This window comes from Schistocerca cancellata, chromosome 9 (genome assembly GCF_023864275.1).
Source record: "Schistocerca cancellata isolate TAMUIC-IGC-003103 chromosome 9, iqSchCanc2.1, whole genome shotgun sequence".
In the NCBI taxonomy this organism is placed as follows: domain Eukaryota; kingdom Metazoa; phylum Arthropoda; class Insecta; order Orthoptera; family Acrididae; genus Schistocerca; species Schistocerca cancellata.
In genome coordinates, this window is record NC_064634.1 from 5,615,210 (window position 1) to 5,749,755 (window position 134,546).

Sequence of the window (134,546 nt, forward strand, 5' to 3'; positions counted from 1 at the left end):
ATACCGATGGAGTATTCTGTTGTAACTGTATTTTTTCAAATAAATAATACCTCGTATGAAATTAGTGTTTTCTTATTTTTCACACATGTCTGCTCAATGCAATCTCAAGTGTAGTACACTTGAAAGACCAATACACCAGTCATTTTCAGTTCAGGCTCAATTTTTATTTTTTTAAGGAGTTTGTTATACTAAACACCCAGATTTGAAAACAAAGATTTTGAGCAATAATTTAAAATTTAACAATAACAATGATGGCTAAATTGAAAAAGTTTTAAGCTCAATATTTTTTAATAATGAATAAGTCAATGTTTTTTTCTAAGTTCCAAAAATAGAAAACGTATAAAAAGACTCTTAATTTGGCTTTTTTCAGGTACTTGATACTGTGATATGACAAGGTACCAATCATGCTCGATGAGGGGGTCCTCTAGAAAATTTTGTTGGGAACCCCTGCCTTAAAGAATAATGTTGTCTAGTGGTCTCTCGTGGTATCCATTTTGTATAATCGAACGACTGTACTGCAAAGCGATTAGAGGACCCGCTAGACGGCTACGTTATGTTGGTCGCATCCAAATCAGGCGGATCACAATTCAGGTCTTTCGGATACTTTTGCGCATGATAGTACAGCCCGAGTCTGTAGCGCCAAATCCCCTTACTGGACCTCCGTGGGCAGAACAGCACTGCGTCAGCGCCCGAGGGGTAGCCTAGCTGCAGGCGTCCGCCCCTGTGGGCGGGTGTCAGTTGCATCGGTGGGTAACACGTGGCTTCCTCTCCTCAGTTGTTCCTCGAGGCATCCTCTACAACCCCTATAACTATGCCGGTATAAGATAGTTACGAATGTGAGCCACAGAGCAAAACCATCGTTCATTTAGTTACTATCTTTGGGATATTTTGAATCATTATGACAAGTAAAATGAAGGGCCAAAGAAACTGGTACCTGCCTAATATAGTGTAGGGCCCCCGCGAGCGCGGAGAAATGATGCAACGCAACGTGAAATGGACTCGGCTAACGTCTGAAGTAGTGCTGGAGGGAACTGACACCACGAATCCTGCAGGGGTGTCCATAAATCCGTAAGAGTACGAGTGGATGGACATTTCAGAACAACAAGTTGCAAGGCAAACCAAATATGCTCAATAATATTCATGTCTGGGGGGTTTGGTGGTCACTGGAAGTGTTTAAACTCAGAAGTGTGTTCCTGGAACCATTTTGTAGCAATTCTGGACGTGTGGGGAGACGCATTGTCCTGCTGGAATTGCCAAAGTCCTTTGGAATGTTCAATGGACACGAACGGATGCAGTGATCAGGCAGGGTGTTTACGTACATGTCACCTGTCAGAGGCATACCTAGACGTATCAGCGGTTCCACGTCATTCCAACTGCACACGCCCCACGCCATTGCAGAGCCCTCACCAGCTTGAACAGTCCCCTGCTGACATTCAGGGTCCACGGATTTGTGAGGTTGCCTCCATACCCGTACACGTCCATCCCCTCGATACAATTTGATACGAGACTCGTCCGATCAGCAAACACGTTTCCAGTCATCAGCAGTCCAATGTGTTGACGGGCCGATTCTCTACAGTTGTCGTTGGTCCCGTTCTTCTTCCGGCCGCAGCGATACCGGAGATTCGATGCTTCATCTGATTCCTAATTTTCACGATACACTCGTGAACTGATCGTACCGGGAAATCCCCACTACATCGCTACCTCTGAGATGCTGTGTCCTACCGGTCGAGCGCCGGCTATAACACCACGGTCAAACTGACTTAAATCTTGATAACTTGCCATAGCAGCAGCAGTAACCAAACTATCAACTGCGCCAGACACTTGCCTTATATAGGCGTTGCCGACTGCGGCGCTGTGTTCTGCCAGTTAACGTATCTCTGTATTTGAATACGCGTGTCTATACCAGTTTCTTTGTCACTTCAGTGTATTAGACATGGTCACTTTACGCAGAGTATTGTATTAATGATTTTCAGATAATGAATGCAACTTTTGCTTCGTCATACGCGCTTCACCTCGATTTATCGAAGCATCTTCAGTGGCGATATCTTTTGGCGTCGCACTACATGCGTCGTGCTGGTGGTTCTATTCTTCTGCCTCCAGCACTAAAATCACTTGTGAGCAAAGCACACAAACTGCACGCACGCCTTTCCACAATGATAGAGACATGTAATACACCAAGAAAGCATGTAGTGCAACACCAACACACACTGCCACTGAAGATGCTTCCACAAATCGGGATGAAACTCTTACAGCATAACATAAATTGCATTTACTCAGTTAAACACTGACTTAATACCAGAATAATTAATGTAAAACTGCCAGCAACTGAGGGCTGACAGATGAAGAACATTAAAGATATCTACATCTACGCCTTCATCTAGTCATATTCCGTAAACCACTATGCAGTGCATGGCAGAAGGTACTTGTCTCTGTATCACATGCTAAAGTTTCTCGCCACTCACCGAAAATAAGGGCTCCTTAGACACCTCTACGGGACTGGACTCGCATTCGGGAGGACGACGGTTCAATCCCGTCTCCGGCCATCCTGATTTAGGTTTTCCGTGATTTCCCTAAATCGCTTCAGGCAAATGCCGGGATGGTTCCTTTGAAAGGGCACGGCCGATTTCCTTCCCCATCCTTCCCTCACCCGAGCTTGCGCTCCGTCTCTAATGACCTCGTTGTCGACGGGACGTTAAACACTAATATCCTCCTCCTCCACCTCTACGGGCGCAGCAGTTACTCTAATATTGTCTCCACATATCCTTCAAGAGCGACAGAAGGCTTGCTACACTGCACTCCTAGCCTACTCACTTAATACTGGTTTGGGATAATTTCCAAGTAGACTTTCAGAGGATACGTCACGTATATATACAACTGTTTACCGATTCACGCTTTTCGGCATAGGTCAAATCATTCGTGCTGCTCTTTCTTAGTATACGTTGAATATCCCCCATTAGGCCTATGTGATACTGGTCCTTTTACGAAAAAATGTGAAATAGTCTTACGAACACATGGTTTTAAGTTCCTAACAGGAGCAGTTATACATGGAAAGCACCAGCAGATAGTGCTGGATACTAAATCGATTACGTTCTAGTCAAACAAAATAACAGAAACAAAATAAAATCTATTCTTCTATATCCTACTTTTTTATACTGATGATCACATAAAAGTTATAGCAAAGTCCAATATTAGGTTTAAAAACAAGTGCAACTAGGTCTAGATGCGCAGGAGGATTAAATAATGAAGACACAGCTGAGAAATTTAGAGTGGAGACGGAGAAGATATCTCAGGAAACTCGAAGTAGGCAGGAAATAAGACGATGTTTCACTGAAGGGGCACTGAATGTGCTAGGGAAGAAGAAACTGAAGACAAGAAAACGATGGATGACCCAAGAAGTACTAGATCTCATAAAAGAGGGAAATACCTTGAGAAAAGTCCATTTTGACAGACAGTGAGAAATGTAAAACGAAATAACTAAGTGCCACATAGGAAAAGATATATGAATGAGACAAATAAGTTGGGAAACAAATGGTTCAAATGGCTCTGAGCACTATGCGACTCAACATCTGAAGTCATCAGTCCCCTAGAACTTAGGATTACTTAAACCTAACTAACCTAAGGACATCACACACATCCATGCCCGAGGCAGGATTCGAACGTACGATCCTAGCGGTAGCGCTGTTCCGTACTGAAGCGCCAAGAACCGCTCGGTCACAGCGGCCGGCTAGTTGGGAAACAGTAGCAGACCAAGCAAAAGGAAACACAAACAAGGTGTACTCAAAACTTAAATCACAACAGTTTAAATGCAAATCTCGTAGCAACATAGTTAAAGATAAAACAGGTACGAATCTGATTGAACCTGAAAAAAAAGCAAATAGGGAAAATGAATGCGATGAAGAACTATATGACGGAGAAAAGCTCGGAAATTACCCATATTACAGAATGTTGTTGTTGTTGTGGTCTTCAGTCCAGAGACTGGTTTGATGCAGCTCTCCATGCTACTCTATCCTGTGCAAGCCTCTTCATCTCTCAGTACCTACTGCAACCTACATCCTTCTGAATCTGCTTAGTGTATTCATCTCTTGGTCTCCATCTACGATTTTTACCCTCCACGCTGCCCTCCAATACTAAATTGGTGATCCCTTGATGCCTCAGAACATGACCTACCAACCGATCCCTTCTTCTGGTCAAGTTGTGCCACAAACTCCTCTTCTCCCCAATTCTATTCAATACCCCCTCATTAGTTATGTGATCTACCCAATCTTGAGCATTCTTCTGTAGCATCACATTTCGAAAGCTTCTATTCTCTTCTTGTCTAAACTATTTATCGTCCATGTTTCACTTCCATACATGGCTACACTCCATACAAATACTTTCAGAAACGACTTCCTGACACTTAAATCAATACTCGATGTTAGCAAATTTCTCTTCTTCAGAAACGCTTTCCTTGCCATTGCCAGCCTACATTTTATATCTTCTCTACTTTGACCATCATCAGTTATTTTGCTCCCCAAATATCAAAACTCCTTTACTACTTTAAGCGTCTCGTTTCCTAATCTAATACCCTCAGCATAACCCGATTTAATTCGACTACATTCCATTATCCTCGTTTTGCTTTTGTTGATGTTCATCTTATACCCTCCTTTCAAGAGACTGTCCATTCCGTTCAACTGCTCTTCCAAGTCCTTTGCTGTCTCTGACAGAATTACAATGTCATCGGTGAACCTCCAAAGTTTTTATTTCTTCTCCATGGATTTTAATACCTACTCCGAACTTTTCTTTCGTTTCCTTTACTGCTTGCTCAATATACAGATTGAATAGCATCTGGGAGAGGCTACAACCCTGTCTCACTCCCTTCCCAACCACTGCTTCCCTTTCATGTCCGCCTACTCTTATAACTGCCATCGTAAATAAATTCTCATGACGATCAGCTACCAGGTCAGAATTTAACATTTTAAACAACTCAGACAACAACAAAGCGGTTGAAAGAGATAGTATCCATGTAAAGTTATTCAAAAATGCTGGAGACAAGGCAAAAGGACGTCTGTACAAATATATGTGTGTGTAAGACGATGATGGAACGCTATCAGTGAAATTAATAAAAGGTAAAAGAATTACGATGCCTAGCGAAGGAAATGCCAACGATTGTTAAAATTATAGGACCTTGGCATTACTAAGCCATGAATCAAAATTTCTGCTCGACATTGTTAAAGAAAAACTAAGGGCTAAAATTAACCAACGTTTACGAGAAGACGAATGTCGATTTGGGAAAAGAAAAGAAACCACGGACGCTATAAAGGCACTAAGAATGATGTTAGGAAGAGGAACTGAGATGAAAAGGAAAAATATGTGCCGTATTCACTGACTTGAAGAAGCACTTGGTCGAGAGGTGTGGAAGATACTATATGAAAGAATGAATAAAACTGGAATGGACTGGATGGATAAAAGATTCATTCTTGACCCATACGAAAACCAGAGTTCAGAAATGGATATCAGTGCCACTAAGAAAAAGGCCAGGATAAGAGGAGGTGTGTCCTGTACTCACTTAATTTGTTTATAGGAAGTGCAATAGGAACAATGAAAAGCGGTAGCCAAGGAGTCAAAATTGATGGTAAAGAAAAACATTGTACTCGATTTGCTGGTGGTATAGTAGCTTCTGAAAAATGACACGAACTATATGTTAAAAAATTTCTGACGTGTTGGACAGTCACGAACTGAAATTAAACTTAAACATAAACAAGACTGAAATAATGGCGATAAATAAATCTAAGAGGCAAGTAAGGGCAAATATTAAGATAGTAAAGAAGGTTGTGAGGCAAGTAAATGAAGTTTGATACGTGGGTCGCACAATGAAAGACAACAACAAAAGTATAATAGATGTTAAAAAAAAGAACTGCAATGACTAGACAAGCACTCCGAAATAAGAGTATTTTACTAACATAACATAAGATAAGAAGAAACAAGAAAGAAATTCAGCGAGACAATAATTTGGAGAATTTCAAGCTAAGGCCGTGAAAGGTGTACTCTGGGGAATAGAAAATTAAAAACTAGAAGCAATAAAATGTAGATCTGGAGAAGAACCGCAAAATCGTGATGAGCTGAAAGACAGTCTAATGAAGTAATACAAAAAGAAATTAAAGGGAAAAGAACGTTGATGAGCGTGAAACAAAGAAGAAAAACTAAATTGTTTGGACAACTAATTCGACATAACAGCTTCACAAAAAGACTTCTTGGGAGGAAGAATGCTGGGGAAAAGATCAGGGGGCTGACGGAGGACATTCAGATTGGAAAGCGTTGTCAGTGGGGCGGAGCGCAGCAGCTACGGTTAAATGGTGGCGACGTCGGCGGACACGGTAGGGTGCGTACATCAGCAAGGTGTCTGTCTGGGGCCGGCCGCGGTGGTCTAGCGGTTCTGGCGCTGCAGTACGGAACCGTGCGACTACTACGGTCGCAGGTTCGAATCCTGCCTCGGGCATGGGTGTGTGTGATGTCCTTAGGTTAGTTAGGTTTAAGTAGTTCTAAGTTCTAGGGGACTTATGACCTAAGATGTTGAGTCCCATAGTGCTCAGAGCCATTTTGAACCATTTTGTCTGTCTGGTCTGCGTCCCACACACTTGAGCAATAGTTTACGGCAGGTCGCTCGAGTGTTTTTTAAGGAATCTCCCTTTGCAGGCTAACTGCATTTAGCCAGTGTCCTAGAAGTGAACCAAAGGTTGGTTTACCTACGACTAAGCCCGAACGTCGTTACACTCAGACATTTTTGTAACTGACTACAGTTGTGTGATATTGTGATCGAAGCAGATAACGTTTATGTGTTTTGTGAAGTGCACAATTATACATTTGTAAACATGCGAGGGACGTTCAATAAGTAACGCAACATATTTTTTTCTGAAAGCATATTGGTTTTATTCGCGATTCCAGTACACCAGCCGGCCGCGGTAGCCGTGCGGTTCTAGGCGCTTCAGTCCGGAACCGCGAGACTGCTACGGTCACAGGATCGAATTCTGCCTCGGGCATGGATGTGTGTGATGTCCTTAGGTTAGTTAGGTTTAAGTAGTTCTAAGCTCTAGGGGAATGATGACCTCAGATGTTAAGTCCCGTAGTGCTCAGAGCCATTTGAACCAGTACACCATGTTATTCCCCACTCTTGAGGCTACAAAACCCTATTTTTCAACATAATCTCCGTTCACTGCGACGGCATTGCGCCACCTTACTGGGAAGACCTGTATGCCTGCGTGGTATCGCTCTATCGGTCGCCGTCGGAGTCAACGTCTCGCTGCATCAGTAACCTCCCCATCTTCCAAGTACTGCTTCCGGTGAAGTGCATCCTTCATTCGATCAACCAGATGCAAGTATGAAGGTGCGAGATCTGGGATGTAGATTGGATCGAGAAGAACAATCCAATGATGTTCTGTGAGCTCCCCTTGGTTGCGCAGACTTGTGAGGTCGTGTGTTGTCGTGGAGAATGAGAAGTTTGTTTGCTTTTCTGTGGCGACGAACACGCCGAAGCCGTTTCTTCAGTTTCCTGAGGGTAGCACAGTACACTTCAGAAAATGGTTCAAATGGCTCTGAGCACTATGGGACTTAACATCTGTGGTCATCAGTCCCCTAGAACTTAGAACTACTTAAACCTAACTAACCTAAGGACATCACACACATCCATGCCCGAGGCAGGATTCGAACCTGCGACCGTAGCAGTCCCGCGATTCCGGACTGAGCGCCTAGAACCGCTAGACCACCGCGGCCGGCTACACTTCAGAGTCGGTCGTTGCATCGTGAGGGAAGACATCAAACAGAATAACGCCTTCAGAGTCCCAGAAGACCCTCGCCACGACATTACGGCCTGAGGGTACGGCTTTGAACTTTTTCTTCGGAGTAGAGGAGGTGTGGGACCACTCCATGGATTGCCGTTTCGTTTCCAGTTCCAAGTGACAAACCTAGTCTTCATTGCCTGTGACCGTGTCCGACAAAAAACCTGTTGCGATCATCGTCGTGACGCGCAAACAACTTCGCACAGACGGTCCGTAGTCGCTCTTTGTGGTCTTCTGTTTGTGGCGAGGAACCCAGTAGCCACACATCTCTGTTTACCCCAACAGGTGGACGAGTGTGTGAGCGCTACCAATACAGACGTCCAGCTGTGCAGCGATGTGATCCGTCGATCGCCTCCAGTGAGAGTGTCCGCACGTTCCAGCATTCCAGGAGTCACAGATGTGTGCGGCCGGCCGGCACGCGGGAGTTCGGTCGCGTTCGCGCCACCTTGTCGCGATGAGGACACGCCTCGCCCAACGGCTCACCGTGATTTTGTTCACTGCTCGGTTCCGATTTGAGCTAGAAACATGGGGTACAAATTTCTGGTTTATCCCCGACCAGCGGTCAGTTGTACGGTCATTTCAACATCTGTCTTATACCCATCTGAACGTCTGTCTTGCTGTAGCTACACTACTGCCCATTAAAAATTGCTACACTACGAAGATGACGTCCGACAGACGCGAAATTTAACCGACAGGAAGAAGATGCTGTGATGTGCAAATGATTAGCTTTTCAGAGCATTCACACAACGTTGGCACCGGTGGCGACACCTACAACGTGCTGACATGAGGAAAGTTTCCGACCGATTTCTCATGCACAAACAGCAGTTGACCGGCGTTGCCTGGTGCAACGTTGTTGGGATGCCTGGTGTGAGGAGGAGAAATGCGTACCATCACGTTTCCGACATGGTTAAAGGTCGGATTGTAGCCTATCGCGATTGCAGTTTATCGTATCGCGACATTGCTGCTCGCATAGGTCGAGATCGAATGACTGTTAGCAGAATATGGAATCGGTGGGTTCAGGAGGGTAATACGGAGCGCCGTGCTGTATCCCAACGGCCTCGTATCACTAGCAGCCGAGATGACAGGCATCTAATCCGCATGGCTGTAACGGATCATGCAGCCACGACTCGATCCCTGAGTCAACAGATGGGGACGTTTGTGAGACAACAACCATCTGCACGAACAGTTCGACGACGTTTGCAGCAGCATGGACTATCAGCTCGGAGACCGTGGCTGCGGTTACCCTTGACGCTGTAATGGTGTACTCAACGACGAACCTGGGAGCACGAGTGGCAAAACGTCATTTTTTCGGATGAATTCAGGTTCTATTTACCGGATCGTGATGGTCGCATCCGTGTTTGGCGACATCGCGGTGAACGCACATTGGAAGCGTCTATTCGTCATCGCCATACTGGCGAATCATCCGGCGTGATGGTATGGAGTGCCATTGGTTACACGTCTCGGTCACCTCTTGTTCGCATTGACGGCACTTTGAACAGTGGACGTTACATTTTAGATGTGTTACGACCCGTGGCTCTACCCTTCATTCGATCCCTACGAAACCCTACATTTCAGCAGGATAATGCACGACCGCATGTTGCAGGTCCTGTACGGGCCTTTCTGGATACAGAAAATGTTCGACTGCTGCCCTGACCAGCACATTCTCCAGATCTCTCACCAACTGAAAACGTCTGGTGAATGGTGGCCGAGCAACTGGCTCGTCACAATACACCAGTCACTACTCTTGATGAAACGTGGTATCGTGTTGAAGCTGCATGGGCAGCTGTACCTGTACACGCCATCCATGCTATGTTTGACTCAATGCCGTTATTACGGCGAGAGGTGGTTGTTCTGGGTACTGATTTCTCGGGATCTGTGCACCCAAATTGCTTGAAAATGTAATCACGTGTCAGTTCTAGTATAATATATTTGTCCAATGAATTTCTTCTTGGTGTAGCAATTTTAATGGTCAGTAGTGTATATTACACGATATTACGCAAGGTTCGAACTACAAACCGGAGTTGGCGCCCACGTAAATTGTGCGTGTTGATTAATTCCTTTTGCAATTCGGCTGTGGTTCAGTCTCAGCTAATGGCACTATTTGCATATGCACCGTTCGGATTTTACGAGCAAAAACAGTCACCCGCGCTCGGATTTTACGTGCAGAAACAGTCACCCTTAAATAGCTCCGCACTGGAGCGAGACTGGTGGTTCTTGGTCCACCGATGTATCGGACCTTGGCCTCAGATAAGCTTTAACCGTTTGAAAAAAATTGCTTTGTTTGCATTTTACGTGAAAAAAACACATTTTTTCTGGGAGACTTCTGAAGCACATCTCTCCTTTATTTTAAATTTGGACGAATCGGTTCAAACTCCGCACGAAGGTTGATAAATGGATAAACTCAAAACGAAATTTTTATATTCAATAAGATTTCTACGTTGTTGAGATATGAGGGTTTAAAGTCGAGCTAAATGTAACATGTAAAATTCGTTCTTACCTAAATAGAATGTGCAGAAACGGTTGAAAGTGAACCAAATGAATAAAAAAGCCATTATTACTAATTCGCTTTCAAAATATCTACCTTCATTGGGATTTTACGTGCAAAAAATCGTTCTTCCGAGTTTCTTGAGCGCGCCTTTTGTATGTTTCAGACTTGTGCGAATCGGTTCAAATTTTCTAAGAAGGTAGACAAATACATTTAATTAACGGACGTTCTGTTGTGTGGCGAAAGCCAAGACATAAGCAACATGGCTCGGAAGACAATATAAAAAGCTATACGTGATTAGCAGTCCCCCGAATCAATAAAAATCTACATCGGTTGCCAAATTATGGCGTGTAAAAGAGGTTAATTAGCTTTTCAATTTATCTGGCAGCTTCGAAGATATTTAGATCAAAACATTTTGACATGTTCGCCCTTTTTTACGAGTTAAACCTAGTGCCCCTTCGCAGTGAGCTCTCTTAGATGCAAGGTGTTGGCACACCTGCATCTTGTGATTTATAGCCTACAGTGCCTGATCCCGTGCCCAAAATCCAGGAGATTCGCCACTCAAGTAAACAGTAAATAATAATTTTGTACGGCTGAAGAACGTACATGTAACAGCAAAGAAAGTTTTTGTGGGAGGATAAAAATTTTGGGAGTGGATTAAAAACGTGAATGTTTTCATTTAAATGTCTTTGAAGCTGCCAGATACGTCGAAAGCTAGTTCTCTTCTTTTACATTTCTAATTCTGCCCAGGACATACTGACCTTTCTTGTGCTAACAATATGAAGCTGTTATTTACAGCATTTAGCGACTTGTGGTTACTAGCTGGGTTCTGCTGAAGTGTCTCTTTCGCTGTGTTGGTCCATTTGTAGTCTAACATCGATCAGTTGTATTCCTACAGTGCAAGATAATTATTTACGTGAAAGTTACAGTTTTTTTTATTCTTATGAAGAGCTAAACGTTCCGTGGAAATGGCAATTTTTTAGCACTCGCGATAATTCCGATTTATCGCCACACTGAAACACGATTTCAGATAATCGGAAAGAATGCCCAGGAGTAGTTATCTCAGATACTTAACAAAACTGCCAGGAGATGCGTATTTTTAGGTCGCTTTGTGTAGCGCCTACTTGGATGAATGGCTCTAACTAGGCACATCCAAGTACGAATGGGCTGTTTGTGAACTAAGGCATAAACGCTCAGCATATATTGAAGCCCATCGATATGATGTACCCCATACCCTTCAAGATTCGGAAACGAGAAATGGTAGTAGGCAGAATATCACGCAATTCCGCGCAATGGATACCAGTCTTAATTCTTGTATGAACGGAGATACGGAACCAGGAATCTTTGTTTTGATTTTTTTTTTAAGTAGAACGATATAGTTTTTAAAGGCATTCGAAAACTTACTATTTAAATCGAAGAAGTTAAAAGAAATTCAAGGGGATCTTTAAGACACAAGTGCGGCGATATAACGCGTTGAAAGCTTTTGCAAAAATATTCGAGATATGTGCTGTAACTGAAGGGCGAGCTGTGGGCGGTGTAAACAAACTCGGCGAGTTGCGGCTCTGGTGTTGGGCTGCGACAACACTCGCTACTGGTCACTTGTTTTCACCGAGGTTGTTCACTCGGCTGTGTATACATATACATCCAAATGTTTTAAGAATCTTCAGGCGCGCTAGAAGTTAGCGGATGCTTGCATTTATAACAACCGTAGCTGACCCCGTATTTCTGTCTTATAAAGCACGGCCGAGAAGAAACAACGTTTACCTTAGTGTAGCGCAGGCCCGTCTCCTCGCTGCGTATAACGGCTGGCGGCGGCACGCGCGCCGCACGTGGCCGGGTCGACATCCCCGGCTTGCCTTATAGCAGCACGTGTGACGGACGTATTTCCGGAAATTTTTAACGTCGATCGCTGCACATGTGTCGTCATTAAAGTTTAACGTGGAACCCGAACTACGCGTTCAGACGTGAAGGCTAGTTTAAGACGCAGACTGATAAATCCAAGTTCCGGCTGGGACTCGATCCTGCGATCTCTCGGCTTCCAGGTTGCGATTTATTGTTGGACAACCAGGCCCAACGTGTGTGCAGATAGTTCATCTGAAGATACTGACAAGTGACTTTGCAATGGTCAGAATATACCGTATCTTGATGGTGTTAGGACAGCAACCTGCCACAAATTTAGTTTCAGTTCCTTTATTCAAAGGCTACCGTTACCGGTTTCGAATCGTTGTCATTCATCCTCAGACAGTTTACATGCTTTCTTTATGACGTGTGGTGTTTTTTACATATTGATTGTCCTAAAATATAAATAATACATAATTATAAACACGCCACACACAGATGGTTGTGTTACAGATTTTCGTAAGCTTGTAAGATGATTTCTACCACGAACCACAAGCTTGTAAGATCTTTGTATGTATCAAAACATGTGGTGCGTGGTAGAAATCATCTAAGTGACTAATCTTAAGTGTTCAGTGAGAACAATTTACATGTGCAACAATAAGAATGCAGTGGGAATGCATTTACGTCTGCTGGACGAATTTTATGAAAACAAACACTCGAAACCGATGTTTCACGTAAGTCACATGCAACGAAAATCTGTTACACAACCATCTGTGAGTGGCGTGTTTATAATTATGTATTATTTATATTTTAGGACAATCAATATGTAAAAAACACCACATTTCATAAAGAAAGCATGTAAACTGTCTGAGGATGAATCACAACGATTCGAAACCGGTAACGGTAGCCTTTGAATAAAGGAACTGAAAGTAAATTTGTGGCTGGTTGCTGTCCTAACACCATCAACATTTGTCTTCAAACAATAGCCACGGTCTCCATCATGTCATCGTATGACAAAATCGCATACCGTATTGCACTTAGAAGCTTAAATTATTTATAAAGCCAAGGGACCGTAGACCTTAGAACATGACGTAAAGTTCAATGTGATACGTCTATCCGTTGATCTTAACTGACGGACGGACACACAGACGGACATACAACAAATTGAAAAAAAGGTGATGTAATTACAAATCAACAGTTTTAGGATTTTTTTTCCTTCGCTTGTACTGTGGGAACTTACTTTTTGTCAAATTTCGTGTTTCTAGGTCAGTGGTAATTCTCGTATTTTTTTGATGCGTGAGTTTCCGAGTATAGTGACATAAATGGCATTATCTTTTCGTCGCATTGACTTAGAAGTTTCGATTTTCCACACCGCCAAGGGACCGTAGACCTTAGTAGGTGACATAAATTTCATCTCGATGCCTCTAAAGGTTCCTGAGAAAAGGGGGGTCTTAACATGCGTACAACAGAGTGACCCTTAATAAGGTTCCGTTTTTAGCGATTGAGGTACGGAGAACTAAAAACATACTTGCTTCAGTATCTCGGCTGTTACAACAGGCGAGAGGTTAAACATTCGACTAAACATCGCTCCCCTTTGTCTAGTATCATCTCGTTTCCGTATCAAGAGGAGTTCACGAAATAAGAGGGGCGACGGTTCGGTGTCGGTGCGGTGGCTACGGTTAGACGGCGTGGCGCGGGCCGCCCGTTCGGGCCCCCCGCCTCGGTCTCGAGGCGAATTTCCGGCCTACGGGGGCGCCAGAAATTACTCCTTTAATTGGCCGAGGAAGGGTACTGGAAGGTAACCTGATGGCGGCAGATAACGAGCACGGCCCCGCCAGCCGGGCCGCTCCACGACAGACACAGCTGGGCGATCGATAGAGGAGGCTGCGGTAGGCGGGCAGCGTGTAGCCGGCGAGCGACCAGCTGCGGCTCACCTGGCGCCGAGCCGAGCTGCGCGCCTTGGCCGTCGCGAGCCGCCGCGCCTGCCCCTGGCCGCGGCCCTGCTGGGGCGGCGAGCACTGCCGCCCGCCGCCGAGCGCGGCGCCGCCCCCCGCGGCGCCGCCCCCACCCACCGCGACGCCGGCGCGCGTCCTCGCGCTGTCTGACCGCGCCGCCGCCGACGCGTCCGCTGCGACGGCTGCCGGCCGAGTGGCGGGCGCGCGCTCCACGCCCCGGCGGCAGCGCCGCGCGGCGGCCGGCCGCCGAAGCACGCCGGCGCCGGCTTACCGGCCCCGCTGCGCATCCCCCACTCACAAGGAGACGGCACGACCGTGCGGTCGGGGATTTGTCCGAAATTTTGTGCGGTGAAAGAGGACCCCTAACACCTCACGTAGTTAAAATATTAGGACGCACTACCTGGAAAATCTCAGGAACAATCGATCCAAAGTTTTTTAGGTGCCGTATGAGTATACAATGTTAGTCCATTGTCAAGCCGCTTTCTGGCCTAGTTGGTAGCCGGCACGGTAGCTCAGCGTGTTCGGTCAGGGGGTTTCGTGTTCGGTCAGAGGTTTAGCTACCTCTGTAATAAAAAAAACTGAGTGAACGGATCAACGAACAACCTGAACGGTTGTCATGAGACGTCCGCCCCGAACATATACAACGAACAAAATAGAACAAAATGAGATCAACAAAACAGCCGGCACGGTAGCCCAGCGTGTTCGGTCAGAGGGTTAGCTGCCCTCTGTAGTAAAAAAACTGAGTTAATAGATCAACAACGAACTTAAAAGGGTATCTCAGGACATCCGCTCCGATCAGATTCAACGAACAAAATGAGATTAAAAAAAAAAGAGGGTTAGCTGCTCTCTGTAATAAAAAAAAACTGAGTGAATGGATCAATAACGAACTTCAAAGGGCGTTTGGGAACGTCCGCCACGAACAATTGCAACGAACTATAACGAACAAAATGAGGTTAAAAAAAAAAAAAAAAGATAGTCAGGGCTCGGACTCTTAACGCCAGATGTCTCAGGTTCGATTCCTCCTCCGGCATTTTTTTTCTTCTGTTTCATTTTCTTTTGTTATTCCACAATTATTCAGAAAGTTTCCCAAACCTACATTACCTTTAACAAATTAGTTACATTATTGAATAAAATTTATTTTCTTTTTGTCGAACAACACAATTCACGGCGGTGGGTTTCCCATTTTTCATTGTAAAGTATATGAGGAGAAACATCGGGTTTTTAATCGGAATAACAAAGTCGATTGGGAAACATTCAATTTTTATACATATAATAATTATAAACAAGAACATAGCATCGCGAGAGATTTCTTCCGAAGATGTCGATGCAATTAAATTATTTTCCATCAACATCTTTTCATAATACACCACTGCGTCCTTCAATCGTGATTTTGATATATCACTATGAATGGATTATTCAGGAATTTCTTCCCCTATTCCAGACGAGCCAGCAATTTCTTCAGTCGACATGTTTAGCCTCGGATCGGAATAATACGTTGAAATTTGAAACAGGCACGTCTGTTCACGACGAAATCGGATAACAAACTGCCAGGGGTCGCGCACAGTCCTATGCGCAGATGACCGTCATAATCCGAAAGGGGACCCTTAGAAAGCCCCTTTAAGCCTTGAAACCCCATAAAACGAAACAGAACAACAACACGATTATTTTTCAGTGAATGAAAAACTTTTACGTTCTTGAGCTAAAATAATGTAGGTTTGAGAAACCTATTGGTCGAATAACAAAACAAAATGAAACAGAAGAAAAAGAAAGTGCCAGAGTAGGAATCGAACCCGAGACATCTGGCGTAAGAGTCCGAGTCCTAACCATTTATGCCAAACGGTGGCTCGGCAATGTACTCTCATTGTATACTCATAATGCACGTGAGAAACTTTGGATCGATTTTTCCCAGGATTTTCCGGGTTGTGCGTCCTAATGTTTTAACCGCGTGAGGTGTTATGGGTCCTCTTTCGCCACACAAAATTTCGGACAAATCCCCGACCCCACGGTCGTGCCGTCTCCTCGTCAGTGCAGTGTAAGAACACAGGGGGAGGCGGGAACCCGCGTGAGTCGGCTCCCTGAGGCGCCTGCATGTGCACACACAGACACACACACACACACACACACACACACACAGAGAGAGAGAGAGAGAGAGAGAGAGAGAGAGAGAGCGCTGATTGTGGTCAGTTCAGAATTACTTTGGGATTGAAAGCTACGACGGAGTAGAGGGGGGGGGGAGGGGGGCATTCCACGTGGGAGGCACTGACCACATTCCACCAATCAGAAGAGACCTGTGGCCGCAGCAATATTGTGAATTGTGGTTTATTAGTCTCGTAACGTACATAATCTAAATCATTTGATTCAGGTACAGGAGACACGTCAAAATTTTGCTAACGTTTTACCATATACATACAACACCTGACTTTAACAAATGGTACCATAGCAATAATACAATATAAAAATACACATACAATAAAAAAAGTAACAATTAATTACAACAACTGATTTTAACAAATGGTATCTTAATAATAATACAATTTTGTTACACATGCAATAAAAGACTAACAATTAATTACCCCTTGCTCAAATTATCATCTCATCCTCTATGAATTCTTCTACTGAATAGTAGCATTTCACCTACAGAATCTGCTGTAGCCTTATTTTTAGACTCTCTGGCTTCATATTAAATATATTTTTGCCTATCAGCTTGTTATATATTGTCATCCCCATATACTGTGGAGTTCGTGCATATAACTTCAAATGGTGTGTGGGTAACATAAAATTATTTTTATTTCTTGTGTTGTATGTGTGGTTAAAATGATTTTCCTCAAATAATTTTTGTCTATTGTGTACAAAGATTATAATTTCATAAATGTATGTGGAGGGAACTGTTAGCATTTGCAGGTTCCTAAATAATGGGCGACAAGATTCTGTTTGTTGTGCACTACACATGTAACTTATAATTCTCTTTTGCAGTTTCAGTATTCGAGATACACTACTTGAATTTCCCCAGAAAATGATACCATACGTAATGATAGATTCAAAATAACTATGCTATACTAATTTTCGTGTACTCATGTGAGCAGAGTTTGCTAGTATTTGCACTGCAAATGCAAAGCTGCTTAGTTTATTTGATAGGAACTCGATATGTGTACGCCACTTTAAGTTGTTGTCCACATTTAGTCCTAGGAATTTGACTGTGTTAACTTCTTCCATAGGATGATTGTGATGATGTATTTTAAGATCCACACATTTCAACTGTTTGGTTTTGAAATGTGCCATATTGGTTTTTGCAATGTTCAGTTTCAAGCCATTTAGCTGGAACCAGTTTTCTAGAGTATCCATTGTGCTCACAATGGAGCTCTGAATTTTTTCTGCATCATCTTCAATTAAGACAGAAGTGTCATCTGCAAACAGAACTGATGGGGAATTTATGTTTATGGGCAAAGCTTCACTCCCACGAGCACAACACTTCCCTGTTGCACTGTACTTGTGACTTCCAGGCAGCGTGCTGTCCTGTACGTTTCAGGTGCTACTATTTCATTTGTTGTTGCTGTTATTTCTTGCGTGGTACTGAACAGTGTCAAAAATAACTTTTTCGAAAGTTATGAGTGGAAAAATTCGGCATCGATCTCTTGTCCAGGAGATTACCTAACGAGCTCAGTCTGGGGAAATTGTTTCCCAGTTACGGGTGTACTTTGACACCGAAAAACCAAAAGGCTGCTCTCCGGTAGCAATGTAACTGACAGAGGTACTGCAGCTCTGAACACGAATAAAAATGATATTGCGAAGGCTGACGAGGAAATGTTCAAGGAAGAAGACCAAGCTGGAAAAACATAGAAGCTTGATACTCTTGCGGAGAAAAAACGTTGTGTGCATAAGCAGATAACCAATATAGATTCGTTTTCTGAGGATACGATCCGTCACCGTGTTTATTATCGCACAAAGAGTCAAGTTATTGGTCACCTTTACGGAATCAGGCTTTCTTCAAGGCAGTCGTACATCATTATTCACAGTTTTGCACTAATTAAGGTTTCGCTATCGACATTCCTGTCTCTTCAATCTCTTCGTGGAGAGGGAGAATATAGCTACATGACGATGCCGACTTCTACTGTGGATCCTCGCAAGCTTTTTCTCGAACAGTCTCCTGCTTTTTAAATCCAAGAACAGAAGATTTTATCATGAAGAAATGAACCAATTTACGTTTTCGAATCATCGACTCGATATCTGGAAAAAATCTTCACCATTGTTGTTTTAGATAATGCTCTTTAAGTACAACTACGCACGATTTCGCACACTCGTTGCTGGTGCCTGCGCTAAATGTATTGCATTTAGCACAAATTTGCTATGCACTACACTTGCCAGACAGCTACCAGTTTCAGTTTTGCAGGAATTGTCCATTAAATTGGTCGCACAGTGCTACCGTATAGAGAAGAGTAGATCGTACCACGAATTGTCATAACAATTGCTGTCAACGAAGTTTTCATTGCATAACATTGCTTCAGTCGTATTTTCCATGTTCTTGCCTTTCTGTTTTGGAAACATTTCCACTGATCAGGGCGCTTCTTCCTTTTCTGGGACGGACAGTCGCCGTGGGCCTTTGCAGCTAATACGACGGGTTGGATTTCTTGCAGAATTCCTACTATATCAATTAGTCCCACTTCGATTATACCATCTTCTGCATTTAAACCGTCCACAAAATCGCTCATTTTCTTCTAAACACTCACGCAGCTGCAGATCAGCTGAACTGTGTTCACTGGCTTTTATTTCGACAATGTGTCGGCAGCGAGAGCTTCATTGTTGCGTGCGCATTCTCTCCAGTGCAGCCAAACTAACTCTGAATACGAAATATATTCCTTCTAACAGTAACAAACTGAAAGGTAACTTTGAATGTCTAGACGGGTAAGTCTGATGCCAGTTGGCGTGCTTTGCATCCGTACATGACACGGCGACAGCCATGTCTGTGGAAATTCGCGGGTTTTGCAAACTTTGGACATTTAAAGCGCTTCGCACTCGAAGAAAACGTGCAGTTAGCGGCTTTTGCAAACGAATACGATTTTCTAGAGTAATTTTCAACGGTTTATAGCGGGTTTTCTAATCAAAATCGACAAAAAATGTATTTGGCAGATTCTGCATCCGAGCTACTCATATGCTGCTGCATATGAAATTTAGTTAACGTATTGAATTAGACTTGGGAGGATTTCTCTATCGATCTCCAATCTCCAGAAAATAGATTTTATACAGTACACCCTGTTCACATCGCATGTGCCGGCAATAAAGCCACAATGAAATACCGGGTGATCAAAAAGACAGTATAAATTTGAAAACTGAATCAATCACGGAATAATGTAGATATTGAGGTACAAATTGACACACTTGCTTGGAATGACATGAAGTTTTATTAGAACAAAAAAAAATACAAAAGTTCAAAAAATGTCAGACAGATGGCGCTTCATCTGATCACAATAGCAATAATTAGCATAACAAAGTAAGACAAAGCAAAGATGATGTCCTTTACAGGAATTGCTCAATATGTCCATCATCATTCCTCAACAATAGCTGTAGTCGAGGAATAATGTTGTGAACAGCACTGTAAAGCATGTCCGGAGTTATGGTGAGGCATTGGCGTCGGATGTTTTTTCAGCATCCCTAGAGATGTCAGTCGATCACGATACACTTTCGACTTCAGGTAACCCCTAAGCCAATAATCGCAGGGACTGAGGTCTGGAGACCTGGGAGGCCAAGCATGACGAAAGTGGTCGCTGAGCACACGACGCGCGCAAGAGATATTTCACGTGTCTTGCAATGGCGTGGAGCACCATCCTGCATAAACATCGTACGTTCCAGCAGGTGTTTATCAGCCAGGCTGGGGATGATGCGATTGTGTAACATATCGGCGTATCTCTCACCCGTCACAGTAACAGTTACAAAACCAGAATCACGCATTTCCTCGAAGAAAAAAGGCCCGATAACGGTAGATGTGGTAAATCCAACACATACCGTGACTTTCTCGTCGTGCAATGGAGTTTCCACGACAGTTCTAGGATTTTCGGTAGCCCAAATTCTGCAGTTGTGGGCGTTGACAGACCCTCGGAGCGTGAAATGAGCTTCGTCGGTCCATAACACGTTACTCAACCAATCGCCATCTTTCGAAACGCCCACACCGCAAATGCCCTCCGCTTCACTAAATCGCCAGGTAACAGTTCATGATGCCGATGGATTTTGTACGGATAGCATCGGAGGGTACGCCTTAGTGCCAACCAAACAGTAGTGTATGGAATGCCGGTGCGACGTGCGACTGCACGAGCGCTGTCTTCCCCGTGCATAGACGAACCCGCTACAGTCTCCATTTCTTCCTGAACTGTCTCAGCAGCATTACGCCTTGTGCTCGGTCGGCCACTACGAGGTCTATCGTCTAAACAACCTGTGGCTTCGAACTTCGAAATCATTCTCGCCACAGCTGCATTTGTCAACAGACTTTTACCCGTTCGAATCCCCTTCCTATGGCGATAGGATCCTAAGCTGAACTAGCACATTCCCCATTCTGATAATACAGCTTCACTAAAAGCGCCTTTTCAGGTAACGTCAACATGATGCGACTGCTGGCGCATCTGATTCTCTCTTTTTTTTTCCTTTATTGTATTTCAGTTAACCATCGGGGCGGGCTGACAGCAGCATATGCACTGCTCTTCAGCCGAAAGACATAGAACAATATACAAAGGAGAAAACATGGTGAACATAGATATAAAAAGGGGGGAACATCATGGAAGACAATAGACAAAAAAAGGGGCGACTGTAAAATGGAGATAAAAAACGTAAAAAAGTAGCAGACACAAAAAGCCACACACTGGGACAATTAAAAGAGCACTAGGCACAGTATGACCGGGCCATAAAAGTCTCGATGGATGTTGTAGCACATAACAAACACTGACAGTGACTCTAAGTACAATGCCAGCACACAATTAAAATCACACCTCTCGATGTACAGGAGAAACAGCACTAAGCACAACACTGACGTGGCACACTGACGATGATCAAAATGGAGGATCTGCCAGGCTCAAGGAGATGAGGGAGACCGGAAGAAGGGAGGGAGGGAGGAGGAGAGAGGGGGGAGATGGGCGGGGGGCGCGCTGAAGAGGGCCAGGTAGGGAGGGATGTGGGAAGGAAAAGGGCAAGGATGGGGTGTAGGGTCTCAGGGGGGGAGGAGGAAAATTCGCTCTGGGAGAAGGAGGGGAGATGAAAAAGGGGGCCCTGGGGAGAGGGGGGGGGCGAACAAGGCCAGGCTATAGTTGGAAGGAAGAGTAGATGTCACGGCGAAGTTCGTCATCCGGGAGGGGGAGGCTCTGGAAATTGCCCTGATGAAGGAGATGGAGTTGTGGAGGTGGAGAGAGGGAGGGGTACAGTGATAGAGGCACGGCAATGGGCGGGGGGTGGAGAGGAAGGAGGAAACCAGAGGGTGGGGGGGATCAAGCCTGCAGACAATGTAAAGGATGCAGAGATGTTGGACGAACAGGAGGAGGTGGGGCAAGGGGATGAGCTCATACAGGAGCCATGTGGGGGAAGGAAGGCGGATACGGAAGGCAAGGCGGAGCGCATCGCGTTCGAGGATTTGGAGGGCCTTGTAAAAGCGGGTGGGTGCAGAGATCCAGGCAATGCTGGCATAACAGAGGATAGGATGGATGAGGGATTTGTAGGTGTGGAGGATGGTAGAAGGATGCAATCCCCATGTCCGGCCAGACAGGAGTTTCAGAAGGTGGAGACGGGAATGGGCTTTCTGCTGGACGGTCTGGAGGTGAGGGGTCCAGGTGAGGTGACGGTCGAGGGTGAGGCCAAGGTATCTCAGAGTGAGGGTGAGCTGGATGGGACAACCATAACGAGTGAGGTAGAAATCATGGAGACGAAAGGAGCAGGTGGTGCCGCCTATGATGATTGCTTGGGTTTTGTAGGGGTTGAGACAGAGGAACCACTGGTTACACCATGTGGTGAACTGGTTGAGGTAGGTTTGGAGGGTATGTTGGGACCGTTGAAGGGTAGGATAGAGAGTCAGAAAGGCAGTGTCATCAGCATACTGGATAAGGTGGACAGTTGGGGGTGGCTTGTGGATATCAGCCGTATACAAGAGATAAAGGAGAGGGGAGAGGACAGTGCCCTGGGGGACGCCAGCAGTGGGATAAAAGATACGGGAGATTGTGTTGTGGAGGGTGACATAGGAAGGACGGTGCGTGAGGAAGGAAGCGACCAGATGGACAAAATTGATAGGCAGGGCGTAGTTTTGGAGTATAAGAGGAGACCAGGACGCTATACACGGTCATAGGCATTTTGGAGGTCAAGGGAAACAAAAATGGCAGAGCAATGGGAGTTGAGCTGGAGGGACAGAAGGTGAGTGTGATTAAGGAGTTGGTCTTCTGCAGAGAAGCCACACTGGGTAAGGGGGAGGAGGTGGTGTTGAGTAAGGCGCTGATGGATACGCTGGGAGAGGATGGATTCGAAGACCTTACTGAAGACGGAGGTGAGGAAGATGGGACGATAGGAAGAGGCGGCAGATGGGGGTTGGGTTTGAGGAATAAGAGGACGTGGGAGGTATTCCACAGGTCAGGGTAGAAGCCAGTAGAGAGGATGACGTTACAGAGATGGGCGATGACAGTCAGGAAGGAATAGGGGCTTTCTCGAATGTGGCGGTAGGTGACACAGTTGTGACCAGGGGCTGTGTTGCGTTTGGACTGGAGGATAAGTTTAATATCTTGTGCTGTGATGGGAGAGTTTATGTCGGGGAGGGGGGGGGGGGCACTGCCCCAAGTACTGGAGACTAGGAGCAAGTGGAGCGACCGAGGTATCGACACGTTCCATGACGGTGGGGAAAAGAGAAAAATCAAAGTGGGGATCATCGGGGATGGAGAAGACCTCGGAAAGGTGGGAAGCGAAGTGGTTGGCCTTACTGAGGTTGTCAGGAAGGGGGCGATCGTTATGGAGAAGGGGGTAGTGGGGAACGGAAAGGGAACCAGTAAGGCGATGGAAGGCGGACCAGTACTTGGAGGAGTTGATGGGGAGGGTGGCGTTGAGTCGTGTGCAGGTCTGGCGCCAGTCTCGGCGTTTCGTTGCTGTAATAAGGTTCCGTGCATGTCGCTGAATTTGCCGGTGGCGTTGGAGTGTATCCCTGTCACGAGTGCGCAGGAAGGAGCGATAGAGGCGGCGGGATTCACGGAGGAGGAGGACAGCCCGCGGAGGGAGAGTGGGACGGTGGGGGTGGATAGTTTTAGTAGGAACATGGGCCTCCACGGCGTCAGTAATTACCTTCTGAAGGAAGGACGAGGCATGGATGATGTCATCAGGGTGGCGATAGGTAAGAGGGTGGCTTTCCACCTGGGTTGAGATGGAGTCCCGGTAGGCATCCCAGTTGGCACGGTGGTAGTCGTGGACAACCATGGGAGGGGGTGAGTCTCTCTCTCATTACAGCTCCTTTTATACACGATTGTCATGCGCAGTCACTGGCGTTTTGCCGTCCAGCGCCATCTGTCGGACATTTTGTGAACTTCGTTTTTTTTTGTTCTAATAAAACCCCATGTCATTCCAAGCATGTGTGTCAATTTTTACCTCTCTATCTACAGTATTCCGTGGTTTATTAAGTTTTCACATTTATACTGACTTTTTAATCACCCAGTATTTGTAACATACCTCGTATGCCATAAACGGTTTGAAGTATCGAAACTAGATTTCGGCAAACGATACCACACAAAGAGGAGAGTATTTTGCTTTTTGGTTAACATGCGGAAGTTTATGATCTACGGCGCTATACCAGTAACAGCAGACTTTTTCAGTGGAATAATTTAATTTTAGTGGTTGTCGATAGCTCGTGAGATGATCATTACTGTGACTTTACAAAAATATAAATAAATAATTACACGTTTATTGTTATACCAAGGATGTGTTTTTTCATTAACTTTTGACCTGACTTGTCCTCAGTTCCTCGCTTAATAAAACACTGTTTCCTAGGAGATTTGAGGTACAGAAAGAAAATACTTTGGTAAGTTTCACTGCAACATGTTCATTATTAAAAACGCCGGTTTACAGGATTCCGCTGAAACTGCAACAAACGTTAATTAGATAAATGTATGCATTACTCAAAATTCGTCACTTACGACACCTCCCTGAAGAAGAAGAAAAAGATGTTTAAAAAGTCTAATGAAAATAAATCACCAATTCAGTTACAGTCTCAGGAGCGCCTCTTTAATAATGAACAGCTGTTACAAAAAGTTTGCGATATATTTGCTTCCTACACTTCAGTTATCTTTGACACACGAAAAAGTACAGCAAATAGGGGTACAATCTTTCCATTGTATCCCTCTACAATAGGAGGGGGTGAATCTTCTAATCACAGACCTCTTTCAGTTCATCAGTGATGTTGACTTCGACGAAGAGCTGGCAAGGTTGTGTAAGTCGTAAGCGTATTCACAGCTTCAGAGTTACCAAAGGGTTTTATTGCATCTGTTGTACTCTGCAGCAAAAATGCAACACTGTTCTATTCTCTGTGGGAAAAAAAGGTTACGAAAACATGATGGTCATGACCTTATTAACCGCTTGAGACTGTTCTTTAAGGTGAAAATGGATTATAAAAATATATAATCTGTCTTTAACACATCAAAAGATAATTAAGGTGAAGAAAGTCACACTTTTCTCTGAATGGGCACAGTAAAAAGAAGATGGTGTGCTATTTCCTGTGGATTATTTTCATGCAGGGCGATTGTAATTATACTTTGGCCACTTGACTGGGCCCCCATGAAAAACTAGTGATCATAGGACAATAGGACTTTGTGCAAACGTTTGTAAGGACAGGCAGGGAAGAAAAACGAATAAACCGTTGAAAGAAACACATTTTAAATTCCACGTGAAAGGGTAACATTGTTAATTGCGTTCTATTTTTAAATTCTAGGCTAGAAATGTTGCTCACAGTGACGACCATCTGGATTCATGATAGACTGGAACCACCGCTGCCCGAAACGACTGTGCACCATGGAATATTCAGCTGTCGTGACACAGTCATACACTGCTTGAATATCGCACATTGCGTCCAGCATTCCCGGCCATAGCAAAAGTAACTTCAACAAACAGTGGTGCAATTGGCCAGTTTCATGAAGTTCCGATAGGTGGCATCACTGTACGTAGCCTTCAGAAAGGCGTCTGTAGCGGAGGTAAGTTCAGGCAGAGAGCTGTAAATAAAATGGAAATGCCGTGTGGCTAGGGCCTCCCGTCGGGTAGACCGATCGCCTGGTGCAGGTCCTTCGAGTTGACGCCACTTCGGCAACTTGCGTGTCGATGGGGATGAAATGATGATGAAACACACAACACCCAGTCATCACGAGTCAGAGAAAATCCCTGGCCCCGCCGGCAATCGAACCCGGGACCCCGTGCGCGGGAAGCGAGAACGCTACCGCAAGACCACGAGATGCGGACAGAGAGCTGTCACTGAGTTTCTTTTCCTAGAAAACCAGAGCATTGCATATATTCATAGGCGCTTGTAGAATGTGTACGGAGACCTGGCAGTGAACAAAAGCACGGTGGGTCGTTGGGCGAGGCGTCCGTTAGCATCGGAACAAGGTCGCACAAACCTGTCAGATCTCTCGTATGCCAGCTGATCGCACACAGCTGTCACTCCTGCAGTGTTCGAACGGGCGGACGCTCTCATTCGAGGTCATCGAAGGATGGCAAACACCTCGTTGGACGTCTTTGTTGGTAGTGTTGACACGCTCGATCACCAGTTGGGGTAGTGAAGTGGTGTCACGCCAGCTCTCACCTCCAGAGAAAAAGTTCAAACCCGCGCCATCAGCCAGTAAAGTCATGGAGGTGTTGTTCTGGGATTATAGTCTTTGATATCCTCCCTCATGCTGTGATGATCAACTCTGAAGTGTATTATGCGACCGTCAGGAAATTGAAGCAACGACTTCAGCATGTTCATCGCCACAGAAATGTACACGAATTTTTCCTTCTCCAGAAGAATGCAAGACATCACACAAGTTTGCACAACCAAGAGGAGCTCACAAAACTTCATTGGACTGTTCTTCTTCGTCCACCCTATAGCCTGGATCTCGCTCCTCCCGACTTTCATCCGTTTGGCCCAATGAAGGATGCACTCTGCACGAAGCAGTACATGGGTGACGAGGAGGTTCCTCATGCAGCGAGACGTTGGCGCCGACGTCGATCAGTAGAGTGGACCATGCGGGCATGCAGGCCCACTGGGTTGGGTTGGGTTGTTTGGGGGTAGAGGCCAAACTTTTTTTTTCACTAGCTGCTTATTTTTTATGACCCACCGTCCAATTTCTTATGCTGGGTCGTCAGTTGCCGCTTAGCCGATGTGACTGGGTCCGGGGTCCGGAATGACTGAAAGTAACACCACCCCGGCTCACGTCCCCACTCACACCGTTGCCCGTGTCCCGCCACATGGAGGCGGGCTCTATTTGTTTACATCCGTTTGATATCTTTTTTGTGCAGCATTAGAAAAACTTATAACTAATACAAAATCAAGTGAGATATTAATAAACAAAACGAAATTAAATATTTAGAAAAAAGGAATGAAGAGAATTGAATAGAAGAGGGATAGGTATAATATTGCCCGTCACCTGGTTGTGGGCGGCGGCCCGGGTCTTGGAATGATCCTCAAGACGCTGGCCATCGCTCACCACGCCTTTAACATCTACCATCCTAAAAACTAACTTAACTAGAAGAGATTAGGGTCCGTTAAAGCTAGAAACTAAAACTAAGACCTCCATGTCCAGCCTGATAAACTATTTACGATGTACAATAGAGAGGTAACTGATTTTGTGCTTGGCTCAAAGTTGCTAATTAAAGGGTACTTGTGTTAAAAGTAATAAGGTAATCACGGTAACGGTTTGTGTTGAGCCTACAAGACTCCTAGTAGAGTATATCAGGTGCAAGCACCTCCCGGCCCCGCCGACAACACGACCTGAACTGTGGCTTTCCCAGATCTACCATAGGTATCCATCGGGTTGGGCTCAAAAGAGAGGAACCACAGTTAAGATCCTTCCATCCAGGCCATGCGCCACCTCTTACCAGTAGGCGTAGGTCCCTTGAAGAGGTGCCTAACTTTAAGCTTCAGATCAGAAGTTATTAGTGTAGTGGAGGTTGAGGTATAGGCTGTGTAGGTTGGTTGTACAAACAATTCATGCTGAGCCAATGAGACTTATAATGATACGTGGTGTGGCAGTTAGCACCTGCCGGCCAAACTGCGAGGTCATCGGTCTCATCGGATTGGGGAAGGAAGTCGGCTGTGCCCTTTCAAAGGAACCATCCCATTATTTGGCTGGAGCGATTTAGGGAAATCCCGAAAACCTAAATCAGGATGGCCAGACGCCGGATCGAACCATCGTCCTCCCAAACGCGAGTCCAGTGTGCTAACCACTGCGCAACCTCGCTCGGTCCAGCAAAGTGGGTTAAGGCCATCGCATTGAATGGAGATTGTGTTGAAAAATAGAGTTTTGTAGCCAAAAGACCGGGAAATAATATGGTGTGTTAGAATCGTGACTAGAATCAGCCTGTTTTAAGCAAAAAAACGTGTTGCATTACTTATTGAACGCCCCCGGTATTTTTTCACGATTGGGGGTAAACGGTGGCCTCCTCTCAAGTCTAATCTGAACTAAAATACAATATGTCATGTAACTTTTATATGCAGCAATGTATGAAGTAATATGCACCAAATGCAAAATCATAGCGATCCCTATTTTTCGTCGCAAACTTTTCGAATTTCGCACAGTATCTTACTTAAATGTGAAATACCACCCTAACTATGACCATTAAGGAAATGGTGGGCATTTCCCCATGGGGCTGACATATAAAGCCGTCTGTAAAGCAAATATCGCGTTTTTTAACGGAATAGTTTCCGTGAAATCGTTGGAGGGAGACTGCAGCGGGCGCGCGACTTCGACTTGGGCAGCGCAGCGCGCGTCATCCGACATCATTTCCGGCGCCGACACCGGCAGGCAGTATATGCCCAGTACCTACCTGACAGCGTCACCCCACAAGGCCGGCTGCCGCTGCATGCTGACTAGAGATGGGCAAAACTGTTCTTTTCAGAGATTGGATCAGAACTGTTCACTCCCTGAAATGAATTAGCTCTTTTTCATGACTCACCACTCATTTACAATATAAAATAAATGGAAGGCACATTGCCCTTTAAACTTGGTTTATTCCAGTACTATACCTGTATTTTGATCTTATTTGATCCTATTTTGAAATAACACAGATAATGAGTAAGAATTTTGTATTGTTTATTGAAATTTCCACGATATGACAAAGTTTTTGATTATTGATTTATTTTGCACTATCGTGGTTTTTTGGGTGATCAGAAAATGTTGTAACTTGAGATTTACATTAACAATATATTTGGCTATAACGTATTAAAATTTCATTAACCTCATACAAATACATCGCAAGCCATATATTTTTAAAGTGAACGTTTCCTTTCGAAGACGCCTAAAATCGCAAAATCCGTACCAGAATAAGAAAAAAAAATATAAATTTGACTGTAAAACGAAAGTGCTGCATATAGCCTTACGCAGAATAAAACAAGGAAAATATTGGTGTATCACATTTTGCGATACGTTTATCGGTTCGCTCGTAATTAAAGCGTAAATTCGAGTGTCTATAATAAAAATCCTATAGTAAGAGGAGTCATCAGGAACCTAATCTAATCAGTTTAAACAAATAAAAATAAAATAAAAACAATTGATGTATACATAACATAATAATGTAATATACATAGCGGCATTACTACGAAGAACAATATCCAGTGGGGACGAACTCCGATGCAGAGGTGCTGAGTCGAGTAGGTCGAGCCGCGAGCTGTATTACTGCGTGAGCTGAGACCGCAGAGACCAGCCGTGACACCTGAGTCGCTTTGCTCGACGCTCTGGCTAGAGTCGAGACGGTGGGGCGAGCGTTGAGCGGGCGAGTTCCGAGGGAGGGGGTAGCGGTGAACTCACCCGCTCCGAGACAAATAGTTCGTTCCCTTGCGAGCGGGTTTTTGCAAGTAGTTCCTATGTTATCCGCTAGGTGGCTCTCTGTCCTGTTGCTCACATCAACTGCCCAGAGGGCAGGACGTGCGACTGAAACGATCGCCGACAGAGTGCGATGTGAAGTTAGCTGCGCCAGACACTGCGCGGCAGACGACGCACAGTGACGCCACGGCATATGTGAAACACAAAATCCAATGGGGCACTGCACAATGCAGGCAGCCAAGGTAGAAGCAGGGCAGAGGCCGGCGCTGGCTGTGTTGTGTGGCGTGCACTGTGCTGTGACCAGCAGAGGCGCTGCTGATATGCTCCATCTCTCTCTCTCTCTCTCTCTCTCTCTCTGCCGTGGGAAACGTTTGGAGCTACCGTTCTTTTTTTCTGAATCACTGATTGTTCACTCCTTTGAAAGATTGAACTCTATGAATTAGTTCAAGAGCGGATCCCCCATCTCTAGTGCTGACCCACCGCACAGCGAGGGGAAGTTTCCCGCGCCAGTTCAAGCTGCCTCCGCGACGCAGGTAACACGCTTTCTGCCTGTGCGCGTACAGTTATAGTTCAATTCATTTATCTTGGCTGTTCGCGCATGCCCGCCCAGACGCGGGTGATTGCTGGGTTACCAGTTGTACGCGCCAAGAGAAGCAGCGCCATAGTATAGTTCGCAAACTTACGTTTAGGGGGGAGCGCGCAGTTCATGTAGTAAAGCCACCACGAACGCATTAACCCTTTCGCTGCTACAGAGACGTGCTCCACGCATTCCGCGATGTGCGCGATTTTGTCATCAATGCATTGCTCGCCTGTGCAGACGTGGTGTACCGACTGCTTTGACACACTTTATCATTCGATTTCACAAAAACTATTTGGCCCAAAAATTTGATTTTTACGCATCTTCTTGACTGAAACCTTCCCCCCATAAATGGCTTAATTTTGTTTCGGAGTTCAACGCAGTTATTGTGCAGCATTAGATGTAGTAAACCATTGCACGAAATTTTGAAGAGTTTGCAGAGGTAAATATCCACAGCGTATACTTTCCGTATAGTCGATTTTAGTTGTCACTAGAAATTTCACAAAATTACATTCAAACGAATAAAATTCATGAAGTAAGACACTTCGATATTGTTTTTAAATAAAGAAAATATTAAGCACTAAACAAAGCTTGAACTCAGCACCTTTCACTTAGGAGCTGTACACTTTAACCATTACGCTAACGCAGCTCGCCATTTAATACATCACCCGGAGGACTTCAAAACACTACGCAAAATACCGACAAACACTGTTGGTATGACTATGAATTATTCACGTTTCGTCGAAGTACAATAGGAAACAAACAATTACCACTGTTCTTTATTACGAAAAAGCGGTTTATGAGAATGATACAAACACCTTTCCTTGCTATCGCCTGAATTAGGAGGCTTATTGCTCGTTTGGTTTAATTAATTAATAGAATATGAAGCAATTGGTATAAAGAATGCTTTTTCCAAACTTTCTATACGAGAAAGTCTGCTACCAAGACATTGTTTTTGTTCAATTACTTTATTTATGACTGAAGGTTTCTAAAACTGAAGGCACTCGTCCGTGCTCTGCACTGCAGTTGAGATTTGGCAACATCGTTCTCTGTTCATTGGCTGACTGTGTTTTGTGACGTCAGATGCGCAGAACGAACCTAAACTCGGCCGCCGTCATAAATGCCAGCAGGGCTTTTCAGCTGGAGGCTAGCACCCGCATGGCCAACGGTGGACATCTTTGGGGATCGTCTAGCGACTATAAAAACACTGTTTTTCCTGATTTCTAACAGTATCCTTATCACCAAACTGCTGTCGAAGGACATTAAAATAAAGCTGTAGTTGAGGAGGGGAGGTTATACAGGCTTGGGTAATTGCAGGAAAATTAACGTCGTCGGTTGGAATAGCAGTGCACAACGTACATGCTGTAGTTTGCAACTGAGTTCACCGACAAATGCAGTCACGCGGTATTACATTTGATGTCACTAGTACAGTACGAGGATAATGGAATGTAGTCGAATTAAGTCGGGTGATGCTGAGGGAATTAGGTTAGGAAATGAGACACTTAAAGTAGTAAAGGAGTTTTGCTATTTGGGGAGAAAAATAACTTATGATGGTCGAAGTAGAGAAGACATAAAATATAGACTGGCAATGGCAAGGAAAGCGTTTCTGAAGAAGAGAAATTTGTTAACATCGAGTATAGATTTAAGTGTCAGGAAGTCGTTTCTGAAAGTATTTGTATGGAGTGTAGCCATGTATGGAAGTGAAACATGGACGATAAATAGTTTAGACCAGAAGAGAATAGAAGCTTTCGAAATGTGGTGCTACAGAAGAATGCTGAAGATTAGATGGGTCGATCACATAGCTAATGAGGAGGTATTGAATAGAATTGGGGAGAAGAGGAGTTTGTGGCACAACTTGGCTAGAAGAAGGGATCGGTTGGTAGGACATGTTCTGAGGCATCAAGGGATCACCAATTTAGTACTGGATGGCAGCGTGGAGGATAAAAATCGTAGAGGGAGAGCAAGAGATGAATACACTAAACAGATTCAGAAGGATGTAGGTCGCAGTAGGTACTGGGAGATGAAGAAGCTTGCACAGGATAGGGTAGCATGGAGAGCTGCATCAAACCAGTCTCAGGACTGAAGACCACAACAACAACAACAACAGTACAGTACATAAGAAGACATCGATGATTCAGGTGGTAGAGTGTGGAAACTTGCATAAAGACAGTCGGCTCTGTGAGCCTATATGCCTTTCCTGCAGAGAGTGTAGTCCGTTTTGTGGACATAAACCACAATTGTGACGATGCCACACTGAAAAGTTATCGTGTCATGAAAACGCAAAAATCCGTGTGTACAAAGCAACTCTCTTCATCAAATCGTCCGCCCCTGGTAGCTGAGTGGTCAGCGCGACGGAATGTCGTACTTAACGGCCCGGATTCGATTGCCGGCTCTGTCGGAGATTTTCTCCACTCAGGGACTGGGTGTTGTGTTGTCCTTACCATCGTCATTTCATCCCCATCGACGCGCAAGTCGCCGAAGCGGCGTCAACTCGAAAGACGTGCACCAGGTGAACGGTCTACCCGAAGGGAGGCCTAGCCACACGGCATTTCCATTTCCATCGTCAAATCCCCAAGAAGCTGAACCGTTCAAATACAGTGACTGATAATTTCTTTAGACTGGGCGCACGATATGGACAGATGAGCAAAGTAGAAAATTATCTCAGGCATCAAAACAGTTACTTTTGCACCAAGCAAAGGCCACAAACCGTTATTCTTCACAATTTGTTGTTAATTAAAGTCATTAGTAACTCACAGAAATGTACCACATATTTTGTCACGTGACAAATATCTTGCATACAAGAAACGACTGCAGAAAGCTGCTCTAACATCCAAACATAAACAGGCTGGATTTGAGTGTGCTGAAAAACACATGTCACCGATTTTAGCATGGGCTAAACGGATCTTCAGTGAAGACAAGAAATTTAATTTAGATGGGCAGAATGGATTTCAGTATTTATTGGCATGTTGTGAGAAGAGAGCAGTAGGTAAGTATGAGCAGAAATTTTGGTGGTGGAAGTGTTATGATAGGGGCAGCGTTCTGCACTAAAAGTAAACCACGCATTCCTTGGCTGAACACTGGAATGAACTGTAACATCTACACTGAGGTGCTAGAGACAGAATTGATTAGAATGTATGAGGACCTAGGGGACGAAAGCCTAAAGACTCACGCATCTGTGCATCTTTCTGCTATAACAAAAAAGTGGTTTGAAGATAAAGATATCGAAGTCTTGCCTTGATCTGCACGTAGCCCGGAATTGCAAGAGCGAGCCGCTGCTTGTGCCTCGTCAAGCTCTCGCGCACACGACGCTTTCCTGTGCCGGTCGACGCCTAAGACTGCCCGTTTGGCTCCGAGACCGCATTCGCGCCCTCCGCCTCCACCCGTCACTGAGGAACGGCCTTCCTTCGAGACTGAACACAATACAGCTGGACACGCGAGCTTGCCGCGTGGTTCTTCCGATGCCGGCCGACCGCCACATCACTCTAAAGCCGTCGGCACACGGACCGTGCTGTCCGACGTTAACGTTGAGCGTGCCGAGTTCAAAGTGCTGCTGAACGCTCAAGAACGATGCGACATGTGCATACGGTACGTGGGCCCCAACGTGGTATACGCAATCGCAACGCACTCCAGCGGCAGTTTGAGGGATGTTTCTAGTTCGTAAATCACACCATTCACTCAACAGGCGCGCGTAATTCCCACGTTAGCTCTATTAAAACGCCCATTTCCTCCATCGTCCACGAAAAGGAAAGTACGCTGTCCAATCAATAAGGACACAGGCTTATAAATGTTCCATTACAAACAGTGCGGTACAAATTTGGACTACTTCTCCGCATAAGATAAATATTATTTCATCATTCCCACATTTTAGTAAAACCCCAAGGTCAGCCTTACTTGATCACTGTTCCTACCCAGTAGCAGAATCCTTGCAACTTGTGAATTACGAAGCGTAAAAGAAAAAGGAGCAAAATATCTTTATACAAGTAGCGCAAGCTGTCCTGTAGGTTAAGACAATCGAACAAAGTCACCCCTCAAAAAAGGTGAACTTATATTTACATAACATCAAATATTATAGTATATGCTTAACTAATTATAAAGTATTCAGAACCTAATAAAAACGCGAATGTTGGGAGTAAAATCTTTCGAAGGGTCAAGACGCGAACCACCGCCCGAACAAGCAACTTAATTTAAAACAGTGACGCTACTCATTACGCTAAACCAACAACAGTATCTGCGCATGTATTCATATTTCCTAACCGTACCTGAAAACCTTAATCGTAGATATGTTACTAATTGAAATTTAATTATAACAAACTGAACCAAGAACAATCCGTTTTGAGTGTATCCTTAGTGTGTCGCTGTCTTCAAATAGCATATTCTCATAATACGCAAGTTACAATAATTCTTTTGCCACGAATATGATGTTTCTCACTATTTTATTGGAATGAATCACACAGTCAACAACGGGTTTTCCAGTGATTCTCAATTTGCTGGTGCTCAGAAACCGCATATATACGTATAGGCTTAAAATGAATGCCAATATGGCGCCTCACAACTCTGTACTGAAGGGAGACGGCGTGTGTGTGACGTAGGTGGCGTTGTGCCATCTCATTGGTCAACGCTAAGACGCACGCTCACAATATCTGACACGCCAGATATTGCTCTGCACGTTCGGAAAGACTCCCGAACGTGCTGTTCCACGCTATGACGTCAGAAACTTGGCACGTTCAACGCTCAACGTTCGGATGCACGGTCCATGTGCCGACAGCTTAAGCGACTCCACACCAGCCTCGTTAGCCCCTCCTCTTCTCCACGCTCCGCTCGCAAAGGGGGGAAGACAGGGCCGGGTGCTCTGTGGCGACTATCCACAGTGAACCGAACATCTTCGACAAAGGAAGTGAAGATCTTTTCCTCTAGTTTGCTTTTCATCACTTCTGTGTATACATGTGCTTACTTGCAACTTGTTTGGGATACAAATAAATTATTGAGTTATATCGACTAGTTGGATTTCTGTGTCAGTCTCGGCAGAATTTGGAGCTGAAACCTACGAACTACTCAACAAAATCATCGACTCCCTTCATTAATGTGTGGCTGGCCGGTGTGGCCGAGCAGTTCTGGGCGCTTCAGTCTGGAACCGCGCGACTGCTACGGTCGCAGGTTCGAATCCTGCCTCGGGCATGGATGTGTGTGATGTCCTTATGTTACTTAGATTTAAGTAATTCTAAGATGTTAAGTCCCATAGTGCTCAGAGCCATTTGAACCATTTTTCCATTAATGTGTCCAATGTAGGTTGATCAGTTTTGGTCTCTTGCTTAACATTGTCATAATTTTGTAAGGATACCAACTCCGGCCCTGCAGCAAACTCTCCTCACGTTCCAGATGTCAAACAAAGTGTAAAAGTCCAATGTGTTTGGTCTTTTACACGTGCAGCATCCCTCATCAGTTTTACGTTTTGGTGATAAACGCATAGACAAACGTTATGCATTCCACCACCGTTTATAACAATGTGTAGGTAGTGGGGAGCAGGCGTGATAATTATGACGATAAATAATCACTCGCATTCCCGTCACTACCTATGAATACTTTTACTCTCGCAGCGTATACATAATGCATTTAATATAGAGCGCATACTAGAGAAAACTGATCTGGCAAAGATACAGTTGTTCTTACTGCGGTTAGGGCAGCGATATTATTGGAGGTAGAGCCAGTGGTTCTACATCCCCACTAGAGATGGGCAAACTGAAACACGTAAATGTTTCGAAACAATGTAATGTTTCGATACGGTGTTTCGAAACAGTGAAACAGTTTGTTTTGTAATCTAATAAATCTACACATTTTATCATCTTGAATGTCTACTGTATAAGTATGTCCATATAAACACAAATGAGGTGCGAGAGCGCTAATATCGCAGAAAGTATGAAACTATCACTTAGGCGTCTTGGCAGTTTCGTATTTCCTGCAGCAAATGCGCTGCTTTTGTGTCATGTGACTTTCATACTTTTCAATTGGCTGAGGAAAGCCTTAGCTGAAGACAGAAGAACCACCACGAACGGAACTGGAGGTGGGAGCAAACTGCAGAAACAATAGATATGCTACTGGGATTCCCACATTCCATTAGTATGGCTAATATACCCATCCTACTAATTTCCATGCACACAAAGGGAATCATTGTGGATAATAGACACAGTGACTATAGACTCACAAATAACGCCAAATAATTCGAATAAATAACAATATATTACAGAAAAAAAATGTGTTTCAAGGTGTTTCGAACCGTTACTATGAATTTACGATGCTTCCCGTTCACCATTACACTATCAGTGATATGTCAAACAGATTGCTTGCAATTATACCTGTCACTCTACGCCTTTTTTTATTTAAAATGTTGTAGTCTTACTTGCGTTTCTTAATATGATTACTGTACATGAACAGAGAAGCGTGTGTTATAAAAAGAGTGTAATTTAACTGAATGATTTTCACATATTTATTATTTTGAATGCGAATAGTATGCGTTGCTTTATTGTTTGGTTAGTGTTTATAAAGCAGATGTTACGCCATTTCGGAATAGGACAGTCAGCTAGAAACGAAGCTTTATTTTCGGATATCTTGAGCTTCATGCTATTGCTTGTCAAAAGATTTCGACACTCTTGAAAGTGTTTCATGAAGTGGTATGTTGTGTTTCAGTACCTGTGCCGAGCCCAAATCTCGTCCGACACAGAGCGGAATGAAACATCACTGTTTCGATACAATTAGTCCGTTCCAGGCGCAGGTGGACTGAAACAGTCTTATTTTGAAACAACGATACAGTTTCTGTGTCTGGCTCGAGATCCGAGACAAGGGCGGAATGAAACACCACTGTTTCGAAACAGTGAACCATAGCCGTTCCGAAACACTGAAACAGTTCCAGGTATCGATACACTGTATCGAAACATAGAAACAGTGGCCAAGTCTAATCCCCACAAATGTATTCTTTCGCTTGAAGTTTATGAAACTCTGTAAAATCAATGTTATTGAAGGGTACATCTTTCAGATTATGCAAAATGAGTCATTTGCCTTTCACACTCTTTCGTCATTTTCTGAAGGAACGGATAGACGGTCTCCCTTCTTTTCAGGAATTTTGCTCGATTTGTGTGTCTAGACACGTGTTTCTCCTGCATCACTCAGTAGCTGTCCGAGAGCATGGAACCAGAACCGGGACCCAGTTGCAGATTGCGCTTGTAACAGCTCTTCCATGGGCAACCAAATAGTGACCGAATTTGAAAATTTTATATGCTGTCATAATCTACTCATTAAGTGGTTTAATTTTATGTGAAAGGTTCAACACAGTAAAATGAGCCTTACGGTTCTGAGACTTAGTAGAAGTCTTTGAGGCAGCGTAAGTCATCGCGTTCAAATACCCCGACTGTGTTCTTCCAGTACCAGAAAATGATGAGAGCACTTACTCACTTGCAACAAACTTCATACATCATTTCAAAGCTTTCTTAAACTTTTTCCCGCCGACACCTCCGAGAGATGCTGAAAGGAAACAAGTTTATCGCCGACTGCACTTTCGCTGTTAGTGCAATAAGTCTGGCACGGAGTTCTCTTTATTGTTTCTTCACTGCAAGCTGCGTTCACAGTGCATTTCACAGACAGTATTCACTCATAACACAGAAAGTACCGGCAAAATTGTAGTATGACATACTTCAGGAGATACATCATGAACAGTGAGATGAATGAAAAACGAGCTTTTACTTAAAATGATGTGCAAATTACCCACAATATATTCATCCAGTGTTTGATAACAACAGCATTTAGTGACTTCCAACAAACCTTAAATGTAATTTTAGACCTTTTCTGAACTTTTTTTTCGTGCTTATGAGCTTAATGTCAAATAATTAACACATTATCTCATTTATAAAGTAATCAGAACCTGTTTTACACATTGGAGCTCAATTCTTCCCACTTCATAGCTTCCTTTTGAAAAAACACCACCTTCTTTTAATAACACCCTTGAATTCTTCACAGCATATTCAGCAGTGTTAAAAAATGTTTGGATTTTTCATTATTCCGTGAAGTTTGTGCTAAATGTAAGTATTTGTAGTTTTTCTTTAACACAACTTCTGCTAAATTTCTCTTGAAGTTTTTTCCATTACACTATTAACGTCTGTGCATTCGACACTACCATGTTCTGTACACACATTTTCCGCTATAACATGTAGCACTTCTGATGCTGTTTGCTGGAATTTTAATGCTAAGCGACAAGATTTTGTTGAGTTGTATTTTGGGCCCCTATCTTGTGTTCCTTTGATAACATTAAATGATGAAATTTCAAGTAATGCACAGTTTTTATTAAGTTTTTTCAAGGAAAAATATATATTCTGGATCTTCAACTTCTTTCATCCATCCATGGCGAGCTAAATAAGGTAGGAGATGAAATAAATAGCCTCATGCCAGGTTGTAAAAATCCTAGTACCAGGTATAAGTTCAAGAATTTTATATTTTCTTGCCATGATTAAAGAAACAACTTTCAATGATTTCTTAATAGTTTGCTTACCATGCTTCTCAAAAGGGTCACAACAAATTTTTACTATCTTGAAATATTCCCAAATAGGACCTTTGATGAGAAGAACTAATACTGTCAGTATTTTCATAGGTACTTCTTAGCTTCTGTAAGTCAATATCAGCTTAACTCAGACTTGACATATCTACAAAGCCAATCTCTTTGCTACTACTCACTCATAGTGTATATACATTTCTATGTAAGACGCACTTTTAATGATTTTTGAATAGATTCAGTTCCATTAGTTCCTTACTTGATTTTGGTAACTTATTGTAAAACCTTTTGCCTGCTTCATCAGGAGCACATATTTTCAGTTTGAGTTTTCGCTGTCTTGGCTAATAATTTTCCTTTCTTCTTGCGTGGTCACATATGTCTCTGTTTAGGAGGTGTTTATCACTTACTCTCGCTCCCATAATATTCTGATATACAAGGCTGTAGCAGAACAAACTGGGACCCCGTCCCATTTTGTTCTGTTATTTGCCTTCTTAAATAATTTTTTTATTATTTATCTATTTATTTTTGCTTCCTTAATTATCATTAGTGTTAGTTGAGATGTGCCATGAGATAAAGCTGTTATTCTGTAAACTCTATATTTCAGAGTACAAGATTGGGCTGAACTTTGCTAAATTACATTAGTCAAAATAATTTCTTTATTAATTTGAACCATTTGAAGTAATTAGTTTTGCTAAAACTCAGTTCAACTAACTAAAAGTAATTATTTTCTATTCCAGTCACATTATTGACATATAAATAGATGTAATTACTATATTACTAATAAAATTACGAAAATAACCCATAGAAATCTTTAAATTATTCATGTAGCTAATTTCCAAAACATGGTAGGAACACCGATACTTAATTACTTTCCAATAATTAACACTTTTATGTATGATACTGTTTATTTAGCTATTTTTGCAGTTTTGTCATCAAGAACACTTATTTCAGTAAAAACTGTTATTGTAAAATAAAGTTCAGACCAAAATCAATTTTTGTGCACTATTCAATTAATTTGAGATGTAAAATTCTAGTTGTAAATCATCAAAATTGCATATTTAACAATGTGAAACTTTAGAAACAACTTTTGCAAAACTGTGTAAGCATTGGGCCTGAAGCTGTGTTTTGGTCAGTCTGCTCTGAGATTTTGAGTGTGGAACCTGTGTCAAATGGAACTGTAATAATGGTGCAATGCTGTGCTGTTGTGAATAAGAAGATGGACAGTGAAGTAGGACAATTAACAATGATTACTGATTAATACGAAAGAGCCACACGTATTGTTCATCTGAGTGGTGTTGTAGGTTGATTAGGTTATACTGCAGATTGACTATTTGTTGTATAATTAGAAGATGTAGTATGTGCAAACCTGGTAAAAGAGACTTAACTACATAATTTAAGTCATGTACTAGTCGTAGCTAATTCAGTGAGACGGGTCGGACGTCTATGGAAGTAAAACCTATGAAACCAAATGTGTGTTTGTCGACCACATTATTGAATGTAGATAGTGCTTCACTGCCCACATCTACAACCAATTTGTCACCGTGATCACTGCCACCAAGGAACTAAAAGTTGATTTATGACCAGGTATGGCACAAGATGATTAAAAAGTCGCATGACATATGACAACCCCATTGTTCTTGCAGATACAAAAAAGAAAAGAGAAAAAAAAAAGGATACAGGGCACAATTGTTGGACATATATTTTAAATCGTGACCTTAATGTTGAATTTTTTCTCTTTTTCGTCAGTAAACAACAACAATGTCTCAATACTCAATTCAGAAAAGGGTGGAGATGGTTGTTAGACCTTCTGGAGGTATGAGTCTACAGGAAGCTGAAGAGGTATATCACACATGGCATTCAGATCAACCACCCACACGTGGAACAACCACTGTTTGTTTATGGGGTCAGTTCAAGGCAACAGGCAGTATCCGTGACAAACAAAGGGCAGCGCAGCCACGTGCAGCGACCCTAGGTAGCGTACTAGCTAAGCTGATGGCCAGTCCAACATGAGTCCATTACATTTACCTGTTTCAGGTTGAAATATTAAAGTACTGCACTGAAAATTACGATTATTTCACATTGCGCAAGACACACTTCTGTAAACAACTCGGTTATATTTCTTGTCTCTCCAAAGACTCTGCAGCAGAAGTGCTGCCATCTTCATTTCAAACTTAATTAAATACAGAGATACGTAACTGTAACTCCATCATACCTACAAGATAACCTTGACAGCTTTCATATCCATTTTGTGTCTTCTTTGAACCAGGATGTAAGCATAGCATGTAGAGCCTACTACACATAAATGTTTTATTATCAGTGTCTTACATAACCACAACTCAAAAGGACTGATTCCTTCCACAGACAATTTTGCTGTTTGATTTAGAATGCACACTGACGCTCCAACCACTTCTGCCCACATGGCTGCTGGGAAATTAGCTTCTTTATGTGAGTACTTGATGGTTCTTGACATTTCAACTATAGTTCACACATCATGCTCACTTCCACCATTTTTCTGTGATGTGTAGGGTGTTGTCAGCCTTTAAGTAACACCTGCATGCAGTATGTCCTGAACTTCCTTAGTGTCGAATTCTCCACCATTGTTACTTAGCAGCTCTTTGGCTGTATGATATGGAAATCTTATTTGGATCCTAAATTTGGTCTCAGTACTTAACTGTCCAACACAGGTGGATAAAGAGAGTAGGACCCTTATTGGTAACATTTTCTTAGATGAAGCTCAAGATAAGAAAATAACTTTTTACCCAGTAACAAATGCTTTCTCTGTTCATAATGCACATTTAGGTAGGATAAGGAACATAGTGCCTTACAATATGGATACTCCTCAGTGGAAATCAGTTGGAATAATTAATGACTCCATTACAAATGTTTTTAAGAACAGTTTACAGGAGATGACACGGGATGTAATTTATAACAAATCAAATGCTAACATTAAATTTAATCTATTCCATGATAAATTTGTATCATTATTTGAAAATAGCTTTCCACATAAGCTAATCAGACAGAACATAAATAGCCATGTAAAAAACCATGGATCACTAGAGGCATTAAAGTATCTTGTGAAAGGAAAAGAGAAATGTATTGTTTGGCAAGAACAAGCAGGGATCTCGCAGTCATTGCACACTACAAAAGCTACACAAAATTACTAAGAAACGTTATTAAAAAATCAAAGAGCATGCACATAATGTCAGAAATCAGTTCTTCCAACAATGTAAAGCTACACTCCTGGAAATTGAAATAAGAACACCGTGAATTCATTGTCCCAGGAAGGGGAAACTTTATTGACACATTCCTGGGGTCAGATACATCACATGATCACACTGACAGAACCACAGGCACATAGACACAGGCAACAGAGCATGCACAATGTCAGCACTAGTACAGTGTATATCCATCTTTCACAGCAATGCAGGCTGCTATTCTCCCATGGAGACGATCGTAGAGATGCTGGATGTAGTCCTGTGGAACGGCTTGCCATGCCATTTCCACCTGGCGCCTCAGTTGGACCAGCGTTCGTGCTGGACGTGCAGACCGCATGAGACGACGCTTCATCCAGTCCCAAACATGCTCAATGGGGGACAGATCCGGAGATATTGCTGGCCAGGATAGTTGACTTACACCTTCTAGAGCACATTGGGTGGCACGGGATACATGCGGACGTGCATTGTCCTGTTGGAACAGCAGGTTCCCTTGCCGGTCTAGGAATGGTAGAACGATGGGTTCGATGACGGTTTGGATGTACCGTGCACTATTCAGTGTCCCCTCGACGATCACCAGTGGTGTACGGCCAGTGTAGGAGATCGCTCCCCACACCATGATGCCGGGTGTTGGCCCTGTGTGCCTCGGTCGTATGCAGTCCTGATTGTGGCGCTCACCTGCACTGCGCCAAACACGCATACGACCATCATTGGCACCAAGGCAGAAGCGACTCTCATCGCTGAAGACGACACGTCTCCATTCGTCCCTCCATTCACGCCTGTCGCGACACCACTGGAGGCGGGCTGCATGATGTTGGGGCGTGAGCGGAAGACGGCCTAACGGTGTGCGGGACCGTAGCCCAGCTTCATCGAGACGGTTGCGAATGGTCCTCGCCGATACCCCAAGAGCAACAGTGTCCCTAATTTGCTGGGAAGTGGCGGTGTGGTCCCCTAGGGCACTGCGTAGGATCCTACGGTCTTGGCGTGCATCCGTGCGTCGCTGCGGTCCGGTCCCAGGTCGACGGGCATGTGCACCTTCCGCCGACCACTGGCAACAACATCGATGTACTGTGGAGACCTCACGCCCCACGTGTTGAGCAATTCGGCGGTACGTCCACCCGGCCTCCCGCATGCCCACTATACACCCTCGCTCAAAGTCCGTCAACTGCACATACGGTTCACGTCCACGCTGTCGCGGCATGCTACCAGTGTTAAAGACTGCGATAGAGCTCCGTATGCCACGGCAAACTGGCTGACACTGACGGCGGCGGTGCACAAATGCTGCGCAGCTAGCGCCATTCGACGGCCAACACCGCAGTTCCTGGTGTGTCCGCTGTGCCGTGCGTGTGATCATTGCTTGTACAGCCCTCTCGCAGTGTCCGGAGCAAGTATGGTGGGTCTGACACACCGGTGTCAATGTGTTCTTTTTTCCATTTCCAGGAGTGTATATGGAATTTAGTGAAACGAGAGATAAGACAGCCAGCCATAGAACAAGACAACATCATACTGAGCTGAACGGAAGGGCTATAAATGGTGACTCACAGGTAGAAAATGCATTTAATTATCATTTCTAAAATGTAGTCGAATGCATAGGGCAAACAGTTTAGGAGCAAAATCACAGCAGTAAGCTGAAAATGTAACTTTCATAAAATTCAGTCATATGAATGTATCACCAACTTCTCCTTCTGAAATTAAGAAAATTATACATTCTCTCAAAAATAAAAGTTCATCTGGTTTCGATGGTGTTTCCAATAGAACACTAAAAATTTGTTCCCATGTAGTAAGCCCAGTCTTATCTAAAATATGTAATGCCTCACTAACTCAAGTCGTTTCCAAAGAGAAACTGAAATATGCCATTGTTAAACCCCTCTTTAAGAAAGATGATAAGGAAGATGTCAATAACTACCAACTTGTTTCACTGCTGACATCATTCTCCAAAATTTTTGAGATGATGATGATGTATTCTAGAATAGTATCTTGCCTAAGCAACACTAGTATCCTTAGCATATCACAGTTTGGGTTTCAGAAGAGTTGCTCTACTAACAATGCCATTTACACATTCACTCATTACATTTTACAAGTATTAAATAATAAAACAGCACTGGTTGGTATTTTCTACGACCTCTCTAAGACGTTTGACCGTGTGAATCACAGAATTCGCTTAAATAAAATGATGTTTTATGGGATTGATGGTATGGCCAACCAATAGATAATATCATATCTAACCAAAACAAGGCAGAAAGTTATACTTCGGAATTCAAGCAATATAATCCAGGGATGTAATTCTGACTGGGCAGAAATCGCATATGAGATTCCCCACAGCTCAATCTTAGGTCCACTACTGCCCGTCATACATGTAAACAACTTTCCATCTAGTGTACATCAAGCAGTTCTTTTTGCAGATATCACCAGTATTGTAATCAATCCAAGAATGCATACAGAAAATGAAGAAGTGGTAAACAAAGTTCTTAAAAGTATCATTGACTGGTTTTCTGCAAATGGTCTCACCTTCAAATTTTAAAAAGACACAACATATTCAGGTCTACACATCTATAGGTACTACACCAATGATAAGTGTTTCACAGGGTGAGGAAATAATAAATAAAGTGGAAATTTCAAAATTCTTAGGGTCCATATTGATAAGAATTGAAACAGTAAAAAGGAAGCGCATTTTGGAACTCCTAAAACAGGTAGTTCAGCCACATTTGTGCTTCAAATCATTGTTGTTGTTGTGGTCTTCAGTCCTGAGAGTGGTTTGATGCAGCTCCCCATGCTACTCTATCCTGTGCAAGCTTCTTCACCTCCCAGTACCTACTGCAACCTACATCCTTCTGAATCTGCTTAGTGTATTCATCTCACGGTCTCCCTCTACGATTTTTACCCTCCACGCTGCCCTCCAATACTAAATTGGTGATCCCTTGATGCCTCAGAACATGTCCTACCGACCGATCCATTCTTCTGGTCAAGTTGTGCCACAAACTTCTCTTCTCCCCAATCCTATTCAATACTTCCTCATTAGTTATGTGATCTACCCATCTAATCTTCAGCATTCTTCTGTAGCACCACATTTCGAAAGCTTCTATTCTCTTCTTGTCCAAACTATTTACCGTCCATGTTTCACTTCCATACATGGCTACACTCCATACAAATACTTTCAGAAATGACTTCCTGACACTTAAATCTATACTCAATGTTAACAAATTTCTCTTCTTCAGAAACACTTTCCTTGCCATTGCCAGTCTACATTTTATATCCTCTCTACTTCGACCATCATCAGTTATTTTGCTCCCCAAATAGCAAAATTCCTTTACTACTTTAAGTGTCTCATTTCCTAATCTAATTCCCTCAGCATCACCCAACTTAATTCGACTACATTCCATTATCCTCATTTTGCTTTTGTTGATGTTCATCTTATAGCCTCCTTTCAAGACACTGTCCATTCCATTCAATTGCTCTTCCAAGTCCTTTGCTGTCTCTGACAGAATTACAATGTCATCGGCGAACGTCAAAGTTTTTATTTCTTCTCCATGGATTTTAATACCTACTCTGAATTTTTCTTTTGTTTCCTTTACTGCTTGCTCAATATACAGATTGAATAACATTGGGGAGAGGCTACAACCCTGTCTCACTCTCTTCCCAACCACTGCTTCCCTTTCATGACCCTCGATTCTTATAACTGCCATCTGGTTTCTGTACAAATTGTAAATAGCCTTTCGCTCCCTGTATTTTACCCCTGCCGCCTTTAGAATTTGAAAGAGAGTATTCCAGTCAACATTGTCAAAAGCTTGCTCTAAGTCTACAAATGCTAGAAACGTAGGTTTGCCTTTCCTTAATCTTTCTTCGAAGATAAGTCGTAAGGTCAGTATTGCCTCATGTATTCCAGTGTTTCTACGGAATCCAAACTGATCTTCCCCGAGGTCGGCTTCTACTAGTTTTTCCATTCGTCTGTGAAGAATTTGTGTTAGTATTTTGCAGCTGTGGCTTATTAAACTGATAGTTCAGTAATTTTCACATCTGTCAACACCTGCTTTCTTTGGGATTGGAATTATTATATTCTTCTTGAAGTCTGAGGGTATTTCGCCTGTTTCAGACATCTTGCTCACCAGATGGTAGAGTTTTGACAGGACTGGCTCTCCCAAGGCCGTCAGTGCTTCCAATGCAATGTTGTCTACTCCAGGGGCCTTGTTCCGACTCTGGTCTTTCAGTGCCCTGTCAAACTCTTCACGCAGTATCATATCTCCCATTTCATCTTCATCTACATCCTCTCCCATTTAATTAATATTGTCCTGAAGTACATCGCCCTTGTATAGACCCTCTATATACTCCTTCCACCTTTCAGCTTTCCCTTCTTTGCTTAGAACTGGGTTTCCATCTGAGCTCTTGATGTTCATACAAGTGGTTCTCTTATCTCCAAAGGTCTCTTTAATTTTCCTGTAGGCAGTATCTATCTTACCCCTAGTGAGATAAGCCTCTACATCTTTACATTTGTCCTCTAGCCATCCCTGCTTAGCCATTTTGCACTTCCTGTCCATCTCATTTTTGAGACGTTTGTATTCCTTTTTGCCTGCTTCATTTACTGCATTTTTATATTTTCTCCTTTCATCAATTAAATTCAATATTTCTTCTGTTACCCAAGGATTTCTACTAGCCCTCATCTTTTTACCTACTTGATCCTCTGCTGCCTTCACTACTTCATCCCTCAAAGCTACCCATTCTTCTTCTACTGTATTTCTTTCCCCCATTCCTGTCAATTGTTCCCTTATGGTCTTCCTGAAACTCTCTACAACCTCTGGTTCTTTCAGTTCATCCAGGTCCCATCTCCTTAAATTCCCACCTTTTTGCAGTTTCTTCAGTTTTAATCTACAGGTCATAACCAATAGATTGTGGTCAGAGTCCACATCTGCCCCTGGAAATGTCTTACAATTTAAAATCTGCTTCCTAAATCTCTGTTTCCGTGATTTCCCTAAATCGTTTCAGGCAAATGCCGGGGTGGTTCCTTTGAAAGGGCATGGCCGATTTCCTCTCCAATCCTTCCCTAACCCGAGCTTGCGCTCCGTCTCTAATGACCTCGTTGTCGACGGGATGTTAAACTCTAACAACCACCACCTAAATCTCTGTCTTACCATTATATAATCTATCTGATACATTTTAGTATCTCCAGGGTTCTTCCATGTATACAACCTTCTTTCATGATTCTTAAACCAAGTGTTAGCTATGATTATGTTGTGCTCTGTGCAAAATTCTACCAGGCGGCTTCCTCTTTCATTTGTTAGCCCCAATCCATATTCACCTACTACGTTTCCTTCTCTCCCTTTTCCTACACTCGAATTGCAGTCACCCATGACTATTAAATTTTCGTCTTCCTTCACTATCTGAATAATTTATTTTATTTCATCATATATTTCTTCAATTTCTTCATCATCTGCAGAGCTAGTTGGCATATAAACTGGTACTACTGTAGTAGGTGTGGGCTTCGTATCTATCTTGGCCACAACAATGTGTTCGCTGTGCTGTTTGTAGTAGCTTACCCGCACTCCTATTTTCCCATTCATTATTAAACCTACTCCTGCATTACCCCTATTTGATTTTGTGTTTATAACCCTGTAGTCACCTGACCAGAAGTCTTGTTCCTCCTGCCACCGAACTTCACTAATTCCCACTTAAATTTTCTAACCTACCTGCCCGATTAAGGGATCTGACATTCCATGCTCTGATCCATAGAACGCCAGTTTTCTTTTTCCTGATAACGACATCCTCTTGAGTAGTCCTCACCCGGAGATCCGAATGGGGGACTATTTTACCTCCGAAATATTTTAGCCAAGAGGACGCCATCATCATTTAATCATACAGTAAAGCTGCATGCCCTCGGGAAAAATTACGGCTGTAGTTTCCCCTTGCTTTCAGCCGTTCGCAGTACCAGCACAGCAAGGCCGTTTTCGTTAGTGTTACAAGGCCAGATCAGTCAATCTTCCAGACTGTTGCCCCTGCAACTACTGAAAAGCCTGCTGCCTCTCTTCAGTAACTACACGTTTGTCTGGCCTCTCAACAGATACCCCTCCGTTGTGGTTGTACCTACGGTACAGCTATCTGTATCGCTGAGGTACGCAAGCCTCCCCACCATCGGCAAGGTCCATGGTTCATGGGGGTGGGGGGTGGGGGGCAAATCATTGTAGACATTCGTTTAAGGAGTTCGGCATTCTGATTGCTGCTTCACAGCATATTTATTCCCTCATGAAGTTAGTTGTAAATATCCACTACTGTTCAAAAGGAACAATGAGGTTCATAACTACAATACCAGAAGGAAAAATGACATTCATTACTCCACATTAAAGTTGTCTTTACCACAAAAAGGGATGTACAATGCTGCAACAAAAAAATTTGATCACTTATCCAGTAATATAAAAAATCTCACAGACAGGAAATAAAAAGTTGATAACAAACTGAGGAAGTGTCTCCTTGACAACCTCTCCTACCCCCGCACAAGAATTTTTATTATTAACCTGTGGTCTAGGGGAAATGCAAAGGCTCAATCTAAATATAGTAGGGGTCAGTGAAGTGAAGTGAAGTGGAAGGAAGACAAGGATTTCTGGTCAGATGAGTATCGGGTAATATCAACAGCAGCAGAAAATGGTATAACAGGTGTAGGATTTGTTATGAATAGGAAGGTAGGGCAGAGGGTGTGTTACTGTGAACAGTTCACTGACCGGGTTGTTCTAATCAGAATTGACAGCAGACCAACACCGACAACGATAGTTCAGGTATACATGCCGACGTCGCAAGCTGAAGATGAACAGATAGAGAAAGTGTATGAGGATATTGAAAGGGTAATGCAGTATGTAAAGGGGGACGAAAATCTAATAGTCATGGGCGACTGGAACGCAGTTGTAGGGGAAGGAGTAGAAGAAAAGGCTACAGGAGAATATGGGCTTGGGACAAGGAAAGAAAGAGGAGAAAGACTAATTGAGTTCTGTAACGAGTTGCAGCTAGTAATAGCGAATACCCTGTTCAAGAATCACAAGAGGAGGAGGTATACTTGGAAAAGGCTGGGAGATACGTGAAGATTTCAATTAGATTACATCATGATCAGACAGAGATTCCGAAATCAGATACTGGATTGTAAGGCGTACCCAGGAGCAGATATAGACTCAGATCACAATATAGTAGTGATGAAGAGTAGGCTGAAGTTCAAGACATTAGTCAGGAAGAATCAATACGCAAAGAAGTGGGATACGGAAGTACTAAGGAATGACAAGATACATTTGAAGTTCTCTAACGCTATAGATACAGCAATAAGGAATAGCGCAGTAGGCAGTACAGTTGAAGAGGAATGGACATCTCTAGAAAGGGCCATCACAGAAGTTGGGAAGGAAAACATAGGTACAAAGAAGGTAGCTGCGAAGAAACCATGGGTAACAGAAGAAATACTTCAGTTGATTGATGAAAGGAGGAAGTACAAACATGTTCCGGGAAAATCAGGAATACAGAAATACAAGTCGCTGAGGAATGAAATAAATAGGAAGTGCAGGGAAGCTAAGACGAAATGGCTGCAGGAAAAATGTGAAGACATCGAAAAAGATATGATTGTCGGAAGGACAGACTCAGCATACAAGAAAGTCAAAACAATCTTTGGTGACATTAAAAGCAACGGTGGTAACATTAAGAGTGCAACGGGAATTCCACTGTTAAATGCAGAGGAGAGAGCAGATAGGTGGAAAGAATACATTGAAAGCCTCTATGAGGGTGAAGATTTGTCTGATGTGATAGAAGAAGAAACAGGAGTCAATTTAGAAGAGATAGGGGATCCAGTATTAGAATCGGAATTTAAAAGAGCTTTGGAGGACTTACGGTCAAATAAGGCAGAAGGGATAGATAACATTCCATCAGAATTTCTAAAATCATTGGGGGAAGTGGCAACAAAACAACTATTCACGTTGGTGTGTAGAATATATGAGTCAGGCGATATACCATCTGACTTTCGGAAAAGCAACATCCACACAATTTCGAAGACGACAGGAGCTGACAAGTGCGAGAATTATCGTACAATCAGCTTAACAGCTCATGCACCAAAGCTGCTTACAAGAATAATATACAGAAGAATGGAAAAGAAAATTGAGAATGCGCTAGGTGACGATCAGTTTGGCTTTAGGAAAAGTAAAGGGACAAGAGAGGCAATTCTGACGTTACGGCTAATAATGGAAGCATGGCTAAAGAAAAATCAAGACACTTTCATAGGATTTGTCGACCTGGAAAAAGCGTTCGACAATACAAAATGGTGCAAGCTGTTCGAGATTCTGAAAAAAGTAGGGGTAAGCCATAGGGAGAGACGGGTCATATACAACATGTACAACAACCAAGAGGGAATAATAAGAGTGGACGATCAAGAACAAAGTGCTCGTATTAAGAAGAGTGTAAGACAAGGCTGTAGCCTTTCGCCCCTACTCTTCAATCTGTACATCAAGGAAGCAATGATGGAAATAAAAGAAAGGTTCAGGAGTGGAATTAAAATACAAGGTGAAAGAATATCAATGATACGATTTGCTGATGACATTGCTATCCTGAGTGAAAGTGAAGAAGAATTAAATGATCTGCTGAACGGAATGAACAGTCTAATGAGTACACAGTATGGTTTGAGAGTAAATCGGAGAAAGACGAAGGTAATGAGAAGTAGTAGAAATGAGAACAGCGACAAACTTAACATCAGGATTGATGGTCACTAAGTCAATGAAGTTAAGGAATTCTGCTACCTAGGCAGTAAAATAACCAATGACGGACGGAGCAAGGAGGACATCAAAAGCAGACTCGCTATGGCAAAAAAGGCATTTCTGGCCAAGAGAGTCTACTAATATCAAATACCGGCATTAATTTGAGGAAGAAATTTCTGAGGATGTACGTCTGGAGTACAGCATTGTATGGTAGTGAAACATGGACTGTGGGAAAAGCGGAACAGAAGAGAATCGAAGCATTTGAGATGTGGTGCTATAGACGAATGTTGAAAATTAGGTGGGCTGATAAGGTAAGGAATGAGGAGGCTCTACGCAGAATCGGAGAGGAAAGGAATATGTGGAAAACACTGATAAGGAGAAGGGACAGGATGATAGGACATCTGCTAAGACATGAGGGAATGACTTCCATGGTACTAGAGGCAGTTGTAGAGGGCAAAAACTGTAGAGGAAGACAGAGATTGGAATACGTCAAGCAAATAATTGAGGAAGTAGGTTGCAAGTGCTACTCTGAGATGAAGAGGTTAGCACAGGAAAGGAATTCGTGGCAGGCCGCATCAAACCAGTCAGTAGACTGATGACCAAAAAAAATAAAAAAAAACACATAAAAAGTAATGGGTAGGAATTCTAACTAACATCTGTATATCTTTTTTTCTTTTGTAAAAATAAACAATTAATTAATTAAAAAAATAATAACTTAGAAATGTTTATACCATAATCATATGCACAAATTAATTTGCGATGTGAATGTGAAGTGACTCGTTCCACATCATTATGATCTATCATGCCAAATGATCCATGGAACATCTAACTAACTAGTTAGCCTTCATTTCTCTGATGAAACTGCAGTACTACTACTTTATTTTATTTTGTACAAAGTATTACACATTGCTTCCCATTTTTCTGCCACTAACACCTTTTTTAATTGAATTAAATTTTGTGAGTTTATCTACCATTATTGTTCCCATATCTTCTGCGCACTTCCTGCAGTCTTTATATTAATGTCTATCATGATGGCAAAATGATCTGCTAGTGTGGAATTTATCATCTAGATGTCACAATAGCATGAAGGAATATTTGTTATTATGTCAGCAATAGTAGTTTCACTGTACTTAATTACTCTTGTGGGTTTATCTATTTTTATTTTTACGTTAAAAGTATACATTAAGTCCAATAATATCTTACTGTTATGTATTTTTCCAGTCATTTATTTTCAAATCCGCAATAATTATTAAATAAGCATATTTTTGAGAGCTCTTAGTTTGTTCCTTCTACTTGTTCATAGAATGTTTTTATTTTACTATTTTGTTATTGCCACAGGCCTAATACATGGCACAACTGCACTGCAATTTTCGTTTCCACTGCTGTAGCTTCAAAGCTCATTCCTGTAACAAATTTTGGGGCGATCTGGATGCCTAAGGCCAACTTTTCTAAGATATGCTTAGGTGTTGACATCAAAACATGCCAGCACTTAGCACATCAGCTGGCTCTGAAAAATAGTCTGAAATTTCTTGAGACAGAGGGAAAGGCAGGTGTGGACTGGTTCTGTGGGTTCATGAACTGTCCAGAACAGCATCCTTTAATTGTTATAATGTTTTGAATTTCTATGAAAACTTGGAAGAGCTCTACTGGATAGATCCTGTTTCCTGATGGTACTAGCATCTCTAATTTACGTGAAATGAGTATCTCAATTATACAAGAGAGGCTTCCAAAGATAGTGGTACAGAAAGGAACTGTAAAGGTTTCTCAAGCTATTAGTGGTAAACTTGGTGTCTCGGTGACCACCTGCTGTGTAATTAGTGACAGAGATATTTTCTTTCTCCCGCAAATTGTATTTCCTCTAGTAGATTTTAAGAAACATATGACATATCATGCACAAGCAGGCATCCAGGGTTAGTCAGAAGGATTGGCTGGATGAATAGAGAACATTTTGTTCTTGTCATGAAGCACTTCATTCATACATCCAGTAATGGAAAAGACTATCTTTTGCTTTTGATTTTAGGCAATCACGAAATCCATCTGTCTATTGATGTGATTGATTTAGCATGGGTCAATGGACTAGCATGCTAATTATAACCCCCCATACCTCACATAAAGCATGGCCTCTAAATGTGGGCATTTTCTCTTTTTTCCAAGAAAGTTATTACTCAGCACTAAATTTCAAACAACTGCAATGTAAAGGTACTCCTCTTAATTCATGTCATAGTTGCAAGCACTAAAATTGCTCATGACAGATCTATGACACCCACTAATGTGTGCTCTGCCTTTAGGAAAACAGGACTTTTTTCTTTTGATAAAGACAGATGCACGAATGAAGATTCTGTATTGTTGAGGTTGAAGGAGATATCAAGGTGGTAAGGTAATGACCACGGTTCTCTCTTCTAGTCATCAACACGTTTATTACAAGACATACATACAGGTCCAAGACTAGGCCGGAACTGAGGTCCTGGAAGTATACAAAACAAAGATCAACTCGAAGACATAATACACATATGACGTTCTGGCCTATCGATCCATGGATCGACGTCACATAGCCGCCCCCCCCCCCCTCCCCTGCAGTATGGAATATGTACCTGAAGATGGGGAGGGGGGGGGGGGGATTGGCGAGTGTTTAAGTGGGTTACAGTGAGTTCCTCCGCGTCTAACAGCACAGGCTGTGTGGGAGGAGAGCGTGGAGCAAATCCTGGAATGCTGATGCTGAAGTCTTGAAGCGACATCGGCGGTCGTAGTCGTCGGCCGGTGTGGGAGTGCTGGTGTGGAAGGGTGTCTTCGGCAGGGAACCTAATGATCACCTTTCCACTTGGCCTAACGTAAGCACGTAGGTTGCGACATGTAACACTTCGAGAGATTTTGAAACACTTCACTACACGTTGTGACACATCACCTAATGAGTCACACGAATCGTCAAACGCAAGCAGCACCAATGCGGTATCACCACTAATGACGACAGATGAACCGCAAATGTCATTAGGATGAACGTGGGTAGAGAGCTCGTAAGTGGCGGCTGCTAGCGGAGAGGTATGCTGAGCCGGTTGGGTGGGGGAACTGTAGCACGGTGAGGGCGGTGTGCTGCGAGTAGAGGGGTGAGTGTCAGAAAGTTAGGTCTGAGTGGGCGTGGCAGGAACCTGCGGGCTGCACAGATTAGAAGAGCAGTGTGGTGTGCTGTCGCACAAAGACGGAACTGTTATATTAGAGCCCTGGGAGCTGGGGCGTCTGCTATGGGAGCCGGGAGGCGGAAAACCCCGAATGAGTGTGGGCTCGTTGACGGGGCTGGTGTAGGAGTGAGTTTACTCGAATCATGAGCAGAGGAAGAAGGCCGAGGGTGGCCAGAGAGTGTGGTCTCTTCAGTGGTGGGTGAGGTAGGGGAAAACTCGACGCGAGCATGTTTAACCCTGTTGAGGGAGACAGTAGTTACTGAGCCCTTAATTATGATGTCCACTGTGTTACTGGTTCATTTGACAACTCTGTACGGGCCTGTGTAAGGGGGCTGTAACACGGCTTTTACAGTGTCGTCGCGAAGGAACACAAATTCGCAAGTGTCGAGCGCCTTGGGAGCATATGTGTGCGGCGGAGTGGATCTTGATTTCCTCTAACCTTTACATAAATTTCCCTCTTTTTCTTACACAAGATTTTAATTCCCTCAGTATTCCATGGCTTACTTTTTTTAAATAGATTTTCTGGATAACTTTTTAGGAAAGCAACTGGACAAACTTAGTAAGATGGAAGCATACACGCAAAGAAAGTGGGAAAAGATGAAAAATGTTGTATAAGAAAATAAAACGTAAGGAAAACAAGAAAGGAGCGTCAAGGATGCCACAGGAAATTGTCACTGGCTGGCCATTTATGTAAAATATGGGCAAGCCACTCACCCTGTGAACAAATTAAGCCCTCTCCCTAAAATCTTGGTAAAAACATTGGACAAGTCACAGAACTAACCACATTCATTTGAGTATTTCCTAAAAGAGATGGCAGATCTACCGGCAAGTCAGCCCCGACCCACTGGTCAGAAAATAAAACGCAATCCAATAAAACGTGGCGAACAGTGATCTGGATGCTACAAGCACCACACATTGGGGGTCCCCTCCCCAGAGCCATGTGTCATAGGAGTGTGGCCTATGCGAAGACGAGTGAGGAGGACCTTGTCCCATCTATGTGGCTGGAAAGACGTACACCACACACATGTTGTGGGCTTGACTACATGCAGCTTACTGTCAGCCATTCCCAGCCACTCTTCCTCCCATCGATGCAAGACTCGTGAGCTCAACAGTGAGGTGAGTGCATGCAGGGTGATGGCACACTGAAATACTTGCAGACTGAGACACACCTCCTTGGCTACGAAATCTGCCCTTTCATTCCCATCAATGCCAACATGCCCTGGAACCCAGCTGAAAGCTGCCACCTTCCCCAGTCATCGTAGTTGGAGGAGGGCATCCTATTTTAGCTGTTGGATACAAATGTTGCAACGAGTGAAGGGCACTGAGTGAATCGGAATAGACATGAAATTTAGGATGGGAAGAGCATCTCATCCGCTCCAGTGTCCCCAAGATCACAAAAAATTCTGCATCAAAGACAGTAAACGCTTGAGGCAGTCGGACCTTGAGGACACGATCCAGAAAAACAGTGGAGCAACCAACGGAATCCCCCTATTTTGACCCATCCGTAAAAACAGCTACATAGTAGTGGTGCTCAGATAAAATGGCAGAAAATGTTGCATTAAAAATGGAAGCAATGCAACCACACTGTGTCTCTAAAATGTAGGATGGTGTCCTCCACCTTCAAGGCAGGTAAATTAAAAAGATGACGAGAACAATTAAAATGAACACACAGCACACTTATCAGCAGAAAACCAAAAACCTGTGTTTGGAGCCCACTCCTCTAACAGCTCCACTGTAAGTTGCAACTGACAGCTCGCCATAGCAGCAGTGGAGGAGGAGCAGTGTACAGGACTCCTTACCGTAGACATGATGCTGTTGATGGCTATGGCAAAGAGAATAACACTTAACACACTGCCCTGAGGAACACCATTCTCCTGCTCAAATTGATCAGAGATCGTAGCACCAACTCGGGTTCAAAAAAACTGCTGAGACAGGAAAGACCGAATGAAAATGGGGAGGTGGCCACGAAAGCCCCACTGATGCAGTTGCGCGAGTATACAGTGTCTCCAAGTACTATCGTATGCCTTACTTATATTGAAGAAAATGCCAATACAGTGATGCTTACGGAGAAAAGCCTGCTGAATAGCTGCCTCTAGGAGGGTCAGGTTGTCGACAGTGGGTCGATATCAGCGGAATCCATACTGAGAGTGGCTATGAAGTTGCCAGGTCTCTAACAACCAGACCAGACACTGGTTAACCATTCGCTCTATGGTCTTTCTGATACAGCTCGTTAGGGCAATGCTCCGACAACTACTTGGACATGTCCAGTCCTTTGCTGGTTTCACGAGGAAGATCTGAATTGCCTCTCTCAACAAGTTGGGGAAGTTGCCTGTCTGCCATATTAGATTAAAACATTCGAGGAGGATTTCCTGGGATGCTGCTGGCAAATGTTGAAGCATGCAGTTCCAGATGTGGTCGTGACCAGGTGCAGCGTCACAAGTCTCAGCCAGTGCCAATTTGAGTTCCCACATGGAGAAAGGGGAGTTGTAGGCCTTAGAACTGTTGGACCTGGAAGTCCAACTTTTCCCTCTCTACAGTTGCACGGTAGTGACAAAACACTGGATCCTGGCTTGCATTGGTAGTAGTTTGTGCAAAATGCTCGACCAGCATTTGTGCCCCACAGGACGTGATGGGTATTGAAGTCTCCCAGAAGGAGAAATGGCCAGGGGAGTTGTTCCTGGAGATCTGTGAGAGCCTTGAAGTCTACTGCATCCAGAGGAGGTAAACAAAAGGGGCAAACTGTAAGCCTCTGACATGAATCAATTTCAACAGCAACTGCTTGCAAGTTAGTATCCAGGGGGAGAGCAGAGGAGTGGTAGCCATTATTGAAAAGCACAGCTACCCCTCCTTTGGCTCTTTCCCCAGTCAGATCATCCTTGCGGTATAGCGTATAGCCCCGTAGTGCAGGGGCATCAGATGTTTTTAAATGTGTTTCCTGCAGACACAAACACAGAGGGCATTGCTGCACTAGGAGTTTCAGTTCCTCCATGTGTGTCCTGAATCCATTCATGTTCCACTGTATAATGGAAGCCATCTATCAGGGGGTCGTACTTTCATCCTGACTTTCTGGTGGGGAGGGGAGCCTACAATGGGCGGAGGCTCAGTTTTGGAGCAAGATGGTTTCCCCAATCTGACATCAAGCTCTATAGCCTCTAAAGAATAATCGAGAGAGACGTGAAAGAGGTCAACATCATCAGGCTGTTTTCTGTCCGATTCCACCGGTGTGTGGCATTTTGCCTTGGATTTTTTCCATGGGTAGTCTTTGCAGCCACAACTGTGGATGCGGGTGTGGCAGTATTTGACAGTGTATGAGATGGAGCCTTCAGAGGGGCAGGGAGCTCCACAATGTCAGCAACCACAGCTTTTTCTGAAGTTCTAGGGGAGGGACAGGCTTAGAAATGACTGCAGCAGCGCAAGTATATAGACACAGGTACTAGTGCCGACATAGCAGCCTCCATTTGTGTAGCAGCATCAGCTTTCCACATGGGCTGTTTAACAACTGAAGTGAAGGAAGTAGCAAAACATGGGGGCAGCATGGCTTTATAGAGCTTTTTTGCCTCATTATATGGGATGAACTTCATAGTTTTAAGCTCCTGTATCTTCTGTCCTTCCAGATACGCGCTGCTGTCCCTACTCCAGACAGGATGAGATCCAGAGCAATTCACACACTTCAGTGGAGACAAACAATGGACACCTTCATGGGCGGCCTGACCACACTTGCCACAAGTAGCTTCTCCATGACACCCAAGAGTAGTAATCCCAAAACACTGGCATGTGAAACACCGCACTGGGTTGGGTATTGGGTACATAAGGCCGCAGACTTAAGTGAAGGAAACCTGCCTTAATATGCTCAGGGAGTTTTGTGCTATTAAACATCACGATATTCCTTCTGGAGCCCACTCATCTTTGAGTTCCTCTTTGGGAATGTCCACCAGATCCCTGCACGTCACAACACCTTTGCTGTAATTCAGAGTGGTGTGCAGCTCAGTTTCGATGGCATATTCCCCAAGGGATTGCACATTCTGCAGATTCTTGGCTTGCTCACAGATGACTGTCGGGACCAACATGGCGGCATTCATTAAACAGTTTAGCTATCAACCTGTCATTGGCAAACGTCTCACAACTCACTTTCAGGTGTGACATAGAACAAAATGCCAATTCTTGGGAAAATCTGCATGTAATCTCTCACCCAACGGGCACCATTTTTAGTGAATAAAAACTATACTAAAACTTATTGCTAAAACAAGTATACACTCCATGCAGCCATAGCAAAGACTTCGATTGTAGTAAAGAACGCTAACTCATTTTTGTGTTAGTGTTGAAGACTGTTCTCTGGAACTACACTCCTGGAAATGGAAAAAAGAACACATTGACACCGGTGTGTCAGACCCACCATACTTGCTCCGGACACTGCGAGAGGGCTGTACAAGCAATGATCACACGCACGGCACAGCGGACACACCAGGAACTGCGGTGTTGGCCGTCGAATGGCGCTAGCTGTGCAGCATTTGTGCACCGCCGCCGTCAGTGTCAGCCAGTTTGCCGTGGCATACGGAGCTCCATCGCAGTCTTTAACACTGGTAGCATGCCGCGACAGCGTGGACGTGAACCGTATGTGCAGTTGACGGACTTTGAGCGAGGGCGTATAGTGGGCATGCGGGAGGCCGGGTGGACGTACCGCCGAATTGCTCAACACGTGGGGCGTGAGGTCTCCACAGTACATCGATGTTGTCGCCAGTGGTCGGCGGAAGGTGCACGTGCCCGTCGACCTGGTACCGGACTGCAGCGACGCATGGATGCATGCTAAGGCCGTAGGATCCTACGCAGTGCCGTAGGGGACCGCACCGCCACTTCCCAGCAAATTAGGGACACTGTTGCTCCTGGGGTATCGGCGAGGACCATTCGCAACCGTCTCGATGAAGCTGGGCTACGGTCCCGCACACCGTTAGGCCGTCTTCCGCTCACGCCCCAACATTGTGCAGCCCGCCTCCAGTGGTGTCGCGACAGGCGTGAATGGAGGGACGAATGGAGACGTGTCGTCTTCAGCGATGAGAGTCGCTTCTGCCTTGGTGCCAATGATGGTCGTATGCGTGTTTGGCACCGTGCAGGTGAGCGCCACAATCAGGACTGCATACGACCAAGGCACACAGGGCCAACACCCGGCATCATGGTGTGGGGAGCGATCTCCTACACTGGCCGTACACCACTGGTGATCGTCGAGGGGACACTGAATAGTGCACGGTACATCCAAACCGTCATCGAACCCATCGTTCTACCATTCCTAGACTGGCAAGGGAACCTGCTGTTCCAACAGGACAATGCACGTCCGCATGTATCCCGTGCCACCCAACGTGCTCTAGAAGGTGTAAGTCAACTACCCTGGCCAGCAAGATCTCCGGATCTGTCCCCCATTGAGCATGTTTGGGACTGGATGAAGCGTCGTCTCACGCGGTCTGCACGTCCAGCACGAACGCTGGTCCAACTGAGGCGCCAGGTGGAAATGGCATGGCAAGCCATTCCACAGGACTACATCCAGCATCTCTATGATCGTCTCCATGGGAGAATAGCAGCCTGCATTGCTGCGAAAGGTGGATATACACTGTACTAGTGACGACATTGTGGATGCTCTGTTGCCTGTGTCTATGTGCCTGTGGTTCTGTCAGTGTGATCATGTGATGTATCTGACCCCAGGAATTTGTCAATAAAGTTTCCCCTTCCTGGGACAATGAATTCACGGTGTTCTTATTTCAATTTCCAGGAGTGTATTTATTGAATGGCAAACGAATAATTATGATTTCTGCATTAACTACTGCTGCAGTTCATGGTGTGTGCTTTCTCCCATTTATTGGGCCATCTCACTGTTCTTCTGAAACATGATTTAGGAAGTTATCTTACTAGTGTTTAATAACATTTATGTTGTAAGTAAATAGCCTGCCATCTTGTTCTCTGTGCATACTGCATTTTACTGCAATGGATTTTCAAGAACTGATCACAATGGGTCTTATTTAGTTTACTATTTTCTGCTTAAGATGTGGGAGAAAGGATTAATTCTTACTTTTTTATCATTTTCACAAAATTTGCTGATTTATTGTCTATGTAATGAGCTGTACGACTCAAGAATTCTAATGATGTAGGCATACAAAGTAAGAGAAAAGGCAGTACACACACACATTCACACACAAAAAGACAATTATTCTCAAATCTTACTGAATGTTACTGAGAATTTCTGTTTGTATCCAGCAGTATTATGGATTTGGCATTGGACAACTAATCTTTTAAGTTCATCCTACATCTAAAAAGATTGTAGCATATCATCCATATGAAATCGACAGGAAGTGCAAAATGGCTAAGCAGGGATGGCTAGAGGACAAAAGTAAGGATGTAGAGGCTTGTCTCACTAGGGGTAAGATAGATACTGCCTACAGGAAAATTAAAGAGACCTTTGGAGAGAAGAGAACCACTTGTACGAATATCAAGAGCTCAGATGGCAACCCAGTTCTAAGCAAAGAAGGGAAAGCAGAAAGGTGGAAGGAGTATATAGAGGGTTTATACAAGGGCGATGTACTTGAGGACAATATTATGGAAATGGAAGAGGATGTAGATGAAGATGAAATGGGAGATAAGATACTGCGTGAAGAGTTTGACAGAGCACTGAAAGACCTGAGTCAAAACAAGGCCCCGGGAGTAGACAACATTCCATTAGAACTACTGATGGCCTCGGGAGAGCCTGTCATGACAAAACTCTACCATCTGGTGAGCACGATGTATGAGACAGGCGAAATACCCTCAGACTTTAAGAAGAATATAATAATTCCAATCCCAAAGAAAGCAGGTGTTGACAGATGTGAAAGTTACCGAACTATCAGTTTAATAAGTCACAGCTGCAAAATACTAACGCGAATTCTTTACAGACGAATGGAAAAACTGGTAGAGGCCGACCTCGGGGAAGATCAGTTTGGATTCCGTAGAAATGTTGGAACACGTGAGGCAATACTGACCTTACGACTTATCTTGGAAGAAAGATTAAGAAAAGGCAAACCTACGTTTCTAGCATTTGTAGACTTAGAGAAAGCTTTTGGCAATGTTGACTGGAATACTCTCTTTCAAATTCTGAAGGTGGCAGGGGTAAAATACAGGGAGCGAAAGGCTATTTACAATTTGTACAGAAACCAGATGGCAGTTATAAGAGTCGAGGGGCATGAAAGGGAAGCAGTGGTTGGGAAAGGAGTGAGACAGGGTTGTAGCCTCTCCCCGATGTTATTCAATCTGTATATTGAGCAAGCAGTAAAGGAAACAAAAGAAAAATTCGGAGTAGGTATTAAAATTCATGGAGAAGAAGTAAAAACTTTGAGGTTCGCCGATGACATTGTAATTCTGTCACAGACAGCAAAGGACTTGGAAGAGCAGTTGAACGGAATGGACAGTGTCTTGAAAGGAGGATATAAGATGAACATCAACAAAAGCAAAACGAGGATAATGGAATGTAGTCAAATTAAGTCGGGTGATGCTGAGGGAATTAGATTAGGAAATGAGACACTAAAAGTAGTAATGGAGTTTTGCTATTTAGGGAGTAAAATAACCGATGATGGTCGAAGTAGAGAGGATATAAAATGTAGACTGGCAATGGCAAGGAAAGCGTTTCTCAAGAAGAGAAATTTGTTAACATCGAATATAGATTTAGGTGTCAGGAAGTCGTTTCTGAAAGTATTTGTATGGAGTGTAGCCATGTATGGAAGTGAGACATGGACGATAACTAGTTTGGACAAGAAGAGAATAGAAGCTTTTGAAATGTGGTGCTACAGAAGAATGCTGAAGATAAGGTGGGTAGATCACGTAACTAATGAGGAGGTATTGAATAGGATTGGGGAGAAGAGAAGTTTGTGGCACAACTTGACTAGAAGAAGGGATCGGTTGGTAGGACATGTTCTGAGGCATCGAGGGATCACAAATTTAGCATTGGAGGGCAGCGTGGAGGGTAAAAACCGTAGAGGGAGACCAAGAGATCAATACACTAAGCAGATTCAGAAGGATGTAGGTTGCAGTAGGTACTGGGAGATGAAGAAGCATGCACAGGATAGAGTAGCATGGAGAGCTGCATCAAACCAGTCTCAGGACTGAAGACCACAACAACAACAACATCCATATTTGATCAAAATGTACTCCAGGGTAGAAGTGAGTCACAACAGAGTCAGCCGCAGGTTGGTGAGAGAGTTATGCATTGTAAAGAAAAACACAGCTGACCGGCACCGCGAAGCTCACGGTGTAGGAACAGCCGATGCTGCAATACGCTAGTGGAAGGACGGAAGCCTTTCTTCACTTGACACCACAGAAGTGCTTAGAGTACACGTCTACACGAACGTAGTCTGGAGTGTATAAGCACTCAGCAATTTATGTTCTAAATCATTTTCACGTCAGTACCACAGCCTACAACACGAGCCTTTGACTCCCACAGCGACATCCAGGAATGCAGTACGCTCTTCGAGCACGGGGCAGGGCACCCTGCTCTCAGTCACAAGGGAGCTGCCTACTCACTGGAGGAAGTTCAGCAGTAGTCAGCTGTGCCATCGCACTGCCGTCACGGTCACAGCCAGCAGCGTTGCCGACAGTGGCATTTGAGTGACGCCAAGCTCGGCCCTGCTTTTTGTGGTTTCAGCAATGCCAGACTTCAATTTTTTCGCATGAGAGGTAACTCAATGCCTCCACCAAGCCATTCCTAATTTACTACAGCTGAGGGATGGAATATAGAAATTAATTGAACAAATCTATGCCATCCTGATATCTCATTTTGCTCTCACGGTTGACAATTCAAGGGTGTCACAGCACTGCCATCACCCTCTTAGAGCAACACCCGAACCTATAGCCTATGATACAGTGAGTCCAAAAATTTTTGAGTGTATTTTGGTCATCGAGAAAAGTTTTGAATGTTGTGCATTTTGTAAAGCAGATTTTATTGTGAGAAGAGAACCAGTGGATTTGTCTAGTTTTAGAGGTAACGCAAGTCATGATTGGTTAGTACCTGTTAGATGTACACAGTGTAACCTTGAGGGTCACTCAACAGCATGTACGAAAAGAGTTCCAGTAAAATGTTATACATGTAATCATTGGGGGCATACGGCTAGGCAATGCCGGGACTCGAGACAGCTCATTATTAGATATAAGAATTAAGTTAATGTATTTTGTTTTCTTGTTTTGTAAATGTCAGTACTCAAAATGAATTGACAAGGACGAAGCTTCAACAGAGCCAGAGACAATACAGAATTGTGTGAATCGGTAGAATCGCACTCATCACAGTGGGGTGTAGATTTGTCAGTTGTAAGTTTAACTGCTCCTTTTTCTGATAAGACGACAGGGGATGTGCAAGCCTTTGTGGGAGGCATTGGAAATCTGGCTCAGTTGGAAGGTTGGTCTGATAAGGATTTATTGAGTGTTGCAAAATTGAGATTAACAGGGGAAGTGAAAACTTATGTAGGCTATACAGAAGTTCTTAAGGGAGCCACAACATTAAAAGAATTTAAAGAAAGGTTAATTCAGAGATATACAAAATGAAATAGTGCCAGGCACTATAGGGAACAATTTGGGATAATAATTAAGAAAAATATAGAAACTGTGGAACAATTTGCAGACAGCATAAGGAAAATTAATGGATATACCTATGAATTAGGACAAGATGATGCAGTCACTGACATTATTTTGCAAGAAGCTGAGCAAAGGGCTCTCGATGCTTTTTGAAGAGGGTGGCATGAGGAAATGTCAAGATGGGTGTGGACAGGAGGTCCAACAGATTTGAGCACAGCAGTGCCGTTAATTAGAGTGCGAGGAGATTGATTTGTCAACTAGAAAGCAAGGTAAATGAATAGTGTTTGCCGCTAATATAAAATGTTTCAGATGTGGACGAGTAGGGCATGTAACGAGGCAATGTCGTCAGCCTCTAGGTGATGTGAATAAAGTGTGAGGAAGTAGTGGACTGGGGAAGAATAAGACGTTAAACAACAAAGGGAAGCCTGCAATCATTCCCAGTAAGACAGGATGCTACAAAATCGAATTCAGAGCTGGATTGTGTGATAAGAGGAATAGGAGGAAAGAAGGGTTGTAGGATATTATTGGAAACAGGGACACGTGTCGGTCATCAGTAGCAATCTAGTGAAACTTAAATCAATGGGACCGACCACTGCACAGATTGGGTGGAGTGGGGGATAAAGATATTGCACCATTAGGATCAGTAGACATAAAACTTTGTTTGAATACGGTTTAATTTACACAGTGTGTAGAGATTGAGCCGCACGTGAGGCATGGTTGCCAGGCCAAAAGAAATCAATGGACAGAACATGAAAATATACGTTCTTTTGTGATTACACACCCAATTGCAAAAACCATAACAGATGCCTACTCGATCCCAAATATCACAGAAACCTTGGATCACTTAGGGCAATGCAAATATTTTTCAACGATGGATTTGAAGAGTGCTTATCACCAGACAGAGGTTGCACCACAGGATCAATGAAAAACAGTGTTTTCGGCACCCTGGGGACACTACCAATTTGGAAGAATGCCATTCGGATTAAAAAATGCACCTGACACATTTCAGAGGTTGCTGGATAACGTACCCAAAGTCTAAAACCAGGGTAATGCTTAGTGTATCTCAATGACATAATCATCTGGAGTACTGATATGGAAAAACGTATACAGCAATTAAGGGAAATATTCCTAAGCTTAAAAGCAGCGACGTTGACCCTGAGTACGGAAAAGTGTAATTTTGTACAGGAAGAGGTAGCATACCTAGATCATGTCATAAGTAATGATGAGGGTAAGACAGACCGAAGGTTAATTAGAGCTGCATGTGAATTTCCTGTACCAGAATCTGTAAAGGAGCTACAATCGTTCTTGGGACTCGCAAACTATTACCACCAGTTCGTAAAAGGATTTGTGGATATTGCTAGACCATTGACACAATTAACAAAAAAAAGGGTACTAAATTTGTGCGGTCAGAAGAGTGCCAGCATGCTTTTTATGAGCTAAAAGAAGTTTTAACATCAAGACTGATATAGTTATTTCTGGATTTTAATAGAGAATTTGTTTTACAATGCAATCCATCAAACCATGCACTTGGCTGTGTGTTGTCACAAGAGGTAGAAGGCATAAGAACATCTGCTGGTTTATGCATCAAGGCAACTAAATTCTGCAAAAAGAAATTACTCCACAACGCAGAAAGAGATGTTAAGCCTTATCTATGGAATCACATATTTCAGATGTTATTTGTACAGTAAAAAGTTTAGAGTGAAAACTGATCATGCGGCATTAAAATGGTTGCTGGAGTTAAAGGATCCTTCCAGTAGGTTGACACGATGGGCATTAAGACTAGGTGAATTTGATTTTGAAGTTATGCATAAACATAGGAAAAAGTACGAAAATGTGAATGGCTTAAGTACAAAGGTAGCTATATTACATATTGGGAATAGTGAGCATAAGGAATGGCAAGCTGCACAAAGAGATGATGAATGTTTTATTATTTATTTTTGAGCTTTTCCTCATTACAGAGGCTTATCTTCAACATAATAATTTACTTGGAAATTACAATATCAATTTTGGTATTCTGGCTTCCTCCATTCGTCGTACATGCTCGTACCACTGTAATTTCTTCCTATCCATTACGTCATATATTCTTTCTTTTATTTCCATTCTTCTTATTACTTCGGTGTTCCTTATCTTTTCATTCCTGGAGATTCTTGCCGATCTTCTCCAAAAGTCCATCTCTAGAGCTTGTAATTTTTTAATGTGCTTCATGTTAATTGTCCCGGTCTCCGTTCCATACAGAAGCACACTCTCTAATATGGATTTGTATATTAATTTTTTAGTTCTGCTCATTACATTCCTGCTCCATAAGACTGAGTTTAGCATCCCAATGACCTTCCGTCCGCTACTAATTCTTTTATTGATTTCTGACTCTGATTTTCCCTCGATTTCTAAAATGGATCCCAAATAACAGAAAGTGTTTATCTTTTTGATTTTCTTTCCTTCAATGTATAGCTCATCTGAATCATTAGTCAAGTATTCTGTTTTTTGGTAATTAATCTTCAAACCCCAAGTTTTGTATGCTACCGCTAGTTGATTGCACATATAGTTAGCATCCTCCCCATCTTGTGCTACGACTACTTGATCATCAGCAAATAATAAATGATGTAGGTAAACTCCATCTCTTATTTCTAATCCCATACTATTACATTTATGAGACCATGTTCTAAGGCTAATATCTATATAGATTTTAAATAATGATGGTGACATGGGACAGCCCTGTAAAAGGCCTTTGCTTGTTCTAAATTTCTGTGAAAGTTTATTACCAACTTTCACTTGGCAAATGTTATCTTTATACATCTGTTGTATTATTTTAATCAAGGAAGGGTTTATGTTTGCCATATGTAGTGTTCTCCAAAGTAATTTTCTTGGAACAGTATCCTACGCTTTTTCTAGATCTATGAAAATTAATCCTATATTTTTTGATTTTTCCGTAAGTTTCTCCAAAATCTGTTGTAATGTGAAAATATGGTCTACATGTGATCTCCCAGCCGTGAATCCACATTGTTCTTCTTGGGTTCTAAAATTTTTTTCCAGTTTGTTTTTAATTATTTTCGCAAAAATTCTCATTAATGTGTTTGTAACACAAATTCCTCGATAGTTTGAACAAATTTTGCGATCCCCTTTCTTAAATATTGTATTAATGTAACCTAGCTTCATCTCGTTGGGTATTGAATCTCCATGTATCATTTTGTTGAAGAGCTGTGTTATCAGTTTCACAATTTTGTCACCACCATATTTCAGACACTCCAGATTGATATTGCCTGCTCCCGCTGATTTACCATTCTTTTCTGTTCTCAACACCTGAAGTACTTCACTTTCTAAAATCTGGATCTCATCATCTTCATGTCCTTTATCTTCCCCTGTTCCTTCTACTAGATATTCTTCTCTGTCCTCATTTAATAATTTTTGGAAATACTCTTCCCATTCCTTTTGTGTTATCAGTTGGAGATTAGTTTTGCTTTTTGTATCCTGTCGAAGCCCTTTCAATACTGACCATGCTTCTTTTGCTCTCCCAAATCCTAATTTGCTATTCACCTTGGCACATGTTCTTTCCCATGCTTCATTTTTTGCCATCCTTATTTTTTTCATCACTTCATTCTTCTTTTCCTTGTATATTGACCTTGTTTCTTCTGATTTATCATTCAACCACTGAAGGAACGCATTTCATTTTTCTCTAACGAGGACCTCTAGTTCCTCTGACCACCACGCTGCTGCACGGTTGTGGTTGCTATCTTTTTTACCCAACACCTCTGTTGCTATGATTTTCACATTAGCTTTTATATAGTCATATTTCCTCTGTACTTCCTTCAAATGATTCAACCAGTTTCCTTTCCATCCTGGCCGCAAAGTGTGTTCTGATACTTTCTTCTTTAAAAGGTAAATTTTCATCTTTCTCAGTCTGGTTCGTTTTATTTATGTTACTTGTATCACTCCTTGCATTCTTCCATGGCCAGAAAGACTTCATTTTAATTAGATAGTGGTCTGATCCACACTGGGCTCCTCTATAAAATCTGACGTCTACTGCTTTGAAACTGCTTGTTTGCCTAGTGATAATATAATCTATTATAGAACGAAGTTCTTTGGTGCTCTGTTGCCAAGTATATTTATGAATGTCCTTATGTTTGAAAAATGTGTTGGTAATTTTTAGATCAAATTGTTCACAAATTGCAATCAACTGTTCCCCATTGTCATTATATTCGTCCTCTCCATGTTTTCCTACTATTCTACAAGATTCTCTAATTCCTACCCTTCCATTCAGATCTCCCATGATAATCAGTTCCTTTCTTCTTGCGATTTTTTCAATAGTCTCCCTGAGGGTGTCCCAAAATGTATCTTTCTCCTTATCTTTTGTGTCGTTCGTGGGTGCATATACGCCAATAATCACAACTTCCCTAGCAAATAATGTCATTTCAACAGTTATAATACGTTGATTGATGAATGTCCAATTTGTGATTCTTTCTTTCCATGATTTCTTTATCATAATGGAGACTCCTGATTTGGCTCTTACTGCTTTTGATACCCCACTCCAGATATGTACATAATTATCCAGTTCTTCTTCTCCTTGGCCTTTCTTCTTTGCTTCAGAGAGTACGACAACATCCATGTTGAACATGTCAAGTTCTGCAGGGAGTAAATTTATTTTAGTGGAAATACCTTGCACATTGCAGCATCCAAACATAATTTTCTGTTTCTCATTGTCAGTTCGTCGTCCAAAGTTCCAATTTTTCCGAGGCATATTATTAGGTTTATTAGCATTTTTATGTTTTTATGTGAGTGAGGAGCTGGCCCACTGCACAACCCTCAACCCAAAGGACCAGGTAATTTTTACTCAAGGTTTTCTTCCTTTAGCCTTTGATAAGCCAATATCATACTACAAGGCAGCAGTTGCTAGTTTTGGTCCACCCCGGGTATTTTATTTCCCCGGTACCCAGCATATCTGGTGAGTATTCCCCTATCCGCCACCTGGGGAGGCGCCCGATGGGAGACCAGCAAACTCCACACGGGGATGATGAATGTAAGCAGTGTTTTAAGCAATCACAGTTTTGTACGCAGGATGGGTTGCTATGCAGAGAAACCAAGTTGAGATCACGGGTAGTGGTACTAGTGAAGCTAAGGAATAGAGTGCTAGAAGAAGTTCATGATCACATATTAGTGGGCCATGGAGGTTGCAGATCTACCAGCGGAAGAGTAGCGGAAAGGTATTGGTGGAGGAATAGGCTGACAGATGTAAATCAGTATATGCACAATTGCATACAGTGCACACAGAGTGCAGATTTGTGTTTAACAATAATACCATTGCAAAGGTTACCTGAAGCTTAGCACCATTCGAATTTCTAGGGACTGATGTTTTAGGTCCACTCAATAGAACACCTGCAATGGATAAGTAAGTATTCACAATCATAGATCATTTTTCACTAGACGTAGAAATGGTCACAGTGCCAAATCAGCAGGCAGCAACAGTGGCACAAGCAGTTCTGAATAATTGGATATTGAAGTTCAGAGTGCCTGAAACAACAACATCAGACCAGGGAACAATCTTCACATCAGATCTATTCAAGGAATTGTGTAAGTTATTGAATGTGAAGAAGTTAATGACGAGTCCTCTCCATTCACAAACCAATGGAAGAACTGAAAGAGTGCATAGGACAATTGGGAACATGCTTGGATACTATGCTGACTCACATCACACCAACTGGGATGTCTATTTGAAGTACGTAGTCTCTGCCTACAACTCAAAGCAGGATACAAATACAGGATTATCACCATATGAAACACTATAAGGTTGTAAAATGCCCTCACTGTTCTACATACTGAAAGTGAAGACTTGAAAGTCTGTTAAGGAATTTGCTAGAGTGATTTGAGAAATTTAGAATAGAGTATGGAGGGCAAATACACGAGCACTGGAGAAACAGGGAGAAGCTGTGGGCCATACAACAAGAATGACAGTATAAAGTTGGTCAGTGGGTGATGCTATCAATTTCGTATACTCTGAAGGGAAAGATAAGTTTTTTGCAAAGTATTAGGGGCCATACCAAGCTGTAGAGGCTACGTCGCCAGTAAATGTCAAGATTCAGTTGCCGAAGATAATGGTAGCTGTGCATGTAGTGCAGTTGAAACCTTTTAAAGGAAGTCTAGGAGTTACTCCAGGGATAGGAGATGTGGACCAGAAATGGACAGTGAGGAGAAAGGAATTGGAAGATAAACAAGAGGTGGTGAATGAAACGGTAAGGAGAAACCTGTATTGATTAAGGCTTAGGAGATAGTCATTTTAAAATCTTTTAAGGTTAGCAATGTATTTAAGTGGGAGGAAAGTAATAGGTTTTCCTGCCCATATGTAAGGTTTGATGAAGGGCATATTGAATAACACACATCTACTACGACAACTTACCAGAGCTGCAGAAGAGGCAGTTAATCAGAATATCAGGGAACTACAAGCTGAAGTAATAGTCTTAGATAGTGAAATAGTCATGACAAAATGGTTGCAGTCCATAGAAGACAGTGTTTGGGAAGCACGAGGGAAAGCGACAGAGCTACAGGAGGCTATGCAGCATGCTGTAAGAGGTCAGCTAGGGGTAAACTTGCTGTTGCCAGAGCAGTATTTAGAGGGTCTAAGGAAAGTACAGAAGGAACTACCCCTAGAGATGACTTGGTTTTAGAACGCGAGCACAAAAACTTACTCTTATTTCAAGGCAGCCACAGTATCGGTCAGAACTGATGGAGCGAAAGTTTACATTTCCATTTCTATACTAGTAGCAGCAAAACAAGCACATTATGATTGCTAGATATTTCACGTATATCCTGTCAAATGGGAGACATTGAAGAAATTTGTAACAGTAAAAACACAGCAACTGCTATTAATTGCAAAAGACACGGGAAGATACGTAGACGCGAAGGAGGAAAAGCTACAAAAGTGCTACTGAGGGGAAATCCTAGTCTGTCTGAATATGGTAATAAGAGAGGGGTAGGAGTCCTGCACAGTGAAATTGCTAATGGGACAAAAGGAGGTAAGAGAATGCAATAAAGAAGTGATTGCGACAGAATCGTACTTTCTGCAGGTCTAGGCACACTGGTTGTACTCTACCTTTGACAAGATGGTAGTAGTAGCTAGTTGTTTCAAGCAGGAGACACTTATGTCAGCGAAAAGGCTAGAATTAAACAGGAGTGGTTTGTTTTTAATATGGAACAGGGTGCGAGATAATGCGGCCTGCTTTCCGTCTGTCCACCATAATTTCAGGGATAATACACATTAATATTTCATAGCCTCATTTGTATTGCCCAGAGGAGTTTACGTAAGTGCTACCTGCTGCAGATCTAACCAGCTTAAATCAGACTATGACTCAAATTAAAGCAGTCTATTAACAAACTTCTGAAGCAGCAGGAGGACAAGTCTCCCTGGAAACCTTATTGCAACATGTAAATTCATATTGGGAAAATCAGTACCAGAAAGAGATTGAACTGACTATCGTTGCACCAACCACCACAGCGGCACTTATTCTGCTGAGCGTATTCCTTGTTTTGGTAAGTAGAATATGAAGCACAAGACTGAGCTCTGACCCAGCTGTCATTCACATACCAGTGGATTGGATACCCTGAGCATAAAAGCTGCAGAAGGAAGCTGAACACACCAAGGGGAAGTATTAAGAATAATTTATTCACTTTAGCTTGTAAGTTGGAAACAGAGAGTTAGAAATGATTGTGCAAGAAGCCTAGTAATGAAACAAGCTCCATGGTGTTTAAGTTGAGGAGCAAGGCAAGGGGCCCTGTTGAAATGTGTAAGATCATGTGTGAGGGCTAAGGGAACTAACTGTTAGAATAATTAGGGTCACAAGGGCCATCATCAGGAACTCTAATGTAAATGATAATCTAGTTTTGTTAGACCACGTGTCAAAATGAAGGGTGATGTAGTGTGTCAACGATATTCGATCAAACGATATGCCAGAGTGGAAGCGAGTTGCAACAGAGCCAGCCGCAGGCACATAAGAGTGTTTAGCGTTGCGAAGTGGAGCCAGCTGGGTGCGGTACAGCAACAGCTGATGCTGCAACATGCTAGCCGAAGGATGGAAGCCTTTACTCGTATGCCATCATGGGAGTGTTTAGAGTATATGTCTTAAGCCCTAAACGAACATAGTCTGGAGCATATAAGTACTCTGCCATTTGTGTACTAAATCATTCTCATCTCAGTATTAAACTCTGCATCACAAGCCTGTGACTCCCACACTCCCCGGAATGCATTATGCGATCCGCTGTTCAACCAGGAGACAGGGCAGCCGGCCCCAAGTCACGAGGAAGCTGCCCGCACACTGCAGGAACTTCACGGTCATCACCGCTGCGCCACTGCAATGTCATCACGGTTGCAGCCGAAGTCGCTGACAGCGGCATTCCAGTGACATCACACTTGGCCCCACTCTCTGCGTTGTCAGCAATGCTGGACGTCTTGTTTCGCATGAGAGGCAACTGGATACCAACACCGAGCAGTTCCTAATCTACTACAGCCGAGGGCCAAACTTAATTGAACACATCTAGTCTCATCCTGACATCTCATTTCACTCTCATGGGTGACAATCCAACAGTCAGCAACAATATTATAATTTTGGACATGTTCACACTGTGCACTGACGCTGTTGATTCCATTTTGTATGCCTTTATTACTTATATCTTTGATTAATGTTAAGTGATGCAATTATACGAGGGTTGGAACTTAAATACTGGCAATTATTTATTCACAACAGATACAGAAGAGTTACATGTTTGCACTGTTACTGTCCTTCAAAGTAGTCACCAGCATTGTGTAGAACCTGTTGCCAACGATGTGGAAGGCGTAGTATACCGTTAGCAGAGCCTTTTCTGTTGATGGTGCAAATGGAGAGGTCTAAAGTTACGGGGATTCTTGTGTACGACTGTGATGGTGTTATCGTAACGCATTACATTCCTCCACGGCAGACCATGAATAAACAGCATTACTGTTCTTTTTTGAAGCATCACCTGTTACTAGCTTTGCGAAAGAAGCGGCGACACTTTCTGCGCAACCCACCTATCATTTTGCACAAAAATGCACAGGCGCATACAGCGCAAGGTGGGGCTGCTCTGTTTGGCCAATGGGACTGGGAAGTATTGTACCATCCACCATACTCCCTTGTGACTCTGATTTGATTCCGAAGATGAAGGAACCACTTCGTAGCATTCCCTTCAGAACTGGCAGAGATTCAACAGGCAGAAGACCGCTCCATTCACACTATCAACAGAACAGGCTCTGCTAACGGTATACTAAGCCTTCCACATCGCTGGCAACGGGTTCTACACAACGATGGTGACTACTCTGAAGGACAGTAACAGGTGCAAACATGTAACTCTTTTGTATCGGTTGTCAATAAATAGTTGCCACAATTTAAGTTCCAACTCTCATATTATTATACTGTATGCATTTATTATCCAAATGGCATACTGATTTGTATTGTTTTTCCCACGGGCCATCTTTTGTACTAATCATCCAAGTGTTTCAGACGACGCCTCTCCTGACCGGCTAACTTTAGCCAATGTGTGTTATCATAAAACTACCAAATCTGGAACACCATTCAGATGAGCCGGCTGCAAAGGCCAGCATGTGGTACATTTGTTATTTACCTTTTCTTTCTGATATTTTAATGCAGCATTTTTCGACTTGTGGACCGCAACCACCAGGGGGTGGCAAAGTTTTGCTTGGGGGTCTCGGTTGCAGGAATTACTTCAGTTTAGTCACTTTAAATGGTGCAACCAGAATTTGCAGTATAGCTGATAACATATGTTTCATGACACTCATCTGATAAGGTAGAAACATCACACGGAAATGACAAGGCTTTGTGAAAGCATATTATAAAGTCTCACTCATCCAGATGTGGTACTTTATTAAATTTAATATAGTAAAAGTTTAATTAAAACCTGTTGAACACTTCAAATATAGGAAGACTAGCGGCGGTGAGAAGTGGCATGAACATATTATGTCTATCAAACCCTTCCGACATCCCAAGGGCGGAAATAGCACAGTGAGGGTCACAAGCTCTGTAGGGAGAGGGGAAGGACCACATTAACTTCAGATGGACTCTGCAGTGTAGGGGTAGTGTCTTGTTCTGTATTGACAACTTAGTTTTTCACACTGATCATCTGCTGCAGTAAAAATATCACACGGAAATAGAACAATTCATGTAAGTGAATTTAAGATGCTCACACTAAAATGTAGTACAAAATGTCTGCAACAACACACACACAGCTCACGTGCAAGTCTTCACAACATGGTTATTAGCATTCATTTCAGTAACTGAGCTTTGAACCAAACAATAGATTGCTAGGACTGGAAGCAGTGAGAGAAGGCACGAAGTACAGCAATATCTACTGAGGTGACATAAGACGTTTGAGCTCACCTCGGACTGTAACTGAAACACATTGTGTGTTGACATTGTTTCTGTTTTCACAGTTCTGTGGCTTTATCATGATTCCCACAGAATCAATGTTGCTTGCCACCTGTTTCATTTCTCATTTCTTTCATGTTCTTAATAGTGAATACTATGAAGTGAATCTCTGTTTTCTTGATAGTGCTTTAAAAAAGAGCTGAAACATATTTTCCAAAAACTAGTACAATAATTCGCAATAAAATATACCAAATATTCTTGCAATTAATGAAAAAGTAATTTTTGTCTTCTTTGAAACTGAATGAAAGTAAACGAAACAACCAGCCCATTGCATAACTGATTACTAGGGGTTCTGTAATACAGAAACAGGCCTAAGAAAAGTGAAACTTAACAGTATAATGAGGATAGTTGCTACTCATTATATAGCGGAGAAGCCGAATTGCACAAAAAAAGAGAATGTCACATAATTAGCTTTCGGCCAACAAGGCCTTTGTCAAAATTAGACAACATACATACATGTACACACTCGCGCAAATGCAACACACACACACGCACACACACACACACACACACACACACACACACACACACACACACACACACACATGACCACAGTCTCTGGCACCTGGAGCCAGACTACCCGCCAGTTGGGGGTAAGGAGGCTGTGGCAGGGAGGGGGTGCGATAGCAGGGTAGGGATAGGGGACGGTAAAGTGCTGTTAGGAATATGCAGGGACAAGGTGGAGAGAGGGTCAGGCAACTAGGTGCAGTCGGGAGGTTAGATGGGGGTTAGCAGAAAAGAAGTAAAAAGACTGGGTACGTTGGTGCAATAGAGAGCTGTGCAGTGCTGGAATGGGAACAGGGAAGGGGCTAGATGGGTAAGGGCAATGACTAATGAAGATTCAGACCAGGAGGCTTACAGGAACATAGGACATACTGCAGGGAGAGTTCCCATCTGTGCATTTCAGAAAAGCTGGTGATAGTGGGAAGGACCCAGACAGCAGTGGCTCTGAAGCAGTCACTGAAACAAAGGATGCCGTTTTGGGTGGTGTGCTTAGCAACATGCTGCCCAGTTGTTTCTTGGCCACAGTTTATCGGTGGCCATTCATGCGGACAGACAGCTTGTTGGTTGTCACGCCCACGTAGAATGCAGTAGTGGTTGCAGCTTAGCTAGTAGATTACATGACTGGTTTCACAGGTAGCCCTGCCATTGATGGGTTAGGTGATGTTTGTGACAGGACTGGAGTAGTTGGTGGTGGGAGGGTGTACGAGACAGGTCTTGCATCTACGTCTATTACATGGATATGAGGCATGGGGTTGGGAGCAGGTGTCGTGTAGAGATTGACAAGGATATTGTGTATGACATTTCGCATTTCAGGGCACGATGAGGGGTAGTCGAAACCCGGGTAGAGGATGTAATTCAGTTGCTCCAGTCCTGCATGGTACTGAGTCACGAGGTGAATGCTCCTCTGTGAGCACACGGTGGGGCTTTGGAAGGTGTTGGGTGACTAAAGATAAGGCATGGCAGATCTGCTTTTGTACAAGGTTGGGAGGGTAATTACAATATGTAAAGGCCTCACTGAGACCATTGGTATATTTCGAGAGGGCCACAGGTGGATAGGCTACACTGGAGGGACTTCTTAGTATGGACTGGGTGGCAGGTGTCGAAATGGAGGTATTGTTAATGGTTGGTAGGTTTGATATGGACAGAGGTACTTATATAGCCGTCTTTGAGGTGAAGTCAACATTGAGGAATGTGACTTGATGGATTGAGTAGGACCAGGTAAAGCGAATAGGAGAGGAGATGTCAAGGTTCTGGAGGATGTCCTCACCCTCAATGCAGATCAAAAAGATGTCATCAGTGAATCTGAACCAGGTGAAGGATTTGACATTCTGGGCGTTTAGGAAGGATTCCTCTAGATGGCCCATGAATAGCTTGGCATAGGATGGTGCCATGCGGGTGTCCATATCCATACCTTGGATTTGTTTGTAGGTAGCGTCTTCAAAGAAGAAATAATTGTGGGTGAGGATATAGTTGGTCATAGTGACTAGGAAGGAGGTTGTTGGTTTGAAATGTTGGGCACTGGGAAATGTAGTGTACAATAGCAGTAAGGCTATGGGCATTAGGGATGTTAGTGTAATAATTTATGTAGGAGAGTACGTTGCGGGTAATAGGCCGAAGATGTTGATCTACGAGAGCAGAGATTCTAAGTGGGAGCACAGTAACCGGCCACAATGGGGCACCCTGGATGGTTGGGTTTATGGACTTTAGGAAGCATGTAGAAGGTAGGAGTGTGGGGAATGTTAGGGGTGAGGATAGAGATGGACTCCAGGAAGAGGTTTTGGTATGGGCCTAATGATTTGAATAGTGACTGGAGATCCTGCTGGATGAACCTGACAGCTGGCGGAGTCCTTCTGCCAAGCAGTCCTTGTGATTCAAAACAACAGTGGTGGAGCCTTCGTCAGCAGGTAGGATTATAAGGTCAGGATCAGTGTTTCGGAGGTGGACTGCGGATCTTTCTGCAGATGTAAGGTTGGTTGAATGATGGTGAAACAAGGTTTGAGGTTAAGAAATTCTGCAAAGTTAACAGCAGGTGATTTTGGGGTATTAAGGGTGGATCATGGTTCGATGAAGAAGTGAACCGAGTCAGCTAGGATTCAACGTTGGTCTTTGATTGAGTCCAATTGGTAGAGCTGGTAGTGAGAAGGTGTTTCCACTGTAGGGACTGGGAGAAAGAGAGAAGGTCTCTATCAAGTCCAGCATGATTGAATTTTTGGGTGGGGCAAAAGGTGAGGTCTTAGAAAAGGACTGATACTTCTGCAGCGATACGGCTTTTGGAGGAACATTTCATGACTGTTTCAGGTCTGTTTAGGTTCTGGATTCTGTGTGGTGGTGGGAGGAAGTTTTAGAGTGTGTGCTAACTGTAGTAGGTCTGGTAGACAGGGTTTGTCAGCTAAGAGGGGATGTGGGGGAGGCTTTGATATTGTGGTAGAGGTGGTGGACAGTGGTAGCCCAAGGCAGTCATAGGAAGTGAGCAGGTTGGAGAGTTTTTTGAGGTGGCATTGTGCATGTGGCTCTAGTTCCTGGAGGGCAAGAGTTTCAATGTGTGTTATGGGATCCAGGAATTTTGGATTGCATTGCAGGAGAATTTTATGAATGGAGAGGAGGTATTGCAAGGAGGTTTGGGGCTGATTGACATGGTTTTGCAGGAATATGTTGGTGAGGGCTAAGGATTGGCAGAATGTGAACAGATGGAGGTCATTGTGTAAGGAAGGGTGGCAGCCGGAGATGGGTGATTTGATGGTAAGGCCATTTAGGGGGATTCCATGAGCCAAGCAACAAGACAGTAACAGTATGTGGGACTGGGTTCTTTACAGATGCAGATGGAAGGAAGAAAGATCCATGGTGGTGGAAAAAAAAAATGAGAAAAAAAATGTAAATAACATAGAATTATGTCCGAAGAAATTTGCAAAAATACATTCAAACATGTAGGAAAAATTACAAAAAGGAAGGACTCGATGAAATAGGGGAGAAACAAGATGAAATCTGAGGGAGTAGATCGATAGTGAAAGGCAAAAGCCAAATGAAATTGGCGTGAAGTCACAATGAGATCAAATGACAAATAAATGAGATCACATGAAAAGTAAAAATATTTGTAATGTGGGATGCAGTTCTGTGGGTGGATAAGTGTCGAAAGGGGGACAGCAGAAGTGATTAGATTAAGAATATTTTTTTATTAAAATTATGTAATTACCTATTTAACATTCATTTAAACTGAACAGAAAGTAGACTGTTTCACAGTAACTAGACCATGTTAACGATGAATAAATGCAAATCCTACAAACTGGTTTAGGAACCGATCAACAACTGAATGAACAAAATCTAAAAAGTAACTTTGAGAAATTTGAAGAAAAGATTTCCTTCTTTACAAACTGACTACACAGTGGGGCTTCCCAAAATGAGTGTAATTCACTTCAGAGTCATACCTGCACTGTGAAACACTCATTATACAGGACATATTTTTCGAACATCTCTCTAGATATTATTGAATTTGTGTTGGTTTATGACAACAAATTTAAAATAGAATTCATAGACAGGTATTTCGAGGGCATGGATTAACACGGATCTTCAACATTGTCACGAAGAATTTGCAACATCGTTGAGGCCCTCAGAGCAGTGGTACCGAAGACAATAGCAGCAACATGAGGTGTGTCCCTACCAGTACAGCTGAATACTGCATTGTCTTATCAGAGCTTCTATAATATAAGGCAGAAGGTCACAGAACATAAAGTGTCTTATATATTCCAACATGTCCCACATGTACACTACACAGAAAATTTATAAAATTTGAGAATAGAACAAAGGGGAAAATTACTTATTCAAAAGAGTCATAACAGATGGAATACTTCCAACTTCCTATGTCACAACCTCTGGTGCCAGTTCATTCTTACTGCCAAATCAGTACACTTGTTAGGACACTACGACCATTATTATGTTGTGCAATATTTCTGAACAGACACAATCTGGACTGAGCACTTCAATCACATTCATTTGTGTCTGCTACTTCCATGAACCATGAACCATGGACCTTGCCGTTGGTGGGGAGGCTTGCGTGCCTCAGCGATACAGATGGCCGTACCGTAGGTGCAACCACAACGGAGGGGTATCTGTTGAGAGGCCAGACAAACATGTGGTTCCTGAAGAGGGGCAGCAGCCTTTTCAGTAGTTGCAGGGGCAACAGTCTGGATGATTGACTGATCTGGCCTTGTAACATTAACCAAAACAGCCTTGCTGTGCTGGTACTGCGAATGGCTGAAAGCAAGGGAAAACTACAGCCGTAATTTTTCCCGAGGACATGCAGCTCTACTGTATGATTAAATGATGATGGCGTCCTCTTGGGTAAAATATTCCGGAGGTAAAATAGTCCCCCATTCGGATCTCCGGGGGGGGGGGGGGGGGGGGGGGGGGGGGGGGGGGGACTACTCAAGAGGATGTCGTTATCAGGAGAAAGAAAACTGGCATTCTACGGATCGGAGCGTGGAATGTCAGATCACTTAATCGGGCAGGTAGGTTAGAAAATTTAAAAAGGGAGATGGATAGGTTAAAGTTAGATATAGTGGGAATTAGTGAAGTTCGGTGGCAGGAGGAACAAGACTTTTGGTCAGGTGATTACAGGGTTATAAATACAAAATCAAATAGGGGTAATGCAGGAGTAGGTTTAATAATAAATAAAAAAATAGGAGTGCGGGTTAGCTACTACAAACAGCATAGTGAACGCATTATTGTGGCCAAGATAGACACAAAGCCCATGCCTACTACAGTAGTACAAGTTTACATGCCAACTAGCTCTGCAGATGATGAAGAAATAGATGAAATGTATGACGAGATAAAAGAAATTATTCAGGTAGTGAAGGGAGACGAAAATTTAATAGTGATGGGTGACTGGAATTCGTCAGTAGGAAAAGGGAGAGAAGGAAACATAGTAGGTGAATATGGATTGGGGGGAAGGAATGAAAGAGGAAGCCGCCTTGTAGAATTTTGCACAGAGCATAACTTAATCATAGCTAACACTTGGTTCAAGAATCATGAAAGGAGGCTGTATACATGGAAGAAGCCTGGAGATACTGACAGGTTTCAGATAGATTATATAATGGTAAGATAGAGATTTAGGAACCAGGTTTTAAATTGTAAGACATTTCCAGGGGCAGATGTGGACTCTGACCACAATCTATTGGTTATGAACTGCAGATTGAAACTGAAGAAACTGCAAAAAGGTGGGAATTTAAGGAGATGGGACCTGGATAAACTGAAAGAACCAGAGGTTGTAGAGAGTTTCAGGGAGAGCATTAGGGAACAATTGACAGGAATGGGGGAAAGAAATACAGTAGAAGAAGAATGGGTAGCTCTGAGGGATGAAGTGGTGAAGGCAGCAGACGATCAAGTAGGTAAAAAGACACGGGCTAATAGAAATCCTTGGGTAACAGAAGAAATATTGAATTTAATTGATGAAAGGAGAAAATATAAAAATGCAGTAAATGAAGCAGGCAAAAAGGAATACAAACGTCTCAAAAATGAAATCGACAGGAAGTGCAAAAGGGCTAAGCAGGGATGGCTAGAGGACAAATGTAAGGATGTAGAGGCTTGTCTCACTAGGGGTAAGATAGATACTGCCTACAGGAAAATTAAAGAGACCTTTGGAGAGAAGAGAACCACTTGTATGAATATCAAGATCTCAGATGGCAACCCAGTTCTAAGCAAAGAAGGGAAAGCAGAAAGGTGGAAGGAGTATATAGAGGGTTTATACAAGGGCGATGTACTTGAGGACAATATTATGGAAATGGAAGAGGATGTAGATGAAGATGAAATTGGAGATACGATACTGCGTGAAGAGTTTGACAGAGCACTGAAAGACCCGAGTCAAAACAAGGCCCTGGGAGTAGACAACATTCCATTAGAACTACTGAAGGCCTCAGGAGAGCCAGTCATGACAAAGCTCTACCATCTGGTGAGCACGATATATGGGACAGGTGAAATACCCTCAGACTTTAAGAAGAATATAATAATTCCAATCCCAAAGAAAGCAGGTGTTGACAGATGTGAAAGTTACCGAACTATTAGTTTAACAAGTCACAGCTGCAAAATACTAACGCGAATTCTTTACAGACGAATGGAAAAACTGGTAGAAGCCGACCTCGGGGAAGATCAGTTTGGATTCCGTAGAAATGTTGGAACACGTGAGGCAATACTGACCTTACAACTTATCTTGGAAGAAAGATTAAGAAAAGGCAAACCTACATTTCTAGCATTTGTAGACTTAGAGAAAGCTTTTGACAATGTTGACTGGAATACTCTCTTTCAAATTCTGAAGGTGGCAGGGGTAAAATACAGGGAGCGAAAGGCTATTTACAATTTGTACAGAAACCAGATGGCAGTTATAAGAGTCGAGGGGCATGAAAGGGAAGCAGTGGTTGGGAAAGGAGTGAGACAGGGTTGTAGCCTCTCCCTGATGTTATTCAATCTGTATATTGAGCAAGCAGTAAAGGAAACAAAAGAAAAATTTGGAGTAGGTATTAAAATCCATGGAGAAGAAATAAAAACTTTGAGGTTCGCCGATGACATTGTAATTCTGTCAGAGACAGCAAAGGACTTGGAAGAGCAGTTGAACGGAATGGACAGTGTCTTGAAAGGAGGATATAAGATGAACATCAACAAAAGCAAAACGAGGATAATGGAATGTAGTCAAATTAAGTTGGGTGATGCTGAGGGAATTAGATTAGGAAATGAGACACTTAAAGTAGTAAAGGAGTTTTGCTATTTAGGGAGTAAAATAACCGATGATGGTCGAAGTAGAGAGGATATAAAATGTAGACTGGCAATGGCAAGGAAAGCGTTTCTCAAGAAGAGAAATTTGTTAACATCGAATATAGATTTAGGTGTTAGGAAGTCTTTTCTGAAAGTATTTGTATGGAGTGTAACCATGTATGGAAGTGAGACATGGACGATAACTAGTTTGGACAAGAAGAGAATAGAAGCTTTCGAAATGTGGTGCTACAGAAGAATGCTGAAGATAAGGTGGGTAGATCACGTAACTAATGAGGAGGTATTGAATAGGATTGGGGAGAAGAGAAGTTTGTGGCACAACTTGACTAGAAGAAGGGATCGGTTGGTAGGACATGTTCTGAGGCATCGAGGGATCACAAATTTAGCATTGGAGGGCAGCGTGGAGGGTAAAAATCGTAGAGGGAGACCAAGAGATCAATACACTAAGCAGATTCAGAAAGATGTAGGTTGCAGTAGGTACTGGGAGATGAAGAAGCTTGCACAGGATAGAGTAGCATGGGGAGCTGCATCAAACCAGTCTCAGGACTGAAGACCACAACAACAACAACAATTTCCATTACAATTTCATGACCAAAACACTGTTGTTCCTGCACGCTACCCTACAATGTTCAGCACATAACTTCATAAAAACTGTAATTGCTGATGATCTTCTACTCCTACTTAATGTTCACACTTACCAGCATGGATAAACAAAGAGCATTTATAATTCTCATGTTGATTTTACAAAATGGTAGTGAAAAAAGACACAGTGTAACACCCCAGCAATCTTTAATAGACACAACCCACATACAGTTAACATTTCAATTCTTTCTAATGGACAAGAATACTGTTTTACACAATATGAACTGCTCAGCCAATCCATAATGTTAGAAAAATACTTCTGTAACATTCTTTCTTCAAGAATTTGCCTTTAAGGCTATTGAATAAGTAAGTGCAAGGCTTTGTTAAACATGGTAAGTACACATTACATTCAGTATATCGTATCACAGGAAGCAGTTTTCCTCAACACAATAAACAATGTTTTAAAAAAAATACTGATTACAAATACTTTCATAACAAGGAATTTCTCATATTTTGAAAAATATATCACATCAGTCTACAAAAATATATTGTTAGAAATTACAATAGTTCAGAGAACTATTTTCTGAGTAAGTTTATGGTGTACCATATTTATCGAGGGCACATGCATCCTCTTCCTCCATCAACTGGAAGGGTGACACCAGTGATGAAAGACGCATCATCTGAAGCCAGGAAAGCGATAGTACCAGCAACTTCCTCGACATTCCCAGGTCTCCCCAGAGCATGCGTTGTCTTACACTTCTCAAGGAACTGCCAAAAAATTACAGTGTTACTAAATGTCATGCTTTCAGCACAACCACCATAGACACTGACAGTTGACAAATACATACTGAAACAGGATTTCAATACTTGATGATAAATTCAGTAGAGAAGAGTAAAACACAGAATTGCTGATGCGCTAAACAATTCTGTATTTGCAGTGAGAAAGATGTCAGGTGTAGGAGGTATATAAATATAAAAAAAATTGCGTATTTTGCTTACTTTCATTCTATTATGTCATACGGGATCATATTCTAGGATAACTCGTTAAACCAAGCAAATGTTCTTAGCATGCAAAAAAGAGTGTAATAAGACTCATTTGTGATGTAAATTCAAGAATATCTTGTAGAAACCAGTTCAAGGAACTAACCACTGATTCTCAGTACATTTACGAGTATTCTTTAATTAAATTTGTAGCAAGTAATATATCTGTATTTCCAACCAACAGCTCAATACTAAGAACAACAACAGTCTACATAAAGACCTAAAATCACTTACCCTGGTCCAAAAAGGGGGTCCAATATTCAGGAACACATATTTTCAATAAATTGGAGGAACCATTAAAAACTTAGCTTCTGATAAAGCACGATTTAAGCAGACCTTGAAAGACTTTCTGAGAGGCAATTCCTTCTATTCTACAGATGAATATCTTAACAGGGACTGTTAGACCAGCTTCAGTAAAAACGTCAGTTACATTTCAGTTTTGAGAGCACTATGTTTCATCCTGAGAGGCTATTGATTCTGTAAATATTAGCAGTTCCGGTTTACTGTAATGTATTCACCTATTTTGACAATCTCCTGACAAATGATCAGGGTAATGAGTGTTATAGGCCTATTCAAATGTTTCATGTTATACTTTCTGCCTTGTTCCACAACCACGAGATTCATCTCACTTTTAGGTCTATGGAACGAAAACTGAATCTAATCTACACAGTTATAGTCTGAAGTTACATGTAAATAAGTGTGCAGCATTGAGTACCCCCCCCCCTCCCCCCCCCCCTCCTGCCCTTTCAGACACACATGTAATTCTGAACAATCTTCCTTCTACGATTTAAAAACATAAATAATTAACTACCAGCTCATGATATTGAAAACTTTAAAAAAGGCTGTCCACGATGTGTAATCAACTTGTCCAAAGTGAATGGTTTGTTTCTTTTTAGACACTGAGAATAATGACTAGTGATACCTATTTCAGCCTAGACACAGGGGCACATTTTCACTACAAGCTAGGGGCCCACACAATTAAAATAGGTGTTTTTTTTTTTTTTTTTTTTTTTTTTAATACTGTAGTGCAGACTGCCTTATAATCATAAAAAGACACAAATCTAATTTTTTGTATTAGCTTCTTTGACCGAATTTTTCAGTTGGTAGCACCAACATTCACCTCTCAAAACCCATTCTCTCTCGCATCAAATTCCCAGTTGTTCCCAGTCAAATATGTGACATTTAAGTAGGAAAGTCACTGGGACATAAAAGACTCCATAATGGAAATCTGGCAGTTTGCAATTAGAATGTATGTAGCTTCATTACAATGAAATTAATTAGACAGCAACAATATCTGAAACTTTCATTTTAATGAAGGATGTTTGGAAACTGTTGTATCTGAGTTAATACAATTAAATTTGCTTTTTTGCTCCATTTCTTTATCATTCGCCAATCAAATATATTTGCTTATACATAAAACATTTCTTTTTAAAATTGAAACACTGATTTTTGCATGGCCATAAATCTCTACTTTTCTTCTCTTTTAAGAAAATAGTGTTTATGTTTTTAATTTTTTAATCTTATCAATTCATTGTACCACAAATTATGCAGTAAAATTTAATTCAATGATACACCTCACCTCCCATGCTGCATTATAGGCTTTTAATTAAAAAATCATTCTAAAATATTTTTTGTGGGGTGGTGATCACCAAAAAACCACAGGTTCAGCCTAGGTGTACACATATGTTAAACACAGCCTGTATTGCTCTAGAATCTATGAACAACTGAACGTTTCAATGGCTGTGTATTTGTACACCTGAACATCAGCTGCAGGCTGACAGATTGTCATAATTAAGTAAGATCAAGTAAGCTTCATCTCAAGTACCAGGAAGGTATACTTTGCATTATCATCTTTGGAATCATAATGTACTTCAAAATGGGCTTATGACCCGAAACGTAGGTTGTGCAGTACCCATAATACAAGCTTCAACCATAATACAATTTGTGAAACAAGCATAAAACAGTGTTCGTTTAGTTAATTTACAATGTTTCACCAAGAAACCACAGTCAATTCAATCAACAGTATAAAGTCCATTAATCTGGCAAGAAATGTGAATGCACATTCTCAATAAGATGTTTTTGGAATTTTTCTTTTAATCACATGCCCCTTGAAACACTATTACATCGTGGAAAAATGGAACAATGTTGTTGTTGTTGTTATTGTCTTCAGTCTGATGACTAGCTTGATGCTGCTCTTCACACTACATCTCGTACAAGCCTGTTGCCGTCTCTTAGTAATGTTGTGCCACAAATTTCTTTATTCACCAACTCAATTCAGCATCTCTTCGTTAATTACTTGATCTACCCATCTGCACTTCAGCAATCTTCTATAGAACCCCCATTTCAAAAACATTTACTCTTTTCTTGCCTGGATTGCTCATCCTGTAAGTTTTACTACCATTTAAGGCTACACTCTAGGCAAATACCACCAGAAGAGACTTATGAACACTACATTTATCCCAATTGTGACAATTTTTTCTTTTTCAGAAATGCTTTTCGTAGTACAGACAGTCTGCATTTTATAGCTTCTCTACTTAAGCCAGTATTAGTTCCTTTGCTGCCCAAAAAACACTACTACTTTTAGTTTATTATTTTTTAACCTAATTCCTTCAGCACCACTTGATTTAATTCAACCGCATCTCTTTACCCTTGTTTTACTTTTGTTGTCCTTCATCTTATAATCTCTTTTCAAGACATTATCCTTCCATTCAACCACTCTTGGAAGTCCTTCACTGTCAGTGACAAATTTCATGTACAAGAGTTCATTGAACCACTTCTCACTCCATTACTCTACTGTTCAACTCTGAACAGCACATGGGAAAAATGAACACTTAAATCTTTCCATGCAAGCTCTGATTCTCAAATTTTATTATTAAGATCATTTCTCCATATTTAGGTGGGTGCCAATAAAATATTTTCATACTCCAAGCAGAAAGTTGGTGATTGAAATTTCATGAACAGAACCTGCTGCTAGAAAAATGCCTATGTTTTAACCATCACCACCCCAACTCGTGTACCATATCCATGACACACTCTCTCCCTCTCCTATTCTGCAATAATACAAAACTAGCTGCCCTTCTTTGAACCTTTCTGATGTCCTCTATCAATCCTATCTGGTAAGTATTACAACTTCTAAGTGTTCTGGCAATGAAACACAGTCTTTGGTTTGCCTTCCCCACAACATCATCTATATGATCATTCCAATTTAAGATAATTGTAATTGCAATTCCGTTAAATACAGAAAAAAATCCACTCACCAGGTGGTGGTAGGGGAACACACATACAAAGGTATTAAAGTTTCCAATCTTTTGGAGGCTGTAGCTCCTTTGAGGACTGGTCAAATTTTGGAAAAGGGGTAGAGTTCGAAAAAGTTTTCCAGGGCACCGGTGTCATGGGAGACTTACCAGATGGGATGAAAAGTGATCTTCCCTTCTCATTCCCAACAGCAAGTCTCCCCTGACCCTGGACGAGTTTTCCAAACTCCACCCCTTTTCCAAAATTTGACCAGCCCTCTCCTCCTCCACCACTCTACCTTCCCCTTCCAGCCTTCTACCAGGAGCAGCCACAGCCTCCAAAAGCTTGGAAACTTTAATACCTTTACAAGTGTGTTGTCCTGCTACTGCTTGGTGAGTAGATCTATCTATCCTATTACATTATATTTTCAGACACTGATTATTTTTGCTGATATAGATATTTAGTCGAATTGATGGCCTTTAGGTTTGTACGATGTAGCCAAGACTTAACACATTCCTTTTAGTACTCTTGTGGATGACCTCATATTGGTTTATATCTTCTAATGACTTTACAAGGTGGTAAATGACAGCATCATCTGCAAACAGTCTAAGGGGCAGCTAAGATTGTCTCCTAATCATTTATATGGATTAGAAGCAGCAGAGGGCCTATGTGACTTCCTTGGGGAACAACAGATATCACTTCTGTTTTACTCCAAGACTTTCCATCAATTACTACAAACTGTGACGTCTCTGACAGGAAATCATGAATGCAGTAGTGCAACTGATAAGATACTCCATTGGCATCCAATCTGATTAGATGCCACTTGTGAGGGATGGCATCAAAAAAGCCTTTTGGAAAAGTAGAAATATAGACTCAATTTGATATCCCCTGTTGATAGCACTCATTACTTTGTAAGAATAAAGATATAGTTGCATTTCACAAAAACAATATTTACAGAATCCATGCTGACTACGTGTGAATAGACTGTTTGTTACTTTTGAGGTAATTCACAATGTTTGAACAAATTATATGTTTGAAAATCCTACGACAAATCTATGTCAGTGATATGGGTCTGTAATGCAGTAGATTACTGCATTTCCCTTACTGAGTACTGGTGTGACCTGTGCAACTTCCCCGTCTTTAGGCATGAATCTTTTGACCAGGGAGTGGTTGTATACAACTGTTTAGTACAGAGTTATTATATCAGCATAATCTGTAACAAGTCTGGTATACAATCTGGACCCAATGACTTGCCATTATTTAAGCGATGTAAGCCGTTTTGCTATATTGAGGGTATCTACTTCTAAGTTACTCGTGTTGGCAGCAGTTCTTGATTTAAATTCTGGAATATTTACTTCATGTTCTTTGGTGAAAGAATTTCAGAAGACTGTATTAAGTAACTCTACTTTGGCAGCACTTTCATCAGTACCATCTCCATCATTATCAAAAGGTGAAGGTATTGATTATCTTGCCACTAGCGTACTTCACACATGACCAGAGTCTCTCTCTACATTTTCTGCTATATTTTGAGACAACAGTTCTATTGTGGATGCTGTCAAAAGCACCTTACTTTGAAGATCATGTTAAATTTCAAGTTTCTGTAAAACTTCACCAATCTTGGCGATTTTGTGTGCTTTTAAGTTTGGCATGTTTTTTGTTGCTTCTTCAACAGTGTTCTGACTTGTGTTGTGTACCATGTGGGATCAATTACATTTCTTATTAAGTAATTTGGTATAAATCTCTCAATGCCTGTTGATACTGTTTCCTAACAAAGCCACATCTGGTCTACACTTGCATAGTTAGGAAGGAACGGAGGCAGTTTCTTAGGAAGGCATCCAGTGAATTTTTATCTGCCTTTTTAGACAATGTTTTTTGCCACTGCAATTTCATTGTCAAACATCAAACTTTTTATTACTTCTCCCTGAACTTTAGTGCCTTCTCCAAATTTCTCCTTACTTTTCTTAACTGCTCAGTCAATTTACAGACTGAATAACATGGAGGATAGGCTGCAACCCTGTCTTACGACCTTGGTGATCAGGTCCAAGATGGCCGCCGAGTAAGTGACGCCAGAAACCATTTCCAGAAAGTTAAGTGATTTAGACAGGAATATAATTTAGTTTAACGCCGACAACAAATTAAATACATGCATTAGTGTATCATTTAGTCTTGCTGTTAAAGGTTTGACTTTTCTTTGCGTATTTTTTCAGAAAACACGAAATGATCGTAACTTTGTGAAGTCGCGCTTAGGCTTAAATTTTGTAAACGTGTTTGTTTCTTGTTTCACGGTAACTTAACTATTTTCTCGGTAACAAATAAGTAAACTACCGTAAATAGCGTATAATTTCATTGTTTTAATACAGATTTCAGAAAAACAGCGTAACTTTATATCAGAAACTTGCTTATATACATTTGTTTATAGGCCTAATTCTCGTAACGTTTTTAGAGAATCAAAGTTAAAGTATCTCGTTTAATTGTCCTTTTTTTCATTCCATCGAGTGAAATATAAAATAAATAGCGTATACCTTCATTGTTTTAATACAGATCTCAGATAAACAGCGGAATTTTAAATCAGAAACTTGCTTATATACGTTTGTGAATAGGCTTAATTCTTGTAACGTCTTTTTTGATTTTTGGTAATTTAATTGATTTATTCTAGCTAAAGTATTATTTTTGCCATGAGTGAGAAGTGCCTGACTTGCCGTAGAATTGTTAGTTCCGGGGTTTGGTGTGATGGATGCAGTAGTTTTTTTCACTGGGGGGACTGCAGTGGCGTGGGTGTCGGGAAAGTGGATCAGGCTCATCAGTGGTTATGTAGGATTTGCAGCAGAGATAGGAAGATAGTGGAACAGGAGGGGAAAATTGCTGCCCTTCAGGCTGAACTAGATCAGGCTAGGGAAGATCTGGACAGGTTAAGGAGGGAGAAGGGCAAAGAGAGGTGGGAAGTGGCGAGAGGTAGCAGAAGGAACAGGCCTATAACTAAGTCTGACAGTTTTGCGGTGAATGTCAAAAATAAGTTTGACCTGTTGCTTCAGTTAGAAACTGATGAGCCTCAAGCAGAGGTAGGTGTAGACAGGACACAACAAACTTTCAATAGGAAATTGAAAAAGAATGTAGGAAAGCCATCGAAAAGGAAGAAAGTTTTGTTGTTAGGCAGTTCTCATGCCAGAGGTGTAGGCCAACTTCTGCAGGAGGAATTAGGACCAGAATACCAGGTCACAATTTTTTTCAAACCAAGTGCTAGTCTGGATCAGGTGACAGAGGATTTAGGTTCACTCTGTAAAGGATTTACCAGGGAAGACACCGTGGTTATTGTGGGAGGGCCAGGGAACAGCATCGACAGAGATCCTGGGTACAGTATAGAGTGTGACCTGGTAAAGATTGCGTCGGCATCGAGACACACCAATGTTGAATTTGTATCTGTCCTGAGACGCCATGACCGGCCTCATTTGAACTCTTCTGTTGGGAGAGTTAATTTGGAGTTGAAACGGCTGCTTGGGTCGGGTGCAGGGGCTCATATTGGTGTGGTTCCTGTTGATTCTCTCAGTAGGTGGGACTATGCCAGGCACGGCCTACATCTCAACAGGAAAGGGAACGGGAAACTGGCTGGGGTAATAGCAGGAAATTTAAGGGGGGGAGGCACTGCCATGAATGGTAAAATACCAGTGGTTACAGGTGTTGGAGCAGCACCTTTTTTAGGATAGGTAAGACAGAAAGATGTCAAGTTCTACGAGAGGTCAGGATTGAAACAAATCTTCAGTTTAGGAAAGAAATTAAACAGCACAATTCTAGTACATTGGATCACCAATCACAGCTGTCAATTATAAATTTTCACCAATCACCAGAAATTTTACCTCCACCAAGTTGTATCTCAGTCCTAGGTAATTGCATTGATGAATTAAAGTCACCCAACCCAGTTGACATAATCTGCCTCTCTGAACACCATGTGACTACTGGTATAGCAACTAGGCCTAAGCACAATGAGAAACTCAGACAGGAGAGTACTGCAAATGTTAGAATAAGGAAAGGTTCTCATAAACATATAATTAAAAATAATGTAAGTATATTTTATCAAAATATTGGGAGTTTAAAGAATAAAATAGATGAGCTTCTGGTTTGTTTAGAAGATTTAGAAGCTGAGGATGAAATAGATATACTATGCCTGTCTGAGCATCACATTGTTACTGATATGGATAAGGTAAATGTAAGTGGATATAAGCTCCCTGCACATGTAATGAGAGAAAATATGGAGAAAGGAGGAGTTGCCATATATGTCAAAAGTTATCACTGTGCAAAAAGTATAGAAACAAAAAAGTTTTGTGTAGAGAAACATATAGAAGCATGTGCCTGTGAGCTTAAATTAAATAAAGGCACATTTATAATTGTAACTGTATATAGGCCCCCATCAGGAAATTTTCATCTATTTCTGAAAAATTTGGACTCCTTGTTGTGCTATCTGTCAGACAGGGGGAAGCAAATTATTATTTGTGGGGACTTCAATGTAGATTCTCTGAAAGAGGGTAATAGGAAAAATGACCTTGAAGTATTACTCGGTTCTTTCAATTTGACACCCATTATTGATTTTCCTACTCTGGTGGTAAAGGATAGCAGCTCACTGATAGATAACTTCTTTATAGACCAAGATAAGTTTAACCAGATAAATGCTCAGCCTGTTGAGAATGGTCTTTCTGATCATGGTGCACAGCTAGTTACAGTACATGACATAGCTCCATTCAGCAATACTAAACAGTCCTCCAAAGAAGTACGTTCAGTCAACGATTTAACAATTGCAAATTTCAGGGAAAGCCTAGAGCAGTTAGACTGGGATGAGGTGTACCGTGAACCTGATGCCAATTTAAAATATAATTTATTTCATGACATTTTTGTAAATGCATTTGAAAACTGCTTCCCGAAGAAAATAGTATACTTGTAAGAAACCTTGTAACAAACCATGGCTTACTAAGCGTATAAAAATATCTTGTAACCAGAAAAGGGAAATGTATCTGACAGCAAGAAAGAGTAGTGACCCAGAAACTATCAAACATTATAAAAACTGTGTTATATTAAGAAAAGTATGTGTATCATGTCTGAAATCAGCAACTCTGATAATAAAATTAAAACAATTTGGAATATTATTAAAAGAGAAACAGGTCAACCAAGAGCACAGGAAGACAGTATTACCATCAAATTGAATGAAAACTTTACGAACAAAAAGTCAGAAGTTGAAAATATTTTTAATAATCATTTTCTAAATGTTGTGGATATAGTAGGATCCAGGTGTTCATTAGAAGATGCTAGGCTGTTAATGGAAGAGGCCATACCTATGCAATTTGATACAATTGAAATCTCACCCACTTCTCCCTCTGAAATTAGGAAAATAATAAACTTGCTTAAAAGCAAAAACTCACATGGAATTGATGGCATTTCCAGCAAAATACTAAAAGCTTGTTCTCAACAGATAAATAAGATTCTCAGCCACCTGTGTAATAGCTCTCTGGAACAGGGCATTTTCCCTGACAGACTGAAATATGCTATTGTTATACCTTTGCATAAAAAGGGGGATAGATCTGATGTCAACAATTACCGTCCAATCTCCCTTCTAACAGCTTTATCCAAAATTTTTGAGAAAGTAATGTATTCAAGAGTAGCTTCACATATCTTTAACAATGAAGTACTAACAAAATGTCAGTTTGGTTTCCAGAAAGGTTTTTCAACAGAAAATGCCATATACGCTTTCACCAATCAAATTTTGAGTGATCTGAATAACCGAACACCACCCATTGGGATTTTTTGTGATCTCTCAAAGGCTTTTGATTGTGTAAATCATGAAATTCTGCTAGACAAGCTCAAGTATTGTGGCATGAGTGGGACAGTGCACAAATGGTTTAATTCGTACCTAACTGGAAGAGTGCAGAAAGTTGAAATAAGTAGTTCTCATAATATGCAAAGATCAGCACATTCCTCAAACTGGGGAACTATCAAGAATGGGGTTCCACAAGGGTCAGTCTTGGGTCCTTTGTTGTTCTTAATATATATTAATGACTTGCCATTCTATATTCATGCAGAGGCAAAGTTAGTTCTCTTTGCTGATGATACAAGTATAGTAATCACACCTGAAAAACAAGAATTAACTGATGAAATTGTCAATACTGTCTTTCAGAAAATTACTAAGTGGTTCCTTGTAAACGGACTCTCACTGAATTTTGATAAGACACAGTACATACAGTTCCGTACAGTGAATGGTATGACACCATTAATAAATGTAGACCTTAATCAGAAGCATATAGCTAAGGTAGAATATTCCAAATTTTTAGGTGTGTCCATTGATGAGAGATTAAATTGGAAGAAACACATTGATGATCTGCTGAAACGTTTGAGTTCAGCTACTTGTGCAATAAGGGTCATTGCAAATTTTGGTGATAAACATCTTAGTAAATTAGCTTAGTACGCCTATTTTCACTCGTTGCTTTCATATGGCATCATATTTTGGGGTAATTCATCACTGAGGAATAAAGTATTTATTGCACAAAAGCGTGTAATCAGAATAATAGCTGGAGTCCACCCAAGATCATCCTGCAGACATTTATTTAAGGATCTAGGGATATTCACAGTAGCTTCTCAGTATATATACTCTCTTATGAAATTTGTTATTAACAACCAAACCCAAATCAAAAGTAATAGCAGTGTGCATAACTACAATACTAGGAGAAAGGATGATCTTCACTATTCAAGACTAAATCTAACTTTGGCACAGAAAGGGGTGAATTATACTGGCACTAAAGTCTTTGGTCACTTACCAAATAGTATCAAAAGTCTGACAGATAACCAACAAGTATTTAAGAAGAAATTAAAAGAATTTCTGAATGACAACTGCTTCTACTCCATAGAGGAATTTTTAGATATAAATTAAAAAAAAAAAAGAAAATATTAAAAAATAAAAAACACAAAAAAATGAAAAAGTTGTTATATTAACTTAAGTATGTTGTTAAATTAACTTAATTATGTCATGTATTGGAAAATTTGACTCGTTCCACATCATTACGAAGTATCGTATTCATGATCCATGGAACTAGTATTAATCTAATCTAATCTAATCTCAACCACTGATTCCCTTTTACGTCCTTCGACTCTCACCAGTGCAGTCTCCTTTCTGTACAACCTGCAAATAAGCTTTTGCTCTCTAAGAAGAAAAGTTTTGTATGAAATACAATAGATTTTCTCCTTTTTAGCACATTTTCCTGGCACAATATCCTTGAAAGTAAATCTACCTTCACAGTTATGTGTGTTATTTGTGGGTTGTAATAAGTTTTTAACAGTATGCTAACCTTTACCTTTTCATAATCTGCATCAGACATGCCACCACGTTTGTGCACCTCAGTAACAATAACACCTGGGTTCACAGCGTTCACTCTGATTCCACGATCAGCAAGCTCTAGTGCAAGGCAATGTGTAAACTGGTCCAAAGCTGCTTTGGACATTGCATATGCCAAGATACCTGGAAACTGCCAACAATTTCAGTTAAAATAAACCTGCTCCACAGTGTTATAATTATTCTATAAATATTTTAAACGAAACACTTTTTATATTGAAAGATGAAACACTGTGTCCCACCATGTCCATCTATTTGGTGTGTAACAATATTATAAGAAGGAAAGTTGCTATTCACCATATAGCGAAGATACCGAGTCGCAGATAGGCACAACAAAAAGACACTCACAATTATAGCTTATGGCCGTTAAGGCATTCATCAACAACAGGCGCGCACACTTACTTACAATGAAAGGGTATGACCAAGACAAAAAGTGGAAATATATGTTTCTATGTTGCCTTTCACAGTTGAAACACTTGATTCACACACTGGTAATATCTTAAATTGAACTTCTTTGGTTATGCGTCATTAGGCACAACATGGTTGCATATCTTGTGTTACTGAACTTCTGTGCTGTAAGTCACTTCCAGCAGCTATTGTGTTGATCTTAGTCCATCACGAGATACATAATAAATTTAACTCTTCAGTCTTTCCCGGTGATCTAATGACATCTTGGGTTGTCGGGTGTTCTGCCGGATATCAGTGTCGTACTTGCACGATATTTCGGTCACGTAGCTCATGACCTTCATCAGGTGCGACCTGAGACTGCTCCTCGAGTGGACCTGATCCAGTATTTAAGTTTATGGCCTTCCCCCTCCACCAACGGCTGCAGGTGCTTCCTCTGTGGTCCGCGCCCATTCCCTGCGACCTGCTGGAGCGTTGCTGCTCCGTTTCCGTCCACTGGCACGTGCCCTGTCAGACCAAGAGAATCTACCTATAGAGATAGAACGTCTCAAAACAGTTTTCTCCAAGAATGGATACACGGACAGACAAATTGAGAGGGCGCTCCAACCAGCCACTATACCACTGGTTCCTGAAGAAGACCAAGATGAAGCAAAGAAGGTGGCATATCTGCCCTATGCTGGCTCTATTTCTGCCAGAATCAGTAGGGTCCTCCGTAAACACAATATCAAGTGTGTTTTCTGCCCATCCAACAAGATCGGGGGACTGCTAGGGAATGTCAAAGACGACCTGGGGTTACGAAAACCAGGGATTTACAATATACCTTGTCAATGTGGCATGTCCTACATTGGCCAGATGACAAGAACTGTGGAGATCACGTGCAAAGAACATCAGAGATACACTAGATTAAGACAGGTGACTAAGTCAGCCATTGCTGAACACTATCTAGAACTAGATCATGCCATGAAGTACGAGGATACCAAGATTCTAGCACAAACACCCAGATTTTGGGACAGTGTTATAAGAGAATCGATAGAAATTAAAATGGCTGACGATCTTATGAACCGTGACACAGGGTACCAGCTAAGCTCGAATTGTTAAAGGAGCAACGGGACCAGCTGCAACACTACACAAACAGAAGAACCAGAGACATAGAGATGGAAAACGAGCCCCTGACGGACTGCCAGGGGCACCAGACTGAAGATGGAACACCCAGAAGTGTGACTGGTGAGCGCGGACCGCAGAGGGAACATCCAGAGCCACAGCGGACGAAAAACGGAGCGGCAACGCTCCAACAGGTCGTGGTGAGCGGTCGCGGACCGCAGGGGGAACGCTTGGTACCCCAGACCGTAGATGAAACCCCCAGGAGCAGGTTTGGTGGGCATGGACCGCAGAGGGAACACCTAGAACCGCAGTGGACGGAAAACGGAGCAGCAACACTCCAGCAGGTCCCAGGGAATGGGCGCGGACCACAGAGGAAGCGCCTGCAGCCGTTGGTGGAGGGGGAAGGCCATAGGCATAAATACTGGACCAGGTCCACTCGAGGAGCAGTCTCAGGTCGCACCTGATGAAGGTCACGAGCTACGTGACCGAAATATCGTGCAAGTACGACGCTGATATCCAGCAGAACACCCGACAACCCAAGATACATAATAAATGTTTGCTGTAGACTACTCATTGTGATGTTTTGTTACCGTGAATGTTTTAATAAGACCAGAGAGTCAGAACAGAAGCATGTCATAGGCCAAAAATGAAAAGAAGAACAGCCATTTATAACAAACAGGAAAAGCTACTAAATGTTTGAATATTAGCAAAAATTTGGTGAAATGAACATTACATGTACAGGCTGTCCATAATTAAAGTTCCGGCTTCAAAACACTGTAGAAAGAGAGAGACTTCTCAGAATGACATCAATTTTGAACAGCATATTATTCACACATGGGGAAATGTTCTCAAACGTTGTAGAACTGCTCCACAACAGTATAGTTAAAGCTACTAAAACACGCATAATAGAAGTTAAGCAACATATATTCATTCCCATACAATCTACGTCTGCTTAAAAATTATGCCTCTGATAATTTCATCCATATAAAGTGTGTGATCAATCTGTGTTTACTTTACCCTCTTGACATTTTCCGAAAATTCGATTTCCTGTTGTTAAACTTTACTTCTTGTTTGCTGTTATTGAAACATGATTCTACATGAGAAGGTTATAAACCTTTAATACCACACAGTTTATCAAGAAGAATTTTTTAAGACAAATTCCTTACTCAGAACAAGCAACAGAGTATCAGATTATATTGATTCAAAAGCTGTAAGTATCTGTGAAACAATATTTTTCACTTTTCAAGAATTTAACCTAAAGCTACTGACAGTTAGAAAAGAGTTTACTTAGTTTTTGGTACATTCACTATTCTACTGCTTTTGAAAAATTCACAAAAAAGCAACACCTTTCATAGCCCCCGAGAGATACACTTAGCAGTAACTAGATTTCTCTGCTGCATTTATGGTAACAATGTGCCACTGCTGTATGCTCCTTGCATCTATTGGTAGTCCGCTGCACCAGCTGCAGTTTCTGTTTGTTGTGAAATGTAGGTTTTAGGGCCATGGGAAGTATAAATTCCATGAAATAAGGTCCTCAGAAAGTATTCTTACCACCAAAGTAGTTTCTCAAAAGGGGCTTACGAAGTATACTTACCACAAAATTAACATGCCTTTTGGGTTCTTAGGAAGCATACTTACCATCAACTTGAAGTATCCCAAAACTTTAGGGTATATACCCTACATCTGAATTTGCCTGACATCTTATGGCAATAGCCTGCACCATTTGTATTAACACTGTCACAACACTCAGTTTCTATGCCAGAAAATCCAGGATGGAATGTACCAATATTATGAAAAGGATAGTTGCTGCTCACCATCCAGCATAGATGCCGATTTGCAGACACACAACAAAAAGACTGTCAAGGAGAAAAGCTTTCAGTTTCATTGGAAATTCTAACAAAGGCATTGGTGGCTGAAAGTTCACTTCCTGATGACAGTCTTTTTGTTGTGCCTATCTGTGGTGAGTAGCAACTATCCTTTTCATAATACTGTTATAATCAGTTTCTGTTTTTCACGGGATCCTACTGTTGCCGGAACAAATTGCTTCATCCTTTAGGTACTATCTTTATCAGAAATGTTCCAAGACAGGCTATTTTTTTTCTTTTAAAACAGAAAAATTGCACTTACCAACTAAAGATACTAGCTCCCCTTGGCTATCTACACACAGCTGAAAACATTCCTGGAGGTCTTGGAAGCACGCAGGGAAAATTTGAACTGTGTTTCTGGTACAGTCATTTGTAACAGCCTGTTGGATGTCTACGATATCTCAAAGCTTTCCTTTCGGTCGCCTTCTCACTCACACGTATATGGTGGATGTGGGACGGCCAGATACTAGGTAAGAGATAAAGCAGTATGCGGTCTTGCATTGTTATGCAGTAAGACCTACTCCTGAGAATGCCACAAATCAGGGTGACTTTAATAGCTGGTGGCAAGACACTGATGTAAAGAGCTTGGTTCACGTTTTGACAATGCAATCCTCGTCCTCGTCTTGACCTGTGTGAACCTCCATCATTTGTGGATCAAGCTGTAATCGTTTGCTATCAAAGAACATGATCCACTTCGTCTTTGCTCTCGAAGGTTGCCATCTGACTCTTTTCGAGACTGGTGATTCAGGACTCCACCATTCAGTACATTGACATTTCATGTAAGGGTCTTACTGATAGCACAAACTTTCTTCCCCGGCAATAATCTTCGTCAGAAATCTGGGATCATGTCTGGCTTTTTCCAGTAGTTCAGCAGAAATTCTTTGCCCTTTCTCTTCCTGCTCATTTGTTAGTGTGTGAGGGATGAGTTTTGCATCAAGTTTCCATTTCCCTAAATCTTTGCTTAAAATCTTACGACACACATCACGATTCAAATTAAGTTGTTCTGATACCGCACACACTTATGTGATTATCTTCTTGAAATAACTGCCTTACCTGCTCCACTTTTGCATCAGTATGTGCTCTAAATGGGCAGCCAGCTATGGGATCGTCTTGCACTGAATCTGTGCCTTCACGAAACCTTTTGTGCCACTCGAAAACACAAGTTCTTGAAAGTGCTTCACCTGCATATGCTTGCTTACTTGCCCACATTTCATTATGGATTTTCCTGAGCTTAATGCAGAACTTAATGTTCACTCTTTGCTCACAATCACCTTCCATTGTGCTACCGTAACTAATATGCCAAAACCCAAACAGTGTGTTGCTAAGCACAGTCCTGCCACCTAGTGAGATCACGTGTAAACATGGCCGAGGTCATGTCAAGAGTGCACACATTCCAGGTAACAAAAAGAACGACATTTGTTCCTTTTTAGTACTGCAAACTCAGAAATAAAAAAACTGTTTTCTAACTTTTCTGACAAAGGGAGCACATTACTGTGACTTACCAGCTCATCTCAGTCATTCATTTATTGCTTTTTGTAGCAAAAATGTCAAAAAAGCAAGTCTACAGAAAGAAATACAAGCCAGAAGAAGCATTGGAATTCTTTTTTCCCTACCTAGCAATCCTGAGGATAATGAAATAAAGGAATGAAGTAACAGAAGGGGAATTAGTTTCAGATATTGTGCAGCAATGTAATCCATATTTCATTCCACATCCTGATATTAATATTAGCAGAAACAGTTTCTGTGCTATGGGTGCCAAGATTTTTAGTGACTGTATCATAAGTGAAGAAGAGCCATCTGCAGAAGAGGACCAGTCAGATGACACTGCAGTTTTGACACTGATGCACAAGGAGAACAAGTTGTGAATCATCCACTGCAAAACACAGCACAGAGGCAGACAATTTCTTCCTTTCTGAGATACTGGAGCATATGGTGCAGCAGACAAATCTGTATGCAGAGCAACTGAAACAAAAACGGCGATCTGGTCAGACCGTAAAAAGAGATGACAAATAACTGGAGAAATTTCTCTGCAGACAAGTTACAGGCCTGGATTGGTATGAATATCTTGTTTTCCCAATAAAACTGCACCACTGGAATTCAAAATCTGCTCTTGGTCAGCCTTATATATTGAAGCCTATGACATGCAAACCACTCAGATAAATGACAATACGCTTAATCTTGCAAAAGGACATCCAAATCTTGATAACCATCACAAGGTCAGGCCTTTTATAACCTTTAAGACCAACACAATTTGTAAGCCTTACTTTCAGTAAGCTATTGACTGTGGATTAAGCATAATACCTTTCAAGGGACAGACACCTCTTCAGCAGTATATGGCTCTGAAACAAAACAAAACAAGGATATTGGGTGTGGTGTTTAGTGGACTCAGAGACAGGCTATGTCACAAAGTTTGATACTCATACACGAAAAATCAGAGAGAGGAGCAATAGAAAATTCTCTGAGTGTGTGTAGTCATTAGCCTGATCCAAGACCTGATCCAAGACCTGAAACACTGACAGTGTGGTAGCATTTCACAACTTCTTACCACTGTGAATCTAATGCAAACACTGTTGAATGAAGGTACTTTTTTTCTACAGGGTGTTTCAAAAATGACCGGTATATTTGAAACGGCAATAAAAACTAAACGAGCAGCGATAGAAATACACCGTTTATTGCAATATGCTTGGGACAACAGTACATTTTCAGGCGGACAAACTTTCGAAATTACAGTAGTTACAATTTTCAACAACAGATGGCGCTGCGGTCTGGGAAACTCTATAGTACCGTATTTTCCACATATCCACCATGCGTAGCAATAATATGGCGTAGTCTCTGAATGAAATTACCCGAAACCTTTGACAACGTGTCTGGCGGAATGGCTTCACATGCAGATGAGATGTACTGCTTCAGCTGTTCAATTGTTTCTGGATTCTGGCGGTACACCTGGTCTTTCAAGTGTCCCCACAGAAAGAAGTCACAGGGGTTCATGGCTGGCGAATAGGGAGGCCAATCCATGCCGCCTCCTGTATGTTTCGGATAGCCCAAAGCAATCACACAATCATCGAAATATTCATTCAGGAAATTAAAGACGTCGGCCTTGCGATGTGGCCGGGCACCATCTTTCATAAACCATGAGGTGTTTGCAGCGTCCTCTAAGGCAGTTTGTACCGCCACAAATTCACGAAGAATGTCCAGATAGCGTGATGCAGTAATCGTTTCGGATCTGAAAAATGGGCCAATGATTCCTTTGGAAGAAATGGCGGCCCAGACCAGTACTTTTTGAGGATGCAGGGACGATGGGACTGCAACATGGGGCTTTTCAGTTCCCCATATGCGCCAGTTCTGTTTATTGACGAAGCCATCCAGGTAAAAATAAGCTTCGTCACTAAACCAAATGCTGCCCACATGCATATCGCCGTCATCAATCCTGTGCACTATATCGTTAGCGAATGTCTCTCATGCAGCAATGGTAGCGGCGCTGAGGGGTTGCCGCGTTTGAATTTTGTACGGATAGAGGTGTAAACTCTGGCGCATGAGACGATACGTGGACGTTGGCGTCATTTGGACCGCAGCTGCAACACGGCGAACGGAAACCCGAGGCCGCTGTCGGATCACCTGCTGCACTAGCTGCGCGTTGCCCTCTGTGGTTGCCGTACGCGGTCGCCCTACCTTTCCAGCACGTTCATCCGTCACGTTCACAGTCCGTTGAAATTTTTCAAACAGATCCTTTATTGTATCGCTTTTCGGTCCTTTGGTTACATTAAGCCTCCGTTGAAAACTTCGTCTTGTTGCAACAACACTGTGTTCTAGGCGGTGGAATTCCAACACCAGAAAAATCCTCTGTTCTAAGGAATAAACCATGTTTTCTACAGCACACTTGCACGTTGCGAACAGCACACGCATACAGCAGAAAGACGACATACAGAATGGTGCACCCACAGACTGCGTTGTCTTCTATATCTTTCACATCCTTTGCAACGCCATCTGTTGTTTAAAATTGTAACTACTGTAATTTCGAAAGTTTGTCCGCCTGAAAATGTACTGTTGTCCCAAGCATATTGCAACAAACGGTGTATTTCTATCGCTGCTCGTTTAGTTTTTATTGCCGTTTCAAATATACCGGTCATTTTTGAAACACCCTGTATATGCACTGCGAGAGCAAATCAGAAAGGACTGTCTTCAATGATAAAAGAGAAACTTAACTTGAAAGTGAGAGAATTTCAGTGCCAATGCAAACACGGTATTCCAGCTATAAATTGGATGGACAACAAACCTGTCACTATTTTGGCACCTCAATTGTCTCAAGGAAGAATAAGGATGATACTACCAGCCGCATTGCTTGTCAAACAGCTGTAACAACATACAATAATATAACAGAAGGTGTAGATCATGTCAATCAACTTATTTTGCAGTATATCAGCATAGTTAGTGGTGGCATCAGATTCTTTGTTTCGCACTGGACATGCAAACTGTAAATGCCTTTATACTATACAAAGTGAATAAAGAGAAAGACTGATGCAAAGATCAACTGAACTTTTGATTAGAAGTCACAAAACAATAGACAGGTGGCTTCACATTCAGCACAAAGAAAGGCCATCCATTAAACATTCCACGCAAGAACAACACTGTACCAGATCACATTCGACTGGCAAAAGTAGGTGATCATATCTCCTTATGGGAAAAGCATACAGACAGGGCTAAAAGTGTTCTACAAAAGTTAGACACAAGAGAACAAAATACATATGCTGCTCCTGCACAGTCCTGTGTATCGAACCCCGTTTCCACCAGTTTCACAGAAAATTAAAAAAAAAAAAAAATTACACTGAACCGTTAATGTTGGCTCTAAACCACTTGTAAATGTTACATGTAAACACTTCTGAAATACAGTAAAAGAAAAAAAAATTCTGAAAAAAACTAAGCTTCTAAGTCAATGCAATCAAAAGATATGGCCATTTTCATCACATATTTCGATACTCCCATACTCTTCAGCAAAACCTACAGATGAACTATATACATACACGATTGCCTTTGTACAAAACACTGACAAGTCTTACTTGCCATGCCCATTTAAATTTCTTTTTATATTTTTATTTATTTGTTTAACATGTGTTGTCAACACACACACACACACACACACACACACACCTGTACACAACATTCCACAGTCTACCAACTTGACCATGTGAATTCATTTTGTTACACAGTTTCTTGAAGCAGTGATGTTGTGGTTGTTCTTGAAATTGATGAGCAGGAATACTATTTCTTTGTTTCGTACAGTTTATGTCTAGGGACACTCATCTGAAGATAGTGATGACTTGGGGGGGGGGGGGGGGGGAGAGAGAGGGGGGCGAGTGAGAGAGAGCGAGAGAGGTGGGAGCGAGAGAGGTGGGAGCGAGAGAGGGGGTAGGGGCAGGGGCGGGGCGGGTAGGGGCGTGGGGGGGGGGTAGGGTAGGGTAGGGTAGGGTAGGGTAGGGTAGGGTAGGGGCAGGGGCGGGAGGGTAGGGGCAGCGGCGGGGAGGCAGGGTGAGGGGCGGGGAGGCAGGGGGAGGCAGGGGGAGGCAGGGGGAGGCAGGGGGAGGCAGGGGGAGGCAGGGGGAGGGGCGGGGAGGCAGGGGGAGGGGCGGGGAGGCAGGGGGAGGGGCGGGGAGGCAGGGGGAGGGGCGGGGAGGCAGGGGGAGGGGCGGGGAGGCAGGGGGAGGGGCGGGGAGGCAGGGGGAGGGGCGGGGAGGCAGGGGGAGGGGCGGGGAGGCAGGGGGAGGGGCGGGGAGGCAGGGGGAGGGGCGGGGAGGCAGGGGGAGGGGCGGGGAGGCAGGGGGAGGGGCGGGGAGGCAGGGGGAGGGGCGGGGAGGCAGGGGGAGGGGCGGGGAGGCAGGGGGAGGGGCGGGGAGGCAGGGGGAGGGGCGGGGAGGCAGGGGGAGGGGCGGGGAGGCAGGGGGAGGGGCGGGGAGGCAGGGGGAGGGGCGGGGAGGCAGGGGGAGGGGCGGGGAGGCAGGGGGAGGGGCGGGGAGGCAGGGGGAGGGGCGGGGAGGCAGGGGGAGGGGCGGGGAGGCAGGGGGAGGGGCGGGGAGGCAGGGGGAGGGGCGGGGAGGCAGGGGGAGGGGCGGGGAGGCAGGGGGAGGGGCGGGGAGGCAGGGGGAGGGGCGGGGAGGCAGGGGGAGGGGCGGGGAGGCAGGGGGAGGGGCGGGGAGGCAGGGGGAGGCAGGGGGAGGGGCGGGGAGGCAGGGGGAGGGGCGGGGAGGCAGGGGGAGGGGCGGGGAGGCAGGGGGAGGGGCGGGGAGGCAGGGGGAGGGGCGGGGAGGCAGGGGGAGGGGCGGGGAGGCAGGGGGAGGGGCGGGGAGGCAGGGGGAGGGGCGGGGAGGCAGGGGGAGGGGCGGGGAGGCAGGGGGAGGGGCGGGGAGGCAGGGGGAGGGGCGGGGAGGCAGGGGGAGGTAGGGGGAGGCAGGGGGAGGTAGGGGGAGGCAGGGGGAGGTAGGGGGAGGCAGGGGGAGGTAGGGGGAGGCAGGGGGAGGTAGGGGGAGGCAGGGGGAGGTAGGGGGAGGCAGGGGGAGGTAGGGGGAGGCAGGGGGAGGTAGGGGGAGGCAGGGGGAGGTAGGGGGAGGCAGGGGGAGGTAGGGGGAGGCAGGGGGAGGTAGGGGGAGGGGCGGGGAGGTAGGGGGAGGGGCGGGGAGGTAGGGGGAGGGGCGGGGAGGTAGGGGGAGGGGCGGGGAGGTAGGGGGAGGGGCGGGGAGGTAGGGGGAGGGGCGGGGAGGTAGGGGGAGGGGCGGGGAGGTAGGGGGAGGGGCGGGGAGGTAGGGGGAGGGGCGGGGAGGTAGGGGGAGGGGCGGGGAGGTAGGGGGAGGGGCGGGGAGGTAGGGGGAGGGGCGGGGAGGTAGGGGGAGGGGCGGGGAGGTAGGGGTGGGGCGGGGAGGTAGGGGGAGGGGCGGGGAGGTAGGGGGAGGGGCGGGGAGGTAGGGGGAGGGGCGGGGAGGTAGGGGGAGGGGCGGGGAGGTAGGGGGAGGGGCGGGGAGGTAGGGGGAGGGGCGGGGAGGTAGGGGGAGGGGCGGGGAGGTAGGGGGAGGGGCGGGGAGGTAGGGGGAGGGGCGGGGAGGTAGGGGGAGGGGCGGGGAGGTAGGGGGAGGGGCGGGGAGGTAGGGGGAGGGGCGGGCTTACATGGCAGACGCTCCTTCCATCTGAGCACCGAGGGCAGAGAGGATAGTGTGACTGCAGGGATTTATCCCTGCACACTCCCCGTGAGACCCGCATTCCCAGCTTAAATGTCCACACACTACAATCATAGTGCCCCTGCCCATTATACTCATTACTCGTGGCAGACAATCTTACAGAGTCCCGTAAGAGTTCGGGCAATAAATGTGCATCCAGCATAGGAGGTCAATGGCCAGTTAGCCTTAACTATATGAAGATGGTATCTGTTCTTTCAGACATGTCCGAAACATCTTCATCTTCATATAATCATATTTTAGTTCTACTGTATCCTCAGTCTGGACTATTAGTTTGCTTTTCCAGGTAAAAAAGTGTTACCTGGCAAAAAAAACTGCAACGGCCACACATTATTACTTCCAGCTTCAGATGGTAGCACAAAATCTTGCCAAGAAACCCAGGAAGTTCTGGCCCCATGTGAAAATTACTTTTGGATCGAGGATTTCTATTCTGTCACTTATAGATCAGTCTGGTACAACAGAAAGCAGCTAAGTTTCAAATTTTGTGTTTAAAATATTATTCATGCAGGAGGATTATACAGACATAATCTTACTCGAACACCCACAAATTCATGACTAGAGGACTTCGAAATAACTATGCCTGGTGTTTAGAAACAACTAACAGAGTTGAAAACAATGTTGTCAGTTCCAGATCAAATCACAATTCAGTTTTACAGAGAGTATTCTGGAGCATTGAGCCCTTACCTTACATTATCAAATAAAATTATCTGCAAAATTACAGACCATTATGTTTAACATTAGGCTGCTGCAGAATTATTGAGCATATTCTGTTCTAACTTTTAAGTTTGAATACAATAAATTTCCTTGCCACAGTAAATCTCCTGTTCACAAATCAAATAGATTTGGAAAGCATCACCACAGTGCAAACCTTACTTGGCCTTTTCTTGCAGAATATCTCAAGAAACATGGATAATGGACAACAGGAAGATCCCTCATTCCTAGATTTCCAGAAAGCATTTGACACAGTGCCATACTGCTGACTTAACGAAGGCCCAAGCATAGAGAACTCACTATCAGTTGTGAGTAGCTTTGAGACCAAGTAATACAACCTAGTGTGTTGCCCTGGACACCAAGTGTTCATCAAAGACAGAGGTACTGTCAGGAGTGCCCCAGGCAAGTATGCTGTGACTGCTCTTGTCCTTTATACACATTGATGATCTGACAGATAGGATGCGCAGCAATCTGACTGCTGATGGCATTGTATTGTGTGGGAAAGTGTCATCTTGAGTGGCTGTAGGACAATACAGGATGACAAAGTATTTCTACTTGATGTGAAAAATGTCAGCTTGTTCTAAATGTGAAAAGCTGTAAGTTAATGCAGACAAGTAGAGAAAACAATCCTGTATGTTTGAATAGAGCTTTAGTGGTGTCATGTTTGACCCAATCACATCGATTAAATATCTAGGTGCAACATTGCTAAGTGACACAGAATGGAACACACACATAAGGTCAGTTGCAGGGCAGACGAATGGTCTGCTTAAGTGTAGGAAAGTGTACCTCATCTATCAAGGTGAGCACATACAGAATCCTTGTACAACCCATTCTTGAGGAATTAATGGAAGCCTTCAACACCACTTCAGGAATCACACAATTGAACTTACCTTTCGACCTAATCTAGGCCTCCGGCTATGCAACAGCAGTATTTCACTGCAACTAAGGCTACATTTTCACATTCGATGGCTTCACCCACTTTCAACCTATCCTGTACCTCAGGCTACACTACATATTTGCCACCATAACCTACATTCAAAAAATATAGATAAGAAAAAGGTCAGTGTACTTTTCTATTCCTGTAAATTACAACACACAACCCCTTAACTTTAAAGGACAAATCAGACATGTGGTATTGGTAGGTTCAGTTGCCCCTTCTTAACTGAGGATTGACTTTTTTGGTCTCCCCATCTAGTCAGGCTGAAGGAATGCACCAAAATAATTTGAATAGATGTCAATGTTATATTTGCCACCCATTGGTTTGATCAGTACAAGAGCGGTAGGGAAATTTTCTGTGAGCTTAGATGAGAATCCCTGGAGGAAAGAAGACAATGTTCTCCAGAAACACTGTTGAGTGAGTTTAGACAATTAGCATCTGCCGTCAACAGTGGAATGCTGCTACTGCCACCAATCTACATTTTGCATAAGGACCATAAACAATATAAGAGAAATCAGGGCTCGAATGGTATCATATAGACAGCTGTTTTTCTCCATTTCCATTTGTGAGTGGAAAAGGAAAGGGAATGATTAGCAGTAGTACAACATACCCTTCACTACATACCATGTAGTGACTTGCACAGTATATGTGAAGATGTAGATTGTTGTTGTGTGCACACTGTTATAGTGCTGCTTGCTCCTAGTAAGTATCTTGCTTCAACATGAAAACATGCAATGTGAAAGCTATGAGCTCTTAAAAAACTGTCATGTTTTCTATCAAAACTTGTACAAAGGATGAGTTGCTCTTCAATAAACTTTAAAGTTATTTTATGAACTGAACCCCAATGCTTAAATAAAAATTTGATTTTTATAAGGTGTATATTTATATTATTTCACAAAGTAATCAGTCAACTTCTACACTTCTAGTGTCCAAGTATTAATGAATTTTACATTTAGGAGAGTGTGGATGTTCAGCATATGAAAAATGAAGACGCAAATCTAGCAAGATGGCAATAAAACAGGAAATGAACTTCACTTACAGATCTGATACCAGCTATGCTGGAAACATTGATGATAGTGCCTTTTGTTTTCTCAAGATGAGGAACTGCTAGCTGAGTAAGCACGATAACTGATCGTACATTCACATTCATGGTGTTATCATACTGCTCTAAAGTCATGTTGTATATTGATCCTGGGGTTAACTGTCCAGCATTATTCACCTGAAAATAGAAGTTTAGTAGTCCAATAAACATACACAGTTTACTTTGCTGCAAATTCTCTCATACTACAACCACATTCCCCACATCAGAGGGAAAAAACTATACATTGTACAAACTGATAATTTCCACAGCAGCTTGAAACTTTTAACTTTTCAAAAAGTATTTTCTAATTTAATTTTAGAGTTTGTAGCAGTAGCCAATGATACAACAGTATTTTTATTATTTTTAAGGCATATCTGCAGAAGAAATAATTCTTGATTGTCTTACCAGTACATCCAACTGTCCAAAGTGGCCAATAGTTTCATCTATTATGCGCTTACAGTCATCCACACTGGTCACATCTCCCACCACACATAACACCTGGAGCATAAAGGCAATTCAGCTACTTATTCATCTACTGTGACAATGTTAGAATTTTGTGACGTAATGTTTAAATATACAAGAGAAAAAAAAAAAAAACTTACTGGCACATTAGAACTGTACGTCGGGCCAAGACTCGAACTCTGGACCTTTGCCTTCTGCAGGCAAGTGCTCTACCAAGTGCCCGTGAAAGGCAAGGGTCCAGAGTTGGAGTCTCAGTCCGGCACACAGTTTTAATCTGCCAGGAAGTTTCATATCAGCGTAAACTCCGCTGCAGAGTTAAGATTTCATTCCGGATGCAAGATAACAGTTTCCAGAAAACTAAAAACATTACTTTTTACTTTCATGGAATCAGTAACATAACAATATAATTGTTTAGCAATTATTTCACAACCAATAAAGAAGTTGGGAGACAAATATTCATTTTCGGACATATTTGTTAATATACTCAAACTTTGCAACAGGACTAGCGGCAAAGCCCAGGAAACAAATACTGTCAATTTTGTGACTACGACAGTCCGAACAGCACTTCTTATAAGTTGTCGTGTAAAACTGAAACAGTAGCGAAACATTTAATAGTAACGTCTACAGATGCAGAAAAAAAAGATATGGGTGAGCAAATGTCAAACAACTGAAAACGGGAAAAAGTGTTGACTAGGAATCCAAAGGACCACAGTGCTTTGATAACGTACCGTGTCGCACTTTTTGAACGCTATAAAGTAACAAAATATTTACTGCTGTTGAAAGCTAGTTTGGAATTTTCATGCGCTAATGTCACATAACGATACATTTTGTTTTTTCAAGTAACATACAATACTGACGAGCCAGGACTGAAGTTGCACTGTGATTACTGGCTAAAATTCAGTCATCTTACCTCGTCTTGAGGCAGACCAGCTTCGGTACACTGCGTTGCTGTTTTCTTCAAATTAGTCTCGTTACGACCACAAAGAACGAGGCGGCAACCCAATTTTGCCAGTCTAATAGCAACACCAGCTCCAATGCCGGAGCTAGCTCCTAATAAAATTCAGAAACGTTCGTTACATGAACGTACCACAAAGAAACAAAACTCTCAACTTCACGAGGAAACCCATACCTGTAATAATAACCACTTTCGACTTCAATGACATGACTCTATATTCCTTCAACTTTCTCACCTGCTAATCAAACACTCCGTGCCTACCGGCAAAACAAACAAAAGATTTATATCAAAGATATTAGTGTATCATAAACTGTCCAGTATGACCAACTTTCGCGTGAGAATTTCCTGGCCCTTTCTTATTTGACTTCATTCTTCTCGTCTGCTTACGCTTTTTTTTTTCTCTTCAATATAATTTTGAAGTAAGTTTTCAATCACCTAGAAGTACGACACTGAAATTTTTACTTATGGAATATTCCGCCCATACGTGGAGGAACATAGACACATTAGAAACTGAGACGCACACTTCTGACTGTGAGGACCAAGAAAGCCGAAAGCCGGTTTATAACAACAGTTAAATATTATTATGGAACATTAACAGTGTGTGTTTTAGTTTTTTTTTTAATATTGGTTTATGGGCGAGGAATATTTAAATGAAACTAAATTTAATTTCTTCTATAGTTTCATAATCAACTGAAGGCTAAATTTGTAGGATTTTTGGTCACATAATACTTCTCTTCTGTTTCTTCTTATTGGAATAGATCTTTCGATCTATCTGCTGAGATCTTCTGGTGTTTCCAGTTACATGAAAGCCACATGATTTGATAATCAATTTAGGGAAGGAAAAGTGTCAAATTATGTGAAAAAATTGAAATTGCAACAAGAGTGAACAGTATGCTAACAAGCATTACATATCAAAAGGACTACCGGTACATCAACTGATGTGTCAAAGTGTTACTGCGATTACCATCATGTGTTTGAGGTCCTGACCGTTTTTATCTTGGTGAAAGGACAGTGTCGAGAATGTGATCTAATTGGACTGAAGAATTATGCTGTACCATATGTAGGATATCGACAGTTCAATAAGTAGTCCAATCAGGTAGCAAACACTGTGACACCTGATAAAAAAGGACGATGATGTGAGAAACAGCAAATATGTATGAGTGTACCAAGATCCTGGCTCAGACCTCTAAATATTGGGACAGCGTTATAAGGGAGGCTATCGAAATTCGCACCAGGGAAGATCTTATCAACCGAGATTGCGGCTACAATCTCAGCAAGGCTCGGTACCCGGCACTGAATTTAATTAAGAAGACTCTCAGTAAGAAGTACCAACTGTCGACCAGGGCGGACGTAGCAAGCACATCGACGCTACGACAGATTCCGACGCTCACGTCTTCGCGACCACCGGCGCGCGGGCGCGGACGGTGAAGGGAGCGGCCCGAGGGGGGGGGGGGGGGGATTTAAATCGGCCGCCCGCCTTCAGGAGCTCACTGCCCCCCCCCCCCCCAAATTCTATAAGTCCCTCCAGATCCTTGAGCGTCATGCACTCCGCCTCGCCTTTCGTATACGCCTCCCGTCCCCCACGCGGATCCTCTATGACCTCATTCCTTTCCCCCATCTGCTCCTATTCCTCGAACACATCCGCATACTCTACACCTCCCGCCGCCTTCATCCCTTTCACCCCGTGGTTGCTCCTCTCCTCTCCCATCCCCGCCCCCTGCCACGCCTTCACTGTTGTGTCCCCCTACCCTCCACCTCTACACGCATCATCTCCTTTCCCAAAGTGGCTTCCATCGACTCCCCCTCCTGGATGATGCCCTCTCTCCCTCCATTTATCCCTCCTATCAACTCTGATCCTCACCCCCCTCCTTTCCTCTGTCCTTTTGCTGGGCTCCCTCCCCCCCTTCCATCCTCTTTATTCCCCACCTACCCTCTCTCTGCCCCCTTCTCTCCCTTGAGTCCTTTTGCATTTCCCTCCTCTGCCTTTTCCCATTCCCTCTCGTGTCTGCCCTGCCCCTCCCCCCCCCCCTTTTGAGTCCTCTACCTCCTTCGGTCCCCCCCCTTTCGTTTTTCCTCTTCTCCATCCTTGTTTTCCCCTTCATCTGTCCAGGTCCCCTCCACCCCCCCCCCCCCCCCCCCACCACCACCACCATCTGCCCTTGGCTCTGGTGTGTCATCTTTGTGCCGACATTTTAGTGCAGTGTTTACAGTGAGTGTTCAGTGTTGTGTGTCATTTCCGAAGTGTTGTGAACGGACATCATACTGTCGCTAGATGTGATTTTTATATCTCTTGCGAATAGAAACCAGACTGTCACCATGTATTTTTAATAGTCTGTCTACTATGTTACCTGTCTGCTTCCTGTGTATTTTATTAGCATTGCCAACCCTTTGTTTTATGTTTTAACTTTCCACAGTTTTCCGCCGTTATACAATTTAAGTCACCGTTTTATCGCCTGCTTTTATTGTTTCTTATCTTCTTCTTACGTTTTAAAAAATCTGTAGGCTGCAGAGCAGCGTACTAAGCTGCTGCCAGCCGCGCCCTTAGGGGGGAATCTAAATTCAATAAAGGAAAAAAAAAAATCAGGAGCTCAGTTCGTCAGCGCACCTGACGATGGCGGCATGTCTGATCGCCGAAATATTGTGCCCATTGGACACTATGAACCGGCAGTATACCTGTGGACTATTCGAGCAACAAATACGCCGGGAGAAACTGAAGAATCACATGTATACTCATTTATTAGTTTATTTGTTTAATGCAATTGTCTACAACATAAGGTAATAATAGTCAATTTACTGAAAATAATTAAAATAGAAAACAATTCCGTATTAAGCTAGACAAATCTTAGGCAAATTTCAATTTTTGAGACATAAACCGTTTCTAATTTCTAAGTATAATCTGTTTCTGAATTTCGTTAATCTTTAATTTGACAGTTCAGTTAACTTTCAAATAATAAGCAGTAATGACTATAAAGTATTGTAATCATTTTATTATTCTTAAAAAAAGTTGATTTTAATGCACACAATTCCAACATGCATATAAGCCCTTTCACTTATATTTGTAAATAATATTAATATATTTTAATAATTTTACTTTATTAGTTATTTGAATTACCATATACGAGGGTTGAAGCTTTAATAGTGGCAACTATTTATTTACAGCTCCTACAAAATAGATGCATGTTTCAAAGTTTTACTGACCTTCAAAGTAGTCACCAACATAAAATCTTGTCGGATTCCGGTCACGCGTCGTTTCAGCCCTTCTCCGATTGGTTCTAGCGGTCGTAATTGTAGGTATATAAGCGGGAAATAGTGCCAGCCGGGTCAGCCAGTAGTTTTACTCCTGACGACGACGGCAGAAGTAGCCGTCGAAAGCTCGAGAATTTTTTTGCAACTGACGCGGCTTGAAAAGCCAGAAGATGTAATCCAAACACGTTTGTAATCGGATCTTGCACAGTCCACTTGGAGTATCGGTAGAATAGGTCGGTGTCAGGTGCAAGGACATGGCGGGCGCAGGAAACTGTAGTGTGCGTGATGGTTGGTTGGTTGGTTGTTTGGGGAAGGAGACCAGACAGCGTGGTCATCGGTCTCATCGGATTAGGGAAGGATGGGGAAGGAAGTCGGCCGTGCCCTTTCAGAGGAACCATCCCGGAATTTGGCTGGAGTGATTTAGGGAAATCACGGAAAACCTAAATCAGGATGGCCGGACGCGGGATTGAACCGTCGTCCCCCCGAATGCGAGTCCAGTGTCTAACCACTGCGCCACCTCGCTCGTAGTGTACGTGACGTCACAGGCTTGTACACTGAGGAGGACAAAAGTCGAGGGGTTGCGATACGAACATATACAGATGGCGGTAGTATCGCATACACGAGGTATATAAGGGCAGTGCATTGGCGGAGCAGTCATTTATATTCACGTGAAAAGTGTCCGAAGTGATTGTGGCCGCACGGTGGGAATTAACGGACTTATAGTTCGGAATTGCAGTTGGAGATAGACGCATGCGACATTTCACTTAGGAAATCGTTAGGGAAATCAATATTCCGCGATCGACAGTGTCAAGTGTGTGCCTAGAACACCAAATTTCAGGTATTACCTCTCAAAAAAATGGTTCAAATGGCTCTGAGCACTATGGGACTTAACATCTGTAGTCATCAGTCCCCTACAACTTAGAACTACTTAAACCTAACTAACCTAAGGACATCACACACATCCATGCCCGAGGCAGGATTCGAACCTGCGACCGTAGCAGTCCCGCGGTTCCGGATTGAGCGCCTTAACCGCGAGACCACCGCGGCCGGCTATTACCTCTCACTCACGGACAACACAGTGGTCGATGGCCTTCGTTCAACGACCGACAGCAACGAGGCTTGAGTGGAGTTGTCAGTGCTCACAGACAAGCAACGCTGCGTGAAATAGCCGCAGAAATCGATGTGGGACGTACGACGACCGTATCCGTTAGGACAGCGCGGCGAAATCTGGACGGCAGACGCCTTTGCTAACTGCACGACATCGTCTGCTGCGAGCCTCTTGGCTCGTGACGGTATCGGCTCGACCCTAGACGGCCGAAAAACCGTGACCTGCTCAGGTCAGTCCTGATTTCAGTTGGTAGTATCTTATGGTAGTGTTAGAGTGTGGCACAGATCCCAGAAAGCCGTGCACCAAAGTTGTCAACAAGGCCCTATGCGAGCTCGTGGTAGCTCCATAACGTTGCGGACTGCGCGTATATGGAATGGACTGGATCCTTTGGTCCAACTGAACCGTTCTTTGAGTGGAAATGATTACGTTCGGTTGCGTGGAGACCATTTGCAGCCTGCCGCGGGGTAGCCGCACGGTCTGTGGCGCCTTGCCACGCTTCGCGCGGCTTCCCACATCGGAGGTACGAGTCCTCCCTCGGGCATGGGCGTGTGTGTTGTCCTTAGCGTAATTTAGATTAAGTAGTGTGTATGCCTAGGGACCCATGACCTCAGCAGTTTGGTTCCATAGGAACTTACCACAAATTCCAAATTTCAAAAAAATTGCAGCCTTTCACGGACTTCATTTTTCCAAACAACGATGGAACTTTTATGGCTAACAATGCGCCCTGTCACCGGACCACAGTAGTTTGCGATTCGTTTGAACGACATTCTGGACAGTTCAGGGCAATGATATCGCCACCCAGGTCGCCCAACATGAATCCCATTGAACATTTTTTATGGAATGTAACTGAGAGGTCAGTTTGTACACAAGGTCATGCGCCGGCAATACCTTTGCAATTCTACATCGACATTTATACTCCGCAAGCCACCCAATCGTGTGTGGCGGAGGGCACTTCACGTGCCACTTTCATTACCTCCCTTTCCTGTTCCAGTCGCGTATGGTTCGCGGTAAGAACGACTGCCGGAAAGCCTCCGTGCGCGCTCGAATCTCTCTGATTTTACATTCGTGATCTCCTCGGGAGTTATAAGTAGGGGGAAGCCTCATCCAGAAACGCACCCTCTCGAAACCTGGACAGCAAGCTACACCGCGATGCAGAGCGCCTCTCTTGCAGAGTCTACCACTTGAGTTTGCTAAACATCTCCGTATCTCTATCACGCTTACCAAATAACCCTGTGACGAAACGCGCCACTCTTCTTTGGATCTTCTCTCCTCCGTCAACCCGATCTGGTACGGATCCCACACTGATGAGCAATACTCAAGTATAGGTCGAACGAGTGTTTTGTAAGCCACCTCCTTTGTTGATGGACTACATTTTCTAAGGACTCTCCCAATGAATCTCAACCTGGCACACGCCTTACCAACAATTAATTTTATATGATCATTCCACTTCAAGTCGTTTGTACGCATACTCCCAGATATCTTACAGAAGTAACTGCTACCAGTGTTTGTTCCGCTATCATATAATCATACAATAAAGGATCCTTCTTTCTATGTATTCTCAATACATTACATTTGTCTATGTTAAGGGTCAGTTGCCACTCCCTGCACCAAGTGGCTATCCGCTGCAGATCTTCCTGCATTTCGCTGCAATTTTCTAATGCTGCAACTTCTCTGTATACTACAGCATCATCCGCCGCGAAAAGCCGCATGGAACTTCCGACACTATCTATTAGGTCATTTATATATATTGTGAAAAGCAATGGTCCCATAACACTCCCCTGTGGCACGCCAGAGGTTACTTTAACGTCTGTAGACGTCTCTCCATTGAGAACAACTTGCTGCGTTCTGTTTGCTAAAAACTCTTCAATCCAGCCACACAGCTGGTCAGATATTCCGTAGGCTCTTACTTTGTTTATCAGGCGACAGTGCGGAACTGTATCGAACGCCTTCCGGAAGTCGAGGAAAATGGCATGTACCTGGGAGCCTGTATCTAATATTTTCTGGGTCTCATGAACAAGTAAAACGAGTTGGGTCTCACACGATCGCTGTTTCCGGAATCCATGTTGATTCCTACAGAGTAGATTCTGGGTTTCCAGAAACGACATGATACGTGAGCAAAAAACATGTTCTAAAATTCTACAACAGATCGATGTCAGAGATATAGGTCTATAGTTTTGCGCATCTGCCCGACGACCCTTCTTGAAGACTCGGACTACCTGTGCTCTTTTCCAATCATTTGGAACCTTCTGTTCCCCTAGAGACTTGCGGTACACGACTGTTAGAAGGGGGGCAAGGTCTTTCGCGTACTCTGTGTAGAATTGAATTGGTATCCCGTCAGGTCCAGTGGACTTTCCTCTGTTGAGTGATTTCAGTTGCTTTTCCATTCCTTGGACACTTACTTCGCTGTCAGCCATTTTTTCGTTTGTGCGGTGATTTGGAGAAGGAACTGCAGTGCGGTCTTCCTCTGTGAAACAGCTTTGGAAAAAGGTGTTGAGTATTTCAGTTTTACGCGTGTCATCCTCTGTTTCAATGCCATCATCATCCCAGAGTGTCTGGATATGCTGTTTCGATCCACTTACTGATTTAACTTAAGACCAGAACTTCCTAGGATTTTCTGTCAAGTCGGTACATAGAATTTTACTTTCGAGTTCACTGAACGCTTCACGCATAGCCCTCCTTACGCTAACTTTGACATCGTTTAGCTTCTGTTTGTCTGAGAGGTTTTGACTGCGTTTAAACTTGCAGTGAAGCTCTCTTTGCTTCCGCAGTAGTTTCCTAACTTTGTTGTTGAACCACGGTGGGTTTTTCCCGTCCCTCACAGTTTTACTCGGCAATTGTCTGTCTATAACGCATTTTACGATTCCCTTGAACTTTTTCCATAAACGCTCAACATTGTCAGAGTCGGAATAGGAATTTTCGTTTTGATCTGTTAGGTCGTCTGATATTTGCCACCTATTACTCTTGCTAAACAGATAAACCTTCCTCCCTTTTTTTATATTCCTATTTATTTCCATATTCAGGGATGCTGCAACGGCCTTATGATCACTGATTCCCTGTTCTGCGCTTGTTGTTGTCGTTGTGGTCTTCAGTCCTGAGACTGGTTTGATGCAGCTCTCCATGCTAATCTATACTGTGCAAGCTCCTTCATCTCCCAGTACCTACTGCAACCTACATCCTTCTGAATCTGCTCAGTGTATTCATCTCTTGGTCTCCCTCTACGATTTTTACCCTCCACGCTGCCCTCCAATGCTAAATTTGTGATCCCTTGATGCCTTAGGACATGTCCTACCAACCGATCCCTTCTTCTAGTCAATTTGTGCCACAAACTTTTCTTCTTCCCAATCCTATTCAATACCTCCTCATTAGTTACGTGATCTACCCATCTAATCTTCAACATTCTTCTGTAGCACCACATTTCGAAAGCTTCTATTCTCTTCTCGTCCACACTATTTATTGTCCATGTTTCACTTCCATACATCGCTACACTCCATACAAATACTTTCAGAAACGACTTCCTGACACTTAAATCTATACTCGATGTTAAAAAATTTCTCTTCTTCAGAAACGCTTTCCTTGCCATTGCCAGTCTACATTTTATATCCTCTCTACTTCGACCATCATCAGTTATTTAGCTCCCCAAATAGCAAAACTCCTTTACTATTTCAAGTGGTTCATTTCCTAATCTAATTCCCTCAGCATCACCCGACTTAATTCGACTACATTCCATTATCCTCCTTTTGCTTTTGTTGATGTTCATCTTATATCCTCCTTTCAAGACACTGTCCATTCCGTTCAACCGCTCTTCCAAGTCCTTTGCTGTCTCTGACAGAATTACAATGTCATTGGCGAACCTCAAAGTTTTTATTTCTTCCCCATGGATTTTAATACCTACTCCAACTTTTTCTTTTTTTCCTGTACTGCTTGCTCAATATACAGATTGAATAACATCGGGGAGAGGCTACAACCCTGTCTCACTCCCTTCCCAACCACTGCTTCCCTTTCATGTCCCTCTATTATTATAACATCCATCTGGTTTCTGTACAAATTGTAAATAGCCTTTCGCTTCCTGTATTTTACCCCTGCCACCTTTAGAATTTGAAAGAAAGTATTCCAGTCAACATTGTCAAAAGCTTTCTCTAAGTCTACAAATGCTAGAAACGTAGGTTTGCCTTTCCTTAATCTTTCTTGTAAGATAAGTCGTAAGGTCAGTATTGCCTCACGTGTTCCAACATTTCTACGGAATCCAAACTGATCTTCCCCGAGGTCGGCTTCTACCAGTTTTTCCATTCGTCTGTAAATAATTCGCGTTAGTATTTTGTAGCTGTGACTTATTAAACTGATAGTTCGGTAATTTTCACATCTGTCAACACCTGCTTTCTTTGGGATTGGAATTATTATATTCTTCTTGAAGTCTGGGGGTATTTCGCCTGTCCCATACATCTTGCTCACCAGATGGTAGAGTTTTGTCAGGACTGGCTCTCCCAAGGCCGTCAGTAGTTCTAATGGAATGTTGTCTACTCCCGGGGCCTTGTTTCGATTCAGGTCTTTCAGTGCTCTGTCAAACTCTTCACGCAGTATCGTGTCTCTCATTTCATCTTCATCTACATTCTCTTCCATTTCCATAATATTGCCCTCAAGTACATCGCCCTTGTACAGGCCCTCTATATACTCCTTCCACCTTTCTGCTTTCCCCTCTTTGCTTAGAACTCGGTTTCCATCTGAGATCTTGATATTCATACAAGTGGCTCTCTTTTCTCCAAAGGTCTCTTTAATTTTCCTGTAGGCAGTATCTATCTTACCCCTAGTGAGATAAGCCTCTACGTCCTTACATTTGTCCTCTAGCCATGTCTGCTTAGCCATTTTGCACTTCCTGTCGATATCATTTTTGAGGTGTTTGTATTCCTTTTTGCCTGCTTCATTTACTGCATTTTTATATTTTCTCCTTTCATCAATTAAATTAAATATTTATTCTGTTACCCAAGGATTTCTACTAGTTCTCGTCTTTTTACCTACTTGATCCTCTGCTGCCTTCACTACTTCATCCCTCAAAGCTACCCCATTCTTCTTCTACTGTATTTCTTTCCCCCATTCCTGTCAATTGTTCCCTTATGCTCTCCCTGAAACTCTGTACAAGCTCTGGTTCTTTCAGTTTATCCAGGTCCCATCTCCTTAAATTCCCACCTTTTTGCAGTTTCTTCAGTTTTAATCTACAGGTCATAACCAATAGATTGTGGTCAGAGTCCACATCTGCCCCTGGAAATGTCTTACAATTTAAAACCTGGTTCCTAAATCTCTGTCTTACCATTATATAATCTATCTGATACCTTTTAGTATCTCCAGGATTCTTCCATGTATACAACCTTCTTTTATGATTCTTGAACCAAGTGTTAACTATGATTAAGTTATGCTCTGTGCAAAATTCTACCAGACGGCTTCCTGTTTCGTTTCTTATCCCCAATCCATATTCACCTATTATGTTTCCTTCTCTCCCTTTTCCTACTCTCGAATTCCAGTCACCCTGACTATTAAATTTTCGTCTCCCTTCACTACCTGAATAATTTCTTTTATCTCATCATACATTTCTTCAATTTCTTCGTCATCTGCAGAGCTAGTTGGCATATAAACTTGTACTACTATAGTAGGCATGGGCTTCGTGACTATCTTGGCCACTATAATACGTTCACTATGCTGTTTGTAGTAGCTTACCCACACTCCTATTTTTTTATTCATTATTAAACCTACTCCTGCATTACCCCTATTTGATTTTGTATTTATAACCCTGTATTTACCTGACCAGAAGTCTTGTCCCTCCTGCCACCGAACTTCACTAATTCCCACTATATCTAACTTTAACCTTTCCATTTCCCTTTTTAAATTTTCTAACCTACCTGCCCGATTAAGGGATCTGACATTCCACGCTCCGAACCGTAGAACGCCAGTTTTCTTTCTCCTGATAACGGCGTCCTCTTGAGTAGTCCCCGCCCGGAGATCCGAATGGGGAACTATTTTACCTCCGGAATATTTTACCCAAGAGGACGCCATCATCATTTAACCATACAGTAAAGCTGCATGCCCTCGGGAAAAATTACGGCTGTAGTTTCCCCTTGCTTTCAGCCGTTCGCTGTACCACAACAGCAAGGCCGTTTTGGTTAGTGTTACAAGGCCAGATCAGTCAATCATCCAGACTGTGGCCCCTGCAACTACTGAAAAGGCTGCTGCCCCTCTTCAGGAACCACACGTTTGTCTGGCCTCTCAACAGATACGCCTCCGTTGTGGTTGCACCTACGGTACGGCTATCTGTATCGTTGAGGTACGCAAGCCTCCCCACCAACGGCAAGGTCCATGGTTCATGGGGGGACGTTCTGCGCTTACAGAGTCGAAAAGTTCGGGTCTGTTTGTTATCAGTAGGTCCAAGATGTTATTTCAACGAGTCGGTTCTCTGTTCAATTGCTCGAGGTAATTTTCGGATAGTGCACTCAGTATAATGTCACTCGATGCTCTGTCACTACCACCCGTCCTAAACATCTGAGTGTCCCAGTCTATATCTGGTAAATTGAAATCTCCTCCTAAGACTATAACATGCTGAGGAAATTTATGTGAAATGTATTCCAGATTTTCTCTCAGTTGTTCTGCCACTAATGCTGCTGAGTCAGGAGGTCGATAAAAGGAGTCAATTATTAACCTAGCTCGGCTGTTGAGTATAACCTCCACCCATAATAATTCACAGGAACTATCCACTTCTACACTCCTGGAAATGGAAAAAAGAACACATTGACACCGGTGTGTCAGACCCACCATACTTGCTCCGGACACTGCGAGAGGGCTGTACAAGCAATGATCACACGCACGGCACAGCGGACACACCAGGAACCGCGGTGTTGGCCGTCGAATGGCGCTAGCTGCGCAGCATTTGTGCACCGCCGCCGTCAGTGTCAGCCAGTTTGCCGTGGCATACGGAGCTCCATCGCAGTCTTTAACACTGGTAGCATGCCGCGACAGCGTGGACGTGAACCGTATGTGCAGTTGACGGACTTTGAGCGAGGGCGTATAGTGGGCATGCGGGAGGCCGGGTGGACGTACCGCCGAATTGCTCAACACGTGGGGCGTGAGGTCTCCACAGTACATCGATGTTGTCGCCAGTGGTCGGCGGAAGGTGCACGTGCCCGTCGACCTGCGACCGGACCGCAGCGACGCACGGATGCACGCCAAGACCGTAGGATCCTACGCAGTGCCGTAGGGGACCGCACCGCCACTTCCCAGCAAATTAGGGACACTGTTGCTCCTGGGGTATCGGCGAGGACCATTCGCAACCGTCTCCATGAAGCTGGGCTACGGTCCCGCACACCGTTAGGCCGTCTTCCGCTCACGCCCCAACATCGTGCAGCCCGCCTCCAGTGGTGTCGCGACAGGCGTGAATGGAGGGACGAATGGAGACGTGTCGTCTTCAGCGATGAGAGTCGCTTCTGCTTTGGTGCCAATGATGGTCGTATGCGTGTTTGGCGCCGTGCAGGTGAGCGCCACAATCAGGACTGCATACGATCGAGGCACACAGGGCCAACACCCGGCACCATGGTGTGGGGAGCGATCTCCTACACTGGCCGTACACCACTGGTGATCGTCGAGGGGACACTGAATAGTGCACGGTACATCCAAACCGTCATCGAACCCATCGTTCTACCATTCCTAGACCGGCAAGGGAACTTGCTGTTCCAACAGAACAATGCACGTCCGCATGTATCCCGTGCCACCCAACGTGCTCTAGAAGGTGTAAGTCAACTACCCTGGCCAGCAAGATCTCCGGATCTGTCCCCCATTGAGCATGTTTGGGACTGGATGAAGCGTCGTCTCACGCGGTCTGCACGTCCAGCACGAACGCTGGTCCAACTGAGGCGCCAGGTGGAAATGGCATGGCAAGCCGTTCCACAGGACTACATCCAGCATCTCTACGATCGTCTCCATGGGAGAATAGCAGCCTGCATTGCTGCGAAAGGTGGATATACACTGTGCTAGTGCCGACATTGTGCATGCTCTGTTGCCTGTGTCTATGTGCCTGTGGTTCTGTCAGTGTGATCATGTGATGTATCTGACCCCAGGAATGTGTCAATAAAGTTTCCCCTTCCTGGGACAATGAATTCACGGTGTTCTTATTTCAATTTCCAGGAGTGTATTTCACTGCAGGATAAACTACTACTAACAGCCACGAACACGCCACCACCGGTTACATGCAATCTATCCTTTCTAAACACCGTCTGTGCCTTTGTAAAAATTTCGGTAGAATTTATCTCTGGCTTCAGCCAGCTTTCCGTACCTATAACGATTTCAGCTTCGGTGCTTTCTATCAGCGCTTGAAGTTCCGGTACTTTACCAACGCAGCTACGACAGTTTACAATTACAATACCGACTGCCGCTTGGTCCCCGCATGTCCTGACTTTGCCCCGCACCCTTTGAGGGTATTGGCCTTTCTGTACTTGCCCGAGGCCATCTAACATAAAAAAACGCCCAGTCCACGCCACACAACCCCTGCTACCCGTGTAGCCGCCTGTTGCGTGTAGTGGACTCCTGACCTATCCAGCGGCTTATGGACGGCTATAGAGACAACACGGCTCAGTATCTCTGCAGCAGGTTTCCAACCACATGTTGAGTCCACGCCACGTCGACTTGCTGCACTGCCTCGGGAAAAAGGGGTCCGACACGATATCAGCAGGTATCCCATGACTTCTCACACCTCGGTGTGTACCGTAGGCTGCGTGATTTCGTGTGACGTTTCCTGTTTCGTTGTTTTCGATAGTGGTGGCTACGCGTGAGGTTGGTGCGTGTAAACCAGCCGCCATCGCCATCGCCATCGCGAGTAGCTCGCTGACGTTAGTGGCCAGTCGACTGTGTCCACTGCAGAGCTCTACAATCACGAGTTTGTTGAAGTCTGCTCACGCGCAGAAACGCGGGACTGTAGATTTGTCAGCTATCACCAACTGATCTGCTTACAGGTTATGTAGCACTTACATGTTCACTCATCTGCACATGAAGTTTTGACGTACCTCGCCTTAAAAAACAAGGAATCTTTATTGGATGACCTGTAATATGATATGCGTTTTTTCGTTGTTATGTAGTGGCTGTTAGATTTAAGTAGTTTACGCAGTTTTTTTTTATAATAAAATGAAAGGGCACCTATAGTTTTTCTTTTTTTCCCTTGGCCTTATCCCATATCTTCACGCGGTCGGTAAACTAATTACTGGATTCGCTAGAGGGTGGCCAGGTGCCCTTGCTCTCGGCACCACTTCCCCCTGGGACGCATTTTGTGCACCTCACGGTATTCAGCTTGTGGGTTGTTGGAAACCATCCAAAATCCACATCCACACTGGCCACCATACTGTCGTTAATTCGCTGGGCAGATTCCATCCGCACCGGCGCCCCTTCCAGAATCCCCAACGCGGGGTGCTAACGCGCGCGGCCATCCAGGCGGGTGGAAAAGTCACCCACAGTACAGTGTCTACTTTATTATTTGAAAAAGCATGCAGTTTTCTCTCGTGTGGAAAACATGTTGAAAGTCTCTGGCTTCGTGCGTTATACGTCACCTGCGGCTACATGCTGAAAATTTACAGGTTGTGAGGAGTGGTGTAAAAGTAATAATAATGAGCACTTTACCAGAATGAGATTTTCACTCTGCAGCAGAGTGTGCGCTGATACGAAACTTCCTGCAGATTAAAACTGTGTGCCGGACCGAGATTCGAACTCGGGACCTCTGCCTTTCGGGGGCAAGTGCTCTATCATCTGAGTTACCCAACCACGACCCACGCTCCGTCCTCACAGCTTTCATATCAGCGCACACTCCACTGCAGAGTGAAAATCTCATTCTGGAAACATCCCCCAGGCTGTGGTTATCTCCGCAATAGCCTTTCTTTCAGGAGTGTTAGTTCCGCAAGGTTCGCAGGAGAGCTTCTGTAAAGTTTGGGAGGTAGGAGACGAGGTACTGGCAGAAGTAAAGCTGTGAGGACGGGGTGTGAGTCGTGCTCGGATAGCTCAGATGGTAGAGCACTTGCCCCCGAAAGGCAAAGGTCCCGACTTCGAGTCTCGGTCCGGCACACAATTGTAATCTGCCAGGAAGTTTCATGAGCACTTTAGTCCTTAACTCTACTCATGTAACTACTGATACAACAAAAAATATTTAACACAGATCTAAAAACAAACATTTTTAGCTGTTGTCCAGAAGAACTGCTTTTAAGCAAAATTAAAATTTTCTCTCCTATTTGTTACACTTCTGATGTTGTTGATCAGATGATCGAACATTTTTGCAGCCCGATACTGGTCTTTGTTTTGAACCACTGACACCCTTAGCAAAAACGAGAACATTCCTTCGGTACCTAAACCGGAACCCTTATAGGATCATTTTTATGTCCATGTGTTAAAAAGAATCCTTTTCCTCAGGAACGTGTAGAGGCATAAAGTTGAAATGTATGTCACGTACTAAAAACTCTACCATGCCTTGGCGGCAAGGAAAGTTTAATCTTCGAACTCCACACAGTCAGAACATACGGGCGTTTATGTCACAACTTTGATACTCTGAAACTCACTCGTGGAAACGTATAGGGTTGACCTAGTATCATGAAATTTGGCAAGAATCAGGGTTTCACTGTAGAAGCAAGAGAAAATCCGAGAACTGTTACTTTGCAGTTATATCACTTCATTTTTTTATATATATATATTTGTTGTCCGTCTGCCTGTTTGTCCGTGTACTAGGAAGTCTACAGTCCCTTTCCGGGTGTAAAATCTTTAAGCTTCTGAGTCAACGCAATCAAAAAATACGGCAATTTAAGTTTCATATATTGATACTCGCAAATTCACTCACCAGAACCCAAAGATGAAGATTAAGTATGTACGGAACCCTGAGAGCGTGGTTGCTAATTGGCCAAGTCCGTATTTTTTCTTTTAGTTGTTTAGCTGTTGACACCACCAATCTTTACAAATTATGCTGGATTATTTATGACTAATTTTACTAGCGAATATACGTATGAGGAAGCAGCTATTAACATGCATCACTTCTTGAAGAGGCGTCCACAGGTTTATTGTCAGTACCACACCACACACTATTCCCACTGCTCCATATCTACATGGATACTCTGCAAATCACGTTTAAGTGCCTGACAGAGAGTTCATCGAACCACCTTCACAATAATTCCCTGTTATTCCAATCCTGTACAGCGCGCAGGAAACACGAACACCTGTATCTCTCTGTGCGAGCTCTGATTTCATGACGATCATTTCTCCCTATGTAGGTCGGCGTCAACAAAATATTTTCCCATTCGGAGGAGAAAGTTGGTGATTGAAATTTCGTGAAAAGACGCCCCCGCAATGAGAAATGTCTTTGTTTCAATCATGCCCACCCCAAATCCTGTATTAATTCACTGACACTCTTTCCCCTATTTCGTTTTTGTACAACCAATACTTTCTTCCTATGTGATGAGTTGCCCCAGGAAAATATCTCATAAGCCATTAATGAGTGGAAATATTCAAAATATCTTAAGATTTATATTTGTTTGTTTCCAGATTAGCTAGTATGCGAAGAGAAACAGTTGCTGGGCATATTTTGTTCAACCGGCCGCAGTGGCCGAGTGGTTCTAGGCGCTTCAGCCTGGAACCACGCGGCTGCTGCGGTCGCAGGTTCGAATCTTGCCTCGGGCATGGATGTGTGTGATGTCGTTAGGTTAGTTAGGTTTAAGTAGTTCTAAGTTTAGGGCAGGGGTCTCCAGACGTTTTAGTCTGCGGGCCACATTGATTCCTCCACAAAGTCATTAGGGCCAAGATCTACCTAGTGGCATTAAAGAACCCTAGCACTCCATGATCACCGTAATGTAAGGCTAAAAGGTTGTGGGAATAGCTAGCACTGAAACGAAGTACGATTTTTATTTAATTACATAATTTTGATTGGTGGACATACCTGACCCAATTTCTGGCACATTTTATTCTGGCGAACTTCACCGACTAAAAAGTATGTCACTGCACATTCTTCACGAAAGCGTACTGCAAAGTTAACGAAATCTCAAAATCATTGTTAGTAACACTATTACTACAAGACGTAACAGAGGTAGAGTATGTCAACGCATTGTTATTTCAAGCAGCGCAACAATAAGTTTAGTTATGTAGCCTTGTAGCGAGTAGCAGAGCCAGAGCATATATTTGACAGTTCTGATGGTTGATTGTGTCTATGTTGCGAGTGTCTCACGAGTTTTTTAGTGTTTGTACTAGTAGGTATGGGGCAATTCAAAGTTTGAATTCGAAGAGACAAGGAACATCTGAAAATCGAAATACGTAAAGAAAGTGAAACCTCGCTTAAGAAGCATCTTCCATAATGATTGATTATTAAGGCTAGTCGCCGAAGTGGCGTCCATTTGAAAGACTTGCACCAGACTCGTGAGTAGAAAAAAATGCAAAGAATTTTTTTACTTAAAATGTTTTCGCCAAACTAGCCTCTTAACCGTCTTTTTTTTCACTATCGCACGGAGAATGGTCTGTATGATTATTGTGGACAGCCACAAGTTTAACCATGACCTTCCACTTTGTAAAGATAGAGCTCCGACAATGTCGCGGTGTATTGGTCGCGATAGGCCTCGAAACTCAACTGTTGGCAGTGTAGGCACCACCTCAAATATTTGGCGGGCCGGATACCAGGGATGTCCGGCCAGCTAATGCGGGCCGGTTTGCCGGCACTCGCGGGCCGGTTTCGACCCGCGGACCGTAGTTTGGAGACCCCTGGTCTAGGGGACTGATGGCCTCAGATGTCAAGGCCCATAGTGCTTACAAGGGAACCTCTCCATTGCACCCCCCTCAGATTTAGTTATAAGTTGGCACAGTGGATAGGCCTAGAAAAACTGAACACAGATCGATCGAGAAAACAGGAAGAAGGTGTGTGGAACTATGAAAAAAATAAGCAAAATATACAAACTGAGTAGTCCATGCATAAGAAGCCAACATCAAGCATAATGTGAGCTCAGGAGCGCCGTGGTCCCGTGGTTACCGTGAGCAACTACGAAACGAGAGGTCCTTGGTTCAAGTCTTCCCTCGAGTGAAAAGTTTAATATTTTATTTTCAGACAATTATTATCTGTCCGTCCGTCCGTACGATGCGAGGTAACTGCGCCGCAGTATGAGGACGCTACACCTAAAGAAACATCGAATGAAAACATACGTTTTGACAGAGCACAGGGAAAACTGTGCGACTGTGAAACTGTTCCATTCATCTGTTGCAGTTTATGTGACAAACTCTTATGTTTTCATCTCTTTTTTGGGAGTGGTTGTCACATCCACAAGAAAACCTAAATCGGGCAAGGTAGAAGAATCTTTTTACCCATTCGCCAAGTGTACAAGTTAGGTGGATCGACAACTTATTCCTGTCACGTGACGCACATGCCGTCACCAGTGTCGTATAGAATATATCAGACGTGTTTTCCTGTGGAGGAATCGGTTGACCTATGTGTAGTGTCACCGCCAGACACCACACTTGCTAGGTGGTAGCCTTTAAATCGGCCGCGGTCCGTTAGTATACGTCGGACCCGCGTGTCGCCACTATCAGTGATTGCAGACCGAGCGCCGCCACACGGCAGGTCTAGAGAGACTTACTAGCACTCGCCCCAGTTGTTCAGCCGACTTTGCTAGCGATGGTTCACTGACAAAATACGCTCTCATTTGCCGAGACGATAGTTAGCATAGCCTTCAGCTACGTCATTTGCTACGACCTAGCAAGGCGCCATTACCAGTTACTATTGAGATTATGAATAATGTACCATCAAGAGTGATGTTCACCATTTATGGATTAAAGTTAAGTATTCCACCAGCTACGTCAGTTTTCTCTACAGTCTAATTTCCTTGTCCTGTTCCAGACCTCACGCCAGCCTGCGTGAGATAAAACGTGTGCCTTTCGGCTTCCTCTAGTAGTACCGGGTTGGCTCTCTTGCCAACCCACAACACTATGACCTTGCGATCAAATGTTTTCGGTTCCCGTTGGAGAGGCACGTCCTTTCGTCTACTAATCGCGCGGTTTTGCGGTGCGGTCGCAAAACACAGACACTAAAATTATTACAGTGAACAAAGACGTCAATGAACGAACGGACAGATCATAACTTTGCGAAAATAAAGAAAGTAAAGATTTCACTCGAGGGAAGACTTGAACCAAGGACCTCTCGTTCGGCAGCTGCTCACGCTAACCACGGGACCACGGCGCTCCTGAGCTCACACTATCCTTGATGTTGCCTATCTTGCACATGGACTACTCGGTTTGTATATTTTGCTTATTTTTTTCATAGTTCCACACAACTTCTTCCTGTTTCCTCGATTGATCTGTGTTCAGTTTTTCAAGGCCTATCCACTGTGCCAACTTATAACTAAATCTGAGGGGGGTGCGATGGGGAGGTTCCCTTGTTCGAGCCATTTCAACCGTACGACGTGCATTCAAGTTCTAAGGCCACCGATTTTTTTTCTAATTAACTACTCACCCGAAATCGATGAAACTGCCGTTACTGCTCGACGTAATCGCCCTGCAGACGTACACATTTTTCACAACACTGACGCCATGATTCCATGGCAGCGGCGAAGGCTTCTTTAGGAGTCTGTTTTGACCACTGGAAAATCGCTGAGGCAATAGCAGCACGGCTGGTGAATGTGCGGCCACAGAGAGTTGGCTCTGAGCACTATGGGACTTAACATCTGGGGTCATCAGTCCTCTAGAACTTAGAACTACTTAAACCTAACTAACATAAGGACGTCACACACATCCATGCCCGAGGCAGGATTCGAACCTGCGACTGTAGCAGTCGCGCGGTTCCGGACTGAAGCGCCTAGAACCGCTCGGCCACCACGGCCGGCCCCACAGAGAGTGTCTTTCATTGTTGGAAAAAGCCAAAAGTCACTAGGAGCCAGGTCAGGTGAGTAGGGAGCATGAGGAATCACCTCAAAGTTGTTATCACGAAGAAACTCTTGCGTAACGTTAGCTCGATGTGCGGGTGCGTTGTCTTGGAGAAACAGCACACGCGCAGCCCTTCCCGGACGTTTTTGTTGCAGTGCAGGAAGGAATTTGTCCTTCAAAACATTTTCGTAGGATGCACCTGTTACCGTAGTGCCCTTTGGAACGCAATGGGTAAGGATTGCGCCCTCGCTGTCCCAGAACATGGACACCATCATTTTTTCAGCACTGGCGGTTACCCGAAATTTTTTTGGTGGCGGTGAATCTGTGTGCTTCCATTGAGCTGACTGGCGCTTTGTTTCTGGATTGAAAAATGGCATCCACGTCTCATCCATTGTCACAACCGACGAAAAAAAGTCCCATTCATGCTGTTGTTGTGCGTCAACATTGCTCGGCAACATGCCACACGGGCAGCCACGTGGTCGTCCGTCAGTATTCGTGGCATCCACCTGGATGACACTTTTCGCATTTTCAGGTCGTCATGCAGGACTGTGTGCACAGAACCCACAGAAATGCCAACTCTGCAGCCGATCTGTTCAACAGTCATTCGGCGATCCCCCAAAACAATTCTCTCCACTTTCTCGATCAGGTCGTCAGACCGGCTTATGCGAGCCCGAGGTTGTTTCAGTTTGTTGTCACACGATGTTCTGCCTTCATTAAAATGTCGCACCCACGAACACACTTTCGACACATCCATAACTCCATCACCACATGTCTCCTTCAACTGTCGATGAATTTCAATTGGTTTCACGCCACGCAAATTCAGAAAACGAATGATTGCACGCTGTTCAAGTAAGGAAAACGTCGCCATTTTGAGTATTTAAAACAGTTCTCATTCTCGCCGCTGGCGGTAAAATTCCATCTGCCGTACGGTGCTGCCATCTCTGGGATGTATTGACAATGAACGCGGCCTCATTTTAAAACAATGCGCATGTTTCTATCTCTTTCCAGTCCGGAGAAAAAAAATCGGAGGCCTTAGAACTTGAATGCACCTCGTATTTTGTTCACTGACAGACAGCGCGGAACTCAATCGTAATCGTCCCATTAGTCAAAGAACACGCTATCAGCTTGGGTTCTTGGACGTAGAGAGTGACCTGCGTTTCACAAGACTGCAGCGTGTGGAATCCGTGTTGGTTCGTAGAGATGACGTTTCCGTTGTCTGGAAGTTAATTCCAGCTCGCTCCCGGAAACTGCAGAGAGTGTCCCTGATGGCCGACTGCTCGGACGCCTCGCAGCCCTCTGAATCCTGTGTGCCGCTGTCCAGGAGGACGGCCTGCGGGCGTCGCCGGCCGGCGTCGACACCACGTCCCCGCTGACTGTCGCCCGCCGCATGTGGAGGCAGACCGCCGTACCTGCTCCGCACCGCCGTCGCCTGCTTCATACAGTTCGGACTGTATGCCAGGTGGGCGCCGTGCTGCGGTTTGTTGAAGAAGACATTTTACACAAAACGGCACCGACCTTCGTACAAATAAGCATCCCTCCTGTTCCTTTTTTGTCGGTCTTTATTCGATATCTAGTGCTGAAAGACCTAAGTCGAAACAAGGCCCCAGGAGTAGACAACATTCCATTAGAAATACTGATAGCCTTGGGAGAGCCAGCCCTGACGAAACTCTACCATCTGGTGAGCAAGATGTATGAGACAGGCGAAATACCCTCAGACTTCAAGAAGAATATAATGATTCCAATCCCGAAGAAAGCAGGGGTTGACAGATATGAAAATTACCGAACTATCAGTTTAATAAGCCACGGCTGCAAAGTACTAACACGAATTCTTTACAGACGAATGGAAAAACTGCTAGAATCCGACCTCGGGGAAGATCAGTTTGGATTCCGTAGAAATGTTGGAACACGTGAGACAATACTGACCTTACGACTTATCTTAGAAGAAAGATTAAGGAAAGGTAAACCAACGTTTCTGGCATTTGTAGACTAAGAGAAAGCTTTTGACAGTGTTGACTGGAATACTTTCTTTCAAATTCTGAAGGTGACAGGGGTCAAATACAGGGAACGAAAGGCTATTTACAATTTGTACAGAAACCAGATTGCAGTTACTAGAGTCGAGGGACATGAAAGGGGAGCAGTGGTTAGGAAGGGAGTGAGACAGGGTCGTAGCCTATCCCCGATGTTTTACAATCTGTATATTGAGCAAGCAGCAAAGGAAACAAAATAAAAAATCGGAGTAGGAATTAAAATCCATGGAGTAGAAATAAAAACTTTGAGGTTAGCCGATGTCATTGTAATTCTGTCAGAGACAGCAAAGGACTTGGAAGAGCAGTTGAACGGAATGGACAGTGTCTTGAAAGGAGGGTATAAGATGAACATCAACAAAAGCAAAATAAGGATAATGGAATGTAGTCGAATTAAGTCGGGTGATACTGCGGGAATTAGATTAGGAAATGAGACACTTAAAGCTGTAAAGGAGTTTTGCTATTTTGGGAGCAAAATAACTGATGATGGTCGAAGTAGAGAGGATATAAAATGTAGACTAGGAATGGCAAGGAAAGCGTTTCTGAAGAAGAGAAATTTGTTAACATCGAGTATAGATTTAAGTGTCAGGAAGTCTTTTCTGAAAGTATTTGTATGGACTGTAGCCGTGTATGGAACTGAAACGTGGACGATAAATAGTTTAGACAAGAAGAGAATAGAAGCTTTCGAAATGTGGTGCTACAGAAGAATGCTGAAGATTAAATGGGTAGATCACATAAGTAATGAGGAGGTATTGAATAGAATTGCACAACTTGACTAGAAGAAGGGATCGGTTGGTAGGACATATTCTGAGGCATCAAGGGATCACCAATTTAGTATTACAGGGCAGCGCGGAGGGCAAAAATCTAAGAGGGAGACCAAGAGATGAATACACTAAGCAGATTCAGAAGGATGTAGGTTGCAGTAGGTACTGGGAGCTGAAGAAGCTTGCACAGGACAGAGTAGCATGGAGAGCTGATGAAGACCACATCAACAACAACAACATTCCATATCTTTATGGGATTGCAATTTGGCTTTGCTGCACTTCCAGTGGCCGTCTTTGCAGATATAAGTACTAGATATAAGGTCTGCCTGCTCTGCAAACAAACAAACCCAAACATGTTTCAGCAAGTTTGTGCTAAAGTAGAAAGAGTTTCATAAACGGTAAAATCCAATCACACCACATACCATGAACTTCATAACCTCGCAATAGAAGAAAACTTCCACATACAGAGGATATTAGCAGAAGGTAAATATGTTGTTACGTGACAGAGTAGAAATGGGGAAGAAATTAAAAATGTTCTTATGTTTACCCAAGCAGCAGAAAGAAACAATCAACACTGTAAGTTGGTTACGTACATGAGCACACGTTGGTATATCAGCACCAATCGCCAGCCACTAGCTACACATTAAGTAAAAACTCAACCAAGAGAGAGAGAGAGAGAGAGAGAGAGAGAGAGAGAGAGAGATTCGTTAGCTCTTTGTATGTGAAGCAACAAAGACTACCTCATATGCAACAGAACATTTCAGAGACTTGACAGTGCAATAAGAGCCAGTAACAAATTGTTAAGAAACACAACAGAATGGGGACCATTCAGCACTAGCAAAGACGTGGGCCACATTCGGACATAACAAACAGAGCCTCACGTTATTACCTCCTACTGTCTCCGTGAATACTGCTGGCCTCTAGCTCTGAATTCAGATGCTCATGAGGTTTGGTACCATTCATACCAAAGCACTCAATTCGATGATTATTATAGTGTAGTGACATCCATGTGTTAGATGTTCCAGCACTTCTCGTGGACAAACTGTTTGCCATTCCTGAAGTGACAACATCCAAGTAAGCACAACTTGCCACTCATGATACTTGCACTGGCTGGCATGTACCATATTGCTAATTGGGAGACTGATGGTCTTCCAGTAGTGGTACGTCTCGTGGTGCTTGTCACATTAACATCATCATCACAACTGGGTGAGGGGGCACATCTGGTGCCTCTGTTCCTGCAGTCATTTCAGGGTGCCAAGGGCTTACCTGTCTGGTGGGGCCAGGATCAATGCACTATACAATCTCCATCAGATTTCTACATCCCGATGGGTCCCGAATGGGATCTAGGATGCTCTAAGGGTGTGGGGGCATAGTTTCATGCTATGACTTCGGCTACAAACTGCCACACAGCAGCGCAGAAGACTTTGGCTCAATTGCTAGAGCAGTGGACTTGGTGGCCAGCCAGCCGAGCTGAGAACAAGAGTCAGTGGGATTTCACTGTGCCACTGGTGTGACGCATCGGCTGAGGCTAACGAGAAGACACAAAGTTGTAAATCTGAACGAATAAATGTTAACTTACTAATCATGATTTATTAGCACTGAAAAGTGCTCTACAGCTTGCCCTATACATTCCTGTCAATTAGAGGTTTCTCCACTCTGAACCCCCAGAGTGTTATAAAGGACTACATTATGCAGTGGCATGTTATTTAACTTTTTAAATGAACTGTACAGAAAAAATACAACAGAAACAGCTGAAAACACACACACACACAGAGGCAGATAAAAACTTAAACAACATTCGAATTTGGCGCCAAACTGATTTCAGTACAAGTGAATGCCAACTGGGACTAAATACACAACAGCAACATTAATCCTGTGTTGGGGTAATGTTGGAAAATGCTATTTACTAACGAAGTTCTAGAAAATAAGCTTGTAAGTAGGCTGTTTAGATTTTTATATTGGTAATGCCACGTAGCGCTCTGTATGAAAATCACTGGCTGTGCTGTGTGCAGTATGTGGCTAGTTTGCATTGTTGTCTGCCATTGTAGTGTTGGGCAGCGGCAGCTGGATGTGAACAGCGCGTAGCGTTGCGCAGTTGGAGGTGAGCCGCCAGCAGTGGTGGATGTGGGGAGAGAGATGGCGAAGTTTTGTAATTTGTCATGAACTGCTACATATATTATGACTATTAAGGTAAATACATTGTTTGTTCTCTATTAAAATCTTTCATTTGATAACTATCCCTATCAGTAGTTAGTGCCTTCAGTAGTTTGAATCTTTTATTTAGCTGGCAGTAGTGGCGCTCGCTGTATTGCAGTAGTTCGAGTAATGAAGATTTTTGTGAGGTAAGTGATTTGTGAAAGGTATAGGTTAATGTTAGTCAGGGCCATTCTTTTGCTGGGATCTTTGATAGTCAGATTGCGTTGCGCTAAATAATATTGTGTGTCAGGTTAAGCACAGTCGTGTACAATTGTTCAAAAGGGACGTTTCATAAGCTCAGTGGACAAAATTTGTCCTGCCATCTAAAAAAGCAAACTGGTCGCTTTCGAGTGCTGTAGATGGTGGAGGACTGATACCAGGCAGTCGTGTCATGCCCCATTGGCGACGTAAGTCACGGCAATTAAGTAGCCAGCGCGTGCGCGAATGTGTGTGTGTGTGTAACGAGCACAGCCAGATGATGACGGAATGATAGAAAGGAGCTACCGTGTCTGGACGTCACCATGACAGTTTCGTGCATGAAGTTGCCCAATTTGTTAGTGTATCACTGCAAAGTATCGCATGTGAGTACAGGGCCTGATGTGGTGTTCACAGAGTAAGAAAAGCGGTCATTAAGAGACCCTAACTGACCGGGACAAGAGTCCAGTCTCGCACATTGTCAACAACAAGCAGTTCCACATCCAACAGGAAGTGCTGCTCTAAGTGAACACAGGTTCATTTCAACCAGTTTCAGAGCGGGTATTGAAAGGGAGATGCAAGTAATGGACATTTCATGCTGGGTGCCTTGCAAAAGGCCATTACTTACAATGGCAAATAAAGCTGCTCATTTTGAATTTACCAATGAACAAAAAACTGGTAGCCTACTAGAGGTGTGCAGTGCCGTTCAACTAACAACGATTTTGCCCCCCCCCCCTTTTTTTTAATGATAGAAGGCGTCGAGTGTACTGATGACTCAGTAAGGCGGTTAAGCCGCAGTGGTTGGAGGGCAGGGTTCAAAACAGAGGTGCTTACGTGTTTTTCGTACCTTGGCTTGAGCCCACTGATGCTGGTGAGTGTGAACATGGACCGGGACGTTTATTTCGTCACTTCTTATGTCTCTGTGTTATCATTTCTTCTGCCTCTTCAAACACATTCTCATCTTTCAAGATGACAACGGGAGTTCCCTTCCCACTCTTAGTTTCGAAACTCGTCGACATGCATACGCATTCACTGGTGGCAGCAGTTCCTTTGGGGCTGAAAAGCGACTCTCATTGACAAGGAAGAACACTCGTCTACACAGAGTACGCGAAAGAACTTGCCCCCCTTCTAACAGCCGTGTACCGCAAGTCTCTACAGGAACGGAAGGTTCCAAATGATTGGAAAAGAGCACAGGTAGTCCCAGTCTTCAAAGGAGGGTCGTCGAGCAGATGCGCAAAACTATAGACCTATATCTCTGACGTCGATCTGTTGTAGAATTTTAGAACATGTTTTTTGCTCGAGTATCATGACGTTTTTGGAAACCCAGAATCTACTATGTAGGAATCAACATGGATTCCGGAAACAGCGATCGTGTGAGACCCAACTCGCTTTATTTGTCCATGAGACCCAGAAAATATTAGATACATGCTCCCAGGTAGATGCTATTTTTCTTGACTTCCGGAAGGCGTTCGATACAGTTCCGCACTGTCGCCTGATAAAGTAAGAGCCTACGGAATATCAGACCAGCTGTGTGGCTGGATTGAAGAGTTTTTAGCAAACAGAACACAGCAAGTTCTTATCAATGGAGAGACATCTACAGACGTTAAAATAACCTCTGGCGTGCCACAGGGGAGTGTTATGGGACCATTGCTTTTCACAATATATATAAATGACCTAGTAGATAGTGTCGGAAGTTCCATGCGGCTTTTCGCGGATGATGCTGTAGTATACAGAGAAGTTGCAGCATTAGAAAATTGTAGCAAAATGCAGGAAGATCTGCAGCGGATAGGCACTTGGTGCAGGGAGTGGCAACTGACCCTTAACATAGACAAATGTAATGTATTGCGAATACATAGAGGGAAGGATCCTTTATTGTATGATTATATGATAGCGGAACAAACACTGGTAGCAGTTACTTCTGTAAAATATCTGGGAGTATGCGTGCGGAACGATTTGAAGTGGAATGATCATATAAAATTAATTGTTGGTAAGGCGGGTACTAGGTTGAGATTCATTGGGAGAGTCCTTAGAAAATGTAGTCCATCAACAAAGGAGGTGGCTTACAAAACACTCGTTCGACCTATACTTGAGTATTGCTCATCAGTGTGGGATCCGTAACAGATCGGGTTGACGGAGGAGATAGAAAAGATCCAAAGAAGAGCAGCGCGTTTCGTCACAGGGTTATTTGGTAACCGTGATAGCGTTACGGAGATGTTTAACAAACTCAAGTGGCAGACTCTGCAAGAGAGGCGCTCTGCATCGCGGTGTAGCTTGCTCGCCAGGTTTCGAGAGGGTGCGTTTCTGGATGAGGTATCGAATATATTGCTTCCCCCTACTTATACCTCCCGAGGAGATCACGAATGTAAAATTAGAGAGATTAGAGCGCGCACGGAGGCTTTCAGACAGTCGTTCTTCCCGCGAACGATACGCGACTGGAACAGGAAAGGGAGGTAATGACAGTGGCACGTAAAGTGCCCTCCGCCACACACCGTTGGGTGGCTTGCGGAGTATAAATGTAGATGTAGATGTAGATGTCTCGTACACCTGTCAGTCAGCACCTTTTTACAACCATTGCTCTTAGGCCATGTTGCATTCCTGTG

General features: G+C 43.2%; 1 protein-coding gene across 1 annotated transcript; it reads right to left on the reverse strand.

The window, feature by feature from the left end:
- Nucleotides 1-81,559: 81,559 nt before the first annotated feature.
- Nucleotides 81,560-107,824, reverse strand: LOC126100318 (3-oxoacyl-[acyl-carrier-protein] reductase FabG-like). The gene is made up of 6 exons (XM_049910928.1): nt 107,696-107,824; nt 107,477-107,616; nt 106,510-106,602; nt 106,063-106,242; nt 92,750-92,920; nt 81,560-81,914 (listed from the first exon to the last, which is right to left on the reverse strand). The coding sequence occupies exons 1-6, from the start codon at nt 107,727-107,729 to the stop codon at nt 81,756-81,758; spliced, it is 777 nt and encodes a 258-aa protein (XP_049766885.1). The 5' UTR covers nt 107,730-107,824; the 3' UTR covers nt 81,560-81,755.
- Between the last annotated feature and the right edge of the window lie 26,722 nt (nt 107,825-134,546).

What these genes read in the sequence shown, in the direction of transcription:
- LOC126100318 (XM_049910928.1), bottom strand. Translation starts at nt 107,729, where the DNA reads ATGTCATTGAAGTCGAAAGTGGTTATTATTACAG. An exon ending in GAAAGTGGTTATTATTACAG is followed by an intron (nt 107,617 to 107,695) that starts GTATGGGTTTCC and finishes GAATTTTATTAG; the next exon opens with GAGCTAGCTCCGGCATTGGA. An exon ending in CTGATGCAGATTATGAAAAG is followed by an intron (nt 81,915 to 92,749) that starts GTAAAGGTTAGC and finishes ATTTTTTGGCAG; the next exon opens with TTCCTTGAGAAGTGTAAGAC.